The sequence below is a fragment of the Erythrolamprus reginae genome, chromosome 10, assembly GCF_031021105.1.
Source record: "Erythrolamprus reginae isolate rEryReg1 chromosome 10, rEryReg1.hap1, whole genome shotgun sequence".
Classification (NCBI taxonomy): Eukaryota; Metazoa; Chordata; class Lepidosauria; order Squamata; family Dipsadidae; genus Erythrolamprus; species Erythrolamprus reginae.
In genome coordinates, this window is record NC_091959.1 from 10421270 (window position 1) to 10564955 (window position 143686).

A 143686-nucleotide genomic window follows, 5' to 3' on the forward strand; every position below is an offset into this window, starting at 1 on the left:
GGGTCCCGTCGACCAAACAATGTCATTTGGCGGGCCCCAGGGGAAGAGCCTTCTCTGTGGCGGCCCCAGCCCTCTGGAACCAACTCCCCCCAGAGATTAGAACGGCCCCCACCCTCCTTGTCTTTCGCAAGACCCACCTTTGTCGCCAGGCATGGGGGAGTTAAGTTATCCTTTCCCCCTAGGCTACTACAAGTTATGCATGGTATGTTTGTGTGTATGTTTGTTTTTTGTTATTGTTGTTTTTAATAATAAGGGTTTTTTAGTTGTTTTTATTAATTGGATTGTTCATATTGTTTTACCACTGTTGTTAGCCGCCCCGAGTCTGCGGAGAGGGGCGGCATACAAATCCAATAAATAATAATAATAATAATAAAATGATTCCCTCCCATGTTTCCAAAATGCTCAGCTGAAATAAAAAGACTAGAATAAATGGTGATTTTGAATGTAGCATATCCCCTTCCTTTAAAATTATGCACGGGAGATAAATTAACTGAACTCAGTTACTGCGTTTCAGTAATTACATAGAGATGGCACCGGATTGCTTAACTTTTTGCTTATCTCTGAAATGCGGTATGTGCTGACATAAGCTTGGCTAAGCAGATTATATGCACCAATACAGTACTTATCTCTATTCAGTTAAAGTCCACAGCAAGCTCAGATGAAAGTCAAAAATCCAAATGCCAAGGATTTTCATGCCACAAAAGAATAATGGAAGGAGATACATGTGGACGGTTTAATAACCAACGTAATAAATCCACAAGAATGTTGACAGATTGGTTTCATTTAAACAAACGTATATTACTGTATATAATTGCAGCTTTAAAAAAAAATAAAAACTCTAAATTACAATACCGATCTAACAAAACTCCAGTTTCTAACAAATTGGCACTGTAAACCAAATCTTAATAGAAATATGCCACTATGAATATTTTGAGTGTGCAGAAAAGATCTGACTTTCAGAAAGGTTTTATAAACTTTAAAAGCAAAGTGTGATATGGCTTTGTGTTACATCACAACGTAGCAAGCCAGGTTTCTACCGTTGGTCTCTGTGTTAGACATAACATTTGCTACTTCAGGATTTTTTTTAACCTATGTAGGTTTGATTTGTGTGCAGATATGTAATTTTCATACACACACAATTTATCTTGGTGTGGGCAGACATATAGTAAATTCCGATTTCAGAAAGCTAAAAAAGGAAACTTTAGGATAGTTTAATCAAAGTACAATACCAGCTTCATATAGGCAATTCATCAGCCAGATGATCTTAAAATTATTATACCCTTTGCCTGAAACATATGATTTATTTTCCATAGTTATATATTCCTAAAAATTATCAAATTTTATGAAACTGTCCACTAAAAAGGAACGTTCTTCATCAGAAGATAAATATTGTTCCTAAAAACTATTAGATCACTTAGCAATTGATTTTCCACTATGCCAAATTTCAATTAATCCATTCAAATTTGCTGGCAGATTCTTATTTCAATCAGGCTCAAACCAAGTCCCTCTTTGCCATTTTTTCATTTCCAGAAAACTATAAAAATGCGTATTTTATGGCTGGTTGCCTCAGATTTCAAAGCCAAAATCCAAAGCATCCCATCTCAGCCATAGACTTTGCTATGTTAACATCAAAATATAAATTTTGGTTTCTAGTTCATGAGAAGAAATAAAGAGATACAAAGGCAAAGCAATTGCAACTTAGATCTAGATTTTAATATATTTTGTGATGATATTGTTCTACTCTCGCTTTTTATCATTACTTTTTATCATTCCCTTTTCTGTTATGTAAACAGATATGTGAATTGTAAAGTATAATATTTAGAGGTGGATTTGTGAAAAAATGTTATGATGTTTAAAGAAAAAAACAAGGAAGGAAGGAAGGAAGGAAGGAAGGAAGGAAGGAAGGAAAGGAGGGAAGGAAGGAAGGCTACATCAAGATGAAACCGAAACCAGATTCTCACCGTTTTAAATTCTGAAAATTGCAAATCTTTCTTTTCGTTTTCTCATCAATATTTACCTTTATGTTTATGGATTTGATTTTTTGGATATTTTTTTGGGAGTTTTCTAAAAGCCCTTTCTCTTTCAGCCAAGCAAATCAATCACACAGAAGTTTTTACAACACATTTATTTAGAAGAATTAAGATTCGGGTTAATCAAATAGCCTTTTGAAGCAGGCGAGACGTTACTTGAGATACTCAGGACGACCGGCGAGGAAGGCTTTCAAAAATCAGTCACCTAGACTCAAAGAAATTAAATATACACTTCTACAATACAGGGCCTATATCAAAGCATATGAAAGTCGATCAATTTTTTTTTTTCTCAAACACAGGTGGGTCCTGCCCCAAAGTCTTCAGTTATACAAGTGGTAGATCATCCTGGATAAAAATCCTTCCACCACGGAAAGTACTAACGTAAAGCTAAATGTCCCCAAACTGGTTACACGTAAAAGCCAATACCAATTCAAGTTTGTATTAAGAGACAACTTATTTTTAAAAAGTTTCTGTTATCCCTGCAGCATTTTTTTCTTAAGATAAGGAATTAAAAACCTGGAGAAGTGGGGAGGGAATACTTAAGGTAACCAATTCAGGGATTCATTAACTTTACAAATTGTGAACATGATGGTGGGTTTTTTTGTTTTTTTTAAATTCTGTTAAAAACTCAAGTAGATTTAACTTTCTGATGCTCCTTTTCGGAGTGTCAATCAGGACAGTTAAGAAAATGGCAATGTGGAATCTGCCCCTCCAGTGAGGAACCTGCCCGATCATCAAAGGATGTGTAAACAACTTCTCGGAAATATACTGGCGAGAAAAAAACCCGAGCACAAATGAACGGCGAAAGAAGAACCAGAAGTTTGTCTCCGTGAAAAGAGCCGAAGCTGACCCCGATAGCTCCACTCGCTGATGCTGCAACTCAATGCAGAGATGTTTCAGGTCGGAGCTCAAAACCGCTCCGTTCCGTTTGCATCTTATGCTTATTGCTTTGTGGCCCTTTGGCTGGCAAGATTAAAAAAGGATAAGGCAGCGAGTCTTCCCGAAGGTTGGCAAAAAATTAGGCACTCTGACAATTGGCACAGGGCTTGTTCTCCTCTCGCCTGTAGCTTTGGAGCTGGATGGAGCATTGATAGACGCCAAAGGTGGTCGTCAGCAATTGTCTGGCCTTGGATTGGACCTCCTCCCACTTGGGGGAGCTACCCGAAACTGAAAGACAAGAGAAAGCCATGAAACAAAACAATAACAATTTGTCGATTTCTTGCGATGTCTCTATGGAAGGTAGCGCTCCCGATGAACAACCAAAACTATCGTGTTCGGAATTACCCTCCAATTGCTCTCTCTTGTTCTTGAGAACGATGGGGAAAAATTGGAATGGAAATATTCTTGAAACTTTTCTCCTGTAGATGCATTCTCTATGGCAGTCTTTCCCAACCTTGGCAACTTGAAGATATCTGGACTTCAACTCCCAGAATTCCCCAGCCAGCATTCACCAAATATCTCCAAGTTGCCAAGGTTGGGAAACACTACTCTATGGGGCTTGTTGTGATATCGTAGCAACTGGTAGCATGAAGAACTTTCACAAAGCCAAAGATTGAAGATCGTTTATAAGGAAGGTCCTTTTAGATCTGTATTCTTACTAGAAGAGGACCAGATTATCTCCGGGACCGCCTTATTATAATGGGTTTTTAATTGTTTTTAGTATTGGATTATTATTACGGTACATGCTGTCTTATTATTGCTGTTAGCCGCCCCGAGTCTTCGAAGAGGGGCGGCATACAAATCCAATAAATGAATGAATGAATGAATGAATGAATGAATGAATGAATGAATGAATGAATGAAAAATAAATAAATAAATAAATAAATAAGATAAATCTGTCAGTTCCATCAAGCGATCGAGTATTGCAGAGCCTGATCACTGTCAAGCCATCAATCACTGCCAATCAGTGATCAATTGACAGGCCAACCTCCTACACGAGCAAATATCATCTTGTCCGTGGCTATCACTCTGACCCATGAATTGCTAAACTTCATCTCAAAACCCTGGTGGTGGGCAAAAAATGCAATTCAATCTAAATGTTTCTTTAAAAATTTAATTTTTGACCTGGGATGATCAATTCATTTATTTCTTCCCATCCCTTGCCTGCTTTGTGTTTTTTGATTGCAAACTTTTGATTAAAACCTTTAGCTCTTATTTTACTTTACAATAAGCAATCTAATAACTAGGTATCACCTGACACAACTATTTTAGAAGCAATGGATCAACATATTTTACCTAATTGTAGGTGGACAATGGCAATTGTTTTTCCTGATGTTAGAGACCAGACATACAGGTTTTCCACTGAAAATACGTCTTCGATTTTCATCAACTCTTCTTTAATAAGGTCCACGTTTAAATGTCTTGGAACTCCTACAAACAGAATAAAGAACCAGGAAGAGATTTTTTTTTCTGCTTAGATTGAAAAACATATGCCATGCATGAGCAATCTGTAAAATGCTAAAAATAAACAACAGTATTTGCTCAAAAGAGCGAAGTTTTGGAGTCAGTCTTGCAAAGATTTATTGCAGCGTTTAGTAATGGAAATCACGGTCTCAGTTATGATTGTACATCAAGGATTGCCAGTAAAGTACACTGCTCAAAAAATATAGGGAACACTTAAACAGCACAATATAATTTCAAGTAAATCAAACTTCTGTGAAATCAAACTGTCCACTTAGGAAGCAACAATGACAATCAATTTCACCTGCTGTTGTGCACATTCAACTCTGTACAGAATATTCAAATATTCAATGAGAATATTTCATTTATTCGGATCTAGGATGTGTTCTTTGAGTGTTCCCTTTGCTTTTTTCAGCAGTATATAGAATAGAATAGAATAGAATAGAATAGAATAGAATTTTATTGGCCAAGTGTGATTGGACACACAAGGAATTTGTCTTGGTGCATATGCTCTCAGCGTACATAAAATAAAATATACATTTGTCAAGAATCATGTGGTACAACACTTAATGATTGTCATAGGGGTCAAATAAGCAATGAAGAAGCAATATTAATAAAAATCTTAGGATATAAGCAACAAGTTACAGTCATACAGTCAACGTGTGAGGAAATGGGTGAAAGAAATGATGAGAAAAGCTAGTAGAATAGAAGTATATATATATATCTGTCTTTCCTAGGTTGATGGTCCAATATAAAAACAAACTTCACCAGAGGGCAGGACAAGAAACAGTGGATGAAAATTAATCAAAGAGAGGAGCAACCTGGAATTGAGGACAACTTCCTAACAGTGACCACAATTAACCAGTGGAATGATTTGCCTTCAAAAGTTATGGGTGCTTTATCACTGGAGGTTTTTAAGAGAAGCCTGAACAGCCATCTATCTGAAACGATATAGGGCAGTGGTGGTGAACTTTTTTTGGTTCACGTGCCAAAGAAAGGGGGTATGGGCGTGCTAGCATGCGCGCACACACCCACACCCCTTCCCTCTAGCCACGCCCACCCAATCGGCTCCACCCACCACACTCCCCTCTGGTCAACCACAGCATAAAGTTAATGATAGAAACATAGAAACATAGAAGACTGACGGCAGAAAAAGACCTCATGATCCATCTAGTCTGCCCTTATACTATTTTTTGTATTTTATCTTAGGATGGATTTATGTTTATCCCAGGCATGTTTAAATTCAGTTCCTGTGGATTTACCAACCACGTCTGCTGGAAGTTTGTTCCAAGGATCTACTCCTCTTTCAGTAAAATAATATTTTCTCATGTTGCTTTTGATCTTTCCCCCAACTAACTTCAGATTGTGTCCCCTTGTTCTTGTGTTCACTTTCCTATTAAAAACACTTCCCTCCTGAACCTTATTTAACCCTTTAACATATTTAAATGTTTCGATCATGTCCCCCCTTTTCCTTCTGTCCTCCAGACTATACAGATTGAGTTCATTAAGTCTTTCCTGATACCTTTTATGCTTAAGACCTTCCACCATTCTTGTAGCCTGTCTTTGGACCCGTTCAATTTTGTCAATATATTTTTGTAGGTGAGGTCTCCAGAACTGAGCACAGTATTCCAAATGTGGTCTCACCAGCGCTCTATATAAGGGGATCACAATCTCCCTCTTCCTGCTTGTTATACCTCTAGCTATGCAGCCAAGCATCCTACTTGCTTTTCCTACCGCCCGACCACACTGTTCAGCCATTTTGAGACTGTCAGAAATCACTACCCCTAAATCCTTCTCTTCTGAATGATGAAAATCATTAAGAGTGCATGTATTGTTTTAAAAAGCCATCCAAATTCTATCCCTTCCCAGTCGAAGGCTGTTTTAAACAGCTCTTACCTTCAAGTACAATTATTCCAGTGTCCCGTATGATCCGAAAGGTTGTAAAAGCCACAAGAACTGAAAATATGTAGGTACAGATAGGATCAGCAATCTTGTATTCTGGCTGAAACGAGAAAAAAAACCCAGATTAAGCCTTAGAAATGGGGGTGTTGGAAGAATTCCATCATTATTTTAAAGATGGATGTTGGAATAGGTGCCAAATCAATGCGACTGCCATAGTTATTCGTTTCCTACCCCATCCAATTCAATTTTTCACTAAATCTGTATAGTGGGTTTGTTGACTGAATGGGTATGTGTGCATTTTAATTGGTCCTTTAGTTTTTGGATGTAACTTTTAATTTTAATTCATTGGATCTCGATGTATATTGTCTTTTTTATATGTTGTAAGTTGCTCCGAGTTCTTGGAGAGGGGCGGCATATACATCCAATAAAACTAAACTAAACTTTGTTTTTTTCCTTTAACAACTGAAGCGCCTATTGGGGGTGAATTTGGGGAATGTACAATACACATTTTCAATGCGCAGTTTTCCACACCGCTTATGTCAATACGCTATAATTGCAAGAACCAGTTTTCTGAAAGAGGGCTAATTAATATTAATCCAATCCAATTAATAATTTGTGCTTTTCCCCCACACATAAATAACATGTTCCTTGTTGAGAAGATGCCGGCCAATTCCATTTGGCTGCAACTGCACAATATGTTGTGGTTAGCTGTGGCTCAGCTCCTGCCCCAAGGACTGTGGATGTGGCGGAGACATCCACATGCTGCAGGCCTGTTTTGCCCCCGGTGGAATCTGCTGATGAAGGCTCCTCTGACCAAGAAGACATGAGTGACAGGGAGGAGGAGAGTGTGGCAGACAGCTCAGAAGGAGATCAATTATCTAGCTCCTCCTTGGATTCAGAACAAGAGTTAATGATACAGCCACGCATGCGGAGAGCCATGCATAGGCAACAACAACTGAGAGATTTTTATCAAAGAAAATGAGGCCACCTGTGGTTGGATGGGGCTGTGGTAATTAGTGAGGCTGCTATAAAGAGCAGCCTGTGGGTTTGGCCATTGTGGAGGATTATCTGATCCTTGTGTTTCATGACTGCTTTATTGACTTTGAACTTTTGTGTGCTGATTTTTCCCTGCTTTGAAACTAAACCAGAGCAAAGTGTGTTTCACTTTGTGAAAGAAGAAGGACTGTGAATTGCCTCACAGCTGCAAGCTAAGTATCACAGGACTGATAAGGGACTTGTATAAATTACCAGTTTGTTTGGAGACGAGTGCTTTTTGCTATACCAAAAGAGGGCTTAGGTTAAATGAATTTTCATTATAAAGAACATTGTTTTGAATTTTCAAACGTGTGTGTGTGTCTGAAATTTGTACCTGTGAATTTTTGGGAGGAGTCTACCAGAGAGCCCGGCAGAACACAATACGACCGACTCTTCCCAAACTTTCCCACGAATAATTCTTTAACGCAACTTCATTGGAACTATAATTTGGCCCACGACCGATAAGAAAAAGAACATGCAGCTGTAGAATAAAGGCTGCTTTGTATGCAGGATATTGAATGCCTTTGTGGGCTGAGGGAGGAATCAGCTACAGAGGATCACTGAACTTTTCAGATGAAAAAAAAAATTACTGATTTATTTAACTACATTAATTAATCATCCTTGACTGCAGTGTTTGAAATACAGTTAACCTTTGTACTGTACAGAATGTTTTTACAAATGGGATGAGTAGCACAGTACGGTCTGGCTATACAGCAACACCCAGGTTTCAATCCCAACATCTGTACACCAAGTACTATCTACAAGGAGACTTTTCAAAGAGTTTTCCTTTGTCCTTGAAAACTCAGTATAGACCGCAAAATGGCAAAACTCCACGTACAGTGATACCTCGTCTTACAAACGCCTCATCATACAAACTTTTCGAGATACAAACCCGGGGTTTAAGATTTTTTTGCCTCTTCTTACAAACTATTTTCACCTTACAAACCCACCACCGCCGCTGGGATGCCCCGCCTCCGGACTTCCGTTGCCAGCAAAGCACCCGTTTTTGCACTGCTGGGATTTCCCTGAGGCTCCCCTCCATGGGAAACCCCACCTCCGGACTTCCATGTTTTTGTGATGATGCAGGGGAATCCCAGCAGCATAAAAACGAGTGCTTCACTGGCAACAGAAGTCCGGAGGTGGGGTTTCCCAGCGAGGGGAGCCTCAGTGAAATTGCAAAAACACAAAGGTCCAGAGGTGGTGTTTCGAGGACTTCGGTGTTTTTGCAATGCTGCGATTTCACTGATGCTCCCTTCACTGGGAAACCCCACCTTCTGACTTCCGTTGCCAGCGAAGCGCTCATTTTTGCGATGCTGGGATTCCCCTGCAGCATCACAAAAACGCGGAAGTACGGAGGTGGGGTTTCCTATGGAGGGGAACCTCAGGAGAATCCCAGCAGCGCAAAAACGGTCGCTTCGGCTGGCAAAAGGGGTGGATTTTGGGCTTGCACGCATTAATCACTTTTCCATTGATTCTTATGGGAAACATTGTTTCATCTTACAAACTTTTCACCTGAAGAACCTCATCCCAGAACCAATTAAGTTTGTAAGACAAGGTATCACTGTACTGTATTTATTTATTTTTAAATTTTATTGGCCGCCCATCTGACCACAGGTTAAAAAATGGCTTCCCCCCCACGCTCCCCATCACTACCACTACAGGTGATTCAAGAAATAATCTGTTAATTCAAATAGCTGCATACAACCTTTCGGTAAAATGTAAGTAGGGTTTGTAAAGTGTTAAAAAATACCAACAGAATTTTTAAAAAGTATATGTATTTAAAAGAGGTCAAAAGCTTTGGGGGAGGGGAAATGTCAAGAAGAAAAAATGGTCACGTGCATTGCAACTGTTCAAGGATAACTATCTATTTATCCATCTATTTGTCCAAAGATACTTCACCAGAAGAGCCCTTCACTCCTCCACTGGAAATAGAATACCCTACGAGACTAGACTTTCAATCCTGGGCCTAGAAAGCTTAGAACTAAGACGCCTTAAACAAGATCTAAGTATTGCCCACAAGATCATATGCTGCAACGTCCTGCCTGTCGACGACTACTTCAGCTTCAACCACAACAACACAAGAGCACACAACAGATTTAAACTTAATATTAAGCGCTCCAAACTTGACTGTAAAAAATATGACTTCAGTAACCGAGTTGTCGAAGCGTGGAACTCATTACCGGACTCCATAGTGTCATCCCCAAACCCCCAACACTTTACCCTTAGATTATCTACGGTTGACCTATCCAGATTCCTAAGAGGTCAGTTTTCGTAAATTTTCACGGGTATATGTATGTAGATTGTTCTGAGTTCGGGTTTTGCCCTGTGTAATGTTTTGCATGTCTATGCGACGTTTCGGCGAAATCACATTCACCATCTTCAGGCTGAAGTTCCAATCTTTGTGTTGTTGTATATCTCATCTCCACTAAAATCCTCATTGTGTATTGGACAAAATAAATAAATAAAATAAATAAAATAAATAAATCTACCTACCTATCTGAGGGATCTTGGTGCTCTCTGAGGTTGGGCATTTTATTGCAGATGTTTCATTACTCAAACTAGATAACATCATCAATGCTAGTCGGTCAGTCTGTCTGTCTGTCTATCCTCTCATCTATCTATCTATCTATCTATCTATCTATCTATCTATCTATCTATCTATCTATCTATCTATCTATCTTCCTACCTATCCATCCATCCATCCATTATCCATCCATCCATCCAAAGCAGAAAAGACACAATTTTTCAATTATCTCAAACTTTTCTCCTCTTAACTGGTAGCAAACAAGTCTCTAAAACCCTGCTTGGTCATATGTATTAGAAGGAAAGTTAAGAATTCCAGTGCAAGAATTTCAACAAGTAGCGTTCATTTAAAATGTGCCAAGTATATATAGGCAATTTTATAGCAGTAAAACATCTAGTTCATTTGGGAAGTGGGGGCATGTTTATGATAAAGAGAGCAGAACTTAGCAAAACAGTGGATAAAATTCAACTGTTGATGGTTTTTAGTCCCTGCTAGTCTTATCATCAGTCTGAGAATTAACATTTTTTCCCCGAAAGGAGGGCTTTATATAGAAACATCACTGAAACTCAGCAGTTATCAATTCCAGCAATGCGTCATACAACACATGAGGTCCGATTCTGATAAGCTCGTCTTCAAGGAAAGTCTGCACTTTCAAAAACGCCGTCCTTCAAAATCTTTATACAAATTTAAACGCAAGTTGAATTGTTTACAAAAAAACCCAGCCATTTCAGCTCCGTTCCTATCTGAGTGGATACTACATCTCCTTGAACAGATTGAGTCTCCAAGGACTTTCCAGCTCACCAAAAGAGAAGATTTCATTTCCTACACCGAAAAAGCAAAAGTTGGCACATTCGAAGGGAAATGGGAGTTCTGGGTAAGATGTGGAGTCCTTGGTGCTCTCTAAGCGTGGTTGTTTTATTTATTATTTATTTATTTATTGGATTTGTATGCCGCCCCTCTCCGCAGACTCGGGGCGGCTAACAACAATGATAAAAACAGCATGTAGAAATCCAAATTAATAAAACAACTAAAAACCCTTATAATAAAACCAAACATCCACACAAACATACAATGCATAACTTGTAATGGCCTAGGGGGAAGGAATATCTTAACTCCCCCATGCCTGGCGGCATAAATGAGTCTTGAGTAGTTTACGAAAGACAGGGAGGGTGGGGGCAGTTCTAATCTCCGGGGGGAGTTGGTTCCAGAGGGCCGGGGTCGCCACAGAGAAGGCTCTTCCCCTGGGGCCTGCCAAACGACATTGTTTAGTCGACGGGACCCGGAGACGGCCAACTCTGTGGGACCTTATCGGTCGCTGGGATTCGTGCGGTAGCAGGCGGTTCCGGAGGTAATCTGGTCCCATGCCAAGTAGGGCTTTAAAGGTCATGACCAACTCTTTGAATTGTGACCGGAAACTGATCGGCAACCAATGCAAGCCACGGAGTGTTGAAGAAACGTGGGCAAATCTAGGAAGCCCCATGATGGCTCTCGCGGCTGCGTTCTGCACGATCTGAAGTTTCCGAACACTTTTCAAAGGTAGCCCCATGTAGAGAGCGTTGCAGTAATCGAACCTCGAGGTGATGAGGGCATGAGTCACCGTGAGCAGTGAGTCCCTGTCCAAATAGGGCCACAAGTGATGCACCAGGTGAACCTGGGCAAACGCCCCCCTCGCCACAGCCGAAAGATGATATTTTTACAGTGGCAAGGATCATCTACGCGCAAAATTGGAAAGGGGAAGATATCCCCAAAGAAGAGGGAGTCATTGCAAAAATATTAGACTGCGCGGAAATGGACATGATGACAAGACGCTTGAATGATCAGGAAGAAACCAAATTTTATGAAACATGGAACAATGTTTATGAATGGATAGATAAGAATAAAAAATAAAGAAAGAAGAGTACTTTAGATAATTTTTTCTCATTGAGATTTATATTAGATTTAGTTTATATAGATAGAATAGAAAGTTTCTGTTTTTTAAGATTTTTTGACTTGAAACTAGTTAGAAATTTTTTTTATATATCAATCTTTTTTTTTTATTATTAGATATTTTTTGTATTAGTAGCATTGAATTAGGTATTTAATCATGTATTCCTTTTTCTGTATCTGCATTTATACTTTTGAGAAAAGCAGGGATGATACATCCCTATACTGTATGTTAAATGTTTGTAAGTCTGTGTGTTATTTTAAAGAAAATTAATAAAAATATTGGGGGGGGAAAAAAGGAAGGTTGAGAACCACTGCTCTAGGGGTAGGACATTTTTACGTGAATAAACCCGTTACAACATCACTCATGCCCTCATCACCTCGAGGTTCGACTACTGCTCTCTACATGGGGCTATCTTTGAAAAGTGTTTGGAAACTTCAGATCGTGCAGAATGCAGCTGCGAAAGCAATCATGGGCTTCCCTAGGTATGCCCATGTCACACCAACACTCCGCAGGCTGCATTGGTTGCTGATCAGTTTCCGGTCACAATTCAAAGTGTTGGTTATGACCTATAAAGCCCTTCATGGCATCAGACCAGAATATCTCCGGGACCGCCTTCTGCCGCACGAATCCCAGCGACCGGTTAGGTCCCACAGAGTTGGCCTTCTCCGGGTCCCATCGACTAAACAATGTCGTTTGGTGGGACCCAGGGGAAGAGCCTTCTCTGTGGTGGCCCCGGCCCTCTGGAATCAGCTCCCCCCGGAGATCAGAACTGCCCTCACCCTCCTTGCCTTTCGTAAAGTTCTTAAGACCCACTTCTGCCATCAGGCATGGGGGAACTGAGACATCTCCCCCGGGCCTATACAGTTTATACATGGTATGTTTGTGTGTATGCTTGCTTTTAATAATGGGGTTTTTAGTGTTTTTTAAATTATTAGATTTGTTCTTTCCTTGTCTTTGTTATTGCTGTGAGCCGCCCTGAGTCTACGGAGAGGGGCGGCGTACAAATCTAATTAATAATAATAATAATAATAATAATAATAATAATAATAATAATAATAATCCCAAGGCCAAACAATCCCAGATCAGAAGACATCTAGCGAAGGAAACCCTGCCCACCTTAAATCGAATGATGTACGCAGCGACAAGCACGCCAATACTTTGGACCAAGTCTCCCAGGGCGTGGACAAAGGCAGCTCTCACCGCCAAGCTGCCGTGACTGTGAGAATGCCCAGGGGATGCAGCGGAAGAGCCGGAGGAAGGAACCGAGGGAGGCGCGTGCGAATGGGAGTGGAGGTGACCCGACTGGCTCAGCAGAAATCCCATTCTGAAATGAAAAGGAGAGAGAGGAGAATAATAATAATAATAATAATAATAATAATAATAATAATAATAATAATAATAACAACAACAACTATTATTATTATTATTATTATTTATTAGATTTGTATGCCGCCTCTCTCCGCAGACTTGGGGCGGCTCACAACAATAATAATAACAATATACAATGTAACAAATCTAATATTAAAAGAAAGTATTTATAAAACCCCGTCATTTAAAAAACATACCACACAAGCATTAACACTTAGCAGAAAGTCAGACTGGATTTGTTGATGGATGCGTAATTTATGCCCCTATAAGTTTCCGAAGCAAAAAAATATTGTTTTAAAATCCAAATGAATCCTAGTTTTCAGCCCAGGAGTCTGAAAAATAATCAGTTCCTTGTTCGCAGCAACTAAGGGGGAGCCAGCGGTGCTTTCTGATGGCGCGCTGCAAAGCCACTGCAAATGTGTATATGCTTACAGATCAAGCCGTTGGGCGAGACAGCCTATCTGGACATCGTTTCTCCAGAGTTACCTTTGCTCTATTATATTTCACTCTTCCTGCTAATCTGCTGGGCCTGGCTTCCTGCCCATCTTCAAGGGGAAAAATCTCTCCAGGCCTTAGCTTGCCAAGAAGAATAAGCGGGACCGAAATCCCCTCGTCCTCTTTATGCCCCATTATTCAAGTATGCTTTGATCTAAGCGTCGTAGCAAGAAAATAAAACTTTGTCCTCTCATTGGTAGAGCCTTCTGCTTGACAAATCCTTTCTTTCTGCTTTTCCTGAGAGAGGAAGGAATCTAAAGCCGCCACCGTTGTCACACAATTAACCTATGTCTGGTACAAATTCAGCCTAGGGTTGTGGCCTCGGACAGTGAGGTGCTTGGGGAGGAACATGGGCCAGTCCTGGAGTCTAGGGAAGGCACTGATGAGCGCTCTGCATCCGAGGCAGAGACAGGGCCAGGGCCGTCCGACAGTTCTCAACTACCTTCGGAATCGGAGATAGGTGGGGTTGAAGAACAGCTGGAGCCTGTTCCCAATGTTGTTGTTACATTTTTCTATATTTGTACACATTAGCTTGTCAAACTCAACTTGTCCACTCACAGTCAGATTATATTTTTCTCTTTAGAATTATACATCATGGGACAATCTGAAATCTGTTATATTTGGCTAAATAGTCAAGTTGTCATGTACAGAATTTATCTATTTACACTGCATTTCTTCACTGCCCTGAGTCGGTTGAGAAGGGTGGCATAGAAGTCTAATAAACAAACTAACAAACAAACAAATAAATAAATAAATAAATAACTGTTGAAAGTGGGGGCTTATATAGTTATTCTGCCGCACGAATCCCAGTGACCGGTTAGGTCCCACAGAGTTGGCCTTCTCTGGGTCCCGTCGACTAAACAGTGCCGGCTGGCAGGACCCAGGGGAAGAGCCTTCTCTGTGGTGGCCCTGACACTCTGGAACGAGCTTCCCCCGGAGATTAGGATTGCCCCCACCCTCGTTGCCTTTCGTAGAGTCCTTAAAACCCACCTCTGCCGTCAGGCATGGGGGAACTGAGACATCTCCCCTTGGCCTATGTAGTTTTATGTATGGTATCTTTGTGTGTATGCTTTTTAAATAATGGGTTTTTAGAATTTTAAGATTAGATTTGTTATTGTATATTGTTTTATTGCTGCTGTGAGCTGTCCCGAGTCTGCGGAGAGGGGCGGCATACAAATCTAATTAATAATAATAATAATAATAATAATAATAATAATAATAATAATGTGTGCATGCATAGAGCTATCAGGAGAAGGGAACAATTAAGGAACAGGTTGACTCGGGAGTAAAGGCAAAAGGGGACAGTGAATGGCCCCTCCCATAGGAAATAAAATAGGAGTGAAAGGGGGAGTGTCCTAATTTAGGATATGAAACCCTAATTGACCTTCAGGACAATGAGATGCCATCACGATGCCATCACGATCAACAGACTTCCCTTTATTAAAAAACAATTGTGTAATCCCTTAATTCAGGGTAGATTTCCGGGTCACTGGATAGAACTGAGGGTTTAGGTGACCAGATCAATAGTCTTATCAATCTTAAATAGAAGGAAAACGATAACTTACATGAGGTTTACTGCGACCCCAACAGCTGCAGTGATAAGCATCACATCTCCATTAATCTCATAGTCCATGTGGATAGTTCGCTGAACGGCCTCGTATAAGAGGAATACCATCAGGATGTAAATCAACAGCACACTGAAAATGGCAGACAAAACCTCTGCGAGAGAAAGAAAGCACCAATAATTGAAAAAAAGAAGGGCATCCTCCCAACCTAACATCCAAACCTGGCAGGGTTATTTAGAACTATGAATAGCAGGAAAAACCAGGATAATTCCAGTTTTCATAGCAAGTAAAGGCACTAAAATGAATAGGTACAAAGTCTGTTTTCAGGACAGTTGTACAGTGATACCTCGTCTTACAAACACCTCGTCATACAAACTTTTCGAGATACAAACCCAGGGTTTAAGATTTTTTTGCCTCTTCTTACAAACTATTTTTACCTTACAAACCCACCGCTGCTGATGGGATGCCCCGCCTCCAGACTTCCATTGCCAGCGAAGCACCCGTTTTTGCGCTGCTGTGATTTCCCTGAGGCTCCCCTCCATGGGAAACCCCACCTCTGGACTTCCGTGTTTTTGTGATGCTGCAGGGGAATCCCAGCAGTGCAAAAACAGGCGCTTCGCTGGCAACAGAGGTCCAGAGGTAGGGTTTCCCAACGAGGGGAGCCTCAGTGAAATCGCAGCATTGCAAAACCACAGAGGTCCGGAGGTGGGGTTTTGAGAACTTCGGTATTTTTGCGATGCTGCGATTTCCCTGATGCTCCCTTCGCTGGGAAACCCCAGCTCCCGACTTCCGTTGCCAGCGAAGCACTTGTTTTTGCGCTGCTGGGATTCCCCTGCTGGGATTCCCTTGCAGCATCGCAAAAACACGGAAGTCTGGAGGTGGGGTTTCCCATGGAGGGGAGCCTCAGGGGAATCCCAGCATCACAAAAACGGGCACTTCGGCTGGCAAAAGGGGTGAATTTTGGGCTTGCACGCATTAATCGCTTTTCCATTGATTCCTATGGGAAACATTGTTTCGTCTTACAAACTTTTCACCTTAAGAACCTCGTCCCGGAACCAATTAAGTTTGTAAGACAAGGTATCACTGTATTTCATAAATTTCAACTCTACAATAGTTTCTCTTCAATTATAATATGAGAAAATATTATTTTACTGAAAGAGTAGTAGATCCTTGGAACAAACTTCCAGCAGACGTGGTAGATAAATCCACAGTCACTGAATTTAAACATGCCTGGGATAAACATATATCCATCCTAAGATAAAATACAAAAAATAGTATAAGGGCAGACTAGATGGACCATGAGGTCTCTTTCTGCCGTCAGACTTCTATGTTTCTATAACATCCCCATCAATTCATGTATTAAAGCCGTACTGTACTTTACTATAAAAGAGCAAGCCATCCCAGATCTCAAAAAACACAGAGTTTGGCAGCTGTGAAACTTTTCTTTCAAGAGTTCTTAATTTTCTTGAATGGATATCCTTATGATTGAAACACAAGCCACTGGAGCTAAAATGAACGCACACCAGTGTGGAGTGTGGTTTTTTTTAAAATTTTCATTATACAGCTCCGTCCTAAAGGACATTAAAGAAGGGTAGGGGGAGGCCTGCTGAAAAAAATCTAATTACAGCTTTAGAAAAAAGAATCATATAAACAGCGGGTTGAATAATGTGAGCAGAAAGTAACCTAGCAGAGGCATGAAAGAGCAAAATTGAATCAGCACATCTAATTGAAAAATATTTCTCTTCTTTTCTCTTTGGCTTAGTGACTTCTCCTTCTAAGAACTAACAGAACTATATTTTTAGAAACTTTTTGTGAAGACTGATGAGGTTTTCATAGGCGAACTGTAATCGAAGAACATTCCATTCCTTCATTCATCCTCTGGGACAGGAAGAACAGATTGGGGGGGGGGGGGTTTTGAACAATTTTGAACTGCAATTACAACAATCCCTTTATTCACACCCGTTTTGATTGAGCCTGGTGGGACCACAAATCCAGAAAATGTTCTGGACACCGTATTGTTCAATCCTCCAGTATGTATTTTTGGGCATGTTAGTCCCGCTGGAAATATATGGCTTAAAAGGCGCGGAGAAGCCTCCGTGGGGCCTCTCTAGGAATCTTCTGGGAGGAAACAGGGCCGGAAAAGGCAGGGAGAAGCCTCCGTGGGGCCTCTCTAGGAATCTCCTGGGAGGAAATAGAGCCAGAAAAGGCACAGAGAAGCCTCCGTGGGGCCTCTCTAGGAATCTTCTGGGAGGAAACAGCGCCAGAAAAGGCAGGGAGAAGCCTCCGTGGGGCCTCTCTAGGAATCTCCTGGGAGGAAATAGAGCCAGAAAAGGCACAGAGAAGCCTCCGTGGGGCCTCTCTAGGAATCTCCTGGGAGGAAACAGGGCCTCCACCCTACCTGTGGTTTCCCCAAATGCACACATTATTTGCTTTTACATAGATTCCTATGAGAAAAATTGCTTCTTCTTACAAACTTTGCTACTTAAGAACCTGGTCACGGAATGAATTAAGTTCATAAGTAGAGGTACCACTACATCTCATATGAACTGTGTTAGGACAAAAGACTAATCACATCGAACTTATCAGTTTTGTGCCTAGCTTTGTGCTAGATGATAGACAAGAGACAAGGGTCAAGCCAGGGATGCAGTGGTTAGAATGCACTATTCCAGGCTAACTCTGCTCACCGATAGCAGTTCGATCCTGACCAGCTCAAGGTTGACACAGCCTTTCATCCTTCCGAGGTTGGTAAAATGAGAACCCCGTCAAAATGCTGACTCTGTAAACTGCTTAGAGAGGGCTGTAAAGCCCTTCATGGCATCGGACCAGAATATCTCCGAGACCGCCTTCTGCTGCACGAATCCCAGTGACCGATTAGGTCCCACGGAGTGGGCCTTCTCCGGGTCCCGTCAACTAAACAATGTCGGTTGGCGGGCCCCAGGGGAAGAGCCTTCTCTGTGGCAGCCCCGACTCTCTGGAACCAGCTCCCCTCAGAGATTAGAACTGCCCCTACCCTCCTTGCCTTTCGTAAACTCCTCAAAACCCACCTTTGTCGTCAGGCATGGGGGAACTGAGATATTTCCCCCGGGCCTATATAATTTATGTATGGTATGTTTGTATGTATGTCTGCTTAATAATGGGTTTTTAAAAAAATATTTTAAATTGTAAATTAGATTTGCCATGAACTGTTTTATTGTGTTGTGAGCCGCCCCGAGTCTACCGAGAGGGGCGGCATACAAACTAAATAAATGAATGAATGAATGAATGAATGAATGAATATATAAATAAATAAATAAAAGTCTAAGTGCTTTCGCTATTGCTATGATAGGATTCCCCTCTCCAAAGGCAAGTTACTTAGCCAGCATTTCAAACGTAGGGCTATATTTCCTTTCAATTAGATGCCATTTGGATCAGACCAATCAAAAATAAATAGCAGAAACTCTGTTTCTAAAATCATACACTTCGAATTGAAAGAGAGGCTTTCAAAAGAAGTATACATATGGTCCACAGCATGGCATCTAAGACAGCATTTAAACATTATGAGGATCTACACGTACTACAGATCTCCCAAAGTTTCAACATCTCTTCTCTTGGTTTCCGTAAGGCTGGTTCTTGGGTAAACGAATACTAAACTGCAGTAGCTACTAGCACTGAATCATATCTCATGGTGAAAGATCTGCCTATAGAAACTGATGTCATAATAAATATCTTTGGGTGGCAAACAGATACAGCCAAGATGTTTATTTATACTAAAGAGTTACGAGAGAGTACACAGAACAGATATAAAACTACCGGAATCACAGGGGGTGAATATAGTGACCTAGCTGTCTCTGGCTGTACTAAATCCTTAAGTCAACAGCTCAAAAGAGATCTCACCAATTGCCATTTTTATAGAGATATAACGAGGCGGATGTTTGCCTAGGTTCGCCTGGTGCATCAGTTGCGGCTGTCACGCTGAGATTGCCAGCCAACATCCCCAACAGCGGCCCTATCTGGATTGGGAGTCACTGCTCACAGTCACTCATTCCCTCATCACCTTGAGATTCAACTACTGTAATGCTCTCTACATGGGGCTACCTTTGAAAAGTGTTCGGAAACTTCAGATCGTGCAGAATGCAGCTGCGAGAGCAATCATGGGCTTCCCAAGGTATGCCCATGTTACACCAACACTCCGCAGTCTGCATTGGTTGCCGATCAGTTTCCGGTCACAATTCAAAGTGTTGGTTATGACCTATAAAGCCCTTCATGGCACCGGACCAGAATATCTCCGGGACCGCCTTCTGCCGCACAAATCCCAGCGACCGATTAGGTCCCACAGAGTTGGCCTTTTCCGGGTTCCGTCGACTAAACAATGTCATCTGGCAGGTCCCAGGGGAAGAGCCTTCTCTGTGGCGGCCCCGACTCTCTGGAACCAGCTCCCCCCGGAAATTAGAACTGCCCCCACCCTCCTTGCCTTCCGTAAACTCCTTGAAACTGTTAGCCTCTGTGGTGCAGTGGTTAAGAGTGCAGTACTGCAAGCTACTTCTGCTGACTGCCGGCTGACTGCAATTTGGCAGTTCAAATCTCACCAGGCTCAAGGTTGACTCAGCCTTCCATCCTTCCAAGATGGGTAAAGGTCCCCACCATTTACCAAACCTGCTTAGTTTGGTTAAAAAAAAGAAGTGGTAGATGGATATCAATATCAATATCGATAACATTTATATATCACTTTACAGTGCTTTATAGCTCTCTCTAAGCAGTTTTACAAAGTCAGCCTATTGCCCCCGACGATCTGGGTTCTCATTTTACTGACCTTGGAAGGATGGAAATCTGAGTCACCATTGAGCCAGTTTGATAATCAAACTCCTGGCTGGGGGGGGGGATGGAGGGAAGGGAGGGAGGGAGGGGAGGGAGGGAGGGAGGAAGGGAGGGAAGGAAGGAAGGGAAGGAAGGAAGGAAGGAAGGAAGGGAAGGAAGGAAAGAAGGAAGGAAGGGAAGGAAGGGGAGGGAGGGAGGGAGGAAGGAAGGAAGGAAGGAGGGAAGGAAGGGAAGGAAGGGAAGGAAGGGAAGGAAGGGAAGGAAGGGAAGGAAGGAAGGGAAGGAAGGGGGGAAGGAAGGGAGGGAGGGAGGGAGGGAAGGAAGGAAGGAAGGGAAGGAAGGAAGGGAAGGAAGGAAGGGAAGGAAGGAAGGAAGGAAGGGAAGGGAGGAGGGAAGGAAGGGAAGGGAAGGAAGGAAGGAAGGAAGGGAAGGAAGGAAGGAAAATAACAAAAGCCCTTCCTTCCTTCCCCCTTCCCTCCCCCCCTCCCTCCATCCCTCCTTCCTTCCTTCCATCCTTCCCTGTAGTTAGAATGTTATAATGTAGTTGGAGGAAAGATCAAAAGCAACATGAGAAAATATTATTTTACTGAAAGAGCAGTAGATCTTTGGAACAAACTTCCAGCAGACAAGACGTGGTTGGTCAATCCACAGGAACTGAATTTAAACATGCCTGGGATAAACATATATCCATCCTAAGATAAAATACAGAAAATAGTATAAGGGCAGACTAGATGGACCAGGAGGTCTTTTTCTGCCTTCTATGTTTCTATGTACAGTGGTTACAATGCAATATTGCAGGCTAACTCTGCCCACAGCCAGGGGTTTGATCCTGACCAGCTCAAGGGTGACTCAGCCTTCCATCCTTCTGAGGTCAGTAAAATGAAACCCAGATCGTCGGGGGCAATAGGCTGACTTTGTAAAACTGCTTAGAGAGAGATGTAAAGCACTGTAAAGTGACATATAAGTGCTATCGATATTGATATCCACCTACCACTTTTTAAAACCAAACTAAGCAGCTGTCTTACCCTGGCATCGTTAGGTCGTAGTTTTTGTCAACTTTGGCCCAGCCACAGGGCAATAATAATAATAATAATAATAATAATAATTATTATTATTATTATTATTATTTATTAGATTTGTATGCCACCCCTCTCCAAAGACTCGGGGCGGCTCACAACAGTAATAAAAACAATATAGTAGTGGAACAAATCTAATTTTTTTTTTAAAAAACATATAATTGGGAATTGCAGCTTGATACAAATGGAGGAATACCCATTTGGGAGAGAATAAACCAAAGAAACGTTCGCTGTCAACCAGCGCGGGCGGTAGTAGGGGAATAATTTTAAAAGCCTCCTACCTAACCGATGGAATCCAAAGGTGAACTTCTTGGTGGGTGCTTTTGCCGAGAGCCACAAAGCGAGAAGAGTCAAAATAATGCTGCTAAGATCCGTCAACATGTGGAGGGCATCCGTCATGACAGCTAGACTGTTGGCAACGTATCCACCTTAATACAGAAGTATAAAAGGAGGAAAGAAATGTTAGATACATTGACGTATTACCCCTCCAAAACCCACATATATTTAGCGAGGAGTTGCATCAGCTTCTGTGAATGAAGTGGAAAAAAATGAAACTTTGATTTTGGATTTCACCGAGTAGATTTCATAGAATCAGCCAGTTCATATTATGACGAAAAAGCAAAAAGTTGTGATTTGATGTTAATTTATTTATTTATTTATTTATTTATTTATTTATCTATCAGATTTGTATGCCGCCCCTCTCCGTAGACTCGGGGCTGCTAACAACAACAATAAAACAATATAAACAAATCCAATAATTTAAGTTAATTTAAAAACCCTAATTTAAGAAACCAATCATACCTACAGACATACCATGCATACATTTTATAAGCCTAGGGGGAAGGGAAAGTCTCAATTTCCCCATGCCTGACGACAGAGGTGGGTTTTAAGGAGCTTACGAAAGGCAAGGAGGCTGGGGGCAACTCTGATATCTGGGGGGAGTTGGTTCCAAAGGGTCGGGGCCGCCACAGAGAAGGCTCTTCCCCTGGGTCCTGCCAAACGACATTGTTTAGTTGATGGGATGAGAAGGCCAACTCTGTGGGACCTAACTGGTCGCTGGTATTCGTGCGGCAGAAGGCGGTCCTGGAGATATTCTGGCCCAGTGCCATGAAGGGCTTTATAGGTCATAACCAACACTTTGAATTGTGACCGGAAACTGATCGGCAACCAATTCAGACTGCGGAGTGTTGGTGTGACATGGGCATATTTAGGGAGGCCCATGATTGCTCTCACAGCTGCATTCTGCACGATCTGAAGTTTCCGAACACTTTTCAAAGGTAGCCCCATAATGCCTTATTTTACTACAAAATGGAGAGATTTGGAAGCCAATGTTTCTTTTTCTTTCTTTCTTCTCATCCTTCTTCACTTCTCTTTCACCTTTTCCTCCCTACTGCTTTTCTATTTACTTTTATATTTTGTATCTGACACTCTTTTGGACCAGTCTACCTTTGGGACCGTCTTCTGCCTCACGCATCCCAGCGGCCGGTTAGGTCCCACAGATTTGGCCTTCTTCGGGTCCTGTCGGCTGACGGGGCCTAGGGGAAGAGCCTTCTCTGTGGCGGCCCCGGCCTTCTGGAACGAACTCCCTCCAGAGATACGTACTGCCCCCTCTCTCCTGGTCTTTCGTAAAGTTCTGAAGTCCCACCTCTGCCAGCGGGCATAGGGGCGATGAATGATGAAATTGTCTCCGGCAGATATTATGAATGATTGAATTGACCGTATATGGGATTTTTCTAACACTTTTAGTAATTTTGTATAATTCTTTTTAAAGTAATTTAGATTTCTTTATATATATTGTGTTCTGTCAGGCTCTCTGATAGAATCCTCCCGAAAAGTCACAGGTACAAATTTCCGTCACACACACGTTTGAAAATTCAAAACAATGTTCTTTATAACGAAAATTCACTTAAACTAAGCCCTCTTTTTGTATAGCACTTGTCTCCAAACAAACTGGTAATTGGTACAAGTCCCTTATCAGTTCTGAGATACTTAGCTTGCAGCTGTGAGGCAATTCACAGTCCTTCTTTCACAAAGTGAAACACCCTTTGCTCTGCTTTAGTTTCAAAGCGGGGAAAAAGCAACACACCAAGGTCGAAGTCAGCAAGGCAGGCATGAAACACAACAATCAGATAATCCTCCACAATGGCCAAACCCACACGCTGCTCTTTAAAGCAGCCTCACTAATTACCACAGCCCCACCCAACCACAGGTGGCCTCATTTTCTTTTATAATAATCTCTCAGTTGTTGTTGCCAATGCATCGCTCTCCGCATGCGTGACTGTATCATTAACTATTGTTCCGAATCCAAGGAGGAGAGAGATAATTGATCTCCTTCTGAGCTGTCTGCCACACTCTCCTCCTCCCTGTCACTCATGCCTTCTTGGTCAGAGGAGCCTTCATCAGCAGATTCCACCGGGAGCAAAACAGACCTGCGGCATGTGGATGTCTCCCCCACATCCACAGTCCTTGGGGCAGGAGCTGGGCCAGAGCTAACCACAACATATTGTAGCATTTATAATGTTGTACACCGCCCTGAGTCGCCTCAAGAAGGGCGGCATAGAAATCAAACAAACAAACAAATAAACAAAATAAATAAATAAAAATAAACTTAATAAAACATTAAACTAGGGGAAAAAAACCACAGCTTTCCAAAACATCTGATGGCAAATGATGTTATCCATTCGTTTGTGGTCACCTCTTCGCGATTCTATGGGCCAAGCCTCTCCACGTATTCCAATCTTCCAAAACATCTATTGCGCGAACAAATCGTTGCCAAACTTAACACATTATATTTTAACATAAACCTTGGAGAGCAGAGGAATGGACAACGATCACAATAGCTCCAGTCAAATATATATATTTTGGCTGTGATAACCACGTTTTAATATCTTCAACAGGAAATCACCACAGGTAGCAATCACCATACGCTCCATTTATTTCGTAACTTATTTCTGAAAAAAGCACCGATATTCCTCAAAGGACTCAATTCTTTAAACATTGAGAATTCAGAACTGGTTTTTAAACTAGCAATTTCCAGAAGATTTATATCCTGTGATTAAATGGCTATAGCTACAGGTTTTTAATTCCTGGGCTCGGTTCGTTTGCAGGAAGGATTTAGAACAAACCTACCCCCCTAAATTTTAAAGTCTTATTTTTTATACTTTAATATTAGTTTAAATATTTGATATTTTTATAGACAAGAAAATTAATCAACATAAAGAATATAGAGTTAAATCTAATAAGAATATGTTATATTTCTGTATTGATCTAATTATAGTTAGTTTTCTTTTTTTGTTTTATTATTTACTTACTTACTTACTTACTTACTTACTTACTTACTTACTTACTTACTTACTTACTTACTTACTTACTTACTTACTTATTGGATTTGTATGCCGCCCCTCTCCGGAGACTCGGAGTGGCTAACAGCAACAATAAAACAGTGTACAATAGTAATCTAATACTAAAAACGATTAAAAATCCATTAATATAAAAACCAAAAATACATACATACATACCATGCATAGAATTGTAAAGGCCTAGGGGGAAAGAGGATCTCAATTCCCCCATGCCTAACGGCAGAGGTGGGTTTTAAGTAGCTTACGAAAGGCAAGAAGGGTGGGGGCAATTCTAATCTCTGGGAGGAGTTGGTTCCAGAGGGCCGGAGCCGCCACAGAGAAGGCTCTTCCCCTGGGTCCCGCCAAGCGACATTGTTTAGTTGACGGGACCCGGAGAAGATCCACTCTGTGGGACCTAACTGGTCGCTGGGATTCGTGCAGCAGAAGGCGGTCCCTGAGATAATCTGGTCCAGTGCCATGAAGGGCTTTATAGGTCATAACCAACACTTTGAATTGTGACCGGAAACTGATCGGCAACCAATGCAGACTGCGGAGTGTTGGTGTGACATGGACATATTTGGGGAAGCCCATGATTGCTCTCGCAGCTGCATTCTGCACGATCTGAAGTTTCCGAACATTTTTCAAAGTTAGCCCCATGTAGAGAGCGTTAGAGTAGTCGAGCCTCGAGGTGATGAGGGCATGAGTGACTGCGAGATTAGTTAGACTTCTGCGAAAGAGGAGCAATGGTAGCTCCTTAAATGTTAAATGTTGTTTGTGTTTGTTTGTCTAATAAAAAATAATAAAAAAATATTTTTTTAAAAAGAAGATACCTACCCCCCTTCCCCCCCCCCCTGTTTCGACTTACAAAAATATATTTTTAAAAACCAGGACTTTGAAGACACCGCCTCAACTTGGCAGACACGGATTTAGGAGACGAGGCCTGTAATATTTTAAGAAGCGCTGTAAAGTAAACAAAGAGGTCCAGCCTGATTCGCAAAGCAAGCAAGGGCTAGAACAGAGAGAACCTTTGATAAATGTAATGGATTATTATCTTCCTCCGAGCTCACACCAGCCACGCAAGATGATGCGGTAGTGTGTGGGATGAATAGGCACATCGTCTCTTTCGGTGATTAAAGGCCTGAAACCGACGAAGGAGAAGGAGAAGTAACTCTGTACAGTATTTGCATTTTTGGTGGCATAGAGGAAACACAACGATCCGCAGCGGTACAGATTTTGAGAAAAATAGCACAACTCCTACCATCTGGCAAGTCGTAGATTCGGTTTGTGGAAAGGCATGTCTCGCTGGTGCTACTCTTACAAGAGCTCAAAAGAGGCTTGTGAACACACACATATATACACACACACACAAAAAGAGCCAATAACGGGTTTGATGCCTCCCACCTGCCTTTAATGAGCCATTGGTAGTGACCTTTAAAGCCCTACATGGCATTGGACCAGAATACCTCCGGAACCGCCTTCTACCGCAGGAATCCCAGCGGACGATAAGGTCCCACAGAGTTAGCCTTCTCCGGATCCAGTCGACCAAACAATGTCGTTTGGCGGGCCCCAGGGGAAGAGCCTTCTCTGTGGCGGCCCCGGCCCTCCGGAATCAACTCCCCCCAGAGATTAGAACGGCCCCCACCCTCCTTGTCTCTCTCAAATTACTCAAGACTCACCTATATCGCCAGGCATGGGGGGAACTGAGACACCCTCCCCCAGGCTTTTATATTTTATGTTTGGTATGTATGTGTTGTATTGTTTTAATTGCTGGGGTTTTATATATGTTTTATTGCCCCCACCCTCCTCGCCTTTCGTAAGCTCCTTAAAACCCACCTCTGCCGTCAGGCATGGGGGAACTGAGATATTCTTTTCCCCTAGGCCTCTACAATTTATGCATGGTATGTCTGTATGCATGTCTGGTTTCATAATAAGGGTTTTTTAGTTGTTTTAGTATTGGATTGCTACATGCTGTTTTTATCACTGTTGTTAGCCGCCCCGAGTCCCCGGAGAGGGGCGGCATACAAATCTAACAAAAAAATAAATAAATTTTTAATATTAGATTTGTTTCACTGTTATATTGTTTCTATTATTGTTGTGAGTCGCCCCGAGTCTTCGGAGAGGGGCGGCGTACAAATCTAAACAAACAAACAAATAAATAAAAGTGGATGGATCAAATTTGGTCTACCCAGCTCTCACCCGTCAATTTGTTAGAATAGCTGTTAGCTCAAGGTAGCAAAAATCAGCATGAGCTGATAGCTGTTTTTTTCAACCAACAAGTTTTATTAAAGCTACAAGCTTCTGTTTTTATGCTTATTTTTAACATGCTAATCAGAAAAGGCACCAACAGACTTTTTTTTCATCTTTTGGACTGCAATACCATCTATTGAAATGCCAGATGCAAGAAACCTGGATCCAGGAATATTAGAAACTGTTCTATCGTACTGAACTAAACCATAAATCATAGGTCACTTGGTTCAATGTTGTTGTTTTTTTTAAATGAACCTCTGTTGTGTAACTTCAGCTAATCGGGGTTAGTTAGTAAATGAAAAACCAATCAGGAGTTTGGTTTTTTAACCTTTTTCCCTCCAGCCCCCTATTATTTATTTTTATTTATTTGTTTTGTTTTGGTGGTATACGAAGATATAATAATATTTATATACATGATACTAGTAAAAGAGAAATATTAGGACAGGGGACGGAAGGCACGCTGGTGAACTTATGCATGCCCCTTACTGACCTCTTAGGAATTGGGTGAGGTCAACAGTGGACAGTCTAAGGGTAAAGTTTTGGGGGTAGGTGGTGACACTACAGAGTCTGGTAGTGAGTTCCATGCATCAATGACTCGGTTACCAAAGTCATACAGTGGTACCTCTACCTAAGAACGCCTCTACTTACAAACTTTTCTAGATAAGAAGCAGGTGTTCAAGATTTTTTTGCCTCTTCTCAAGAACCATTTTCCACTTAGAAACCCGAGCCTCCGAAACTGTAGCTGGAAAAGGCAGGGAGAAGCCTCCGTGGGGCTTCTCTAGGAATCTCCTGGGAGGAAACAGGGCAAGAGAAGGCGGGGAGAAGCCTCCGTGGGGCTTCTCTAGGAATCTCCTGGGAGGAAACAGGGCCTCCACCCTCCCTGTGGTTTCCCCAATCGCATGCATAATTTGCTTTTACATTGATTCCTATGGGAAAAAATGCTACTGAAGAACCTGGTCACAGAACAAATTAAGTTCGTGAGTATTGTGGTTAGCTCTGGCCCAGCTCCTGCCCCAAGGACTGTGGATGTGGGGGAGACATCCACATGCTGCAGGCCTGTTTTGCCCCCGGTGGAATCTCGTGATGAAGGCTCCTCTGACCAAGAAGACATGAGTGACATGGAGGAGGAGTGTGTGGCAGACAGCTCAGAAGGAGATCAATTATCTAGCTCCTCCTTGGATTCAGAACAAGAGTTAATGATACAGCCACGCATGCGGAGAGTGATGCATAGGCAACAACAACTGAGAGATTATTATCAAAGAAAATGAGGCCACCTGTGGTTGGGTGGGGCTCTGGTAATAAGTGAGGCTGCTATAAATATCAGCCTGTGGGTTTGGCCATTGTGGAGGATTATCTGATCGTTGTGTTTTGTGTCTGCTTTACTGACTTTGACCTTTTGTGTGCTGATTTTTCCCCGCTTTGAAACTAAACCAGGTCAAAGTGTGTTTCACTTTGTGAAAGAAGAAGGACTGTGATTTGCCTCACAGCTGCAAGCTAAGTATCACAGAACTGATAATGGACTTGTACAAATTACCAGTTTGTTTGGAGACGAGTGCTCTTTGCTATACCAAAAGAGGGCTTGGTTTAAGTGAATTTTCATTATAAAGAACATTGTTTTGAATTTTCAAACATGCGTGTGTCTGAAATTTGTACCTGTGAATTTTTGGGAGGATTCTACCAGAGAGCAGTCGAGTTTGGAGCGGTTAATAATACAAGATAGGAACACAACCTTTGGGTATGTAAGCTCTGAAACTGTCACGGCCGAGCTATGAAGCTGGATATATCTATGAACGTGGATAGTCAAAAGACCACATTATTCAGCTCAACTATTCCACACAATGGCAGATTGGAAAAAATTGGCACTGCAGTTCCTCCTCTTCTTTTTGCTGCGGGCAGTTTATGCTTACTTAAGACATTCCCTACACATCTACTGTCCTGTTGCAATGCCAGCTCTGTCAATTTTCACAGGGGGGGGCCCTTATCCTCCCTCCCGCCTGACAAAATAATTAAACAGCTATTCCAGGACACTCCCGGCCTTGCAAAACAACCTCTCCTCCTCCCATCCACCCAACTCCCAGCCACCCGCCCAGTCCCGTGTGCCTGCAAGGTCCTCTTACCTACGAGCTCGCCTGTCATAAAGAGAAAGTAGAGAATTGCAGCTAAAGCCAGCCGCCTCTTCACTTTCTTCTGCTTTGACAGTTCCCTTTGCCGGGTGCAAGTGTTGCAAGGGTCCGTCAGGGGTCCAACGGCCGCGTTCCGCAAGGCTATGTCCCTTTCCAGCAAGGACTCATCGTCGGAGAGAGGCCCCACGTAGGCCCCGTTGGCCGAGGTGTCGGCTGCATCGTCCGATACCACCACTTGAAGCTTCTTGAAGCGGGGGAAGTCTTCCTCCCCAATCTCGTCCGAAAAATCAAAGGCATTGCAGTCGTTCAGAAACAAGGAATCATTGTTTTTCTTCAGGACTGACTTGAGGCTGTTCCAGATGCTGGAGCCAGCCATTGCAGGCTGTCAGTTTTATAAAACACAGCTGGATGCCCCTGGTACCCAAGGGACAAGGAAGGAACTATATCTCCCGCATGCCTTGACAATGTTCGCCCGCCATTTCTCTTCTAGGCAGAAGTGTCCAGCCAGGGCAGTTTCATTGGGGAATTAAAACTGGGAAAGGCAAGGAGAGGCAAATTAGGAAATCAATGAAAAGTTTCTCAATCTGTTTTGCCCAATCCTGGAAGAAGGAAACCTCCCCCACCAACACACAGATTATAAATAAAATACTGGAAGCGGCGGAAATGAACAGGTTAACCATGAGAATAAAAGAGAAAGAAGATACTGACTACTACAAAGTATGGGATACATGGTATTTTTGGATAGAAGTGACCTTAAGAAGTGACCTTAAGAAGTGACCTCCGAGTCTCCGGAGAGGGGCGGCATACAAATCCAATAAATAGATAGATAGATAGATAGATAGATAGATAGATAGATAGATAGATAGATAGATAGATAGATAGATAGAGGAACAGAATAATTGGTATAGATAAAAACATTTAGTATACAAAGGTGAAAGATAGTAAATATGTTAATTAATTATAGTATATTTTACTGAATAGCAATAATGTATTATTAAAGCAATAGATCTATAATAATACATCAAAAATGAGAATGTAGCAATGCTAAACGATATGAATAACTGCATGAAACATTCTTTGAAAAGGGGGGGAAAAGATATAAATAAGAACTTGATAGCCAAGAGAGAAAGGGAGCTTTCTCTCCTATTTTTAACTAAGTGAATTTTTAAATGTTTTTGTACTTTTTCTTTTTCTTTCTTTCTTCCCTTTCTTTGTTTGTTTTCTTTGATCCATACCCATATTTGTAAATACAAGGCTTGTTTACTTTGTTTTTAACTAATAAAAATATATTATTATTATTATTTTTAAGTTCAAGCCACGCCAAGGTTGAAGATGTCTCTTCCCAATCCGACACATCACTAAAATCTAGAGAGGTACGTCAATACCTGAGTGGGTGGTAGATTAGCAAAGGCAATTAAGACTTATATACCACTTCACAGCCCTCTCTAAGAGGGTTTACACAGCCTCTTGCCCCCAACAATCTGGGTCCTCATTTGACCGACCTTGGAAGGATGGAAGGCCGAGTCAACCTTGAGCCTATGAGGATCGAACTTATGGCAGTGGAGCAGAGTAAGTCTGTAATACTGTATTCTAACAGAAGGAAGGAAGGAAGGAAGGAAGGAAGGAGGGAGGGAGGGAGGGAAGAAAGGAAGGAAGGGAGGAAGGGAGGAAGGGAGGAAGGGAGGAAGGGAGGAAGGGAGGAAGGAAGGAAGGAATATAGCAATAACACTTAGATGTACAGACTGCTTCATAGTGCTTTTACAGCCCTCTCTAAATGGTTTACAGAGATAGCATCTTGTCCCCAACAATCTGGGTCTTCAATTGACCCACCTTTACTGTAAAATAGATCCCACTCCCACCCACCCTGCTCATCCACTCCCTCCCTCCTCCCCAACCCATCTTTTAATGGGGACTTAGCCATTGGATCATTATAAGTACAGTGGTACCTAAGAACACCTCTACTTACAAACTTTTCTAGATAAGAACCTGGTGTTCAAAGATTTTTTTGCCTCTTCTCAAGAACCATTTTCCACTTAGAAACCCGAGCCTCCGAAACTGTAACTGGAAAAGGCAGGGAGAAGCCTCCTTGGGGCCTGTCTAGGAATCTCCTGGGAGGAAATAGGACTGAAAAAGGTGGGGAATCTCCTGGGAGGAAAAAGATGGGGAATCTCCTGGGAGGAAACAGGGCCTCCACCCTCCCTGTGGTTTCCCCAATCACACGCATAATTTGCTTTTACATTGATTCCTATGGGAAAAATTGCTTCTTCTTACAAACTTTTCTACTTAAGAACTTAGTCATGGAACGAATTAAGTTTGTAAGTAGAAATACCACTATATTTCATTTAAAAGCCTTTTAGGTTTTGTATGGCTCTGTTTTACCTTTTTTTTTAAAAAAACCCTCCTAAGCCACCCAGAGTTATCCCAGGGTAAGATGGGCAGCCAATACATTTTTGTCAAATAAACAAACAATTTTTAAAAAACAAAACAAAAGAAGGCACTTTGACTTTTCCACATGCTCACTCTCTCTACATCTCAAGGCGATGCTTGGCAGATGGCTCCACGCAGAGCTCTAAGCCAGGGGTCACCAACATTTTCAGATCTCAGGGACCTCTAAATTCATCATTTTAAATCCCGCCGACCACTAATACAGATTGTGTAGGTAGGTAGGTAGGTAGGTGATACAGATAGATAGACACAGATAGTTAGGTAGGTACGTAGATAGGTAGGTGATAGAGATAATAGATAAATAGGTAGGTAGGTAGGTAGGTATGGATAGACACAGATAGATAGATAGATAGATAGATAGATAGATAGATAGATAGATAGATAGATAGATAGATAGGTAGGTAGGTAGGTAGGTAGGTAGGTAGGTAGGTAGGCAGGCAGGCAGGCAGGCAGGCAGGCAGGCAGGCAGGCAGGCAGGCAGGCAGGCAGGCAGGCAGGCAGGCAGGCAGGCAGGCAGGCAGGCAGGCAAGTAGGTAGGTGATAGAGATGGATAGACACATAGATAGATAAACAGACAGGTAAGTAGGTAGGTGATAGAGATGGATAGACAGATAGATAGATAGATAGATAGATAGATAGATAGATAGATAGATAGATAGATAGATAGATAGATAGATAGATAGATAGAGAGATCTAGCTAGCTAGGTAGGTAGGTGATAGAGGTAGACATAGATAGATAGATAGTAGGTAGGTAGGCAGGCAGGCAGATAGATAGTTTCTGTAAAAAATATCTAGGTAGGTAGGTAGGTGATAGAGATAGATAGACACAGATAGATAGATAGGTAGGTAGGTAGGTAGGTCATTAGGTGATAGAAATGGATAGACACCGATAGAGAGAAAGAGAGAGACATATATCTAGCTAGGTAGGTAGGTGATAGAGGTAGACACAGATAGATAGTAGATAGGTAGGTAGGTGATAAGAGATAGATAGACACAGATAGATAGGTAGGTAGGTAGGTAGGTAGGTAGGTCAGTCGGTAGGTGATACAAATGGATAGACACAGATAGAGAGAAAGAGAGAGAGAGATATCTAGCTAGGTAGGTAGGTGATAGAGGTAGACACAGATAGATAGTAGATAGGTAGGTAAGTGATAGAAATGGATAGACACAGATATATATAGAGAGAGATCTAGCTAGGTAGGTAGGTAGGTGATAGAGGTAGACACAGATAGATAGTAGATAGGTAGGTAAGTGATAGAAATGGATAGACACAGATAAATATAGAGAGAGATCTAGCTAGGTAGGTAGGTAGGTGATAGAGGTAGACACAGATAGATAGTAGATAGGTAGGTAGGTGATAGAAATGGATAGACACAGATATATATAGAGAGAGATCTAGCTAGGTAGGTAGGTAGGTGATAGAGGTAGACACAGATAGATAGTAGATAGGTAGGTAAGTGATAGAAATGGATAGACACAGATATATATAGAGAGAGATCTAGCTAGGTAGGTAGGTAGGTAGGTAGGTGATAGAGGTAGACACAGATAGATAGATAGATAGATAGATAGATAGATAGATAGATAGATAGATAGATAGATAGTAGGTAGGTAGGCAGGCAGGCAGGCAGGCAGGCAGATAGATAGAGAGCTTCTGTAAAAAATATATATACATTTTGGAAATAAAACATTTTAAAACGGGGTATCTTTTCATCAGCCCACTCCCACAATCAGCCCATTCATTGCCACCCCCAAAAAACAACCCGGTTCCTCGTTTTTACCCACCTGGAAGGCTGAGCGATCCCCCCACTCACCGACATGCCCCCCCCCCCCCCAACGTTTAAAACCCAAATATTGCCCGGGCGGGGATCGGGAGAGGAAAAATAAGGCCGGCTGGTCAATCCGCTGCAGCTGGAAGGGTGGCAGGCATACAGATCTGGAGCAACCTGGGCGGGTATCTTGGTGGTTTCAATCCCCGGGCATCCTAAACCAGGTTGGACGCCCTCCCACCTGGGCAAAGGCGCAGCCCCTTGGGCGCGGAGGTCCGGCGAACGCCCCAAGGTTTGGAGAGGGAGCCCGGGAAGAAGGGAGCCTGTCGTCGGTCCTTTACCTGCCAGAGCTCGGTGCCTCCGGAGCCATAGCCTCCTCCTCCTCCTCCTCCTCCTCCTCGTAGCGCAGGGCCAGGAATTCCTGCGCTCTCCTCCAGCGCCCAACAGCAGAAGTGGCGAGTGGCGCTGGGGCAGAGCCAGGCTGCCCGGAGCTTAGCCAGAGAGGGTGTGGGCTGCTGCTGCTGCTGCTGGCGAGGAAGAGGCATGCCTGGAATCAGTCAGCCCAGCTCCAAGGTCGCTCCGAGCCGAGCCGAGCTGAGCCGAGCCGAGCCAGGCCCCAGGGCGCCGGGTTTGCTGCGCACCAGCGCGCGTGGATCGCGCGCACGGGGGTTGCATGCATGCATGCGCGCAGAGGCGTGCACGCACAACCGAGGCGGGTGCAAAAAAAAGGTGGAAGGGTGTTTTTTTTGGCTCCGCACATTAATGCCAGCCTGGCAGCCTCGCCTTCATTTTTTTTTTTTTTTGCAAAATGAATCCCCCCCCCCCCTTCCTTCCTTCGTTCCTTTTTCTTTCCCCCTTTTTGCAAAATCCTTTTCTCTCCCTCCCGGAAAGATCCGGCCGTCCCTGGGATAAGCCAGCTGGACGGGGAGGACAGGAGGACCCCTCCCTCTCCGGCGTTTTCAAAGGGGAGGAGAGCCGCCTTTTCCCACGTGCGCCGATCCTATGAGCTTTGCGGGCGGGGCGGCGAAAGGGTTATGCGGAGTGGACGTGGAGGGGGTGCAGGGTGGAGGAAGGGGGATTAGGGGCGAGGAGCGCTTTCTTCCCGTGCAAAAATGGAATTATTATTATTATTATTAATTAATTAATTATTTATTTATTTATTTTGTTTGTTTGTTTATTTTATTGGATTTGTATGCCGCCCCTCTCCGAGGACTCAGGGCGGCTAACAACATGTACACAAAACAAGAAACAATAATAGCAATCCAATTAATACATTAAAAAACAATCTTTAAAATTCTAATTAAAAAAAAGAAACCATCAATATCATTCATTCAACAATCAAACTAAAGGGGTGGAGAGCTAAGGCAGTATTTCCCAACCTTGGCAACTTGAAGATATTTGGACTTCAACTCCCAGAATTCCCAAGCCAGCAAATGCTGGCTGGGGAATTCTGGGAGTTGAAGTCCAGATATCTTCAAGTTGCCAAGGTTGGGAAATACTGATCTAAGGAACCCCAGGCGTGGCAGCAAACATGAGTTTTTTAACTCTTCCAGAAGGCGAGGAGGGTGGGGGCAGTGGGAATCTCCAGAGGGCGGGGGCCCCTACAGAAAAGGCTCTTCCCCTAGGTCCCGCCAGCCGACATTGTTTGGTCGACGGGAGCCTAAGGAGACCCACTATGTGGGACCTCACCGGTCACTGGGATTCGTGCGGCAGAAGGCAGTCTCGGAGATAGTCTGGTCCTATGCCATGTAGGGCTTTATAGGTCATAACCAACACTTTGAATTGTGTCCGGAAACAGATTGGTAGAGAGGCCACATGGAAGCTTCTCCCTGCCTTTTCCGGCCCTGTTTCCTCCCAGGCGATTCGTAGAGAGGCCCCACGGAAGCTTCTCCCCACCTTTTCCGGACCTGTTTCCTCCCAGGAGATTCCTAGAGAGGCCCCACGGAGGCTTCTCCCCACCTTTTCCAGCCCTGTTTCCTCCCAGGAGATTCCTAGAGAGGCCCACAGAGTCTTCTCCCTGTCTTTTCTGGTTACAGTTTCAGAAGCTTGGGTTTGTAAGTGGAAAATGGTTCTTGAGAAGAGGCAAAAAAATCTTGAATACCCAGTTCTTATCTAGAAAAGTTAATAAGTAGAGGCGTTTGTACCGCTGATCACGAAAACTGCAGAACTATAAAGCCTACAAACGTGACACTTGGCACATACTATATGTTCCTCTTGGCTTCTAGTGCTCATTAAGAAAGGATTTTTAGAAATTACCTTCAGATTATTAGTATTTCCTACACAGTAATTATATTAACATGCTCTGATGCTCAGGAGTTAGACACTCTACTCCCTCTCCCCACCTGAAAAGAACTCTGTTCCAACTGCCAGTTGCCCTATATTAAAACACTCTGATGCTAAGGAGTTACACATTCTACATAAATTTTCAAGCTTTAACTGTCAATTTATCAAGCCTGATCACATAGTTTCATAGGGAAGCCCTGGTATCCCAGCTACTAGTAGGTGATATTAACCAAAACTGCAAAAACCTGTTTGCCATGTATGCTCCCGGTTCCTTTGCGCAAGGATTGACATCTTCAACCTGCTATTGGCATTTCTGCTTTCATCTTGCCAGGGAGATCTTTAGATCCTGATCCAAGATTCTGTCCAAGAAAAAAGCGCCAGGAGAAAAGTATGAGAAGCAATGTGGCTTGTTCCATAAATCACTGTTAGAAGAACCCAGTCTAACCCTATACCCAGTGCTATCTTTCTTTTAACTTTGATCCTTTCTAGAGGAGGCTGCAATGCTGAGTCCATTGTTCAGTCAAAACATATGTTTACATTCAAGTTATCCTGCCAAGTTATTAAGCTCAGCAGTGTACAACTTCGTAAGCTTTCTTAAGCCCGACTGAATCATAAGACTACTTTAAATCCCGTTCAATGCACAGGAATGTGCTTCAGAATAAGTGTGCATAGGATTGGCCTCCTAGTCCGTACTATAAAGTCACTAGCAGTTATAAATATTTTGAAAAAATGCTTCCTTTGTTTGAGTGAAGTTTGCTACTTTTGATGAAAAGTTTGTTTCATCTGGATATTTATTTTGGCTGAATAGACACTGTAATCTTTCTTTGTCCTCCTGGTTTTGAACATTTGGTTTTCTTAAATCAATAAATAACATTTTTTTTTTTGCCTTTTGAAATAGTCCACAGTTCACTGTAATGTAGGCGTATATCATATATTTTAAAATTGTAGATCAACTTCCTGCAGATAAACTTCAGACTGGCTGGTGGTCCCCTTTTAGAAGAGGAATTCTCTCTCATTTTCTCCTGCAAGGAAATGCTCATTTTCAGAGATGTATTTTTTTTTAAAGTAACTAATGACTGGTCTTCACATTTATTATTATTATTATTATTATTATTATTATTATTATTATTATTATTATTATTTGGATTTGTATGCCGCCCCTCTCCGGAGACTCAGGGCAGCTAACAGCAATAACAAAACAGTGTACAGTAATAATCCAATACTAAAAATGATTAAAAACCCATTAATATAAAAAAACCAAACATACATACAGACATACCACGCATAAAATTGTAAAGGCCTAGGGGGAAAGAGCATCTCAATTCCCCCATGCCTGGCGGCAGAGGTGGGTTTTAAGTAGCTTACGAAAGGCAAGGAGGGTGGGGGCAATTCTAATCTCTGGGGGAGTTGGTTCCAGAGGGCTGGGGCCGCCACAGAGAAGGCTCTTCCCCTGGGTCCCGCCAAGCGGCATTGTTTAATTGACGGGACCCGGAGAAGACCTAACTGGTCGCTGGGATTCGTGCAGCAGAAGGCGGTCCCTGAGATAATCTGGTCCGGTGCCATGAAGGGCTTTATAGGTGATAACCAAATTATTGGCTACTGGTGTTATTTATTTATTGATTGATTGATTTGATTTTTTTTAATGCTGCCCTTCTCCTTAGACTCAGGGCAGCTTACAACATGTTAGCAATAGCACTTTTTAACAGAGCCAGCCTATTTCCCCCACAATCCGGGTCCTCATTTTACCCACCTCAGAAGGATGGAAGGCTGAGTCAACCTTGAGCCGGTGATGAGATTTGAACCGCTGACCTGCAGATCTACAGTCAGCTTTAGTGGCCTGCAGTACTGCACTCTACCTGCTGGGCCACCTCGGCTCTTAGCACATTCCCCACGGTTATGTGATCAACATTCAGGCACTTGGCCAGTGGCATGTATAGGTGGTCCTTGATTTATGATCACGGAATTTATGTTGCTTAAGTGAAACATTATTAAGTGCGTTTTGCCTCATTATATGACTTTCCTTGCCACTTAAGTGAGTAACCCAGGTTGTTAGATTAGTAATAGGATCTATAATATTCATAGCAGTGTTCCAATATCTCAGAGATTGTCACAAAGAAGAAGGAGTCAAGCTATTCTCCAAAGCACCTGAGGGTAGAACAAGAAGCAATGGGTGGAAACTAAACATAGAAACATAGAAGACTGAGGGCAGAAAAAGACCTCATGATCCATCTAGTCTGCCCTTATACTATTTTCTGTATTTTATCTTAGGATGGATCTATGTTTATCCCAGGCATGTTTAAATTCAGTTACTGTGGATTTACCAACCAGGTCTGCTGGAAGTTTGTTCCAAGGATCTACTACTCTTTCAGTAAAATAATATTTTCTCATGTTGCTTTTGATCTTTCCCCCAACTAACTTCAGATTGTGTCCCCTTCTTCTTGTGTTCACTTTCCTATTAAAAACACTTCCCTCCTGGACCTTATTTAACCCTTTAACATATTTAAATGTTTCGATCATGTCCTCCCTTTTCCTTCTGTCCTCCAGACTATACAGATTGAGTTCATTAAGTCTTTCCTGGTATGTTTTATGCTTAAGACCTTCCACCATTCTTGTAGCCCGTCTTTGGACCCGTTCAATTCTGTCAATATCTTTTTGTAGGTGAGGTCTCCAGAACTGAACACTGTACTCCAAATGTGGTCTCACCAGCGCTCTATATAAGGGGATCACAATCTCCCTCTTCCTGCTTGTTATACCTCTAGCTATGCAGCCAAGCATCCTACTAGCTTTTCCTACTGCCCGACCACACTGCTCACCCATTTTGAGACTGTCAGAAATCACGACCCCTAAATCCTTCTCTTCTGAAGTTTTTGCTGACACAGAACTGCCAATGCAATACTCAGATTGAGGATTCCTTTTCCCCAAGTGCATTATTTTACATTTGGAAACATTAAACTGCAGTTTCCATTGCTTTGACCATTTATCTAGTAAAGCTAAGAGTATGCAGGAAAGGAGGGGGTGAGATAGAAAAAAATATGTTTAAGTAAGTGTTCATAAATAGACTCCTGGGTATATAGCTCTTCATTCCCCTTTCCTGATACGTTTTATGCTTAAGACCTTCCACCATTCTTGTAGCCCGTCTTTGGACCCGTTAAATTTTGTCAATATCTTTCAATAGCAATTTAGAACTAAGGAGAAATTTCCTGAGTTAGAACAATTAATCCATGGAACAGCTTGCCACCAGAAGTTGTGAATGCCCCAACACTGGAAGTTTTTAAGATGTTGGACAACCATTTGTGTGAAGTAGTGTAGGGTTTCCTGCCTAAGTGGGAGGTTGGACTAGAAGACCTCCAAGGTCCCCTCCAACCCTGTTGTTGTCATTGTTGTTGTTAAGTGAATCTGGTTTCCCTTTTGGCTTTTGCTTGTCAGAAGGTCGCAAAAGGGGTTCATATAACCCTGGGACACTGCAATCTGTCATAAATGTGAGCCAGCTGCCATGTATCCAAATGTAAATCATGTGTCCATGGGGGATAATGCAATGGTCATAGGTGTGAAAAAATGTCACTTTATTCAGTGCCGTTGTAACTTAAAAACAGTCACTAAGTGAATTGTTGTAAGTCGAGGACCACCCGTATTTACAATGGTAGTGGTGGGTGATTGCAATTCTTGGGCTTACCAAAAGCAAAATCACACGATTGCATCATCCATTTAAAAACTGCAGCCCTTAATAACTCTATTCAAGCTTGCAGTCCCTGCATTAAGGATAAGACATCTTGCTAAAAAGGTTGCAAAATCAGGTGTTATTCATTTAACAACTGCCTTGGAAATTCTAGTCCCAATTACGGTTGTGAGTCAAAAACTATCTGTATGCAAATTATGCCAGTAATAACTCATGAAACTTCAGATGTGCAGAATGCAGCTGCGAGAGCAATCATGGGCTTCCCAAAGTATGCCCATGTTACACCAACAGTCTGAATTGTTTGCTTTGGAGACTTTGGCTTGCTTCATATTATGCATGTTTTTGTCCTGTGGGAATTTGTGGGGGGTGGCAGCATGAGAGAAGGAGAAATGTAGCTATAAACAAATTCCTTTTGGATTCTCAAGGTCCAGAATGCAAAAAAAAGCATAATGGCATCGGACCAGAATATCTCCGGGACCACCTTCTGCCGCACAAATCCCAGCGACCGATTAGGTCCCACAGAGTGGGCCTTCTCCGGGTCCCGTCGACTAAACAATGTCGTTTGGCAGGTCCCAGGGGAAGAGCCTTCTCTGTGGCGGCCCCGACCCTCTGGAACCAGCTCCCCCCTGAGATTAGAACTGCCCCCACCCTCCTTGCCTTCCGCAAACTCCTTAAAACCCACCTCTGCTGTCAGGCATGGGGGAACTGAAATATCTTCCCCAGGCCTATACTGTTTATGGTATGTTGTGTGCGTGTTTTTTTTAAATTATGGTTTTTTAGCTTTCTAATTATTGAATTTGTATTATATATTGTTTTCTGTTACTGTTGTGAGCCGCCCCGAGTATGCGGAGAGGGGCGGCATACAAATTTAATAAATAAATAAAATAAATGTCACTTGTGTATTATGTCATTATGGCTTTGGAAAAAAATCAACGTTGTAAATTAGAAGATGCTTTTACCACTGCAGTTTCTCTTTCCAGGGACTGACAAAGAGCACCCAGATTCTCACTATGGTTTTGTCTATATAAGACTGCAAGCCATGATTTGCTTAATTATGTTTTATTCAATAAGCCACACGTTTACAGGCTCACACAACATGCTGATGCACAAGCCAAGATTTACCAGCCACAATCGTTGAGTTTTGCACTGAAAGCTAAGCCGTAAGCAAACCACAGTATACTTTTGCATCTTGTATTAATCAGCCTAGGTGAACCAGGAAGAACAATTGTTCTTGGAGGACAAAGTAGGCTATGGAAACTTTGAAGGCCCTCTGTTATTTTAAGCAACTCTATTCAAGCTTGTAGTCCCTGTTTTAAGGACAAAGTTTTATTTCTGGTAACTAAAGCAAACTTCTTAATCATCTACAATCATGCACAGGCTGTTTTTCTGGCTTTGTCAGAATTTTAATCCTCCTGCTTACAAGTAAATATACTTTATTTCCCCATTGTTATCCTCCCTCCTTTGTTAAACAATCACATACCTGGATATATTTGCCCTTGATCCAGTACACAAATACAATTCTGGAGTAGAGAGCATTTTCAAAGTGTTTGAAGTCCAAGTCCCCTACAAAGGGGGGCTTTTTTTAAAAAAGAATTTTGAACTGAGCCAAGATTTATCCACTGCCAAAAAACAGGGAGGTGTAATATTCCATTGTAATTCTTAGGGTGGCGAGAGGCAAATTAACACACGGATTGACCAAGCCCTAACATACAACCTGATATTTTGCTGGTGCTCAAAAATGGACAGAGCCCAATAATGCAACCTAGTTACCACTACACTCATTGATACCCCCTAGATATTCACAAACTGAGTTGCTGTACTATGGCTGCCTAATTTAATAATTATATACATAATTATATATCTGATGGGGAAGCGGGTAAATATATCTTGTTCCTGCTAGAATTAAAGGCAAAATCCTTTCAGCTGACCACAATATATGAGCATCCTTCAAAACCTAAAAGGGAGGTGCCCTACATAGGATAATCGAACAAGACGCCTCTTATCTGCCATGCAATTCTAAAAAAAAAAATCAAATTCCCAACAAACCATCATAAGTCAGCCCTAGGAATAATTTTGAAAAACCTGTTATCCCCCCTGGGCACCCAGAATTAACAGGGAGGCCTAAGCAGCCCTGCAGATACTAACAGAGGGGCTGGAATTGACAAGAGCATCTCTCAAGGGCCTGGGAAGAATCCAGGACTTTCTCTGAACAGCTGGCGTTGCTACGGCAACCCACCCACTCTGTCTAGCAACCAGGTGCTTTGGCATCCCAGCATTAAGATTCTATTTAGAGATAGAGATAGGAAAGTATAGAACAACCATCAGCAAAAAAATCTCACATCTAAGGAAGACCTAATTGTGCTTGTTTTGGTGTGCATATATTTGCACACTTATCTCACAGAAATCAGAAATGTAAGAACAACCATCTGCAAAAAAAATCTCACATCTAAGGAAGACCTAATTGTGCTTGTTTGGGTGTGCATATATTTGCACACTTATCTCACAGAAATCAGAAATGTAAGATTATATAGTATTTATTTATTTATTTATTTATTTATGTATTTATTGATTGATTGATTGATTGATTGATTTTATTTCTATGCCACAATTGTCCTGGGACTCAGAGCAGCTAGTGGATGCAATTATGTAGATATGTTAAATATCTGCTTTGGATTATTATATATTGCTCAAAAACATAAAGGGAACATTCAAATAACACATCCTAGATCTGAATGAATGAAATATTCTCATTGAATACTTGGTTCTGTACAAAGTTAAATGTGCACAACAGCATGTGGAATTGATTGTCAATCAGCGTTGCTTCCTAAGTGGACAATTTGATTTCACAGAAGTTTGATTTACTTGGAGTTACATTGTGTTTTTTAAGTGTCCCCTTTATTTTTTTGAGCAGTATATATCTATAGATTATTATATATCTATATAAATAAATATCTATAGATATAAATATAATATATAATATATAAATATAACAAACAAGCTGAGAAGAGAACTTGTGGTCTAGAGGTTAAAGCTATTGCTTTCCAGATTCAAATCCCGGTAAGGGTATGGCTAGCAGATGAGAGCAAAATAAACCTGAAATAGATCTATACAAGTCTCCCTTTTCATTAAAATGTTACTCATAATTATATAGATATACAGTATATGGCTATATCAATATCTAATAGCATTAAAAAAAAAATTTTTTGCATCTCTCTCCAGTGTTAAAGCTATTAGATATTGATGTATTTTCATGGGAAAATTATATACATATTTTAACAAATGGGAAAATATTAAGACAGGTTTAAAGTTTGGCAAATGGCTTTAATACCTGACAAATAATTCTCCAGCTTTTTAAAGAAAGATGATCTAATGGCACAATATGATTCCTCTGATCCGAATTTCCTTCGGTTCCCTGATTTCCAAAAGGCAATTCGCTTTTTTCTTTTAATCTTTAATCTTTTAAATGTATTGGGGGAAAAGACACAATTTACATCATGAATCCGGAAGTCTGTAGGCCGGTCGCCATGGCTACTCTTCCATTTTGTATCTCTGCCTTCTTCCGGATCGCCGGAAGGCCTACTATCCTAAGAGGTTGAGGCCTGTCCATCCCGTACTTTACACCCGCCCACGTCCCCCGGAGAGGGGGGCGTATTCCCGACGACTCGGGGGGTTCCGGAGAAACCGCCTCGCGACGCCTTTCCCGGACACCGTCGCCTGGGAGAGCTTCTGCCCGGCTCGCTACGCCTCGCTCAGGCCGAGAGATTGAAGCGGCGGCTTTCCTGCGAGGTCGATCCAGCCACTGGGCGATGAGCTTGGCAGAAGCGCCGGAGGTGGAGGCGGGGTGGCCGCCCGGAGCCTTGAACGACCCCGCCTTAGGTAGGTGGACTCGGAGCGCGAGGTAGGCCCAAGTCCGCTGGGGGGTGATGGGATTTGAAGTCCAAGGAGCCCCATCTGTATGTGTGTGTGTGTGTGTGTGTGTGTGTATGTACAGTACACAGTATGTATATCTCTTATCTCTCTTTATATGTATGTGTTTATACACACAAAACCTTCCTCCCCTACTTTATATATATTATATTACATATAAAATAGGAAAATACAGGAGGAAGATTTTGTGTGTACATATACATATGTACACATACACAATAGTGTATAAGCACACTATTATGCCTACCGTCCCTGTCCTTCTGTCCTATTATCCTTTTTATCACTGCTTTATACTTTGTTATGTTAATACAAACTATAATTCTATACTTGTTTCACAAATATAATAAATAAATTATATGTGTGTGTGTGTGTGTCACATGTTTTTTTGTTGAATTTGAAAATTAAGGGAGACTAGGATAGATCTATTTTGGCCTTATTTTGGCCTCATCAGCTAGCCATACCCACTGGGACTTGAACTTGCAACCTTTGCCTTGTAAGGCAGAGAATTATATATAATTATATAAACCAGGGGAAGAGCCTTCTCTGTGGCGGCCCCGGCCCTCTGGAACCAATTCCCCCCAGAGATTAGAATTGCCCCCACCCTCCTTGCCTTTCGTAAGCTACTTAAAACCCATCTCTGCCGTCAGGCATGGGGGAATTGAGATCCTCTTCCCCCTAGGCCTTTACAATTTTATGCATGGTATGTATGTATGTATGTTTGGTTTTTATATTAATGGGTTTTTAATCGTTTTTAACATCAGATTACTATTGTACATTGTTTTTATTGTTGCTGTTAGCCGCCCCGAGTCTCCGGAGAGGGGCGGCATACAAATCCAACAAATAAATAAATTATATATAAATATATATATATATATATATAATTAATAAAATAGAATTCTTTATACGCCAAGTGTGATTGGACAGACAAAGCTACCAAGGTTTCTTCAGTCCTCTACTGACAGACAAAAGCTTAGTAGTTTTTTATTTTATTAATTTGTTTAAATTTTAAAACGTTCCGTTGATCGTGATGGCTACTGCCTCTTCATTTACTTAGCAAGCACCTTGCTTAGCAATGGGAATTCTGATCCCAATTGTGGCTAAGTCAATGATAAATGAAGTTTCAGTAGTATATGTACTATTTATCGTTAATAAATTCTGAGCTAATACATTAATAAGTATACATTGGCCATTAATCAAACATTAGGCGTCATGCAATTGTAGAGCTTTAATTTTTTTTAGTCATTTTGTCACTCTGCTCAAGAAAAATGGCTTTGGTTCAGTTCTTGTTATTGGCCTCAGTTATATCTGTGGAGCATTTTTAAATGAAGTAAAGTTTCTTGTAACAGAGTTCTCCGAGTTTCTGTTTATTTAATAATTGTTTTCCATTTGAAGACATCACATTTTTAAAAGGCACTAATAGTATCCGGCTCTCAGTAGGATAACTGAAAATTAAAAATGATGCAATAATTCTGAGAATTCTTGGTTCAGAAATTTTCCATTACAGTTTTTTTTATCAACCCCTTTGTTTCAGATCTTAATGATAATTCCCCCGATGAAGCCCTGGTAGATGACTTTCCTCTCATAGATAAGAAAGCTGTGGAGCAACTAACAGAAGGGCTGGTTTCCCACTATTTACCTGACCTACAACGATCAAAACTAGCCTTAAAAGAACTCACGTATGTCACTTTAAAAAAAATAGTTGTTTTAACTTTTTATGTATGGTATAAACCCCAGTTTGATATTTATTAGAATTAATATTTTTATTAACTGAGTTTCCTGTTTAAAAAAATCAACATTTTCATACCAACATACAAGCATGTCAACATACATACTACAGGGATCGCTTAGAAAGTAATGCACCATATTTTTTCCCCTCAGTCTACAGTAATGGTATGAATGTGAAACTTTAGATATACATTACAGTGTTCCCTCGATTTTCACGGGGGATGCGTTCCGACACCGCCCGCGAAAGCCGGATTTCTGCGAAGTAGAGATGCGGAAGTAAATACACCATTTTTGGCTATGAACAGTATCACAAGCCTTCCCTTAACACTTTAAACCCCTAAATTACCATTTCCCATTCCCTTAACAACCATTTACTCACCATTATTACTGGTACTCACCATTATATAAGACACTTAGTGATCCTGATATTTATAAACATAATTATTTATTAACAATAATTATTTTTTTGTTATTTATTTGCAAAAATTATTAGTTTGGCGATGACGTATGACGTCATCGGGCGGGGGGAAACGTGGTATAGGAAAAAAACCGCAAAGTATTTTTTAATTCATATTTTTTGAAAAACTGTTATAGGCTATTCGCGAAGTTCGAGCCCGCGAAAATCGAGGGAACACTGTATTTGAATTGTCAAGGGTCCATGGGTAAATTTTGTGTTTCTTCAGACAGATGCAGAAGTGTTTTGAAATGGCATCTGTAAGTGATGTACGTTGCAAGGCTTGCCCAGAAAATAATGCACCACATTTTTTTTCTTCAGCAATTATTTATTGAACGCAATGAAACTTACACACAAGAAAGAATGTTGTTTTTTCTATCTCCCCTAATTTTTCCAAATACTGTAATCTTCATCCTGTTCTAGGGCCTTCCTCCAGTGAGACACAAGGGCGCTGTTGGTACCACTCCTTGTTCTGGTCACGAAGCCATTTCTGCACTGTGCGAATCATTTCCTTTGCTGATTGACAGCTTCAGCGCCAACTGCTGAGTCATTTTGCGTCGGTTCTCGGGAATGAGCACATCAGCAAGCTGTGTCTTGTCAGGTGTGACAGCTGTGGCTGGCCACCCTGAAGGCTGCAAATTTGGGAGCTCTGCCGAACCATCTTCTAATGGCTTCACCCTCTGTGCCCAGCGACTAACCATACTTCTGTCTACTGCAGATTCTCCATAAACTGTTTGTGAATGTTCCCAACAGTTTCTTTCTCCACAGTGAGAAATTCAGTGACAACACGCTGCTTATAATATACATCACTTACAGACGCCATTTCGAAACACTGCTGCAGCTACGCTATCTGTCTGAAGAAATGCAAAATTTATACACGCACACGTGACAATTCAAATAATGCATATTTAAAGTTTCGCATTCGTACCATTACTGTAGGCTGAGAAAAAAAATGTGGTGTATTACTTTCTGGGCAACCTTTGTACAACATTACTTGTGCTTCCCTGCCCACCATAATGAGCTGAGATATTTATAGAAATGGGTGAATACAGACAGTATTCAGAATTTCAAAAATAGAAATATTCATATCAGTACTTTATTTTTGTAGCACTGATTTCAAAATGCATTTTAAATTATTCTATTTTTCTTTTAGACAGAACCAAGAGGTACTATTAGAAACTGTACAACAAGAAATTTCAAAGTTTACGGAATGTAACTCAATTCTTGATATCAACATGCTGGTAAGTGTGGTTTTGTTAGATTTATCTTCATTGGGAGATCTTTGCTGTTGAACTTCCCCTTTTTCGCAGAAATACATGACGTGTTTTATATGTACAGTGGTGTTTTGTACTAATTGCCAATATCCAACAATGAGTGTATGTTTTCATGTCCTAAAACGGAAACCGTTCGATCACGATCTGATTTAGGCATGTGGAAGCAGTCTGATTGTGCATATGGTTCAGGAGATAACAGACTTTGGTTCTAAGGATGGAAATTATCGTTGATCGCAGCAGCTGAATTCAGTAAATTGTTGAAAAATAAAAGACAGTCATGTACTGCTCTTCTATAGCCTTTCAGAGCTTATAAAAGGATTTTTGGTGAACTCTAGCCCCGCCATAGTGACTGTGAATCCTAGTTTTTTTTTAATGGAGATCTCATTATTCAAGTGATTCTGAGCAGTTTACAGATAACCTCTAACTGTATTGTTGAGCCTTCCTTGAAGGAATTATACCTAGAGTAGCTTTTTATGCATACTTTGATATCTTCAAGAAACAAGTTACTTATTTTTTTTTAGTTACTCAGATTTGTTTGTTTGTTTATTTGTTTATTTATTTATTTATTGATTGATTGATTGATTGATTGGATTTGTATGCCGCCCCTCTCCGTAGACTCTGGGCGGCTCACAACAATAACAAGAACAATGTAAGAACAAATCTAATAATTTAAAAAACACTAAAAAACCCATTATTAAAAGCAAACAAACACACAAACATACCATGTATAAACTGTACAGGCCCCTTGGAGATGTCTCAGTTCCCCCATGCCTGACGGCAGAGATGGGTCTTAAGAACTTTACAAAAGGCAAGGAGGGGGGGGCAGTTCTAATCTCCGGGGGGAGCTGGTTCCAGAGGGTCGGGGCCGCCACAGAGAAGGCTCTTCTCCTGGGTCCCGCCAAATGACATTGTTTAGTCGACGGGGCCCAGAGAAGGCCAACTCTGTGGGACCTAACGGGTCGCTTGGATTCGTGCGGCAGAAGGCGGTCCCGGTGGTATTCTGGTCCGATGCCATGAAGGGCTTTATAGGTCATAACCAACACTTTGAATTGTGCCCGGAAATTGATCGGCAACCAATGCAGACTGCGAAGGGTTGGTGTAACATGGGCATATCTTGGGAAGCCCATGACATTGGCTTGCAGCTGCATTTTGCACAATCTGAAGTTTCCGAACACTTTTCAAAGGTAGCCCCATGTAGAGAGCATTACAGTAGTCGAACCTCGAGGTGATGAGGGCATGAGTGACTGTGAGCAGTGAGTCCCGGTCCAGATAGGGCCACAACTGGTGCACCAGGCGAACCTGGGCAAACGCCCCCCTCGCCACAGCTGAAAGATGTTTCTCTAATGTGAGCTGTGGATCGAGGAGGACGCCCAAGTTGCGGACCCTCTCTGAGGGGGTCAATAATTCCCCCCCCAGGGTTATGAACGGACAGATCGAATTGTCCCTGTGAGGCAGGACCCACAGCCACTCCGTCTTATCCGGGTTGAGGTTGAGTCTGTTTTAAGTACACTATAGGTTTCTATATCCAGTAAATGTTTTCTCCTTTTTAAGTTTTCAGAAGCGAAATACTATCACAATAAGTTGGTAAACATTAGGAAAGAGATGCTGTTGCTGCATGAGAAGACCTCCAAGTTGAAAGTGAGTTTTATTTCACTTGACCGGTAAAATGTGGGCAAAATTTATACTGTTGGTATACGTTTTGACTCTTCAAGAACTTGCAGATCAAAACAGAAGTCCTATATTTTCTTAAGAACTCCATTCTAAATTAGCATTTTCATAACTATTCCGGCATCATCCAAATTCAAATTACAACTTAGAATATTAGGTTTAATTGAATCTACTGCGAGAGTCTGCATACATGTCTTCAGTATTATAATGTTAATAAGGGAAGTTCTCTGCCTTAAGCAGAATTTCTCTTTCAAATAATTCAGCATTAATTGCATATAAGGCCTATCATGGAATAAAGCTGTAATCCTGTGTATTGTTACGGTGCGAAACTTATTTCTCAGAAAAATATTTATAAGTTTGGACTGGGTGGTATTTGCTTATAGATGGTATCAGAGGAAATAGTTTTTTCTTATAAATTCTTAAGACTTTTTAAAAGCCTTGCTTCAGAGTACTTTACAGAACTCTAAGCAGTTTACAAATTCAACATATTGCCCCCAACAAGCTGGTCAGGATCGAAGGAATTGAACTCTTGGCATTTGGCAGAATTAGCCTGCAATATTGCATTCTAATAATTCTATCAAAAAGAGGGAAATAAAATACTGGACTGTCGATTGACCTAGCAAACCATGTCACAAGGATTTTGTAGGCATTAGGATTCATCTGTAATTTAAAAAATATTTTGTTTACAATTTAGAATTGCAGTTCATGGACATTGTATATATTTTTTCTCTCGATGAAATCAGCTCTCCTCATCAGTGAATTTTGCACAGGGCTCAGAAGTTCAAAATGTAAAAGAGAGATCTAGAACAATTAAGGCTTGCAAAAGGAATTGAATCAATTCAACCATAAAGAGTATATTGATTAGAAAATATACAGTGTTCCCTCGATTTTCGCGGGTTCGAACTTCGCGAAAAGTCTATACCATGGTTTTTCAAAAATATTAATTAAAAAATACTTTGCGGGGTTTTTCCCTATACCACGGTTTTTCCCGCCCAATGACGTCATATATCATCGCCAAACTTTCATCCGACTTTAATAAATATTTTTTTTAATAAACTTTAATAAATAAACATGGTGAGTAATGATCTAAATGGTTGCTAAGGGAATGGGAAATTGCACTTTAGAAGTTTAAAGTGTTAAGGGAAGGCTTGTGATACTGTTCATAGCCAAAAATAGTGTATTTACCTCCGCATCTCTACTTCGCGGAAATTCGACTTTCGCGGGCAGTCTCGGAACGCATCCCCCGCGAAAATCGAGGGAACACTGTATATGTGTGTTTTAAAGATCAAGGGAGAAAGGATAGAATGGTCTGCTTGGGAGAATTGTTGTAACCCTGAAAGAAACTTTATAGCAGTGGTCCCCAAACTACGGCCCCTGGGCCACATGTGGCCCGCTGAGGCCATTTATCCGGCCTGCGGGTGAGTGACACAACACAGTGTTCCATCTAATTTTCTATGAATAAAATGCGGTATTTTTTTAGTAACTAATATCAATCATCAAAAAAGTTGCAAAAGGTTTTTTTTCTAATTTTGTCATCCAGTTACATTCATTTTCTTTTAATTAAATTCCCTCCTTAATGTTCCTTCAAAAAGTACACCAATTATATTTCTAACTTATTAACCATTATGCCAAAGTGCTTCCTTCTTTCTTTATACATTTTTCTATAAACCAAGAAAACCTACAATCAGATGTTAACCAAAAAAAATTAAAAACAAAACATAAACATATATGAATTTCAGACTTCTTTCCCCCCTCTAAATAGTGCATTCCCATTTTGTTTTTTACTTTAAAATAAGGTATGTGCAGTGTGCATAGGGATTTGTTCATAGGTTTTTTTAATAGTCCGGCCCTCCAACAGTCCGAGGGACAGTGAACTGGCCCCCTGTGTAAAAAGTTTGGGACCCCTGCTTTATAGAATGAAGCTAAGTTTTTTTCCAAGATCCTTTGTAATAGTACACAAAGAAGAATTAAAAGCTAAGAGACCTGCGGAAAATAACAGCAGAATAACATGGCTGTGATATCCTCAAATATAATCCTTTGTTTTTTCCAATGCTTCCTCTTTTCAGAGAAGAGCGCTCAAGCTCCAGCAGAAGCGTCAGAAAGAAGAACTAGAACGGGAACAGCAACGGGAGAAGGAACTGGAGAGAGAAAAACAATTAACTGCCAAACCAGCAAAAAGGACATGAAAGCCCAACATGTTTTGCCTTGTTGTGCTGATTATATTAACCTTTGGACTTCCTGGAGATACAACGATCCCCTCGCGCTCTCCTGTTCTATTTTGCCAAGGAAAGTATTAGCGCAGGCTTCAAAGTTTTGCCTTGCTGTTAGCAAGGAGCTAGGAACGGAAAGCGTGCCACGTTCGCTACTCCTAATCATCTTTTTTTATTAACGCTTTGCTAATATTGCTGGGTCAGACTATTATTTTTTTTTTTTGGAAGAAATAGGAGACTCTATGGTAGGGTGTCTGGCTTTGGCAACTTTGAGACCTGTGGGCTTCAGTCTGCGAAATTCTGGGAGTTAAAATCCACAAGTTTTAAAGTTCCCCTGTCTGTGACATTAATTCCAACATCTTACAAGGCCTCTGTTGGTGTGCATGTGTCCCAAACCCAGATATGATCTTTTAACGGTTAACTCTACCTCATTAAACGTACTCTACACCACACTTCAGGGTAGTTATCACCCATCTGTCCATAAACATTTGCTGAGGGAGGGACCTTTGAGACGACAACCACAAAGCGAATTTCAAGAAGCTACAGACAATACAGTGTTCCCTCGATTTTCGTGGGTTCGAACTTTGCGAAAAGTCTATACCACGGTTTTTCAAAAATATTAATTAAAAAATACTTTGCGGGTTTTCCCCCGATACCATGGTTTTCCCCCGCCCGATGACGTCCTATATCATCGTCCTATATCATCGCCAAACTTTCATCCGACTTGAATAAATATTTTTTAAAAAAACTTTAATAAATAAACATGGTGAGTAATGATCTAAATGGTTGCTAAGGGAATGGGAAATTGCACTTTAGGGGTTTAAAGTGTTAAGGGAAGGCTTGGGATATTGTTCATAGCCAAAAATAGTGTATTTACTTCCGCATCTCTACTTCGCGGAAATTCGACTTTCGCCGGCGGTCTCAGAACGCATCACCTGCGAAAATCGAGGGAACACTGTATAGATTAGCCCTAGGGCCAGTGATGGGCTGCCAGAATTTTTACTACCACACTGTGGGCGTGGCTTATGCATTTTGTTTCAACATCTTTCAGTGAAAATTGGGTGTTCTGGGGTGGAGCTCCATTTTTGCTTCCCCACTGGGTTCTCCCCCATCTGGGCAGTAGCCCACCCCTGATTATCTACTATATAAAGTGTATGTACACACACACTCTTCTAAAATTATACACATTCAACCTCATTTACTGTGATAGGAAAAATATACCCAGAGCCCAGAAGGGGGGGGAAAAAAAAAAATCAAAATTTTTCTACCGGTTCTGCGTACCTGGCCATACCTGTAGGAGCCCACCGCTGCCTAGGGCCTAGGTGTTCTGACCTAGGCTTCCCCAAATTATGGAACAGACTCCTTGTCCCGAAAAATCCCTTTTTATTTGGCTAATCTGAATTGTTAGCATTCACATCCAGCAAAGTCCCGGCAAACAGTCTTTCGAGGGTGAGTTGCATCTTATCAGTCCTAAGATAGTTGCCAGGCCGATAGCTTCTTGACGCAAACTCTGAACAAGGAAATATTGATGACTCAGAAAAGCCAGTCTTCACAGGAATAGTGAACTAATTAATAATAATAATAATTTATTATATTTGTATGCCCCCCCTCTCCGAAGACTCGAATTATCTTCTGCAAACGCCACTCCCCTTTCGTTCCTATTTATTTCCTATGGGAGGAGCCATTCAGCACCCCCTTGTGCTTTTACTCCTGAGTTGAACTGCTCTTTAATTGTTCCCTTCTGACAGCTGTGTACATGCGCACATCTAGGGAATGGGCTCCAACTGTTCTTCAGCCCCACTTATCTCCAACTCCGAAGGTAGCTGATAACTGTCATATGGCCCTGGTCCCCTCTCTGCCTTAAACACAGAGCACTCGTGAGAGCCTTGCCCAGACTCCTGGACTGGCCCATGTTCCTACCCAACCTTCTCACTCTCCGAGTCTGCCGCCAGCTCTGCTAGCGGGCCACAACAGTAGAAATCCATAGCAACTTTCTGAGTTCAGATTCTCCAAAAAGAGACTGGTGGAATAGAATGGTCAGGATCTCATTTGCTTCTATACGATCTTGCTGGGTGAAGAATTGACAACAGAAGAAACATCCATGTAAAAACATTGGTGCAACATCAAGACACGTCTTGCCCCAACACCTCCTTTCAGGATATGAACTCGAACTTGGGGAAACTCCAGGAAAGTCTTTGTAGCACACGCCCATCAGATCAATTCAGCTTTGAAGGAGATTAGATGTGCAGCCTAGATATCAAACACACAAGGAGCACCACAAGGAAACAGTGTCAACCCTGACTGCCCAGTTGAACACTGATGGCAGATCACAGACTCCCTCTTGTGTCCTCAGCAGTTGTTGCTCCTACGTCAGTTGTCACAAATATTTCTCTGTTTAAAGTCCAGGCTGTTTTAATTACTGCAATTTGGAGGGTCCATCAAGTACGATCTGTTATACTCAGGCAACAGAAGCGTTATTTTTTTTTTTTAAGAAAGGTCTACCTGCTAGTCTGGAAAAATATGTGATTCTCAACCAGCAAAGAAGAACTGAAGGGTGTGAAGATGTATGTATTTTTCATCCTCAACAATTTTGTGATGTATGGACTTTCCATTCATCTTAGAGTTGCTATAGTTGAGAAACTCAGGTATAGAGACACATTGTAATAAACCTAGGGTTAAAATCTTATTTCTAATCAATTATGAATAAATTTAGACTATACAGTTTGATTAAAATAGAAAAAAATCAGTAAAGGATAATACAACAAAAGCCGATACAAATTTTATGTCACCCTATATGGTTGGGATCCTGGAGTTAAAAAACATGATCCATGGACTCAAAACTCAGTTAAACTTCTCTATTGATTTCATCCCATGCTTTCTCACAATGTTAATGATGGACTCCCTCCACATAACCATGTTGAAAAACTGAATATCTTTAGAATGCTAGGGTATTTGACAAAGAGAGTTAAAGGAACAAGGAGGCCACATCTGGGCACAGAAGGTAGCTAGATGCCTTCAGACCAGTTAATGGTTTGGAAATAAAAGGTCCTGGGAAAACCATTCTAAAAATGATGCCAAGTAATTGTGTGTTCCTAATTGTGCGAACACTTGCAATAAGTCTAGTGTCAAGCCGTTCTTAAGTATAAAAGCATTGATGATCACAGCTAGATCTGTTCCAGCTATGTGTGTTTATATTACATCCTACTTTTCCTCGCTATCAAATGCCACAACAAAGATCTTTAAATATCTTTCCTGCTCATGAGGACATTACTGCTCAAGAGTGATATATTATCAGTCTGTAACATGCGCTCGATAGTTGCTTCCCATGAGCTTCAGGAGTTTCCTCAAGCTTATCTCCCTGTGTCTGGAATCAACAGACCTACTTTTGGAGTCAGACCTACAAATAGCAACTAGGCTGATGCTGGGTGTAGATAACGTTAAGGAGAAAAATTACAACTGGTTAAGTAAACCTGAAGTATTCCAGCTTGCCAGGAGTTGTGGAATGCTGTAGTTTTCATCGTGGTAAAGTTTTATTTATTTACCATAATACTCGATTTATCCTTCGTTAAATCTATTTTTATACTATTACACTGTAAATACCCTATACTAATCTTTTGCTGCAAACCCAGCGTAATCATCACTGTACACCCAGTGTAATCTTCATTGTATACCCATTGTAATCATCCCTAATCTATATTTTCAGTGTGTAATCAATCTCATTATATTTATCTTTTCCTAGTCATTATTTCAATATTCTTGTGCCTTAATCACATTGTGGCTTAATCTTTCATGGTCATCGATAAATTCAGATCCCATAGAGTCTGCCTTCTGGTCCCAGCCAAGCAATGCTGGCTTGCGGGCCTTAGGGGAAGGGCCTTCTTTGTGGCGGCTCCGACCCTCTGGAACCAACTCATCTATTCTATCTATCCCTCTATGCTGCCCAATCCCGAAGGACTCAGGGCAGTTTACAGCAACAACATAACTTAAGAGCCATGCTGAATCAGGCCAAAGCCCATCAAGTCCAGCATTCTGTGTCACCCAGTGGCCCACCAATTGTCCATGGAGATCTTGAGCAGAAAGAGAAGGCCCTCCCTTTCCCTTGACCCCCAACAAATGGCACTCAAGGGAATCCTGCCTGCCTCAACCAACATAGAGGCGGCACTATAAAAAGTCAAATTTAAAATCTAAAAATTTATAAAACCCTAATTAATAACCCATAAATTAAGCAATCACAACAACACGCATACAAAACATTCATAGGATTTGGCCATGAAAGTTGTAAATAATAAAATAAATTTAATCAATAAAATAAATTCTCCTCCAAGAAGCTTCTTCAGCTGTGACTGGATGGTGGAGATGGCGAGGAAGCTTTCTTGGATGCAAAGACGTTTCGTCTTTCAAAACCCAACAAAACTCCAGCTGTTCCTTGAAAAAAAGCACCTTTGAGATTTAAACACGGTCTGCAGGGCAGCGCCGGCCCGACTCAGACAAGTAAGAAATAAAGGTGGGGGGTTCAATTTCCTTCCCCTTCCTCCCCAACACCTGCCGCCCACCCTCCCCTCCTTTGCAAAACTTGGCCCGAAAGCGAAGCCGCGCTCTGCACGCGCTCAGGAACCCCGCGGCTCGCGCGCTCCGGAGGCCTGACCTCCGCTTGCTCGCTCCCTGTTCCTGCCCCGGGGCTCCTCCCTTGACCGGAGGCAGCTGCTGCAAAGAGAGGCTTTTATTCGTCTCCATCGACGGCCTCTCCCCGAGGTTCTTGCGCAACGGGACCTCGGCTAGGGCGCAGAGCAACAGGCGGGCGCAGCGGGTTCGGAGCAGCGAGCGGCGCTGGGCGGCTCTTCCTGGCAGGTGAGTGAGGAAGAGGAGGAGGAGGTGGTGGTTCAGGCACAGAGGTCCTTCCCCCGCACCCCGAACTTTCCCAACTGCCTTAGTTTGGCTTCCCACCGTGATCCAAGCGAAGCTGGAACGGCCTCGGGAACTCCCTGGTAAAACTTCCAAAAGTTCCGCCTGCGTTGAAGAAACCTTTTGAAGCGGATTATTTATTTTATTTTATTTTGTCAAGCATGTACAGGAAAGTAGTTTGTATAAACATAACACAAGTGAAAAGTAAGGATAAAAGAGGACAGTAGGACAGGGACGGTAGGCACAGCGGTGCGCTTCTGCCCGCCCCTTAAAGACCTCTTGGAAAAGGGGAGGGGTTAAGAAACGGGGAGAGATTAGACTCGAATCTGAGCCAGGGATGCGAGTTTGGGTTCTGCAGTGGGTTGCAAGCTTCGTTTCCTGTCCCCGAACGCCTAAATCTCTGGGTTACAACAGTTAAGGAATCTGGGTTTGCTTCCTAAGAAATATTCTAGAAAAGCAAAGAAACTGGTTTTGTTTTGTTTTGTTTTTACAAATGAGTAGTTCAGTGGGACATTTATTTGAGGGAGGTGATTGTTTCTTCTGAAGCTAATTTTCACTTTTCCGTTTACTTAATTTTTTTCTGCTTTAGAATATAATTTTTTTTTTAAATTGGCCAAGAGTGATTGGACACCCAAGGAATTTGTCTTGGTGCATATGCTCTCAGCGTACATAAAAGGAAAAGATACATTTGTACTGGAGTATTTTAACTTTGTGATTGTTTTTATTGCTGTAAGCTGCATTGAGTCTGCTAGGAGAAAGAGGGAGTGGAGCTGTTCTCCAAAGCACCTGAGGGTAGGACAAGAAGCAATGGGTGGAAACTAAACAAGAAGAGAAGCAACCTAGAACCAAGGAGAAATTTGTGAACTGGAAGTTTTAAAACAGAGATTGGACAGCCATTTATCTGAAATGATATAAGGTATCCTGCCTAAGCAGGGGGCTGGACTAGAAGACCTCCAAGGTCCCTTCCAACTCGGTTGTTGTTATTATAGAAACATAGAAGATTGACGGCAGAAAAAGACCTCATGGTCTATCTAGTCTGCCCTTATACTATTTCCTGTATTTTATCTTAGGATAAAGAAGTTTAAGAACCACCCCCCTTTGTGAAGTGTAACATTGATTCATTGATTTGATTGTTTGATATTATAAAGTTCTCTGATTCAGGTTTAAAACCTGCTTAATCAGGTGTTCCTTGAAAGTTGAGTTGAGTGAGGAAGCTGGGGTGGATCTGCTTTCAATAGTGATACTTAACGATAGACTGCTCCTGAACATGAAGGTTTCACAGATCCAAGGGGGACACAAGTTATGACCTATAAAGCCCTTCATGGTACCGGACCAGACTATCTCAGGGACCACCTTCTGCTGCACGAATCCCAACAACCAGTTAGGTCCCACAGAGTGGGTCTTCTCCGGGTCCCATCAACTAAACAATGTCGCTTGGCGGGACCCAGGGGAAGAGCCTTCTCTGTGGTGGCCCTGGCCCTCTGGAACCAACTCCCCCCAGAGATTAGAATTGCTCCCACCCTCCTTGCCTTTCATAAGCTTCTTAAAACCCACCTCTGCCGCCAGGCATGGGGGAACTGAGATACTCTTTCCCCTTAGGCCTTTACAATTTTATGCATGGTATGTCTGTATGTATGTTTGGTTTTACAATAAGGGTTTTTAACTGTTTTAATATTGGATTGTCATATGCTGTTTTACTACTGTTGTTAGCCGCCCCGAGTCTACGGAGAGGGGCGGCATACAAATCCAATAAAATAAAATAAAATCAAGTCACGTGTTGCTTGTTGAAGCTTTTCTTCAGTTAGCAGCCTCAGCATACAGAGAGTCCTGGACTTATGATCCCAATTGTGGCTGGAATTTCCATCCCTAAGCAAGGCCGTCATTCATTGAGTAATCTCCAATGTTAGAACCTTTCTTTGCCTACGTTGTTAAAAAATCACTGCTAATTGAATCCTGCTTCCTCATTCACTTTGCTTGTCAGGCTTGCAAGATGGCTAATGGTGGTCATATGACCTTAGGATGCTGCAACCCGCATGTATTAGCCGGATTCCTTTTTAAGTGGATATTTTAAAATCTCATATCTGATAGGAAAAGATTGAGGAAGAACAGAAAGCGCAATCTGCATAGGAAAAGGGAGAAAATGAAAAAAAGGAGAGGAGAGATGGTCTTATCTCCAAAACTTGCAAAGAAAAGAAAGTCTATTGAATTTTGAATTTAGCAGTCAAATATTTGAATCCAGGAGCCACTTCTTTCAGAGTTCTGCATTACAGGCTGTCTGCAAGAAATTAGCACTTGGAATCGTGTGTGTTTGTGTGAGAGAAAGATACAAGTAGAGAGAAAGGAGTAATCGACTTGTTCTGCTTTTTAAATTTTACTGCTTAACTTTGGTTCGGATAAAGTCCTTTGTAAGGAATGAAGCTTTGGGGCTGTTTAATATTCCTTGAGCAAACACCCTCGCTACCCAGATGAGTTTAATTTGCTTTCCAAGCCATGTTTGGCATCTCACAGCCATCATTTTTCTAACCTAAACAAGTCATAGCTACCCCAGGAGAGGAAATATCTCTATGGGAATTTTCAAGATTTCATAACTCGCTTACCAAAGCTAACTGTATGTTCTACAGTTTTATTTATGGCTGGTTGCATCACAAACCTCAGTAGTGTGTTGCTACCAGAATGGTCCACATCATAGCTCCAGTAGCGAAAATGGAGCTGCGCATGCGCGGAAGCAAAATAGTTGAAATCTCATGCGCGTATGCATCCCGTCGCAAGATTTTGCTTACTGCACATGCACAGAAGCAAAGTCACTGTCGGACATGCACGCACCCCAGGTACATAGAGCTCCACACAGGAAACACACTGGTAGTGGCGGTAAGTAGGAACCCCCGCACACACACACACACATTTCATAATGCACAATTGTGGATGTTCAAGCCATGCAAAGTGAACCATCTTCCACTTTTCACACGCTGCACTTGGCGAAGTGCATTTTGACCTAATTTAGGGTAGAATAAATAAGCATCCACTCCTTTATTTATTCTGGCAAAGGTCCGTCCCTTGCAGAGTAAATGAACAGCATCCAATGTTATCCTCCGTATGACTCAATATGCGGCTTAAAGACCAAGGGTGGGTTTTATGCAACCTTGTCCTAATCTTGAAGACAATGAAGGACAACCTGTTTGCCCACAGTGCCCACCAATATTTTTTCTTTCTTTCTTTTTTCTTTTTCTTTCTTTCTTTCTCTCTTTCTTTCTTTCTCTTCTTTCCTATATCTATCCATCCATCCATCCATCCATCCATCCATCTATCTATCTATTCTGGCACCGGACCAGAATATCTCCGGGACCGCCTTCTGCCGCACGAATCCCAGCGACCAATTATGTCCCACAGAGTGGGCCTTCTCCGGGTCCCATCAACTAAACAATGTCATTTGGCGGGACCCAGGGAAAGAGCCTTCTCTGTGGCGGCCCCGGCCCTTTGGAACCAACTCCCCCCAGATATCAGAGTTGCCCCCACTCTCCTTACCTTTTGTAAGCTCCTTAAAAACCACTTCTGTCGTCAGGCATGGGGGAATTGAGACTTCCCCCCCCCCAGGCTTATAAAATTTATGCATGGTATGTTAGTATGTATGATTGGTTTTTAAATTGGGGTTTTAAATTAACTTAAACTTAAATATTAGATTTGTTTACATTGTATTATTATTGCTGTGAGCCGCCCCGAGTCTGCGGAGAGGGGCGGCATACAAATCTGATTAATAAATACATTAATTAATCTATCTATCTATCTATCTATCTATCTATCTATCCATCCATCCATCCATCCATCCATCCATCCATCCATCCATTCATCTATCCATCTATTTGACTTCTATGCCGCCCAATCCCATTGGGACTCAAGGCGGCTTAGAACAATAAAATGCAATACAACAATATTAAGAAGTCAAATATAAATATCAAACTATAAAAACCGCATTATAAAACATTATGGAAATATCTGTCTGCCAGCCCTGTTCACTCCAGATCACCACTCCTGCCTTGTGAGTAGCCTTCCCGTTATCAACATTGCGATGGAAACCATCACCTTCCCACTTGACGAAGGATTACGGCTTAATGATTAAACAGCCATTTCCTTCCAATTCAAAAAAATAGCCCCTAGCAAAGATATAACTTCTGCTCACAGTCAACGGTACATAATGGGCCAACAGATTGTGGAATTTCAAGGTTGCGTGTGTTCCCATAGATGTCAAAAATGACAACTCTGGTTTAACTTGGTCTGGAACAGTGATGGCGAAGAGTGTGTGTGTGTGTGTGTGTGTGTGTGCTAGTATGCGTGCATATGCCCTTTGACTCCTATGACAATTGTTAAGTGTTGTACCACATGATTCTTGACAAATGTATCTTTTTATTTTATGTACACTGAGAGCATATGCACCAAGACAAATTCCTTGTGTGTCCAATCACACTTGGCCAATAAAATTCTATTCTATTCTTATTCTATTCTAAACCCAAATCCAGTAATTAAAATTAAAAACAGATGATAATTTCAGAAGCCTCGTTCCCATGACATTGAATGTTCGGAAGAATAGTCAAAGCTCCATTCCTTCACCATAGGTCATCCTAAATAGCCAGGCATTTTCCAAAAATAGTAATACCAATGGCAATGAGAAAATAACCATCAGTCAATTGCAAAAGGCAACTTTACTCAGGATAGCTTACATCCTTTAAACACCATCAAACATCCACATCTGGTCCAAACCTGCTGAATTTCACCCAATTAAAACCTTTAAAGCCCTACATGGCATTGGACCAGAATACCGCCGGAACCGCCTTCTACCGCACGAATCCCAGCGGCCGATAAGGTCCCACAGAGTTGGCCTTCTCCGGGTCCTGTCGACCAAACAATGTCGTTTGGCAGGCCCCAGGGGAAGAGCCTTCTCTGTGGCGGCCCCGGCCCTCTGGAATCAACTTCCCCCGGAGATTAGAAAAGCCCCCACCCTCCTTGTCTTTCGCAGGTTACTTAAGACCCACCTATATCGCCAGGCATGGGGGAACTAAGACATCTCCCCCAGGCTTATTATATTTCATGTTTGATGTGTATGTGCTGTATGGTTTTTAATTGTTGAGGTTTTTATATATTTTATTATTAGATTTGTTCCATTGTTATACTGTTTTTATTACTGTTGTGAGCCGCCCCGAGTCTTCGGAGAGGGGCGGTATACAAATCTAATAAATTGAATTGAACTGAAACTCTAGAGATGTACGGTACCAAAGCTGATTTGCCAGGATTTTATTCTCTTGCCTTCAAAAGGGAAAGTTTTTCAGAAGGTGCCTGTCGCCCAGGGAGGGAAATAGATCAATCTTTCTTTAGCTGGAACTCCACAGTCCAGCTTGGATTAGTTGTATTACTGCCACTACAAACTCCAGCCTTGCCAACATACAGGAGTTGCTCTCCACTTCCCCTAAACCAGTTCTCCAAAAAGAATTCCCTTCCCTTCCCACTTCTTTGATCAAGTTGTTCAGGAGTTAAGATAAATTAAGCTGAATGTGTGGGAGGAAGAATATTTCACAACCTCCTTTCTCAAAGTCTGGGTTGGGAAACCGGGCACCATAAATCTTGTAGAAGAAGAATGTCAAAATATACACAGTTGCATACCATTCCATCTTCTGCATTGGGGGACGGAACAGCCTTAAGAAATTGCCTCCTTATAATTGCTCTGCCTATGCTTCAGCCTTTATTAGAGGGTAATATAGGAATGGTTGTTTCTTTAAAAGAAATTGTGACATATTATGTCGTCAGGCATGGGGGAACTGAGATAACTTCCCCAGGCCTATACTGTTTATGTATGGTATGTTGTGTGTATGTTTTCTTAAACTATGGGTTTTTAGTTTTAATTATTAGATTTGTATTGTACATTGTTTTTTCTATTACTGTTGTGAGCCGCCCCGAGTCTACACAGAGGGGCGGCATACAAATTTAATAGATAGATAGATAGATAGATAGATAGATAGATAGATAGATAGATAGATAGATAGATAGATAGATAGATAAATTATTATTGTGACAATTGTTTTGCAGATCTGCAAAAACAAAGATGCTTCTGGGGTTGTGGTCAGATTTAGCAATCAGTTTAGTTTTACTCCCAAGCTGACCTCATGAGGACTCTGGCAAGGGTCATGTGACTGTCGAGCCAGTGTCCATTTTAAAAACCTTGCCAACTGTTTAAATGCCAGTACAAGTAATACGAATATTTCTATTATTATTCATTCTGCACACACCCACAGTCACATTTTGGGGCTGGATGAGTCAATTTTAAAGAGCAGTTAATTTATAATGCAACCCTGCAAACATTTTAATTGGGGAAGTTTGATTATTGACGATTCTTCCATAGAAAGTTCAGTTATCAGTCCTTGTTTTCTCAATATTTAATTCGTGTAAGTTAAAATTAGCGTAAGTTTCAAGGAAGGAAAAAACAGTGAGGAAAGTTAAAACTGGGTGGACAACAATCTAAAAAAAAATAAAGTAAGAACATTTGCAGTTTGCCAAAAACACATTCTTTTGCAGCTGCTCAAAACATAAAACTGCCTTCCGCAACCAGATTGTCATTTCTGAGCTATAAAATGCAGGTGGAACAAAAGCAATTGCTTAGAATGGGTGTCAAAACAAAGGGTTTTTTAAAAAACATCATTCTTAATAACATCTGGAATACTGTATGTGGAATATCACAGTAATATTTCTGGTTGCTGCCTCTTAACATAAAAATGGCCTTTAAATTTAAACTGCTTATAATTATCAGAGGGAGAATGATGAAAAGAAAATGACAACTGAGTCACAGTCCAAAATATTGCTGTCACATTTTAGATTTAGATTTATTGGATTTATATGCAGTCCTTCTCCGTAGACTCAGGGCGGCTCACAATGATAAACAAAACATAGTAACAAATCTAATACAGTATTTCGCAATCTAAATTACAGTTTTAAGTTAAAAAATCCAAAAGAACCCCAATATATAAAAAACAAGCACACAATCGAATCATACACAACAACTACATGGGCAAGGGGGAGATGTTTCCATTCCCAAATGCTTGACGGCAGAGGTGGGTTTTAAGGAGTTTCCGAAAGGCAAGGAGAGTGGGGGCAATCCTAATCTCTGGAGGGAGCTGGTTCCAGAGGGTCGGAGCCACCACAGAGAAGACTCTTCCCCTGGTTCCCGCCAGACGACATTGTTTAGTCGACGGGACCCGGAGAAGGCCAACTCTGTGGGACCTTACTGGTCGCTGGGAATCATGCGGCAGAAGGCGGTCAAAGATATTCTGGCCCAATGCCAGAATTTTGAATGTTAGACCTGCTTTCATCTTATTTATTCAGCTTTTTAGTAGAATAAGATAAAGAATGAAAATGACATTTGGGGGAAGAAAAATTCACCTTTTTGATGTTCCAACTCTTTCTCTAGAACTTTGCAAGTTGATGCTCACCAAAGATGGCCACTGTTGGGTTGATGTCCTCCTGCGCATGTGCCCGTTCCTTGGTACCTTTACTCAGGCTGGGGGTCCCCAAAATGTGTTCGTCCCAGTTACACACGACAGCTGCGTCTGCTTCTAAAGATTACTACGAGGTGCTGGTGCTTGGTGGAGGCTCGGGAGGGATCACGATGAGTGCCCGGATGAAACGGAAAGTAGGAGCGGGCAATGTGGCCGTGGTGGAACCCCAGGAGGTAAATCCTGAATTCTGAAATGTTGGGATTTAGAGGCATTATACAAACTACAGTGGTACCTCTACCTACAAACGCCTCTACTTACAAACTTTTATAGATAAGAACCAGGTGTTCAAGATTTTTTTGCCTCTTCTCAAGAACTATTTTCCACTTACAAACTCGAGCTTCCGAAACTGTAACGAGAAAAGGCAGGGAGAAGCCTCGGTGGAGCCTCTCTAGGAATCTCCTGGGAGAAAACAGGGCTGGAAATGGTGGGGAGAAGCCTCCGTGGGTCCTCTTTAGGAATCTCTTGGGAGGAAACAGGGCCGGAAATGGTGGGGAGAAGCCTCCGTGGGTCCTCTCTAGGAATCTCTTGGGAGGAAACAGGGCAAGAAAAGGTGGAGAGAAGCCTCCGTGGGGCCTCTCTAGGAATCTCCTGGGAGGAAACAGGGCTGGAAAAGGCGGGGAGAAGCCTCCATGGGGCCTCTCTAGGAATCTCCTGGGAGGAAACAGGGCCGGAAAAGACGGGGAGAAGCCTCCGTGGGGCCTGTCTAGCAATCTCCTGGGAGGAAAACAGGGCTGGAAAAGACGGGGAGAAACCTGTGGGGCCTCTCTAGGAATCTCCTGGAAGGAAACAGGGCCTCCACCCTCCCTGTAGTTTCCCCAATCGCACGCATTATTTGCTTTTATATTGATTTCTATGGGAAAAATTGCTTCTTCTTACAAACCTTTATACTTAAGAACCTGGTCACGGAACAAATTAAGTTCGTAAGTAGAGGTACCACTGTATATTAAAAATGTATTATAAATAGTTAAAGTGGAACAGTCGTGTCCCACATGTGTCCTGGAAGGCTACCTTTTCTGATACCCTCTTTAAATCTGGATTTTTTGGAGGTCCTTCTTTCAATTTAAAAAATTAACAATGAATTGGTCTCTGTTGAGTTCTGATACAGAACCCAAACTTATTAATCAGCAATAAATCTCAGCAACCGGTTAGGACCCACAGTCGGCCTTCTCCAGGTCCTGTCAACTAGACAATGTCGTTTGGCGAGACCTAGGGGAAGAGCCTTCTTTGTGGGGGCCCTGACATTTGGAATCAGCTCTCCCCAGAGATTTAAGATCGTTACACAATCGATCAGTTTTTAGATACTTCATATTTTTGTGGTTCATGCAATATGCTTAGACATTTGTCATAGTTTATAAAGTACAGCTGGGTTTGCACATCGTGCTTAGCTTAAATTGAGGAGCCACATTATTGCTTAGTGTGACATTTTAATCTATTGGCTCTTCCCCTGGGTCAGCTTTCTCCAATCTGTGCCTTCCAGATGTGCTGAAATCACAATTCTTCAAATTTCTAATCAAGATAGAAATATAATTTCTGAGCATTTGTGGGACTCTAGCCAGTTTAATTATATGGCTGCATTGATTATATATGTGTGTGTGTGTTTTATGTCGGATCACCCTGGTATATTGAAGGAACGTCACAGCTCCTTTTTGCCTCTAGGCCCAACCCAGGGCCATTTCAAGGAAGTTAATGTATTCATAGCCGACAACTATATTCTGTATGTACAGAGCTGAAGGGATCAGGTCTGGTGGCTCAGCTGTTAATTCTCTGCCTTACAAGGCAGAAGCTGCCAGATCAAATCCCAGTAAGGGTGTGGCTAGCTGATGAGGCCAGAACAAGGCCAAAATGGTGCCATCATAGTCTCCCTTAATTTTAAAATTTCAGCAAAAAACATTATACAGTATACACAATTGTTTTGAGCTATGGAAAAGAGTTATTTTCTATAGTGTTAAGCCTAAAAGGTGAAATATAAGTCTGTTTAAATAAAACCAGCTAACAAGGGATAAATTAAATTAATGAAAACTTTTCCCCAGATCTGTACATGTAACTTATGTGTAAACCTTTCCCCAGATCTGTACAACAAAAATGGACTTAGAACTTTATTTGTCGAGCAACAATAAAACACACCTTTTTTTTAAAGGAAGGGACATCTAAAAAGCAGTTTGTGAGATCTGTTATTTTCACGGACAAGGGTAATGATCCACTGGGTGTAGCAGACTGTTGGGAGACATCTAAAGTAATAACATGGGTGTGAGTATCATATGGAGATATCAAAGTACTTTTATAGCATACTTGCAGCTTCTCCACTCAGGATCCATGATTGCACAAAACAGTAGACTAGAAGTTTTACTACTGATAAGCAGAATGCTAATGAGTATCCCTTAATTGCTCATGTGTGGACCTGGGACCAATGTGCATTTTTGGTAAGCCTCAACAGTTTCATCCACTGATTGTTGAAGTCATACAAACTTAGGATTTAAATCATAACATTTCTCAAGCCTTCGCTTTTGACGCGTCTACCTATCTGCTGATCACGTTATGAACCACTATTCTTTGGCAGCCTTTACCCAACATAGAAATGTCCAGATATATTGAATGTACATCTCTCAAAAAATCTCATTTAGTATAAATGAGAAATATAGTATATTCTTGAACCTGATTGACCAGATCTCTCTAGAACAGCGGTCCCCAAACTACGGCCCGCGGGCCACATGCGGCCCACTGGGGCCATTTATCCGGCCCGCGGTTGAGTGACAGGAGCACATCTAATTTTCCATGAATAAAATGTGGTATTTTGTTAGTAACTAATATCAATCATCCAAAAAGTTTTGCAAAAGTTTTTTTTCTAATTTTGTCATCCAGTTACATTCATTTTCTTTTAATTAAATTCCCTCCTCAAAAAAGTACACCAATTATATTTCTAACTTATTAACCATTATGCCAAAGTGCTTCCTTCTTTCTTTATACATTTTTCTATAAGCCAAGAAAACCTTGTGTAGCCAATCAGATGTTAACAAAAGAAAATTAAAAACAAAACATAAACTTATATGAATTTCAGACTTCTTTCCCCCCCCTCTAAATAGTACATTCCCATTTCGTTTTTTACTTTAAAATAAGGTATGTGCACTGTGCATAGGGATTTGTTCATAGCTTTTTTTTATAGTCCGGCCCTCCAACAGTCCGAGGGACAGTGAACTGGCCCCCAGTGTAAAAAGTTTGGGGACCCCTGCTCTACAAGCATCAACTGTCTGTGGATTTTTTTGTATGTTTGTTTCTGTTAAGTTTTTCTTATGCTTTGCTGGCGGCTTTTACCCCTCCAATTATTTCTTCCAGAAACACTATTATCAGCCCCTCTGGACTTTAGTTGGAGCTGGGGCAAAGCAGTTGGCCACTTCAAGACGTTCAACAGCAAGTGTTATCCCTTCAGGGGTAAAGTGGATCCAGTCCAAGGTGGAAAAGTTGGATCCAGACAACAACTGTGTTTATTTGGGGAACAATCAAAAAGTAGGTAAAAAGCCCATTGGTACTGTAGGTCAGTGTTTCCCAACCTTGGCAACTTGAAGATATTTGGACTTCAACTCCCAGAATTCCCCAGCCAGCGAATACTGGCTGGGGAATTCTGGGAGTTGAAGTCCAAATATCTTCAAGTTGCCAAGGTTGGGAAACACTGCTGTAGGTAACCAAAGTGATTTATCTGCTCAATGAAATTTTTCTTGCATAAACAATTGATAGGGCTTGGATACATGAGATTTAGTCTTTGGTTTGAATGGGTGACGAGTAATATAGAAACATAGAAGATTGACGGCAGAAAAAGACTTCATGGTCCATCTAGTCTGCCCTTATACTATTTCCTGTATTTTATCTCAAGGTGGATCTGTTTATCCCAGGCATGTTTAAATTCAGTCACTGTGGATTTACCAACCACATCTGCTGGAAGTTTGTTCCAAGCATCTACTACTCTTTCAGTATATTTAATACATAAATTGAATAGTCCTGTCATCTCTCATAAATGTTTTTTTTGAACTTCTAAAAAACACCCACTGCAATGTTATTTATTTAGTTTGGAATTATTCTTGCCTGCAAAATTCCATAAGGATAGGACTCAAAATGCACTTCCAGCATTTTGGGACCAACTGTCTGTTTGAATAACCCTTGGTTCCTGTTTAAAGTAATAGGTTTTTTTCTTTCTTTTACAGGTTTCTTACAAGTATTTGATCGTTGCTCTCGGGTTGCAGCTGAACTTTGAAAAGGTACTTTATTTAAGATCTGATTGTTGAGAGCGTTTTCTTAGACATTTTCTCTACTGATAGGAAGTAAGGTTCAGTGTCTTACATGAAAGTCCCCAAATTCTGAGCAGTGTGAGAAATAGCATTGCCTCTTTCCCACAAGGAAGCACTGCGGAAATTGTGCAACCGAGTTTGTGCAACAGCGGAAGAAATCCTTTAGAGACCTCTAGTGCTTTATCAGGAAATTGAATATATCCAGGGGACACCACGTTGTTGTGAAATGAGCCAGTCTTAATGGTGGGCACACAAAGATAATCACCAATTTGGAATTTTGGGGGGCTGTGTCAGTATAGCAGAATTATTTTTCTTTAAGGCTGCTAGGAAATGAGTTAATTGATCTTTATTCAGAGTTCATCTATTAAAAGAAAGAAAGATGGATGAAGAAAATAAAAACACACAGCCAAGCTATTTTAATTCATATATTTATTCAAATCATGTCACACCTCTGGTGTAGGGCATGTTGCGTTCTTTTATGGCAGCTCATTTAAGGCGGCTAGTTGACCTTCGGCGAGAGGGACTTGTCTATCCCGAGTGTTGTGGTTAGCTCTGGCCCAGCTCCTGCCCCAAGGACTATGGATGTGGGGGAGACATCCACATGCTGCAGGCCTGTTTTGCCCCCGGTGGAATCTGCTGATGAAGGCTCCTCTGACCAAGAAGACATGAGTGACAGAGGAGAGTGTGGCAGACAGCTCAGAAGGAGATCAATTATCTAGCTCCTCCTTGGATTCAGAACAAGAGTTAATGATACAGCCACGCATGCGGAGAGCGATGCATAGGCAACAACAACCGAGAGATTATTATCAAAGAAAATGAGGCCACCTGTGGTTGGGTGGGGCTGTGGTCATTAGTGAGGCTGCTATAAAGAGCAGCCTGTGGGTTTGGCCATTGTGGAGGATTATCTGATCCTTGTGTTTCGTGACTGCTTTGCTGACTTTGACTTTTTGTGTGCTGATTTTTCCCCACTTTGAAACTAAACCAGAGCAAAGTGTGTTTCACTTTGTGAAAGGACTGTGAATTGCCTCACAGCTGCAAGCTAAGTATCACAGGACTGATAAGGGACTTGTACAAATTACCAGTTTGTTTGGAGACCAGTGCTCTTTGCTATACCAAAAGAGGGCTTAGGTTAAGGGAATTTTCATTATAAAGAACATTGTTTTGAATTTTCAAACGTGTGTCTGTCTGAAATTTGTACCTGTGAATTTTTGGGAGGAGTCTACCAGAGAGCCCGACAGAACACCAAGCATGTGAAAACAGATTCTGTCTGACTGAGCAGATGAAACCTACTAGAATAGATCAACGGTGGTGAAGGAAGTCTCCGCAAGTGATGTGGTATGCTAAAAGCACAGCAAGACACGAAAGAAGCCCTGGTCAACCACTAGAAGGGAAGCTCTCGACAGCAAACTTCCACTGCCTTGTGGCTATATCCATCATTGGAAAAAAGGATTCAGGAGTAAATCTTGAGGCAAATAGGGAGCTGGAATCTCAGAAGCAGTTTGTGACTGTGTACAGCCACGTTCTGATAACTCCTGCGACATAGCTGGAACCAATCGCATTGGCCTTTGCCATTCCATTGGATTATTTCAGAGAAGTGGAGAGGGGGATCTGCTGCTTGGGTAACAATCTATCCTCCATACTAACTGTTCTGTCTGGGTCACTCAGGAAGCTATGACCACCCCAAAAAGATAAGCCACACACACGTAAAATCCAAATACAGTTTTATAATGTTAAAGAGAAACGAAGCCAACAGAAAATGTCCTTACAAATCAGGAAAACACTGGAACTCCACATAGATACACGAAGGCAATTGTCCATACATAAATATAGGATCCTTGCTGCCAAGACGAGGCTGTAGATAACAGACATACACCTCCCACGGGTCTTCAAGACTGCTGGGCCACGAGCCAGGAACAGAAACGCCGAGAAACTGCAGGTTACAGCAACTCCAATCCGATAACACTCTACACTGCTTCAAGAGTTTGCCTGCCTTATAAACCCTTCCCTGCTAATGAGGACCACACCCAAGCCCTGGTGTTCCTTATTCAATGCTGATAATATTTCTTCAATTGATCCTTCCTTTGATCTAGATGTCTCTGTCACATATTAATGACAGCCTGTGCTTCGTCACCTAATGACTCCAAAGACTCCAAGCTACTGGCTGGGGAGAGCCCCTCCCCAGGGCTCCCATGCTGTTCTTCCTCGTCACATTCCTGACTGTAATCTCCCCCGTCCGACTGCCCAGACCCCTCCTCTTTGCTCTCAACCTTCTCCGGGCATGGAGCCAGCAGAGACGCAGCTGGACTTTGATCTGCCTCAGGCTGAACCACAACACTAACCTATGCAGGCTTCATGCTCTGGGAAGTCCAGAACATGATACCATGGTCTTTTGAGACTGAAGGATGCCAACGCAATGCATGCTTCCTCTTAAGTTGAAAGACATGATAGCTAGGGGAGCTTCTTAATTTCTCTTTGCCCTACATCTCTCCTGTTAATCCAGCCAAAGGTTTACCAATGCCAATTTTACCCTTTATCTAGTAGTTATTATTTAATCTTGCAAATATTTACACATCAAGATAATATTCACAAATAAAATTCAGCGTGAATGGAGCATCTCTGAGATATGATCTTGGCTATAGGGAAGCCTGAGCTGATATATGACATCACAATATGCTAAACTTTTAAGTTTACTCCGGCAGAAGTATGTTGTATGAACTCTGCTATTGTGGTTTGTAGATGTTGTGTGTGTTGCGTGAACTGAACCCACAGGTGGCTTATTCAACAAAGCACCGCTAAAGGAATTATGGCAGTGATGGTGAACCTATGGCACGGATGCCACAGGTGGCACACGGAGCCATATTTGCTAGCACGCGAGCCGTTGCCCTAGCTCAGCTCCAACGTGCATGTGGGTGCTGCCCAGCTGATTTTTGGCTCACATAGAGGCTCTGGGAGGGTGTTTTGGGCTTCCAGGGAGCCTCCATGGGGATGGGAGGGTATTTTTACCTTCCCCTGCCTCCAGGGAAGCCTTTGAGCCTGGGGAGAACCTACTGGGCCTACAAGAAGTTGGGAAACAGGCTGTTTCCAGCCTCCAGGGGAGGGGAGCTGTTTTTGCCCTCCCCAGGCAATGAATTATGGGTGTGGGCAGTCGCGCATGCGCGATACCGTGCACCCACGCTCTTTCAGCACCGGAAGAAAAAAAGGTTTGCCATCACTGAACTATGGCTAGCATGATTAGTGAGGCGAAGATAGTATGCTTGGAATTAAATGTATCCTGAGTGTAAACAGCCTGTATGTTTAATCCAGTGAAATACTATCCTGCCAATTTTGTTTTATTACAGATCAAAGGCTTGCCCGAGGGTTTTAAGTTTCCTAAAATTGGTTCCAATTATTCCATTCACACAGTGGACAAAACATGGAAAGCTCTGCAGGATTTCCAGGAAGGAAATGCCATTTTCACCTTTCCAAATACTCCGGTAAAATGTGCAGGAGCACCGCAAAAGATCATGTATCTGACAGAGGCATACTTGAGAAAGGTACGTACCAGCCACTGCACAACTAGCGTGGTTGCCTAAAACAGGTAACAAAAACGTTTGTCATCCCAAAGGCCCAGATTATTGGAAATGCATTTATCCTAGTTTAAACTGCTAGAATATAAACTTAAATTATGGGTAATTTTAGAATGCTCCAATTAAAGACATGCAAGCACTTTTGTTAAATCAACGGGACCAATTAGTTAACTTGTATTAAATTTGCGCACAGGAGTAAAATTATAATATTAATTAAACAGATTCAATATATTGATGTAGACATCAATTTGAGGCCTCTGGATTCAGTGTAGTTTTGGTACGTATCATGAATCTCATTACTGCAAGTTTAAACTGTTTTACTAGGTGCTATTCATCTAATAAGTTGGGGGAATGATTTACTGTGGTTTCTTCAAAAACTCTTAGCTTAAATCTTTTTCGGCAGGCTATATAAATACAGTTAGGATTAATCAATTTAATAGATAAGGATCATTCCTTTGGGCAGGTGGTTGGTGTAGGCCTCTATAGGAACCTCCAAAGTCCCTTCAAGCCTTATGATTCCATGATTATTCAATGGATAAAATGTCAAATACAGAGAAAAACTATGGTGACATCAGGGTTTTTCCAAGAATGCTTCACTTTTTCTTCTCATTTTCCCCAGACTGGAAAACGGCCCAAAGCCAAGATCATATTCAATACTTCTCTTGGAGCAATATTCGGTGTGAAGAAGTATGCTGATGCTCTATTAGAGATTATTAAAGAAAGAGATATTACAGTGAACTACAAATGGAACCTCGTGGAAGTCCGAGCAGATAAGCAGGAAGCTGTATTTGAAAACTTGGACAAAGCTGGTGAAACACAAGTTTATCGGGTGAGCAAATGGAATTTTTCTATTCATTTCCTGTTTATTGTTTAGGTTGCTGGTCTGTTTGGAACTGGCGGGAGAGCACCAGGGACCCTTCAGTTCAACCCCGAGCTACAAATATTCTCTTCTATCGGGATCTTATTTTTCTTTCTCTGCTCCAGTATGAAATGCTTCATGTCACTCCACCCATGGGCCCCCCTGATGTCCTGTTAAACAGTCCAGTTTCTGATGTCGCTGGATGGGTGGATGTAAACAAGGAGACGCTGCAACACGTGAAATACCCAAATGTTTTTGGGATTGGGGACTGCACCAATCTCCCTACCTCCAAGACTGCTGCAGCTGTAGGTGAGATTCATTTTTAGGTACTGGACTTGCAGCTTGGTCTCCCTGTTGCAAAGCCAAAAGCCAGTTTTAAATGTTGAACCAAATCCTCTTGTGCCTGAAAATATTTTGATTGATTTGGTCGTCATAGTGATCCCAATTAGGATTCAATACATTTTTTCTGTGAAATAGTGGAGAAAGAGGGGGCCTCATTCATTTACTGAAAGAGTAGTAGATCCTTGGAACAAACTTCCAGCAGACATGGTTGGTAAATCCGCAGTCACTGAATTTAAACATGCCTGGGATAAACATCTATCCATCCTGATAAAGTACAGGAAATAGTATATACCGCCAGGCATGGGGGATTTGAGACACCTTTCCCCCAGGCTTATTATAATTTATGTTTGGTATGTATGTGCTGTTTGGTTTTTAATTATGATAGGGTTTTTAGTTTTTTCCCCTTAATATTAGATTTGTGCCTATATATATTGTTTTATCGTTTGTTGCGAGCCGCCCCGAGTCTTCGGAGAGGGGCGGCATACAAATCTAATAAATTATTATTATTATTATTATTATTATTATTATTATTATTATTATTATGGTAGACTAGATGGACCGTGAGGTCTTTTTCTGCCGTCAATCTTCTATGTTTCTATTGTCTGGTCACCAATGTCAGTAGTTCATATAAATGGCTACATTACAGTGTTCCCTTGACTTTCGCGGGTCCAACATTTGCGAAGTCTATACCACGGTTTTTCAAAAAATATTATTAAAAAAATACTGTGGGTTTTTTTGCACACCAAGGGTTTTCTGGGGCCGCCCAATGTACAATACAGTACTGTGCGTTTTAACTCTCCCCACCCCCACCCCAGCCGTCCTGCTTCTTTAAATGAAAGCTCTGCTTCCGCCCCAGCCTCCTGATCCCTCCCCTTTAATTCTTGGAGCGTTGGTACGTTCCACTTGAAGCCGAGCCTTACTGCCGCCGCAGCGAGCGCAGCAAAGCCCCCAGCTTGCGGCCCCATTGCCCCTGCGGGTTCTGGAGATAAGTAAAACCAGGATTGGAGGAGGGAGGGGGAAGAAGGAAGGGAACGTCTCTACTTCGCGGAAATGTGACTTTCGTGGGCGGTCTTGGAACGTATCCCCCGCAAAAGTCAAGGGACCAAGGTATTATTATTATCATCCACAATTTGGCTGCTCTTAGGAGAATTCCCAACATGATCCAAAAAACCTGCTACCAACCCAAAGAGTTAATAACCATGTTAATAACAACAACAATAACAACAGAATTGGAAGGGACCTTGGAGGTCTTCTAGTCCAACCCCCTGCTTGCGCAGAAGATCTTAAAAAATTATAACTCTGCTCTCCTTTCAGCAGAAATGTGAGACAAAATAAAATATTTTATCTCTTCCGCAGCTGGCCAGTGTGGTGTACTTGACAAAACAATTTCATGTATCATGAAAGGCAAAACTCCCACTAAGAAGGTAACTTTTCCTGAAAAGGAACAATATATTTGCTTTTCATTGGGACAATGGGCTTTTATTATGTTGGGGAAATATTTGTATTTGCAATGCAACTTACTACAATTTTTAACTCATTTGGAAGGCTTCGAGGATTGAAGTTATATACTGTATATATATATCTAAATAGTATTGTAAAGTTGATAGCAAAATACAGTAATGGCAGGAATTTCTTTCCATGGCTTCTAATTTTGGAAACTGGATTCACCCAATGATAGTGAATTAATTATGAGATTAAAGAGAGAGAAAATTTCTTCACACAGTACATTAAAATTAAGAAAGGTTACAAGTTTGAATGACTTTAAAAAGGGATTAAACAAATTCATGGAGCATGAAGCTCCTTAGAGAATATGAAAGATAACATATGTTTTTCCTGTCCTAAAAGGCACATATTTTTTAATGTTTTGTAGTATGATGGATATACTTCCTGTCCTCTGATAACCAACTACAACAGAGTAATCCTGGCTGAGTTTGATTACAATGCTCAACCTTTGGAAACATTTCCATTTGACCAGAGCAAAGAGAGACTGATAAGTTTTCATATGAAGGCTAATGTGATGCCCTATCTGTATTGGTACGGACTTCTAAAGTAAGTATCCTAATGTACAATACATACTATGTAGGGGTTAAGGGGAACCGACTCCCACAAAAGTACAGTGAATTCTTCATTTATTAATTGCATAGATAGGTAGGCTTAATTTGAGCAGTGCTATTTATTTTTTAAAAACCTGGATAATGGTGAAGAAAATATGAATGCTACGAGGTAGATTGAACTGTCATTAGTCAATCGATCTATCCATTTTGCCAGTGCAAAATAACTGTTGATGTCCTATCTCGTCCTGTGCCAATTTTAACTTTGGCCACTTCCTGCAAAAATAAACAATGGTGTCCCCTAATTTTTTAAGTAAACATCAACTGAATTTCCAGGAGTTATTTTCCTCTGTTCCACCAAAATAATTTGCAGCATTATTTCAATGTGGGGAATCATACTGTAATGTTTAATTTCCGTGCCTCCTTTGATTCTATTATAATGAGCAGCAATGTTTATTCCTGACATTATGCTACATTTAATGTCAGGAAATATTTCGCAAGTCTATTTCCCTGTGAAGGTATAAATCCTTTTTTCCTTCCTTTCTCACAGGGGATATTGGAGTGGCCCAGGTCTATTGAGGAAAATATTTCACCTTGGCTTGAAGTAATCGTTGAAATCATCTTCTGCCACTTACAAACCATGTAACATTTTTAAATTTTAAAAAAAAAAGCATTCAGAGATTCTCCACAGAAATTAATAAAATAACCTCTGTAGGAACGCAACCTTTAGAGTCATCTGCATCTTTAAACACAGGTAGTTTTTTCCTTATTTTTGCATTTACTAGTAGCAAAGTATTGCCCAGTAAGCACACAGCCAGCAAATGTATTTTTAGCAACACCAAGTTGACAGAATTAGCCTCTGTAAGCTTCATTAACTGCCGCTGTGGCTGTGTAACCTAAAATGACCTTAATTAACTTATCTCGCCTCGTTCATGAATTTTACATGGGTTTTTTTTAAAATCTGTTGACAGAGTGTTTTTAGTACAGACTGTTTCTAACTGACACATCAAGAGCCCCTTGCTTTGTTTTAAACCGAAGGTAATGAAGGTTTCTTCATTACCATTCCCAATTGAATACCACAATGGTTATCCTGTTGTGAGAATAAATAGAAGGATTAGCATTACTAAATAATGCTAATTCGGGTTATTTTAGTCAAGGTTTCTTATGCAGGGCCTTTTTATGATATCTCTGCTCAATTATAGCACTGTTTCTCAATGGTTGGTAAAGTGTCACAGCTTGGTGGATAGATAAGAACTTTGCAAAGAGAAGGGACTGCTTCAGTATCCAATAGAATAGCTTTGAAAAAAGTCAGACAGCTGAAGACCTCAAAAAAAAAATAATCCTTTTCCTGACTTGGTATATAAGGTCCCTGCCAAAGGGAGCTATCTAGGTGAATAGGATACCCGATATAAAGCAGCTTTCTGAAGACTGCATTAAGGAAAAAGCACAATTCCCACAAAGATACAATAAAAAAGTAATAGCTGTGTTTTAATCAAGGCCAGATTTTAGACCCTTAAAATAAGGATTTATACAAAATCACATTTAAGTCAGCATACACACACGTTAAAACACAGTTACCGAAGAGATATCTTCTCAGGAGTGTCCCAGCCATTTGTTTATTGCTGTTAGAAGGGGAGAAAATTTACGGTGAATGGGTGTTGCAAATCTCTGTAAATACAGCAAAACTATCATCCTAGTCTCATGGGCCCAGATGTTACATTGAAGTTAATAGCACTGTCTTCCAGTAGAAGTTTAGAAATTCTTGGTAAAGAGAAAAATTTTATTGGAAGTGTAATTTCAAATGGTCCCTGAATGACCAGTTCATAAACAAGGACTACCTTCATCATAACTTTTTCACAATGTCTTTTTAAGAAGTACGTACAGACAAATATACTTTCCAAATCCCAACAAGTCGCTGTACTGTGGAAGTTCTGTGGAACCATTTCAAACTAGCTTGGTAAAACAAAACCCCCAGAATATTTTAATTGCTCCGGGTTTCAAACGAAACTAAAACAGAGGGATCCTAAAGTAATTTCATAGAATAAGCAGGGAAAGGCTGCTGTCACCCTCTGTCCAATTCTCCTACTAAGCATAACATATCTTATAAGCTAAAGTTTCCCAACCCACCGCCAACATCCCAGTATGGCCCATTCCACCACTTCCCCTGTGCCATCATTTCTGTGCCTCATCTACGATGCAATAACTGAAAACACTAGTTCACTTATTGTATAGTTGAACAGTTTTGTGAACAGGCAGCAAACACAACTTATTCTGTCCCCCAAGCCTAGCACCTTCCCTTCTCTCCCCAGTCACTAACATCCTTCATGTTTTCCAAATTCCATACTAAAGGACTGTTATGGAACAATCACTTTTTGACCTATGTCCAGAACAATTCCATCTTTATCAGAAAGCCTTTGAATAGTACAGTAAGTGCTGGGTTTTTACATTTGTAATCAATGCTCCCCCCAAAAAAAGTTGCTAGGATTTTGTTGTATGTAATAATCTGTGTGTGATTTGCTCCAAATACTTTTAAGTAAAATACATACCTGCATCTGAATCAGTTCTTCTAAATTGTTCTGGATGTGATTGTAAATGGTGTCAAAAAGTTCCTCCCTCGATTTTGTCCCATCCAAATGAACTGGAATATAAGTAGCACCATTTGAAAATAAGAACAATTTTGCTGAGCTCTGTATACTTATTTTTCATTAGGTGAAATAAAGATGCAGCATATATTGCAGCTTATTACACATTTAGTAAATGACAGCTTGTTTGAACCATGCTTTCTTTAAAACCAACCAAAAGCTACTACCCTCCATTAAATAACAGAATCCAGATAACTAAGTAAAGCTATTCTGATTTTCTGACCAAAGCAATCCCTATCCTTTTCATTTTCAGTCTGCAAAGTAAATGATAAACAGAATTAACTATACATTCTTACAGTTTGAGTCAAATTATTATTTTTTGTAACATACTCTATTTGCAAACAACCCTGGGAATGTTATTGAAAGACCTACATTTCGAAACAAAATTATCCAACTGAGAAAAACAAGAAAATCAAATTCAAAAAGGACTTTCAAAACCCAGTTGAACTTACCAACATCAACGTTAAGGTTTTCCATCAACTTCTTATGTTTGATGTACATGGGCCAAACATGACCATCAAATAATCCAGGTGGATCTGGGACGGTGTAATTTCTTGAACTAGAGAAAGAAAAAAAAATCCATTTGAATTTGGGTTGTTTATGTAGATATTTTAAAGCCATCCAGTCTTTCTGGATATCCACCTCTAAATGCAACTTTTCACATGGACTTACCTTCTCCTCCTCTTACATTCTTCATAAGGAATAGAAAGAAAATACCGGACGTCAAAAATATCCATCAGGGGCCTGAAAAGTAGGAACATCTCTCAGATTTTGTTACATAACGAAACACAAGGCTAGGCAAAAGCCCCATCTTGTGCATTATCATATTTTTCACCATGTCTGTGCGCCTCTGTGAAAATCGCCTCCAGAAAATGAAGGCTTAAGTGAAGACTTATTGACTTTGGCACAGCTCAAACTATTTACATTATTCTCTTACAAATCACTAAATGCTTTTTCCAAAACCACTTTAAGTCAGCCCCCACTATTGATCACAACTGCACTTACATAGCATGTTAAACTATTAGCTGTTTTCATATTCTGGCTGGGGAATTCTGGGAATTGAAGTTCACACATCCTAAAGTTGCCACGTTTGAGAAATATTAGCGTATGTACTCCCCAAAGAATCTTTGAATATTTAAGGCTGCAATTCCATCAGAAGTATGTACTGGTGCACCAGTTGCGGCCCTATTTGGACAGGGAGTCATTGCTCACAGTCACTCATGCCCTCATCACCTCGAGGTTCGATTACTGCAACGCTCTCTCCATGGGACTACTTTTGAAAAGTGTTCGAAAACTTCAGATCGTGCAGAATGCGGCCGTGAGAGCCATCGTGGAGCTTCCTAGATTCGCCCACGTTTCTGCAACACTCCGCGGCCTGCACTGGCTGCCGATCAGTTTCCGGTCACAAATCAAAGTGTTGGTAATGACCTTTAAAGCCCTACATGGCATTGGGCCAGAATACATCCGGAACCGCCTTCTACTGCACGAATCCCAACGGCCGATAAGGCCCCACAGAGTTGGCCTTCTCCGGGTCCCGTCGACCAAACAATGTCATTTGGCGGGCCCCAGGGGAAAAGCCTTCTCTGTGGCGGCCCCGGCCCTCTGCAATCAACTCCCCTCCAGAGATTAGAATGGCCCCCACCCTCCTTGTCTTTCGCAAATTATTCAAGACCCACCTTTGTCGCCAGGCATGGGGGAGTTTGGATATTCCTTCCCCCAGGCCATTACAAGTTATGTATGGTATGTTTGTGTGTATGTTTGGTTTTTATAATAAGGGTTTTTAGTTGTTTTATTAAATTGGATTGTTACATGTTGTTTTTTATCATTGTTGTTAGCCGCCCCGAGTCTGCGGAGAGGGGCGGCATACAAATCCAATAAATAATAATAATAATAACAATAACAACAACAACAACAACAATAATAATAATAAAAAGAAGTATCTGGGGTTACTCCCCTCCAGTTTTTTTTAATTCAGTACGCTTTATTCACTAAGTTTTTACTGATTTCTTCCCTATCTAAACCTCTCTGGTTTATGCCCTGTAATAGGTCGGTTATTAACTATGGGTTAAACGTAACTGAACATTCCCTCAAGAAAGGGCTCCTCCTTCGTGCTTCTCTCTCTCTCTATATTATCTGGGAGCAATGGAAGAAGTAAAATTTATCTATTCGCCACTTGCTCTCGTGTACATTGTACAACCAAAATGGTTCACACCACGCCTGTTATCTTTCAAATACTTGCTAAGAATAAACAAGTGTTAGCAGATACTGGATTAGATACAGAAAGCTGGGACAGCCCTCAAGTTATTTGAAACTTTTACTTGCCAGCAAAAATATGACAGGACCTTTAGAACATTCTACTATTGAAAGTCATTGCCTTTACTTACTTGTAAGTGTAAAGTAAAAATCCTTCCACAATAAGAATATGAATGGTGTCGTCGTGTTCCTCTATGGTGCTGGTATCAAGCATATTAATGCCATGGGATCGCTCAAATTTGACTGGATTTTTCCTCCAGGCACTGATGGTATTCATCATTGCATCCATATCCAAAGCACTAATAACTTAAGGCAAAAGAACAGAAATATTAGCTCCAAGGGAGAGACAAACAGTATAAAATACTCTGTTCTCAGCAGGTCTTCAAGCTTGCATTCTTATTCTTTCTTCTATTCATTGACTAGTTCTGTGATAGAACTAAAGGATTTAAAAAAATAACTATATTGATATAAATAGAACTTACCATCATACTGTTTAAATCCATCTTCAACTTGTATCTCATCTTGGGGCTGAAACAGAACAAAAACTGTCTACAGAGCTAATCACAGATTTCCTAAGGCTAATTTTTAAAAAGAGCAAGATGGATAAAAGCATTTTTAAATGGATTCCCTGATAATTCAATGCTCATATTAAAAGATGATAGCTGGACTTTCAATAGTTTACATAATACAGGGCCACAAGGCAATAAGTGACTTAACCCTTTATCTCATCCTTAACAAATACACACCTATCCTTTCAAAACAGTAGAGTCATACCAACTGTATGTTAGGATCTTATCCAGTAACTGCAGAAAACCTTTGTGTCCCAACCCTCCAGAAGTAAACTGATATGACAAAAACACATTAAAGGGAAGACCAATACTTAAGACTTAGCAGAAGAACAACATTAAACTCAATGTAGTTTATAAGATGGGAAAACTAATTGTGATTCTGCTAACATGTGGAATTCAGTGTATTGATATGAGGAAAAAGGCTTGGAGAAAAGTATGAAAAGATTGAGACACTCTGCAGAGGTGGACAAAAACTTAGGTTGAAGATGTTCATTTAGGGGCAGAATATAGTTTGCTATGGATCTAAAACAGCATCCTAACATCCAAAAGGGGTTTAGTGCAAAGTCAGCAAAAAAGGGGGTTTCTCAATGTGACACCCCGTCATTTTCTCTGTTGTCTTTTCCTCTAAGCTGAATGTAAGAAAACCAATATGCATTTGAAAGGCATTATGAGCAATCAACCAGAATCTTTAGTCTCTTGCTGTTAAAAACAGCCTCTGTATCTCTTCAGTAGATACAGTGATACCTCGTCTTACAAATGCCTCGTCATACAAACTTTTTGAGATACAAACCTGGGGTTTAAGATTTTTTTTGCCTCTTCTTACAAACTATTTTCACCTTACAAACCCACCGCCGCTGCTGGGATGCCCCGCCTCCGGACTTCCGTTGCCAGTGAAGCACCCGTTTTTGCGCTGCTGGGATTCCCCTGAACCCCGTCTCCGGACTTCCGTGTTTTTGTGATGCTGCAGGAGAATCCCAGCAGTGCAAAAACGGGCGCTTCGCTGGCAATGGAAGTTCGGAGGTGGGGTTTCCCAGCAAAGGGAGCCTCAGTGAAATCGCAGCATTGCAAAAACACAGAGGTCCAGAGGTGGGGTTTCCCATGGAGGGGAGCCTCAGGGGAATCCCAGCAGCACAAAAACGGGCGCTTCGGCTGGCAAAAGGGGTGAATTTTGGGCTTGCACGCATTAATCACTTTTCCATTGATTCCTATGGGAAACATTGTTTCATCTTACAAACTTTTCACCTTAAGAACCGTGTCCCAGAACCAATTAAGTTCGTAAGATGAGGTATCACTGTACTCCATCTCTGGGCAGCCAGCTCTGCCTGTTGCAAATGTCTTTGCAGTTCTCATCAATTACATGGGCAGAATGTTAGACTCTAATTGTACTGAGACCGTCATAAACAATAAGTTCAAATGCTAACAATCAGCACATTTCCAAAGATATCCTTTATCCACACATTCCGGTCAGGAAGACGAAATTCTATAACAGCTTTTGGGTGCCTGACAAAATCAAACGGGAGGAAAAGCAAACAGATTTTCCGGACCCACCTTAAAGAAGTCATCTTGATGGACCACACTGCAGTTGGGCAGCGCTTGCGTGAGTTTGTTAGTCAAGGTGGTCTTCCCGCCATTTGTGATCCTGTAATGGGAATTTCAGACAACGAGCTATCAGCAAACACAGGGAATCAAAACATTTGTAAATTACAGAAACTCCGCCCAGGGCGAAGTTTGAAGATGGGTGGAAATGAAATGGGCGGTGTTATGTATTAGGGTTTGAGTTAGTTCATTGCTACATCTGGCTGTTTTGCAGAGTGGGAGGATGAAGATTGCTGATTGGTCAGTCCAGCCAACAATCCTGTGTTTAGAAGAGAGAGTTTGGCCGGGTTTGTTTTAAGTTGGTCACATTTTTATGGAATAGAGAGCATGTTTTGAGTCCCTTCTCTGCTTCCAGCCTCTTCAGTCCCAGAACCCAACAGGTGGCCCATTCAGCTTCCAGGATTGAAGGTAGACTAGAATCAGGTCTCTCCACTCTTGATTCGCACACCTAACGTGTCTTTCAAATATTATCTGTCTTAATTCCTTTTTCTTGAGGAGGAAGATCAAAATAAGCAAAAGAATAACCAGCTATGCATCCCGCTTTCTTCAAAATGTCTGGAATGGCATAGGACAATGATGCCGAGCCTATGGCATGGGTGCCACATGGAGCCATATCTGAGGGTACAGGAGGCGCTGCCCTATGTCAGCTCCAGCATGTATGTGCAGGCTGTTCAGCTGATTTTTGGGTTTCTTTTCAGACATTTTAGCTCTCCCCAAGCTTCAGGAAAGCCTCCTGAGCCCTGGGGATGGTGAAAAATGGCCCAACGGGTCTATCAGTAATCTAGAGGCTTCAATGAGGCGTGTGTACATGCGCAGGTGGGCAGTGCAGGGTGTTATGTGCATGCGTGGGGGCAGGGAATGGGGGGGTTGTGCACATGTGGGGGGGGGAGGGCACTGCATTATGTTTGTGGGCATGCACACACAGGCTATTGTGTGTACGCACGCTCTTTTGGCACCCAAGCCAAAAAAGGTTCCCCATCACTGGCATAGGGTCTCTGCTGGAGCAAGGGGTTGAATTAGAAGACCTCTAAAGTCCCAACTGTTACCCTGTTAAAATAGCCAACCCGCCCAACTCAAATAGAATTCTTTATTGGCCAACCAAGGAATTTGCTTCGGCGCACCTGCTCTCAGTGTACATAAAAGAAAATATACATTTGTCAAGAATAGAATAGAATAAATTCTTTTATTGGCCAAGTGTGATAGGGACACCCAAGGATTTGTCTAGAATAGAATAGAATAGAATTCTTTATTGGCCAAGTGTGATTGGACACACAAGGAATTTGTCTTTGGTGCACCTGCTCTCAACGTACGTAAAAGAAAAGATACATTTGTCAAGTCGGGTCTCAAAATAAACACGGGGCTGCACCATTTGAACATCGATTGCTTTCGACCATCCCTGGAAAAGGGAGATGGGGAAGCGGGGGAAAACCCCTCCCCTTGAAAATGAATGCATTTTTAAGCACCACTTGAGAGTTAATTATATAAATATAATCAATAAATAATATTTTCCTTAAAAAAAAAAAAAGCAACCATGCAGACTGGAGACGGGGGAGACGACAGTCAAAGGCACCCAGGAATATCACGGCGCCCGCCGGGTGGGAAAAGCAACAGCTGCGGGGCCGCTGCCGCCAACAGCTGCAAGCGCAGAACAGGAACCCCCGCACGTGGAAGCCGGAGGTCCTCCCCATTGCGCAGGCGCAAGAGCCCCCCGCGCCCCCTCCCCCCTCCTCTTCGCCCTTCTCCTCACCCGCCGATGCCGAGGATGACTTTCATGGCGGCTGCGAGCGCGGTGGCCTCACCGAGGGTTCCGCGGGAGAGTCCGGAGATGGAAGAGGAGGAGGAAGAACCGGGAAGGGGGTTAAAAAAAAAAAAGGAGCCACGAGCGTCAACTACCGAGGGGAGCCATAGCGGCGAAGACAAACGGCGACGAGGGAAGGAACCCTACCGCGCTCCCGCCAAAGCCCTCAGACGAAAGAAGGCGCCGCAATCGCCGCGCGGACTTTCCCCCCCGCCCATCGCCCGCCTTCTGGAGCGCTTGAACGCCCGCTCATTGGTCACGGGTGCCGCCAATCGAGGGCCCCAAAGCGCCGGCTTTTTTTCTCCACCCGCCAATATCCAAATATTAGCATCCAATAAAGGATTGGAAAAGTGTGCAGGTTCGCTCCGATTGGTCGGTTTGGCTATTGTCCCCCCCCTCTTTCGTACCCGCATGTGTGACTCCTCGCCTCGCCAGTTGTATGCTTAGAACCAGGGGTAGGCAAAATTGGCTCGTTCTATCACGTGTGGACTACAACTCCCAGAATTCCTGAGCTGGCATGACTGGCTCAGGAATTCTAGGAGTTGAAGTCCACAAGTCATAGAAAGCCAACTTTGCCTACCCCTGGAGCCTTAGGGGGGTGCGAGACCGTCACGCGTCCTTAGTAAATACGAATTTTGAGGGAATTTTCCACAAAAAAATATACAAAAACATCAACCCCGAAGCGCAAGTTATCAACCCTCTTGAAGGCATTATTGCATATTGCTTTGACGCTAAAAGCCTGTATCACATTTATCCATATAATATAATATAATATCCATACAATATCCATATAATATAATATATAAGTGTATCACACTTATCCATAGAATATAATATTACTGGACCCATTTCCTCAACCTACTGACCATAAAACATAGTTTTAACTGACATAGTAAATATTTCACACGGAAAAATAGATTTTGGCTTAATGTAGGAATGCTAGATCTGCGTTGCTATAGTTCGAATAACCACTAGGTGGCGGCAAAGTTACAGGAATTTTTTTAATGCCTTGCTGCCATCTATTGGCACATGGATGTATATGTGAGTCAGGTGTTCAGTAGGTCTTTGTGAAATAATGGACATAATTTGGCCAGGGTTGTCTGTAACTGCTTGGTTTGAGTTCTTGAATCAGCAGCGTAGTGGCCTACATCTTAATGTTTGAGTTTTCCAAGTATCAGCATCTTCTCCAATTATTCTTGTGTTTGATGTGTCCAAAATACTGGCTTTAGCATTGTTACTTGTGCTTCCGGTGGACTGGTTTTACTTTATTAAGGAGTTTAGTATGTGTCTATGAACCAAAGATTGGTATGCAAATGATGCACACAAAAGATTATCAAATCAGATTATTTTTTAGGTTTGTTCTATGTCTTCTTTAGAACTCCATAGTACTTATTAACCTATTTGTAAACTATAAATGTGATTAAATAAAGAAGGACCAAAAGATACCTGTAGTAACTTGGATATAAATGTATTTATTGGTCTACTGTACTAGGTTTTCATGGATTAGTTTACAGTACAACACTCTTTGGTATTCTTGCTACTATAGATTAACAAAACACTTGGAAATTAAAGTAGCTTGATCCAGATTAATTTGTGATTTGAATTAGATGAACATATCGATTCCTCCTTCATAGATAAGACACTATTAAATGAATATTCTGAGCAAGGTTATGATGGTTATGATACTGGTACCAATGAGGCAGCAGCAAATAAACTGAAAGAGAGAAAGAAGAAAAAGACTCTTTATAAAAGACAGATGTAATAAAACAGAGCATCCTTCAATGTAAATCATCAAGCCTGCATAGATGACTAGAAATTCAGTGATTGGAACATCTTGATTTGCAGTTAGCTATTAAAAGTAAAAAGAAGCTCTATTATATAGTGTTCCTCAATCAGTCTTGAGAGCAGAAAATATTTCTGTGTTTATGTATTTGCAAAACAGTTAACAGGTAGGCTGTAGGAAGGATTCACCAGAAGCAGTGACGTCCAAAAACAAGGTTAGGGATAATCAGCTGTGAAAAATGGCTCCACCCAGAGAAAAATTGTGTTAAAGGGAAGTTGTAAGAGTGGTAATTGGATAATTTGGGGCTTGTATAAGAGCAAGGATTGCTGGGTAGCCCTGGTTTTAAGAAAGTGAACGTTTAGAGAAGTGGTACACTTTTAAGTGTTATGAGTTCTTAATCTCTCATTGTGTGTGTTGTAATATGTATTATTGTGTTATATAAAATAGAGGTAGTAATAGGCTCTGGGTATAAAATGTGGCTGTGTCTTTCTGTGGGGTTAATAGTACAAAAACAGTTTTGAAAAAAAGTTACAACTTGTTATGTTATGCTTAACTGTTACAACTGTAGCTTATAATTTGGTTGAAAAGTGTTGTAGTATAGTTTTGAAACAATTAGTTACTAGAGAACTTATAACTGTTTTGAATAACTATGCAAATAATATTTGTTAAGCATTTTAACAATAGAATATTCTAAGTTACTATGAAACATGACTACCTTTATAGTACTCTGAGGTAGTTTGCTTAACCATAATTCATGGTTTATCTACAAAGATTGACTTAGTAGTAGTCTAAGTCATTAACTATATTAATACATTTGCACAAACTAGTATAGTCACTATGGTATGTATCTGTAGAATATTATTTTTGCTAAATCTAGTAGATGGTAGATGGTGATTAGGCAGGCTATAGTCATGAAATTTAAAGTTATTCAAGTTTTGCTTTGTGTCTTCAGAAAGCAAATTTTATCCTATCTTCATATACCTGCATAGAGTTGATAGTGATATTTATAGTTACTTTTTTACATGTGGCATGTAAAATGAACTTTGTTAAATACTGTAGCTGTTGCTGCTATATTTTTCTTTCATTTGTTCAGACATACAGAGGTAGCAAAACAGAATTAAAGGGCATAGTTAATATTTCAGGCAAATTTAAGTATTGTAGAGTCAGTGGGATAAGATGCCACAACAACCATTCTAAGGTCTATTAAAATAACTTATTGCAAAAACAAATACCAAGCATGTTCCCTAACTATGGCAATTGCTTTAATTTTTAATTCTAGAAACTATTACTGTGTGCTATAATGACAGAGTTCCTGGTTTGTTTTACTTGTTGCATTGGAGGTCAGCCCCAAACAGTGAGTTTGTTTTACTTTCAAATGTATATGCTGTGTAGTTCAGAGAGCAATCCACGGCAGAATATTCAATGATACAGATTTAATTTTTAAATATCTTAAAACACAGCTAGAAGACTAACTAGTAACTAAATTAAATAATATAAAATGGCTGGAGCTTAACTAGTTACTAGTTAAGCTGCAGCCATTTTATATTATGTAATTTGTGTATTATAATTTTATAGCATTTATGTATTAAATTCAAGACCTATTTTATGGCAGACTTTATAACACAGAGCTTGGCTATAGAGTGGGGTGGGTAGGGGTATTGAATAGGAAATCTGAAATAAAATTCTACTATAAAATCAGACTATCAAGTCAGACATCACTGGTTTTTGTGGTAATTGTTAAGAGGAACATAAACATTTTCCTGTGTTATGGGGAGAAAAACTGTAGGTTTAAATTCTGAAAAGGGCAGGGCAACATTTTATTAAATATGTTGTGCAGCTAGTCACAAGTCATTAGATTAGATTAGATTTATTGGATTTATATGGCGCCCCTCTCCGCAAACTCGGGGCGGCTCACAACAGGGTAAAAACAGTACATAATAACAAATCCAATACCCACCAATCCAATTACAATTTTAAACTAAAAAAATTCATAAAAAACAGCCCCAGAATATTAAAAAAACACGCATACAATCAATCTAACACCAAAACAACATGGGCAAGGGGGAGATGTTTCAGTTCCCCCATGCCTGACGGCAGAGGTGGGTTTTAAGAGGTTTGCGAAAGGCAAGGAGGGTGGAGGCAATCCTAATCTCAGGGGAGAGCTGATTCCAGAGGGTCGGAGCCGCCACAGAGAAGGCTCTTCCCCTGGGTCCCGCCATACGACATTGTTTAGTCGTTGCTGAAGTAACTAGGGGTGGCTAATTGTAATGAAATAATTATGTTTTAAATTATAAAATATCTAGCAAATATTTACTTTATGTTTCTCTGTTCTCTAAAGAAGAGACTCGACCGAAAAATGATAGGAGAGCCAATGAACTTCATTCACATCAGTCATTTAGGAACAAAAGAGATGACCAACAACCCCCCACCAGTAAGTATATTGGGAAGAGAAGCAATAAATTGTTACATCTGGTTTCTTTATCAATGTTTAGGTATGACTATAATGATACTGTAAACCTATGAAATGTAAGTTACTTCATTACAGCTTCAGCATACGCCTTATATCCAAAATTAGATGGAACTACGTACATAAAAAACACTGAATATACGAAAGTAGAATAAGTGACTGACATTGGGGTTAAGGAAATGGAAAGAAAGACCATTTTTCTTACACTAATCTCTCTAAATATTTGTGTGATGCAACTATTATTATTTATTAGATTAGATTATTTAGCTATGTTTCCAAAAATCTCACTTCAGTATGTGATTTCCCTTGCACAGTTACCTTTTGAATACATTCCTGCTAATAATTTTCTGGGTAAACATGCATTAAAGGAAATGCATGATTGTCATAAACCATTATTTATGATTAAAATTTGTAATGAAACTTATATCTCAGACTTTAGAGTTGGGGAAAATTAGAAACATAGAAACATAGAAGTCTGACGGCAGAAAAAGACCTCATGGTCCATCTAGTCTGCCCTTTTACTATTTTCTGTATTTTATCTTAGGATGGATATATGTTTATCCCAGGCATGTTTAAATTCAGTTACTGTGGATTTATCTACCACCTCTGCTGGAAGTTTGTTCCAAGGATCTACTACTCTTTCAGTGAAATAATATTTTCTCATGTTGCTTTTGATCTTTCCCCCAACTAACTTCAGATTGTCTCCCCTTGTCCTTGTGTTCACTTTCCTATTAAAAACACTTCCCTCCTGGACCTTATTTAACCCTTTAATATATTAAAATGTTTCGATCATGTCGATCATGTTAAATAAAATGTAATACTTAGACCCATTACTAATTACAAAAAACATAGTGAAATTAATAGCACTAATTAGCCTTTCATAATCTAATGCTTTTTCCAGGTGGGGAATATTCAGGAAATGATGAATTCCAAAGGAGGCTACAGGAACAATTCTACCAATACACAGATTTAGGTGTTCAAATTAGGGGTCCAAGTAATTAATCTCTTACAGATAGAAATCTTTTTATTTAAGTTTATTCATTACTGTTTGTACTCTGGTTGTAAACTTCTAAAATAATACCATTTTATTCTGTGACAGTCTGCAAATACTGAGGATCTAATTGCAAAACTATAAAAGCTGTGTTAATATCAACAGACAGCGCCATGTTTGAAATCTGTGCTAAATATAGTATTTAAAGTAGTACATGTACTGTAACTACAGTATTAATTCATGGCTCTTTTCCAACTATAAACCTTAGGGTTTTAAATTCTGTGAGGATGAAGAAACAAGGTTAATATTCTGTTCAGTTTTGACCTAAAAAACTAACACTTAAATAGAATTCTACCTATCTTGGAAAAATGGTCTTCAGTCTGATTGTAGGCAAGAATTATTTAACCGGGTGTAATTTTACTGAAAACAAATAAATGCTCAAGAAGACATTTAAGTACTTTAAAGCTTTTTTTTTTAACTTTAAGATTAAATAGCTTTTTGCTGACCCTCAACAAAATGATGATAAAAGGTTTGCTCTGTTCAGTTAATATATTTCTTGAGCTATGAGTGGAAGCCCATGTTATGCCTTAAGCTCTACTTTGTTATAACAAAAACTGGATATCTGAAACAGGTTTTGCATCACAGCCATACTAAAGATGCCCTGGAAAACTTTGTGATTGTGTCATAAGATAAAAGGATTAGGTGAAAAATAATGTAAACATTGACAATGGTGGGCTTTTGAAGGATTGTGGGATAGGATTCTTGATACTACTGTGAACTGCAGAATATGTAAGGCACGGGTAGGCAAAGTTGGCTCTTCTATGACTTGTGGACTTCAGCTCCCAGAATTCCTGAGCTAGCATGATTGGCTTAAGAATTCTGGGAGTTGAAGTCCATATGTCATAGAAGAGCCAACTTTGCCTACCCCTGATGTAAGGTGTGTGATGCTTAGCTATATTTTCTCTTCTACCATTGGAAGATGGGTGCACACTCTGAATTTACTGAATTCTGGTCCAAATGAATCCAGAAACATTTTGTCTGAATTAAATTTAATCAATTTCTTGTACTATTAATTCTTGCCTGAAACTGTTGCCGGATATCTGTGAACTATAATTTAAAATGTAGTTGTCAAATTTTAGTTCATGAGACAAAAGGTATTTGTAGACAGAACTGAAGTACTGTATTCTACCGATGTACCCAAATGTAATAAGCTGTCTCGACTCCATTTCAGCTGCATGAAGTGAAAGCAGAGGGCTGAAGTCCTAGATTTAATGAACCTTCTATTATTGAAAAATAAATTTGCTTTAAATAGATGGTGGTCATTAATTTTATACAGAGCTCCTCAAGTTTTAAAATAGGCATTTTAAACAAGTGGACCTGTGTAACTTGCTTAAGTAACTTGCTCTAACTAAAATGTTTGTGTGAATATTATTCAGAATAGCCCTTCTTCTGCAGAAGGTGCTTATACTCTTACAAAAACAGATTGAGTATTTGACAATTCTTGTGATATTCATCTGTGTCCAGCCTTCACTATTATCTCAAATTATTGAATGCAAAAGTCTAAGATATTCATTATAGATTGGAAGGTGCTATATCGGTGAATGTAATACAAATGGAATTAATTATGGCAAAAACAAAACACAACAAATGGAATCATAGTTCCCTCTAAGCTGAGCAGTGAGCAATCGCTCACTTAAAAATCATCATCAATTCAGAGTTTTCCAAACCTGCCCAGAAGCCGAGAGGGAAAGAGTGAGAGGGAAGGAGAGAGAGAGGAAGAGAGAGAAACAGATAGGAAAAAGAGAGGAAGGAAAAGAAAAAGAAAAAGAATGGGAGTAAGGAAGAGAGAAAGAAAATCAAAGTCTAGTTTGAAACTAGCTCAACTATTTAAGTGGCATTTTGATATTGACAGAGTTGCCCTATTATGAGCTCACTGTTATAGACACACAGTACAGTATTTTATTTTGAAATTCTCTGAGGCAAATCAGGGTGGGTTTTTTATTTGTTTGTTTGTTTGTTTATTTATTTATTATTTCTGTGCTGCCCAGTCCCGAAGGGACTGCCGCTCAGACACTATTTATTATTTGGATTTGTATGCCGCCCCTCTCCGAAGACTCGCCTTCGACTATACTTTTCCGCCCCCCCCCCCCCCAAAAAAAATTAGAGGGAACACTGAATGGAATTAAATAATCTAGATCAGGTATCGAGATGAATTAAATATTTTTGAAAACCCAGTTTGGCCTTGAATTTTAAAAGGCTGCTTTAAAGTGAGCCACAGTGGAAGCGCTGTTCCTTTATTTACCAAATGTCTCAATATTGTTTCCTATAAATGATTCAATGTTATTGACAGAATTGCAAAATAAGGGTGAAACGGGCAGAGTGCTTTCTTTAGGGGAGAGAATAGGACAAAATGACAGCATGGTGAATACTACATGGGGAGAGCCAATTAGGTTTTATTAGAATGCGGCAAAACTGGAAACTTTCTTGGAAACTTTGGCCAAGCGAGAAATTAACCTGTTTAAATATGAGGGTCGCCCAGAAAATAATGTACCAATTTATTTTCAACAATTATTTATTGAACACAATGAAACTTACACACAAGAAAGAATGATGTTTCTTCTACACTCCCTATGGCCTTCCTCCACCAAGATACAAGAGTGGCGGTACCACTCCTTTTTCTGTTCTTCTAATGCAGTGTTTCCCAACCTTTTTTGAGCCACGGCACATTATTCACATTTACAAAATCCTGGGGAACATTGAGCTCCGGACGTGTTGCTAGACGCCGTACATGCTGGCGTTGCACTGGGCATGGGCGTAGGGCTGGAGCCTCCATCCCGGCCCAGCCAGCAGGCAAGTGCCACCCACGCAATGCCAGCATGTACGGTGTACAGCAACATGTCCAGCCGCCGCCGTCGATGCCTCTGTCCTGGAGTTCTGGCTCGCGGCCAACCACCCTGCCGCCGCCCCACGGCTACTGCCTGGTGCTGCTGCTGCCGCCGCCCTCCCACCAGGCCCCAAAGCTCACTTGCCGCCGCCGCCAGGGAAGCTCCAGCCGGGCGGGTTGCTGCAGCTGCCGGAAAACTTGGAAGGCGCAAAGAAAGAAGCTCAGCTTCCGGCACTCTCAGCAAAAAGTTGCGAGACCAGAAGCTGAGCTTCCTTCTTCGCGGCACACCTGACCATGTCTCGCGGCACACTAGTGTGCCACGGCACACTGGTTGGGAAACACTGTTCTAATGGCCTCAGCCTCTGTGCCCAGTGACTAACAGTACTTCTGCCGACTGCAGATTCTCCATAAACTGTATACAAGCATTTGTGAATGTTCCCAATAGTTTCCTTCTCCGCAGGGAGAAATTCAATGACAAACGCAAAATTTACACACGCACTCCTGACAATTCAAATAATGTATACAGTGATCCGTTTTTCAACGGAGATGCATTCCAAGACCACCCGTGAAAAATGAATTTCCCGGAAGTAGAGGAAAGATATTTTTTTATGTATTTAACGAGTATTTACATTCTTAAAAACCACCCTTTGCATTAAACAGTTATTCTATAATGTTTCTCAGCTGGAACTACATGTGATATCCTACCAGTTTCTTTAATAGAGTACAGTAGCAATGTAGAAGAATTTTATGAATTTTTAATGGATTTAAAATTTTCAATGGGTTTAATGGATTTAAGCCCCCTTTGAAAACCCGTGAAGTAGCGAATCCACAAAAGATGAACCGCGAAGTAGCAAGGGATTATTGTATCTAAAGTTATGCATTTGTACCATTAGTGTAGGAGAAAAAAAATGTAGTGCATTGCTTTCTGGGCGACCCTCGTAGTTCAAAAGTTGCTCCGTGGTGGCTTAATAATTTGACCTGCACTTGTTAAAGCTCTCCAGCTATCACGTCCCATTGATTCCACTTGTGCCTGAATGTTACCTAACACATTTGAATGGCTGCCCCTTACATGTCATAATTCAGTCTACATTTCAGGAGCAGGCTTGTCATGTGTTCACTTCCTACAGCTGACAATTTCTCTCCTTCCAAAAATAAACCAGCTTGAGGTTCCTCCTTGTAGCAGCCGGGGCCTTGTTGGGCAGCTAGTCAGGTCTTGCACAAAAGGAGCGCTGTTGGAATTGCCTGTAAGTGTGGGCGGTGAATTCAACAATCTCCCAGTGTGTCAACAAACCAAAATAGCCGGCAGCCAACCCAGCCCTTCATGGTTCAGAAGGCATAGATTTTTTAATCGTGGCCGGCCTTTGCCATGGCTGGCAGGGTTGGAGAAAAAGACAAAATGAAACCAACTCTTTAGGGAGAAGTAATATCATAGACCTGGAGTGGCTAAGTAACAATAGTCAGGGTCAGGTTATTTACGGGACCATCTCTTGCCGCATACCTGCCAGAGACCTATAGGAGCAGGGTTGGCCTCCTCCAGGTCCCGTCGACTAAGCAATGCAGGTTGGCGGGGCCGCAGGGGAGCGCCTTCTCTGTTGCCACCCCAGATCTATGGAATCAACTACAACCCCCACCCCGAGGTCTATACTGTTCCAACCCTAATGGCTTTCCGTAAGGCCACAAAGACCTGGCTTTGCCGGCAGGCCTGGGGGCCACAAATTAACAACTATCATAACCAAATTTACTTATTTATTTATTCAATTTTTTATGCTGCCCTTCTCCTTAGACTGGGGGCGGCTTACATGTTAGTAATAGCACTTTTTAACAGAGCCAGCATATCACCTCCACAATCCGGGTCCCCATTTTACCCACCTCGGAAGGCTGAAACAATCTGTGAGTCGGTGATGAGATTTGAACAGCTGACCTGCAAATCTAGCAGTCAGCTTTAGTGGCCTGCAGTACTGCACTCTATCCACTGTGCCATCTCGGCTCATTGTATAAATGCTACAGTATGTATGTTGATTATTCAGTTTATTGTGGATTTTAATTTGGATTTTATTGTTAGATTGCATATTTGACTTCTTTTTAATTGTTTTTTATATTTGTATTGTTGTAAGCTGCCCTGAGTTCTTTGGGATTGGGTGGCATAGAAGTCAAAATAAATATGTATAATTAAATAAATACATTTTGGCGAGCTTAAACTAAGATCGTGCCCAAGTGGTCCCGAGACGGCATTGTACAGGTAGTCCTTGACTTACGACAGCTTGTTTAGTGACCAACATTACAACCCACACTGAAAAAAGGGACTTGCGACCATTTTTTCCACACTGCTCTTTTCAGCATCCCCATAGCCATGTGATTTACATTTGGATTATTCTTGATAACTGGTTCATATTAGAAATATTAGAAATATAAATAAATAAATACATACATACAAATACTGTAGCATCCCTTGGGATTCCCCGAGTCTGTCAGGAGAGAGGCGGCTTATAAATCTAAATCTATCTGTCTGTCTGTCTATATATCTATCGACTGTATCTAAATATAAATAAATAAATAAATGAATGAATAAATAAATAAATAAATACTGTAGCATCCCTTGGGATTCCCCCAGGCCAAGAAGGGCGGTTTATCAATCAATCAATCAATCAATCAATCAATCAATCAATCAATCAAATACATCTCCCTCCCTCTATCTATCCATCCATCCAATACACCTCCCTCCCTCCATCTATCTATCTATCTCTCATTTATCATCTAAATAAATACTGTAGCATCCCTTGGGATTTCCCCAGATCTGACTAAAAGCATCGCCATCAACCTGGCGGTAGATCTGCAAGAGATTGGATGGATGGATGGATTGGGAGGCTTCCTTCTCGTGTTCGGGTTGGATAGGAAGCCCATGGGAACCGGTGCGGGGCCTTTGGGCCGCCGCCGCCTCTGCCTCCTCCTCTTCCTCCCCTCCTCCGGGCCGGCTTTTCCGCCGGCGTCCGTGCCGCCTCTGCCCTGGCGGAAAGCCCGCCCAGAAGAGGAGGCGAAGTCCCGGCCCGGACCCGAGAGCCGGTAGCCGTCTCCGGAAAGAAAGAAAGAACTAAAGAAAGAAAGAAGCCGACGCGCCTCGGTGGAGGAGGAACCGGCCGGACGCGGAGGGAGGGCGGGGGGAACGGTTGGCTGCGGGCCGGCCGGCCGTCGGAAGCGCCTCCGCGGGGGCGGCGTGGAAAGAAGCCGGGGCATGGGGCCCGCCCGGCTGCTGGGGGCCGCGCTCTGGGCCCTGTTCCTGCCGCTGGTAAGGGCCCGCGAGGCCGTGAGGGAGGGGGACATAAACACACCCTCGCCGGACAGAAAAGGCGGGATTTTGGGCCCCCGTCAATCGCCTCAGCAAACGCTCCCGGGGCTTCCCAGCGGGGGCTTCAAGGCAGAGAGCGCCTTCCTTGGGGCTGCCCCCCTCCCCTTTGGGGCTTGCCCCCCCCTCTCTAAGGGAAGGTGGGAAGGGGCTTCCCCTACATCCCCCGTGGGCGCGACCCCCTCGGAACCTCATAAACCTCGACCCAGGTAGGCTTGCTCCCGGGGGGGGGGCTTTTGTTTTTGCGCATGCGCGCCGGCCTCAGCCATGACACCCGGGGCTCGCAGGGGAATTGAACGGCGCCGCTTTGAAAGCTTCAGGTTTGTCGGCGTCGGTGGCCGGACTTGGACTTTGCTCCCGGCTGGCTTCGGGGCAACGGGGACCTGCCTCCTCACGTGCCGCTTGTTTATTCTCTCTCTCTCTCTCTCTCTCGTCCGTCTGTCTGTCTGTCTGTCTATCTATCTATCTCTCTTTCTCTCCATCTATCTATCCTTCTATCTTTCTCTCTCTCTTTCTCTCTCTCTTTCTAGCTTTCTCTCTCTCTCTCTCTCTATCTTTCTATCTCTCTTTCTCTCTCTCTTTCTCTCTCTCTCTCTCTATCTTTCTCTCTATCTATCTTTCTCTTCCTATCTATCTATCTATCTATCTATCTATCTATCTATCTATCTATCTACCTTTCTATCTTTCTCTCTCTCTCTCTATATCTCTCTCTATCTTTCTACCTACCTACCTACCTACCTACCTACCTACCTACCTACCTATCTATCTATCTATCTATCTATCTATCTATCTATCTATCTATCTATCTAATGCCCTTATACTATTTCTTGTATTTTATCATAGGATGGATATATATTTATCCCAGGCATGTTTAAATTCACTTACTGTGGATTGATCAAGCCCGTCTGCTGGAAGTTTGTTCCAAGCATCTACGACTCTTTCATTTATTGTATTTATTTGTTGTATTTATATGCCGTTCATTTCAAAGCGGACTCAGAGTGGTTCTCTTGTGGCTTATGAAAATAGAATACAATAGAGTAGAATTCTTTATTGGCCAAGTGTGATTGGCCACACGTAGAATTTGTCTTCGGTCTTCGGTGCATAAGCTTCTCCGTGTGCATAAAAGCGGTAAACAATAAATCATGATCGTGGTCATCATAAATCATAAGATGCAACACTTAGTGATAGTCATAGGATACAAAATAAGCAGTCGGCATAAATCATACTAGAAAACTTTAAAAAAAAATCTGCTTCAGATTCAAGGATTCTCTATATGTAGTTGTGGGTGCCTGAGAAAGTGTAACGTAGATTGTCTAGTTCTAGTATGTTCTGTAGCTTTGTTTGGATTATTTGAACTGTGAGCTCTGGGCGACAACTGGTGGTATTTCTGTTGTTGTGGTTTGTCTTTTAATAGGTCTGCCTTTGAAACCGATTGGACTCTGTTGATGTATCAGTTAGTTTTGTTGGTGGGTGTTTTAGTCTCCATCAATGGAACAGTTTTGTAGTTAAGGCACCAGGCTTGAAAGTAGGTGACTGTGAGTTCTAGTCCTTCCTTAAGCATGAAAGCCAATGCACCTCACAGGGTTGTTTTGATGGAGAAAATAGGAGGAAGAAAGTGTGTTGGATATGTTTTTTGCTGCCTTATGCTGAGTTATTTGTAAAATTAATAAAGCTGGGGTGCAAATAACATAAATAAATGACTTAGAACAAACGCAGTTGCAGCTAACATAGATTGGTGATATTTTTTTAGGTAGCATGAAACTTAATGATTGTCACACGTATCTAAATATTTTCAGTCACAACACAAACCTTTGCACTTCCTGGTTTTTGTTTTTGTTTTCAGAAAGCAAAATTGACAGACAGATTTGCAAAAAACACTTTTCTAGCAGATTAATAGCTGCTTATCCAATAGATGCTGGCCTTGAGTTAAGGGTCTAGTCCTTAAACAACACACAATCGGGACAGGACAACAAAATTCACACAGTGTTCCATCAATCAGCTATGATACCAGGAAAAAAAAGGGATCAAGGACACAGAGTGTTGCAAACTGCATAAACAAAACTCCAGCTGTCATTTCATACGGAAGTCATTTAGTTTTTGTGAATTGCTTGAATATCTTTTCCCTTAACATAAAGTTTTACAATAATATATAAGAATCACATCTTAAATAGGTTACAGCTTCGGGCTAACCTTGTCTGGATAAAATGCTCAGGTTAATAAGTTAGAGCGGTGATGGCGAACTTTTTTTGGTTCCTGTACCAAAAGGTGTGTGTGTGTGGGTGGGCTAGCATGCGTACACATGCCCACACCCCTTCTTTTCTCCCCACACACGTGCACACCCCACCCACGCTGTCCCCCAAATGGGCAAACTGGAAGTTCGGAAAACACAATTCCAGTTTGCCATTTTTTGCATTCTGGAGGGTTTATGAAACCAGGTTGCAACGCCTTAGTCTCTTCAGCCTTGAAAGACAGCGTTTGAGGCGTGACTTGATCAAAGTGTATAAAATCATGCAATTCTTTTCTCTATCACACAATACTAGGACGAGGGGGCACTCCCCAAAGATCATAGGTAAGAAAGTGAAAATAAAGGGAAACATTTCTTCACCCAGAGGGTCCTTGGTTGATGGAATTCCCTTCCAGAAGAGGTCGTGACAGCTGTCAGCCTAGATAACTTCAAGGCAGGATTAGACAGATTTATGGATGCCAAGTGTATCAGTGGTTATTGAAACGGATGTCCAAGTGCCACCTCTATGTTGGTTGACGCAGGCAAGGTTCCCTTGGGTACCATTTATTGGGGGTCAAAGGAAAGGGAGGGTTTTGCCTTCTCTTTCTGCTCAAGATCCCCATGGACAATTGGTGGGCCACTGTGTGACACAGAAGGCTGGACTCGATGGGCTTTGGCCTGATTCAGCATGGCTCATATTTATTTATTTATTTTATTTATTAATTAGATTTGCATGCCCCCCCTCTCCGTAGACTCGGGGCGGCTAACAACAGCAAAAAGACAATATGAACAAATCTAATACTAAAAGTAATGTTAAAAAAAAACCCCAGTTTAAGAAACCAATCGTACATACAGACATACCATGCATAAATTTTATAAGCCTAGGGGGAAGGGAATATCTCAATTCCACCATGCCTGACGACAGAGGTGTTATGTTCTTCTTATGTTCTTATGTTTAGGGAAGCTTTCTGAAGCTCAGGAATGCAAAAAACAGCACAACGAGCAAACCGGAAGTTTGGAAAACGCATTTCCGGTTTGCCCATTATGTTGTGTTTTTCACTCCGGGACTGGTGCTGAAGCATGGCCAAGTCTTGCATGCCCTCCGATATGGCAGGTGGCACACGTGCCATAAGTTCACCATCACGGAGTAAGATATCAGAGCCTACAGCAGCGGTGGGTTGTTCCCGGTTCGGCCCGGTTCTAAGAACCGGTAGTGCCGGCAGTGGGAGGTTCCGATCACCCACCTGGGACCTTCTGCACATGCGCAAACTGGTAGCAAAGGGCTTTAGAACCCACTACTGAGCTACAGCCTTGAAATGCAGACAACAGAAACAAAACACTTTTGTGTCTGCGTCCATGAGATCATCCTAAGCCAAGCTCAGTTTCAAGGAGGGACAGAAAAAAAAATAGGATGGCATGTGGTTAAATGCCTTGTGAGTCAGAATCTGAGTCACTCTGAATTTTGATGACTCAGCCAATCATCATCTAAATGTCTAAAGAGTGTTTTTGATTACATATTTCCAAGGCTGTGAACAATGGAACAGATGAACAAAACAGACCTTACATTATTGGTAAACGTTGATATTGGTCAAACGGCAAACAAAATGTCAGAATTAGTTAATTCTAAATTCTTCTAGATGAAGAATGATCCCACTTAAAGTTAAATGAAACCCTCTACCATCTACGAAATGTTTTTGCTTAATCTAAAATTAGTTAGGGGAACTACATCATGTGAAAATGTCCAGCAATTCCACCTATAATCTTGCTGAAATCTTAACAGCAAGTAGAGTGAAAATCTTCATCCTGTAGAATGAAAAATGTTTGAAGAACTGATTGAGAGATATAAGTATATTTACTGAGTGTTTTTATTTGTTTTGGTCTCTGGTCTGTGACTAATAAAACCGAATTGAATTGATTGAAAGATATAGGTTTTCAGCTTTCTTAGCTCAAACTTCAAACCATGTTCAATTTTTTAAACTCTGTCAGATGCAGGGGTGGTTTGAACCAGTTCGCCCAGACTGGTAGCGCCCCACTGATGATGTCACAATGATGTCACAGACTCAATTTGGTACCTGTGCCTAGGGGCTGCCATCTTTTTTTTTTAATTTTTTTGAAAAAAAGTGTAATTATTTATTTTTTAAAATTAATCTGTCTTCTTCTTCTTTTTCTAATAATAGATAAGTGCCCAAGGAGGAATCCTGCATGCTGTCCAAATTGGCAGTCCCCATTTCACAAAGGATTATTGCGTCTATTACAATTCTAACTGGACTTCCCTTCCTGAAAGCTTATCTAGCATTGTAAGTATTGTTAAGAACCGGAATGAATTTCAGTTTGGAGACCTTTGACAAGTTCCAGGCCTTGTGCTAAGCTATCTGTATTTTATCATTTTTTAAGCCACGGTGACTGTGTCAGTGCATAATACTAAGCCATCATGGTGGGATTCCCACATTATTTGTGTTTTTTTTTAATTCAGCAAATTTATATAGTTGCCCAACTCACAAATTGATGATTCCAAACACATACATACATACATGCATACTATTTATTTATTTATTTATGTTTATTTATTTATTTATTAGATTTGTATAATTTTTATAATTGTTTAGATTTCTTATATATTATTATATTTAATGTTGTACGCTGCCCTGAGTCGTCTCGAGAAGGGCGGCATAGAAATCAAATAGATAGGTAGGTAGCTAGGTAGGTCGGTAGATAGATAGATAGATAGATAGATAGATAGATAGATAGATAGATAGATAATAAATTTATTTATTTATTTATTTATTTATTTATTTATTTATTATATTTGTATGCCACCCCTCTCCGTAGACTCGGGGCGGCTAACAACAATAATAAAACAGCGTATGACAAATCTAATATTTAAAATAACTAAAAAACCCTTATTAAAACCAAACATACACACAAACATACCATGCATAAATTGTACAGGCCTGGGGGGAAAGGAGTATCTCAATTCCCCCATGCCTGATGACAGAGGTGGGTTTTAAGGAGCTTACGAAAGGCGAGGAGGGTGGGGGCAATTCTAATCTCTGGGGGGAGCTGGTTCCTGAGGGTCGGGGCCGCCACAGACAAGGCTCTTCCCTTGGGTCCCGCCAGACGACATTGTTTAGTCGACGGGACCCGGAGAAGGCCAAATCTGTGGAACCTAACTGGTCGCTGGGATTCGTGCGGCAGAAGGTGGCCCCGGAGGTATTTTGGTCCAAGGGCTTTATAGGTCATAACCAACACTTTGAATTGTGAGCGGAAACTGATCGGCAACCAATGCAGACTATATATAGTTTTATACATACATACATACATACATACATACATACATACATACATACATACATACATAATCTATAATGAAAACATTAAAAAAAACCACCTCCCACCCTTCCTGTCAGCAACTACACAATCAAATCAGCCATTTGATCATCAATGGTACTCCCAGGTCCCTGATAAGAACCACGTTTTCCGGGGCTTTCAGGCAAAACAACAGGGTAGGTCATATCTCAAGGGGAAGGATGAAGAATAATTATTTAATTATTCCATGTTTTCTCTTGTTATTACTTTTATTATGTAAAAGTGTATACACTAGTATTCACACTTTCTCTTATTTATTTATTTTATTTATTTATTAAATTTGTATGCCCCTCTCCGTAGACTCAGGGCGGCTCACAGCATTGATAGAAACAATGTACAATACAAATCTAATAATACGAAGTTAAAAAACCCATAATTTAAAAAACATGCACCCAACACACCATACATAATTTATATAGGCCTGGGGAAGATATTTCAATTCCCCCATGCCTGACGGCAGCGGTGGGTTTTGAGAAGTTTACGAAAGGCAAGGAGGGTGGGGGCAATTCTGATCTCTGGAGGGAATTGGTTCCAGAGGGCCAGGGCCACTACAGAGAAGGCTCTTCCCCTGGGTCCCGCCAAATGACATTGTTTAATCGATGGGACCTGGAGAAGGCCAACTCTGTGGGACCTAACTGGTCGCTGGGATTCGTGCGGCATCTCTTATCCCAACTTTTAATCATGTCACCCTTTAATCATGTCACTCTTTTATTAAAAGATGCTTTGTTTCTATCTTACCTAACTTCTAATCGTGTCACCTATCTAAAAAAGAAAGGAAAGACAGAGAAAAAGAAAAAGAAATCAAAACAAAGGGAAATTGTCTATCCATCGTCTCTTGCCCGCTTCGGTATTTGAGTTGCTATGCTTTTTTCTTATTATTTGTCTGCCATACTCCTCTTTTTAATCTTTATCTCTGTCTGCAGCTGCGTCTTTTTCCCAGAAACAGTTGCAGACATGAGAGGCAGCTCTAGCGACCTTGTGTGCTTTAAGGAATTACAAACTGGGCTTCAGAAACAGCTGTTAGTCTCTAACAGGAAGAAAGAGACCTTTAAAATAGCATGTCCTCCTTGGATTCTCACAAAATGCATTTATGACTCTGTGTTAAGGATTTTAATTCTGGTTCCTGTAAATAACAGGAAGTGACCAAAAAGGGTATTTCTTTAAAAACTATTTCAGTTACATTGTAGAAGTTTCTTGCATGTTTGCTCTTTAATTTTTGGTTTTGCTTTTTTAAATGACTTATTTTTATGATCTTTTAGGATTATGCAAGGCTGGACATTTTGACCCCTAAGTTGCTCTGCAGCCCATCCGACGTTACCCAAGACATCAAGAACAAAGCAATTGTCGTGAAGAGGGGAAACTGTACTTTTTTAGAAAAGGCAGAAATTGCTCAGCGGTTCGGCGCCAAATTGTTGCTGGTGGCCAGCGAAACTTCCATAGTAAGGTCCAGTTTTTGACCAACTGATTGCTTTCTGTCGGTCTTTTGGTGCATGGAAAACGATTTGTCCATTTCCCAATTGTTATTTAGCAGATCTGTATCATTTGGATCAACATGTACAGATTATTAAAGCCCTACATGGCATTGGACCAGATTACCTCCGGAACCGCCTGCTACCGCACGAATCCCAGCGACCGATAAGGTCCCACAGAGTTGGCCTTCTCCGGGTCCCGTCGACTAACAATGTCATTTGGCGGGCCCCAGGGGAAGAGCCTTCTCTGTGGTGGCCCCGGCCCTCTGGAACCAACTCCCCCCGGAGATTAGAACGGCTCCCACCCTCCCTGTCTTTCGTAAACTACTCAAGACTCACTTGTACCACCAGGCATGGGGGAGTTGAGATATTCCTTCCGCCTAGGCCATTACAAGTTATGCATGGTATGTTTGTGTGTATGTTTGGTTTTATAATAAGGGTTTTTAGTTGTTTTATTATTGGATTGTTACATGTTTTTTTTATCATTGTTGTTAGCCGCCCCGAGTCTACGGAGAGGGGCGGCATACAAATCCAATAAATTATTATTATTATTATTATTATTTTAGTAGGCTGGCCCTGGCCCCTGATTCTGTAGTATCAGTATATATATGTGTGTGTGTCTGTGTAGGTAGGAAGATAGGTAGGTAGGTAGGTAGGTCAGTCTTGGTGTATTCCGGTCTTTTCCCGTGTAAGATTGATAGAATCTTGGCAATGTTTTCAATGAGGTCCCGCTTGTCATCTTCAGCACCAGTGAGACCTCGTCAAAACGTTGCCAAGATTCAATCAATCTTACATGGGTCTACCTACCGATCTACCTACCTACCTATATACCTACCTACCTATATACCTATACCCGTGAAAATCTACAAAAGCATATATGTGTGTGTGTGTTCGTGCGTGTGTGTGTAACATATTTTTGCTGAATTGAAGATGAAAAATACGTTACACATACAGAATATAGTTTGTCGGCTATGAAAAAATTAATGAACTGCCTTGGACATGGGGGAGTTGAGATAGCTCTTCCCCCTAGGCCATTGCAAGTTATGCATGGTATGTTTGTGTGTATGTTTGGTTTTATAATAGGGTTTTTTAGTTGTTTTTTTATTATTGGATTGTACATGTTGTGTTTATTGTTGTTGTTAGCCGCCCCAAGTTTGCGGAGAGGGGCGGCATGCAAATCCAATAAATTATTATTATTATTAATTATTATTATATGGCCTTGGGTTGGGCTGAGAGGCAAAAGGAAGCATTGAGCTCCTCCCCTATTTGGGTATACTGTACCAGGGTGATTCGACAGAAAAAAACCCATATCTATCTATCTTTTAAGCAGTATGTTGTTTAAACAAACGGGTGACAATTTTTTTTTATTAAATTAAATGACCGTTCCTGGATTTTCAGCTAATAGGGATCCCTTGAATTGCTGTAGATTGAAAACCAGTAATTGCAGGTAGTGCTCAACCATTTGTTTAGGGCTTTAGTTTTCCCTTTATCCAGATGGGTTTAACTTAAGCTTCATTAAGCCATTTCTTTCTTTCTTTCTTTCTTTCTTTCTTTCTTTCTTTCTTTCTTTGTTTCTTTCTTTCTTTCTTTCTTTCTTTCTTTCTTTCTTTCTTACTTACTTACTTACTTACTTACTTACTTACTTACTTACTTACTTACTTACTTACTTATTTATTGGATTTGTATGCCGCCCCTCTCTGTGGACTCGGGGCGGCTAACAACAGTGATAAAAACAGAATGTGAAAATCCAATACTAACAGCTCAAAACCCTTGTTATAAAACCAATCATACATACAAGCATACCATGCATAAATTGTTAGAAGCCTAGGGGGAAAGAACAAAAAATTGTTACTATTATTATTATTATTATTATTATTATTATTATTATTAATTATTTATTGGATTTGTATGCCGCCCCTCTCCGGAGACTCAGGGTGGCTAACAGCAATAATAAAACAGCATGTGATAATAATCCAATACTAAAAACAGTTAAAAACCCATTATTATAAAAACCAAACATACATACAGACATACCATGCATACAATTGTAAAGGCCTAGGGGGAAAGAGCATCTCAGTTCCCCCATGCCTGGCGGCAGAGGTGGGTTTTGAGGCGCTTACGAAAGGCAAGGAGGGTGGGGGCTATTCTAATCTCTGGGGGGAGTTCGTTCCAGAGGGCCGGGGCCGCCACAGAGAAGGCTCTTCCCCTGGGCCCCGCCAACCAACATTGTTTAGTTGACGGGACCCGGAGAAGGCCCACTCTGTGGGACCTAACTGGTCGCTGGGATTCGTGCGGCAGAAGGCGGTCCCTGAGATAATCTGGCCCGGTGCCATGAAGGGCTTTATAGGTCATAACCAACACTTTGAATTGTGACCGGAAACTGATCGGCAACCAATGCAGACTGCGGAGTGTTGGTGTGACATGGGCATATTTAGGGAAGCCCGTGATTGCTCTCGCAGGTGCATTCTGCACGATCTGAAGTTTCCGAACACTTTTCAAAGGTAGCCCCATGTAGAGAGCATTACAGTAGTCGAACCTCGAGGTGATGAGGGCATGAGTGACTGTGAGCAGTGACTCCCAGTCCAAATAGGGCTGCAACTGGTGCACCAGGCGAACCTGGGCAAACGCCCCCCTCGCCACAGCTGAAAGATGTTTCTCTAATGTGAGCTGTGGATCGAGGAGGACGCCCAAGTTGTGGACCCTCTCTGAGGGGGTCAATGACTCCCCCACCAGGGTAATGGATGGTAATTTCCAGAGCTAGTGAAGTTAAAGGATGAAGGCCTGCGAGATATAGGGAGAAATATGAAAAGCAGAAATGTCTACATCAGGGGTGTCAAATTAGGGGTGCCGCATCAGGGTTTTATTTGACCTTGGGGAGCCGGGGTGGGCGTGGCCAAGTTCAATGTCACCCATGTTGTGGGCACCGGGGTGGCCCAAACACTCTGCAGGCAAAAACAGGCTTCCGAGCTCTGTTTTCGGCTGCAGTGGCTCTTGCAACCCTCTGCCAGCGACAATGGAACGCCGGAGAGCCACAGACGGCCCTCCCAAGCTCAGCTTTTGCTGAACACGGGCTGGTCCTTCGCTTTCCAGGGTGGCCCACAAGCCAAGTCTAAGCACCCCATGGGCCTGGCCTCCAGTTTGAAAACCCTGGTCTACATAATAAGTGTGGAATTGGGGGTGGTGGTTATGTGTTAAAAGACAAATGGGAGGAATTGAGAACCCCTTTCTTGAGAAATATCTTTGATTTAATGAAGTCTTGGCTCAAGTAAGCAGACACAAACTTATTTCCATTTTTCTAGCGTTCTCCGGGAGGGAACAAGACCCAGAATCTCACCATTCCTATTGCGCTCGTTAGAGACGCAGACATAAAGGATTTGGAACAGGTAAGCATCCTTTTCACAGTGGCTTTTTGTGCAGGTGAACGGGAAAAACAAATGGCTTCTGTTGAAAATTAATAGATTTTTGGTACATGTTTTTCTTTGATCTGCTTCCATCTTTTAATATTTACTGACACGCTGTTGGCACTATCTTTACAGTTAGAAACATAGAAGATTGACAGCAGAAAAAGACCTCATGGTCCATCTAGTCTGCCCTTATACTATTTCCTGTATTTTATCTTACAATGGATATATGTTTATCCCAGGCATGTTTAAATTCAGTTACTGTGGATTTACCAACCACGTCTGCTGGAAGTTTGTTCCAAGGATCTACTACTCTTTCAGTGAAATAATATTTTCTCACGTTGCTTTTGATCTTTCCCCCAACTAGTTCTTTTGAGTTTCTGATTAATAACTGGGGTTGAAGATTAATTAAGCTTGTTTTTAAGAGGAAGCGCTTTCCCAAGAAATCCTCTTTTTTTTTTTGCTGATTTATGAAAGTTCAGTATTTTTCATCCCCTTGCTGGGTTCCTAAAAGTGGCACAATAAAGCAATAACCCTTCCCTCCTGGAACAAACATTACACAAATCACTTAACTGAGGTTTTTGCAGTATTTGGTCTGTATGACATTTTCAATTTTCTTCTTTTATTTGCCTTTTGGCTTTTTTCTCTTCTCCTCTACTTCTAGGTGGTTATTTCCTCCTTAGAATCATAGAGATGATCTTAGAGGCCATCTAGACGTAACCCTTGCTTGTTGTAGGATCCTCTTAGGTACTGTATTTCAACCTCAGTACAGTGATACCTCATCTTACAAACGCCTCGTCATACAAACTTTTCGAGATACAAACCTGGGGTTTAAGATTTTTTTGCCTCTTCTTACAAACTATTTTCACCTTACAAACCCACCGTCGCTGCTGGGATGCCCCGCCTCCAGACTTCCGTTGCCAGCGAAGCACCCGTTTTTACGCTGCTGGGATACCCCTGAGGCTCCCCTCCATGGGAACTCCCACCTCTGGACTTCCATGTTTTTGTGATGCTGCAGGGAATCCCAGCAGCGCAAAAACGGGCACTTCGCTGCAACGGAAGTCCAGAGGTGGGGTTTCCCAGCGAGGGGAGCCTCAGTGAAATCGCAGCATCGCAAAAACACAGAGGTCTGGAGGTAGGGTTTTGAGGACTTTGGTGTTTTTGCGATGCTGCGATTTCACTGATGCTCTCTTCACTGGGAAACCCCACCTCCGGACTTCCGTTGCCACCGAAACACCCGTTTTTGCACTGCTGCGGATTCCCCTGCGGCATCGCAAAAACACAGAAGTCTGGAGGTGGGGTTAAAAAACGGGCACTTCAGCTGGCAAAAGGGGTGAATTTTGGGCTTGCACGCATTAATCGCTTTTCCATTGATTCCTATGGGAAACATTGTTTCGTCTTACAAACTTTTCATCATAAGAACCTCATCCCGGAACCAATTAAGTTTGTAAGACAAGGTATCACTGTATTTTTTAAATGTTTGGTTTTCAGCATCCAGAACGGCTGAAAGAAAACTGCCCTAAGAACATCCTGATTAGGTTTTTTTTTAAGTCTTTTGGCAGAATTTACTTCTAAACTTTGCTATTTATATTATTAAACTAGCTGTACCCGTACCTGAGCCACGCGTTGCTGTTTGCTCAGTCTGGTTAACTGGAAAGAAAGAAATGAGAAATTTGCTCATTTGTAATAGGAGAAGAGAGTTTCCTGTGGCTGTTGAAACAATTAACAGCAGTCAATCAAAACATGCCTGCTATGTTTGTCACCAGTCTCCATGCCAAGCAACACTCTTTTTCCCTTGCCAATCAAAATGCGCCTCCTATGTTTGTCACCAGGCAACACTAAATTTTTCACCAGCTTTTACCTGTCACAGGTGTGATATTTATATAGGTATATCCAAAGGGCTAGGTTTGAATGCAACGCTGTGTCAAAATTTCAAAGCAATCGGTCAAGTACTTTTTGAGATTTGATGTCCCTAACAAAGATACATTTACATTTTTATTAATATAGATAGCCAACACTTTGTAGTTAAGAACCATTTTATATTTAGCCCTTTTTTCCTTACTGCCTTTTGCATGACTTCTTTGTAAAGGTTGCAGAGTTAATTTTTTAAAATACTTGTCCACTGGACTCTCTGATTCTAAAGAGCCGTTACGACACAGTGGTTAGAATACAGTATTGCAAACTAACTCACAGCTCATTCCGGGAGTTCGATCCTGACCGGCTCAAGGTTGACTCAGCCTTCCATCCTTCCAAAGTCGGTAAAGTGAGAACCCAAATTGTTGGGGGCAATAAGTTGACTCTGTAAACCGCTTAGAGAGGGGCTGTAAAGCACTGTGAAGCGGTATATAAGTCTAAGTGCTATCGCCGTTGCTAAATGGCCATTAATTGGTTGACCGACAATCAATGGGTTATTCAAATGGGAGAACGATGTCTGAGATTCAACCAACATGTGTAACAGGTGTATTTCTAATTTTCAGACTCTTGGAAGAAATGTCAATGTCGGATTGTATACGCCCCCGCAACCGTTCTTTGATTATAGTTTGTTGATCATCTTCCTAATTGCGATGTTCTGTGTGTCTCTTGGAGGCTACTGGAGTGGCAGGGCAGAGCTGTGAGTTTCACTTTTTTTTAGCCCAATCCGAAAAGCATTTCTAAAGCTGATGGTTAGCGTAGAGTTGCATTCATTGGGCTTCCATTTACCTTGCACATTGCGTCAGTTCTTTCAGTAAACGGAACAACGGAAGAATGGGTATCGCCCAGAGTGGTTTCAATATTTGTATTTGTATTTATTGGATTTGTATGCCGCCCCTCTCCAGAGACTCGGGGCGGCTAACAGCAATAATAAAACAGCATATAATAATAATCCAATACTAAAAACAGTTAAAAACCCATTATTATAAAAAACAAACATACAGACAGACATACCATGCATAAAATTGTAAAGGCCTAGGGGGAAAGAGTATCTAAATTCCCCCATGCCTGGCGGCAGAGGTGGGTTTTAAGCAGCTTACGAAAGGCAAGGAGGGTGGGGGCAATTCTAATCTCTAGGGGGAGTTAGTTCCAGAGGGCCAGGGCTGCCACAGAGAAGGCTCTTCCCCTGGGTCCCGCCAAGCGACATTGTTTAGTTGACGGGACCCGGAGAAGACCCACTCTGTGGGACCTAACTGGTCGCTGGGATTCGTGCAGCAGAAGGCGGTCCCTGAGATAATCTGGTCCGGTGCCATGAAGGGCTTTATAGGTCATAACCAACACTTTGAATTGTGACCGGAAACTGATCGGCAACCAATGCAGACTGTGGAGTGTTGGTGTAACATGGGCATATTTGGGAAAGCCCATGATTGCTCTCGCAGCCGCATTCTGCACGATCTGAAGTTTCCGAACACTTTTCAAAGGTAGCCCCATGTAGAGAGCGTTACAGTAGTCGAGCCTCGAGGTGATGAGGGCATGAGTGACTGTGAGCAATGAGTCCCGGTCCAGATAGGGCCGCAACTGGTGCACCAGGCAAACCTGGGCGAACACCCCCCTCGCCACAGCTGAAAGATGTTTCTCTAATGTGAGCTGTGGATCGAGGAGGACCACATAAGATGGTATTGTGGCCAGTTGGTCTCTGGTCCCTCCGGTGGAGGAGGAGGAAGGGTGGGAATCAGGATCAGCATCAGGACAAATTGGGAGCTTCGAAGGGGAAGAGGGAATGTAGCTGGCAGAGAGAGAGAGAGAGAGAGAGAGAGAGAGAGAGAGAGAGAGAGAGAGAGAGAGAGAGAGAGAGAGAGAGAGAGGCAGGGGCAGAGCCTGGGCCATCCGTCAGCCCTCAAATGGAGAGTCAATAGCCCCTAGCTTTGGAGGTGTTTGATGAGGAAGGGTAAATACAGTGGTACCTCGGTACTCGACCACAATTCGTTCCAGAAGTGTGGTCGAGAACCGATTTGGTCGAGTACCGAATTTATTTATCCCATAGGAAATAATGGAAATGGATTTAATTGGTTCCCAGCCCCGTTAACTCGCTGGGAACCAATTAAATCTATTTTCTTTATTTCCAATGGGATAAATAAATTTGCTACTCCAAGCTGCAGGAAAGGTGGGGGCTGCTGCAATCCCGGCAGCTTTGGGGGGCTCTTTTCCTCATTGCTTCCTTTTATTACCTGTAAGCAGCTTCAAAAACTTTCTCCTTCCCTGTGGCTGCAACAGCGGCGGTTCCCCTTCCAGTAGCAAGAGCGCCGGGAAGTCACGTAATGAAGGGAAGCTGCTGGAGCGGCAGCAATTGCTGAGATGGCTCCGGCGGCTTCCCTTCATCACATGACGTTCCCGGCGCTGTTGCTACTGGAAGGGAAGCCGCCGCTGTTGCAGCCACAGGGAAGGAGAAAGTTTTTGAAGCTGCTTACAGGTAATAAGAGGAAGCAATGAGGAAAGGAGCCCCCAGAAGCTGCCAAGATTGCAGCAGCCCCCACCCTTCCTGCAGCTTGGAGCTCTTAGAGAGCTCCTCAGCCCCCTGAAGCTGCCGGGATTACATTTCGGATAATGAACAAAATTTTCTCTGGCTGTTCGGTATCTGAATTTTTGTTCAGATACCAAAGCAAATTAGCACCAGGGCAAAGTGGCCCAGATAAAGAAGTTCAATTTCCTAATTGCTTTTGGGGGTTTTTTGTCCCTCCAGTGAGAAGCTGAAACGAGGTCCCAATCCCGGAAGCAATGAGTCATTATCGGACGACGAAAGCCTTACTTTAACCCCGCTGACGGTGGTCCTATTTGTGTCCTCCTGCTGCGTTATGCTGGTCTTGATGTATTTCTTCTACAAATGGCTCGGTAAAAAAAAAACCCCACCAGGGGCGAGTAGTGGGTTCTAAATGTCATTGCAAACGGTTTGTGCACGTGATTGCATGCACGTGCAACTCTTAATAACGTCAAGCGCTTATTTCGAGGTTCGAAAAAATATAAGACATGGTCTTCTTTTTGGGGAAATATGGGTCTGAGTCTCTCTTCCCCGTCACTGAAAGATCGATGGTTCTATTCCGTTTGCTTGCAACCCTGACCTCCTCCTTTGTTCTCCCTTCTTGTCTAGTGTATGTGGTCATTGCCATATTCTGCATAGCATCCATTTCAAGCATGTACAACTGTCTCTCTGCCCTCCTGAAAAATATACCTTATGGACAATGCAGGTAAAGTGCTCTTATTATATGTGCCTTTTTATAAAGGAGATAAAAACAATGACAAGGAAACAGCGACATGTTCATTGCGATATCGCTATGCAAAGCCTATCTCTTCATTTTTATTTATTAAATTAATTACGCCAGCCGTTTTACAGTTGAAACACGTATGTGCTGATATTCTTTGCTTTGCTTTAACTTAAACCCGCCTGAAATTTGCTGAGTGTGATACTGAATTAACAAGGATTGTCTTTGTTCCTGGAAAATATTCGGTGCATCCTTTTATTTGCAATGCTGATGTGTTGTTGTGGTTGACTGTCTTGTTGTAGGTTTCCGTGCTGGAATCGCGCCCTTGAAGTGAGACTTGTTTTCCTCTTTCTGTTTTGTGTAGCGCTCTCCGTTACCTGGGCTGTGTTTCGGAACGAGGATAGGTAAGTAAAGAATGAGAGCCAGTTTGGGTCTAGTGCAGTGATGGCAAACCAATGGCACATGTGCCACAGGTGGCACGCAGAGCCATATCTGCTGGCACGCAAATCGTTGCCCTAGATCAGGGGTAGGCAAAGTTGGCTCTTCTATGACTTGTGGACTTCAATCCAGAATTCCTGAGCCAATTATGCAAGCCAACTTTTCCTACCCCTGCCCTAGATCAACTCCAGCACGCACAGGCGCACCAGCCAGCTGATTCTTGGCTCACACACAGGTTCTGGGAGGGTATTTCCGGCTTCCAGAGAGTCTCTGGGTGGATGATGTTCTCTCGAGCTCTCTGGTAGAATAGATACAATTTCAGACACACATTTGAAAATTCAAAACAATGTTCTTTATAATGAAAATTCACTTAAACTAAGCCCTCTTTTGGTATAGCAAAGAGCACTCATCTCCAAACAAACTGGTAATTTGTACAAGTCCCTTATCAGTTCTGTGATACCTAGCTTGCAGCTGTGAGGCAATTCACAGTCCTTCTTCTTTCACAAAGTGAAACACACTTTGCTCTGGTTTAGTTTCAAAGCAGGGAAAAATCAGCACACAAAAGGTCAAAGTCAGTAAAGCAGTCACGAAACACAACGATCAGATAATCCTCCACAATGACCAAACCCACAGGCTGCTCTTTATAGCAGCCTCCCTAATGACCACAGCCCCACCCAACCACAGGTGGCTTCATTTTCTTTGATAATAATCTCTCAGTTGTTGTTGCCTATGCATTGCTCTTCGCATGCGTGGCTGTATCATTAACTCTTGTTCTGAATCCAAGGAGGAGCTAGATAATTGATCTCCTTCTGAGCTGTCTGCCACACTCTCCTCCTCCCTGTCACTCATGTCTTCTTGGTCAGAGGAGCCTTCATCAGCAGATTCCACCGGGGGCAAAACAGGCCTGCAGCATGTGGATGTCTCCCCCACATCCACAGTCCTTGGGGCAGGAGCTGGGCCAAAGCTAACCACAACAGATGAGGAGGGCGTTTTTGCTCTCCCCAGGATCCAGGGAAGCCTCTGGAGCCTGGGGAGGGCGAAAAACGGACTGGAAGATGGGAAAAAGGCCACTTCCGGCCTCCTGAGGACCTCGGGAGCGGGAGGCCATTTTGCCCTCCCCAGGCATAGAATTATGGGTGTGGGCACTTGCACATGCACAATAGTGCACATACACGGGCTTTCAGCACCTGAGATTGTTCAACTAAAATCCCAGTTTCCTAAAAACTGAATGTTGGAAGCAAATGTACAGGTGTGCCCACTATCTTAATGGCATCGGACCAGAATATCTCCGGGACCACCTTCTGCCGCACGAATCCCAGCGACCGGTTAGGTCCCCCAGAGTTGGCCTTCTCCGGGTCCCGTCGACTAAGGAATGTCGTTTGGCGGGACCCAGGGGAAGAGCCTTCTCTGTGGTGGCCCCGACCCTCTGGAACCAGCTCCCCCCAGATATCAGAGTTGCCCCCACCCTCCTTGCCTTTCGTAAGCTCCTTAAAACCCACCTCTGTCATCAGGCATGGGGGAATTGAGACTTTCCCTTCCCCCTAGGCTTATAAAATTTATGCATGGTATGTCTGTATGTACGATTGGTTTCTCAAATTGGGTTTTTAAAATTAACTTAAATATTAGTAGATTTGTTTACATTGTCTTATTATTGTTGTTAGCCGCCCCGAGTCTACGGAGAGGGGTGGCATACAAATCTGATAGATACCGTGTTTCCCCGAAAGTAAGACAGTGTCTTACTTTCTTTTTACCCCCAAAAGCCCCACTACGTCTTACTTTCGGGGTATGTCTTACATTGGAAAAAAATTGAAAGGGTCGCGTTCCCGAAGGCATCTCCCCAGAGTCCAGAAGGGCAGCCGCGGGACAGGAGCCTCGTGAGCCCTTTTCCAAGTTCAACCTCAGGGCTCCAAGCGGCGTGCATGCGTGGAGCCGCAGACGCGTGTTGGGGAAGCGTGTGTCTGGAGGGGAGGAGCCGCTCTGCGCAGTTGGGCAGCCCCACCTGCCTGCCGGAAAGGAGGCGGGCGAAGGAGGGCGCAGCTCTGGCCGCTCGCCTCGGAGCCGGTCGGCCTCGCCGGCCGCTTGCAGCCAAGCCTCGGCAGGACTCGGTTGCTGGGACGAGCACCTTCGCTGCAAGCCGCCGCCCGCTCGGCTCGCTTCGGACCAGCGCCGTCCTTCGCTTTGCCAAGCCGGGGAAGAGGCGGTGGCGCCGCGGCGAGGCGAAGGCGAGGGGCGCGCGGGGAGCTTGGAAGCGACGTCATCGGGCTCCCCCCCCGGCAATACCCCCGTGTTTCCCCGAAAGTAAGACATATGTCTTACTTTCGGGGTACGGCTTATATTAGCCGACCCCCCTGAAACCCCCGATACGTCTTACAATCGGGGGTGTCTTACTATCGGGGAAACAGGGTAGATAGATAGATAGATAGATAGATAGATAGATAGATAGATAGATAGATAGATAGATAGATAGATAGATAGATAGATAGATAGATAAAAATAAAATAAAATAATAAAATAAAATAAAATAAAATAAATCTTGGATTCCCCCCCACCCCCTGGCCCGTCAACATTTCTGCTAGGATAGCTCTTCCTCTCCCTCTTCAAAGTCTTGCGCACTTTGGCATCTCTGCCTATATTTTAAATTTTCAGAGGGATGAAAAGGGGATTGGTTTTTTTTAATATGCTAGGAGCTCAAGCCCACAAAATTGGCTGTTAATTCATCTGTCTCACCGAAGCAGGGCTGAGTCACCAGTGCAAAAGGATCAAGTTTTCTATTTTGGATAACGTAGTTTTTGTTATGTCTCGCACACAAGTGAGTCGTAGGCTTCACTCCGTTGCACCAGGACGGCGGGAAAATACTTGAACGCAAATGGTTGGCAGTCTGACGGCTCCCTATAAAAGGGCAAGATGTCAGATAGGACTTTGCTGGGTTATTGAACTCTTATACGATTAAAAGCTGTTTGTTAGCCAGCTAACAAGGGTAGAGCAAGAGGCAATGGGTGGAAACTAATCAAGGAGAGAAGCAACTTAGAACTAAGGAGAAATTTCCTGACAGTTAGAACAATTAATCTGTGGAACAGCTTGCTTCCAGAAGTTGCGAATGCTCCAACACTCAAAAGTTTTTCAGAAGATGTTGGATATCTATTTGTCTGAAGTGGTGTAGGGTTTCCTGCCTAAGCAGGGGGCTGGACTAGAAGACCCCCAAGGTCCCTTCCAACTCTGCTATTCAATTCTAATTCTATTCCATTCCATTCTATTTCTTCTCCCATTCCCTATCCCAGTGTTTCCCAACCTTGGCAATTTGAAGATATTTGGACGAATGCTGGCTGGGGAATTCTGGGAGTTGAAGTCCAAATATCTTCAAGTTGCCAAGGTTGGGAAACACTGCCCTATCTCATCCCATCCTATCCCATTCCATTCCTAAGTGTCTCGCCTCTTCCATCCACAAATCTTAATAGATTTAGATCAGTGGCACCAGGAAAGGACTGCCGTCTTTGGTGCTACGGGTGTGCCCTCCGATGCTGTCGTGGGCACGCGCATGGCTTTTGGTACGAGATTTTGCATCTGCGCATTTGCAGCAAACGAAATATCATGTGAATACACTGTTTGAAATGACAGTGAGTTCTTCACTTGCCCAACCCTTCTGGGTGTGTATTTATTTATTTATTTATTGATTGATTGATTGATTGATTGATTGATTGATTGATTAGATTTGTATGCCGTCCCTCTCCGTAGACTCGGGGCGGCTCACAGCAATAATAAACAATATATAACAAATCTAACAATTTAAAAGAAACACTAAAAGCCCCATTATTAAAAGCAAACATACACACAAGCATACCGTACATAAACTGTGTAGGCCCGGGGGAGATGTTTCAATTCCCCCATGCCTGATGGCAAAGGTGGGTTTTAAGGAGTTTACGAAAGGCGTAAATTTATTGAGAAGCCTGTGTCATTATGCTCCGAGAAACATTATTCTTTATTTAGCATGTTGAGAAATTATAGCTGAAGTTTAAATAAGTATATGCAGCATTCTTGCTCCTGTGCTTAAACATAATCTTATTTTATTTTATTTCAGCTGGGCTTGGATTTTACAAAACATCCTGGGAATTTCTTTCTGTCTGAACTTTATTAAAACACTCAAAATGCCCAATTTCAAGGTATAGTAACTTTAGCTAAACTTATACCGACACAGTAAATTATAGAGTGGAGGAAAGGGAGTAGTCTTAAATTTTATCTTCAGAGCAGCTCGGGAAGATTTTCCCCGTTACAATTAACTTTCTTAGACAAAACATGTTACAGAGACGTTGGATTTCAGCTGCTATTAACACAGGCTGAGGAATGAAATATGTTTTCAGCCATTGTTAATACCGCGTTTCCCCAAAATTAAGCCCTCCTGCAAAAATATCATTTCCTCTAGTTAGGAAAACAGAGATGGAATTCAGGTAAGGTAATCTTGATATTATTATCCAAAATGATAAGGCCACCCTGAAAATAAGGCCAACTGCTTATTTCGGGGTTAAAAAACATATAAGACAGAGTCTTATTTTCTGGGAAACACGATAGATATCAAATACAGAGGGATAAAATCATTGGTTTATATTGAAATAATATAGCAACCATAAGGGCAAAAACAAAATTTCTATTGTTGATTTGAAGAGCTGAACATACATTTGAAAGTGATATTAGGTCTCTGCTATTTTAAAAAAAAAATAGATTAAGAATATATATACTACAGTATATATATAAAACAGTATATATATATATATATTTGTTTTCGTAAATTTTCACGGGTATATGTATGTAGATTGTTCTGAGTTCGGGTTTTGCCCTGTGTAATGTTTTGCATGTCTATGCGACGTTTCGGTGAAATCACATTCACCATCATCAGGCTGGAGTTCCAATCTTTGTGTTTTTGCAAATGAATATTAGCAACTGACATTTCTTCTTAGCATGTAGTGTGGGGGTGGAGATTTGCTTTGAATGTAGCAAATAGATTGGGTGACTATGCCATTCCTTCTATAACCATGATTACACCAACCAATCAGATCACGGAAGCATAGTCACCCAATCTATTTGCTACATTCAAAGCAAATCTCCACCCCCACACTACATGCTAAGAAGAAATGTCAGTTGCTAATATTCATTTGCAAAAACACAAAGATTGGAACTCCAGCCTGATGATGGTGAATGTGATTTCACCGAAACGTCGCATAGACATGCAAAACATTACACAGGGCAAAACCCGAACTCAGAACAATATATATATATATATATATATATATATATACTGTTTTTGTAGATTTTCACAGGTATATGTATGTAGATTGTTCTGAGTTCGGGTTTTGCCCCGTGTAATATTTTGCATGTCTATGCGACATTTCGGTGAAATCACATTCACCATCATCAGGCTGAAGTTGTAAGCTTCATGCTGCTGTAAATATAGTTTGTTTGCAACTGCCATCCTGTTGTAATTTAGTTTTTTCAAAGTCAAAAAAAGTAATTTAGTTTTTTCAAAGTCAAAAAACAAAACAAAACTAAATTACTTTCCAAAACAGAACACATATATAAAAGAATAATCATGGAAGCCATAGAGATAGAAAAACACCCCGTGTATGAATAAACGTGATGACACGTCCCGCCTACCAGAAATTTGGAAACCAGCCCTAAACAAAAAAACATATCATAATCATTGGAATCACAATCATGTCAATCCTTCAACTAAATGTGATTCCACCAACCAATCAAATCATTAAAACATAGCCACCCAATCTATTTGCTACATTCAAACCAAATCTCCACCCCCACCACTATTTATAAGGAACAAATAGCAGTTGCGAACGAACTATATTTACAGCAGCACGAAGCTTACAACTTCAGCCTGATGATGGTGAATGTAATTTCACCGAAACGTCGCATAGACATGCAAAATATTACATGGGGCAAAACCCGAACTCAGAACAATCTACATATATATATACTGTATATATATAGATAGATTAGATAGATAGATAGATAGATAGATAGATAGATAGATAGATAGATAGATAGATAGATAGATAGATTAGATAGATAGATAGTTAGATAGATAGATAGATAGATAGATAGATAGATAGATAGATAGATAGATAGATAGATAGATAGATAGATAGATAGATAGATAGATAGATAGAGATATAGAGATATATTGATATTGATATAATAGATTATAGTTTCCTTTTCTAAAAATCAACTCGCTATGTAATATGTCTTCTGATTGGTTTTTTTTTAACTGAATCATAATCTTTGGGCTACATCTAGAGTAAATTGTATTTAAAGTTAACCCATTGAATACATTGGAGAAGATAACATTGGTTGTAGTCTGTTTATTCTGTGACCAAGAATTTGTATTTATGCTTGAAAGGGTTTTGCATACATTTTGTTTTGTTTTGTTTTTAAAAAAATAAACACCTGTTCTTTGTTCTCTAGTCATGTGTAATTCTTCTAGGTCTCCTTCTTTTGTATGATGTATTTTTTGTCTTCATCACACCTTACATTACAAAAGTAAGTATGCAGGTTTTATAACAATTATTTTCATCAGGCAGAGGGGGTTCGATTTTTGGTGCGGGGTCACCAAACTTGGCAACTTTAAGACTTGTGGACTTTCCAGAATTCTCCAGTATAGCTGGCCGGAGAATTCTGGGAGTTGGAGTCCACAGGTCTTAAAGTTGCCATATTTGAAGGCCTTTGGTATAGTGTTTTATGGGGGGAAAAATGCTCCAATATGTTCTGTCGGGCTCTCTGGTAGAATCCTCCCAAAAATTCACAGGTACAAATTTCAGACACACACATGTTTGAAAATTCAAAACAATGTTCTTTATAATGAAAATTCACTTAAACTAAGCCCTCTTTTGGTATAGCAAAGAGCACTGGTCTCCAAACAAACTGGTAATTTATACAAGTCCCTTATCAGTTCTGTGATACTTAGCTTGCAGATGTGAGGCAATTCACAGTCCTTCTTCTTTCACAAAGTGAAACACACTTTGCTCTGGTTTAGTTTCAAAGCGGGGAAAAATCAGCACACAAAAGGTCAAAGTCAGTAAAGCAGTCACGAAACACAACGACCAGATAATCCTCCTCAATGGCCAAACCCACAGGCTGCTCTTTATAGCAGCCTCACTAATTACCACAGCCCCACCCAACCACAGGTGGCCTCATTTTCTTTGATAATAATCTCTCAGTTTTTGTTGCCTATGCATCGCTCTCCGCATGCGTGACTGTATCATTAACTCTTGTTCTGAATCCAAGGAGGAGCTAGATAATTGATCTCCTTCTGAGCTGTCTGCCCCACTCTCCTCCTCCCTGTCACTCATGTCTTCTTGGTCAGAGGAGCCTTCATCAGCAGATTCCACCAGGAGCAAAACAGGCCTGCAGCATGTGGATGTCTCCCCCACATCCACAGTCCTTGGGGCAGGAGCTGGGCCAGAGCTAACCACAACACAATACAGTGAAAGTTTCAAGTGTACAAATCCAACATTTTTTTATTTAATCTGATCCATACCTGGTGTAAAGTATGAAGACTAAGAAATATGGGTAGTCTTTCACTTGAAAATGTTCATTCATTTGGGCTTAACTTAGAGTTACAACAGACATTGAAAAAAGTGACTTACAACAGGGCCTCTCACTTATAACCATCACAACATCTCCACAACTACATGATCAAAAATTCAGGCACTTGACAACTGGCATGTATTTATCATGGCTATAGCATCCCAGGATCTTGTGATCACTATTTGTGATCTTTCTAGCCATCATCTGGCAAGCAAATCAATGGGGAAACATGGTTTTGCTTAATAACCGCATGATTCACTTTAACCTGCAGTAAATTACTTAACAACCACAGGGGGAAAAAGGTCACAAAATTGTGTGTGACTTACTTAACAACCTCTGTGCCTAGCAACAGAAATTCTGGACCCAACTGAGGTCTTAAATCAAGGACTAGCTGTAGAATTTTGGCTCTTGTTCAATGCCACCAATTGCCTTTGTGTGGCACTGTGATGCCATTAAATTAGAATAAGGTCTAGATAAACTGAACCACATAATATCTCAGACTCTTAATTCCGAGGCTTTTAAATATTCCAAACAATTTATTTCAGGTCCAGTGGACCAATTCTCAAAATATAGAAACCAAAAGTCCATTATTTTTTTTAATCGCATAAACATTTGCATATCTACTCCTTTTTTTACCTTCTGCTTATTTTATTTTGAAACATGTGCCTAGGCTTCATGTCACTTTTGGTGTTTTGTTTATGTGTTTTAAGTTTCCTGACCTGATGCAAACGGCATTAAATCGGCCTGGTTTGATGCTTGTTTCTAATAAATTCTAATAAATGCAGCTGGCATTTCCTGTAAATCATATAGAACCAACTAAGTTATCAAGTTTGTTTTGATTTTGACTTTTTTTTAAAAGTGTCCTCATCTCATTGTAATCTTTATTGGATTATGAACCACCCTGGTTCCTAACTCATTTTATTTTATGAGGATTTGCCAGGGAATATCCTGTCCAAACATATCCTGAAAAAAAAATCGTGAAATATATTTGCAGCTGGCATTTCCTGTAAATCATATAGAACCAACTGAATTATCAAGTTTGTTTTGATTTTTTAAAGTGTCCTCATCTAATTTTAATCTTTATTGGATTGTGAACCATCCTGGTTTCCTAATTCATTTAGTTTTATATGGTTTTACTAGGGAACGTCCTGCCCAAACATATTCAGAAAAAAACGCCTTGACTTTTAAATGCCTATTATTTTAAGTATTTCCAGAATGAATATTTCAGCATCGGTATTCTTTTTTTCAAACAGAGTGGAGAAAGTATCATGGTTGAAGTGGCAATCGGACCGCTTGAAAGCAGCGAAAAGGTAGGCATATTAAATCATTTGAAAAACCAGTAGCTTCCGTTTGCACAGGTTGGGTTACATTATAATATTTCACTTGTTTTACCTAAACATGCCAAAAGTGTTTTAGAGACCTCTTAAAGCAGTGTTAAATCTTGACCACCAGAAAATGCACGGACTTCCACTTCCAGAATTTCTGGGTGGGGAATTCTGGGAGTTGAAGTCCACCCATCTTCCAAGTTGTCAAGGTTAAGAAACTTTTAAAACTTTTGGGGAGAGAGAAAGCAAATGCAGGACTGGTCTTTTTTCCTCCTGATTGTAAAGTGTGCATTGCCCTTAATATTTATTTATTTATTTATTACTTTGATTTGTATGCCGCCCCTCTCCGAAGACTCGGGGCGGCTCACAACATGTAGAAACAAATCATAAGTAAACAGACAAATTTAAAAATATTAAATATTTAAAAAACCCCATATACTAACAGACGCACACACAGGCGTACCATGCATAAATTAAACATGCCCGGGGGGAGATGTTTCAGTTCCCCCATGCCTGACGGCAAAGGTGGGTTTTAAGGAGTTTACGGAAGGCAGGAAGAGTAGGGGCAGTCCTAATCTCCGGGGGGAGTTGGTTCCAGAGGGCCGGTGCTGCCACAGAGAAGGCTCTTCCCCTGAGGCCCGCCAACCGACATTGTTTAGTTGACGGGACCCGGAGAAGGCCCACTCTGTGGGACCTAATCGGTCGCTGGGATTCGTGCGGCAGGAGGCGGTCTCGGAGATATTCTGGTCCAATGCCATGAACGGCTTTAAAGGTCATAACCAACACTTTGAATTGTGACCGGAAACCGATCGGCAGCCAATGCAGACTTCGGAGTGATGGTGAAATATGGGCATACCTAGGTAAGCCCATGACTGCTCTCGCAGCTGCATTCTGCACGATCTGAAGTTTCCGAACACTTTGCAAAGGTAGCCCCATGTAGAGAGCATATTCCAATATAAACTGCTTAGAAAATGTAGCCATTTTTAAAAATATTTTTTCTTCCAAGTATTAAATGCTTGTTGACTTGGGTTTGATCCTAGAGTGATGGAAACTTGATGGATGCCTCTGCTGAACAATCAGCTCCTCATGAGAAAGTAAGGATTGTGTTTAAGATACATTCCATGGATTTTCAATGGCCTACTTTCCAAAAAAATAAAATAAATCAGTATTCTTTGGGGCAGGGGGTAAAAAAACACCTCTCCACGTTAATTTCTTCGATCTTAAGTGTTGCCCAATCAATTTTGCTCAGGCTAAAAAACCTTTTCCTCTCATTTCCTGGGGTTTCCTCATTTTATCAAATCATTTGTCAGCGGTGTCTGTCTGCTAAATACGGATGTTTACTCTTGTGGTGTTTGTGTTTGATCATACTTTTTTGTGCACTCTGCTTCTTGGTTGCTGTTTTTTCTGATTGTTAACCCTCCCTGTATGTAAACTAGATGAGGAGATGATTCTGGTTAAAATGTTATTTTTTTGTGAAACATCCTTTGGCTTGGTCTTATGGGGTTAATTTTTTTTTTCAACCCTCCCCACCCCCAACTGTTTTTCAGTTGCCCGTGGTCTTCAAGGTGCCCAGGTTGGACATATCACCCGCAGTATTGTGTATGAGGCCATTCTCATTACTTGGATTTGGTGATATTGTTGTTCCAGGTAAGGGTCGCTTTCAGCTGTGGGTGGATTCAGCCTTCTCTCCTTCCAAAGTTGGTAAAAACGAGGACCCAGATTGTTTTTTGGGGCGGCACAACATGCTGTGTCTGTAAACTGCTTAGAGATGGCTTTAAAGTACTGTGAAGTATATATATAAAGTACAGTGATACCTCATCTTACAAACGCCTCGTCATACAAACTTTTCGAGATACAAACCCGGGGTTTAAGATTTTTTTGCCTCTTCTTACAAACTATTTTCACTTTACAAACCCACCACCGCCGCTGGGATGCCCCGCCTCCGGACTTCCGTTGCCAACGAAGCACCCGTTTTTGCGCTGCTGGGATTCCCCTGAGGCTCCCCTCCATGGGAAACCCCACCTCTGGACTTCCGTGTTTTTGTGATGCTGCAGGGGAATCCCAGCAGGGGAATCCCAGCAGCACAAAAATGAGTGCTTCGCTGGCAACGGAAGTCCGGAGGTGGGGTTTCCCAGTGAGGGGAACCTCAGTGAAATTGCAGCATCGCAGAAACACAAAGGTCCAGAGGTGGGGCTTCGAGGACTTCGGTGTTTTTGCAATGTCGTCTGGCAGGACCAGCGGAAGAGCCTTCTCTGTGGTGGCCCCGACCTCCTGGAACCAGCTCCCCCCAGAGATTAGGATTGCCTCCACCCTCCTTGCCTTTTGTAAACTCCTTAAAACCCACCTCTGCCGTCAGGCATGGGGGAACTGAGATATCTCCCCTTGCCTATGTAGTTTTTATGTATGATATGATTGTGTGTATGTTTTTATATACTGGGTTTTTAAAGATTTTTTTAATGTAAAATTGCTATTTTAGATTTTAAATATTAGATTTGTTACCATGTATTGTTTTTTATCACTGCTGTGAGCCGCCCTGAGTCTACAGAGAGGGACGGCATACAAATCTAATAAATGAATGAATGAATGAATGAATGAATGAACTTGAAAGCGCATAATCAAACTTACAGCTCTCCTAAACCTCCATAATTCACCTAACAAACATGGCAAGAAAAGGTGTAAAATGGGACAAAACTCACTTAACAAATTTCTCACTGAGCAATATAAATTTTGAGGCTTAATTGCAGTCTTAATTTGAAGAGTGCAATCCTGTTGTTTTGTCATTTTCTTCCTGACAAAATCTCTCTGACCTGTTTTTCATTTTGGGTGTCTTTTTTTTAAGGTCTCCTGGTCGCTTACTGCAACAGATTTGATGTACAAACCAGCTCTTCCTCTGTGTATTTTATTTTCTGCACCATAGGTAATCTATCCCAACAATTATTTTGAAAAAAATAGTTTCTGATATAAACAAATAAATACATGCTGGCGATATGATATGTTACCTTGAAAATAGTTTTAAAAGACATACAACTGTAAAATGTAATGGACACAGGTGATGATTTGTGGCAATGTACATGTTATTTTTAATGTTTTTTTCCTGTTTTTGAAAATTAATAAATAAACTTTTTTTTTGGGGGGGAGGGGGGGTTATTTTGAAAAAAAAAAACGGTATGAGGAATGCCCCTTAGGGAGAGATCCAATCCCAGCCTCTTGGCCTTTTAGGAGAAGCCTTAAAACCTCACTCTGCCGATTGGCCTGAGGCTCTGGACTGGAAGAGGTGTTCCCTATTGGAGGTGGTTAGTAGATTAAGAGATTATTTCACCCCGCTGTGTTAGAGCCGGGGTGGCGCAGTGGTTGGAGTGCAGCACTGCAGGCTACTTCAGCTCACTGCTAGCTGTAGTTCAGCAGTTCAAATCTCACCAGCTGCTCAAGGTTGACTCAGCCTTCCACGCACTATGCACGTGTGCCACTGTCATGTGTGCTTCTTCACCCTCTGCGCATACGCAGAAAGCTTTGCGCCTGGTTATGACCTTTAAAGCCCTTCATGGCATTGGACCAGAATACCTCCGAGACCGCCTCCTGCCGCACGAATCCCAGCGACTGATTAGGTCCCACAGAGTGGGCCTTCTCCGGGTCCTGTCAACTAAACAATGTCGGTTGGCGGGCCCCAGGGGAAGAGCCTTCTCTGTGGCGGCCCCGACTCTCTGGAACCAACTCCCCCCGGAGATTAGAACTGCCCCTACTCTCCCTGCCTTCCGTAAAGTTCTTAAAACCCACCTTTGTCGTCAGGCATGGGGGAACTGAAACACCTCCCCCGGGCACGTACAATTTATGTATGGTATGTTTGTGTGTGTGCTTGTTAGTATATCGGGGTTCTTTTTTAAACTTTTTTAAATATTTAAATTTATTTGAATCTATTTGGATTTGTACGATTTGTTTATGCCTGTTGTGAGCCGCCCCGAGTTCACGGAGAGGGGCGGCATACAAATCTAAATAATAAATAAATAATAAATAAATAAATGACCAGAAGGTTAAAAACAACAAAATGGCGATGTCTGGGTGGGTAGGTGTAGCCTTGTGCTGCCGTTGCTACCGGTTCTCGGAACCATCGGTGGCCGCCGCTACCATATAAGGGGAAGAGCCTTCTCTGTGGCGGCCCCGGCCCTCTGGAACCAACTCCCCCCAGAGATTAGAATTGCCCCCACCCTCCTTGCCTTTCGTAAGCTCATTAAAACCCACCTCTGCCCTCAGGCATGGGGGAATTGAGATACTCTTTCCCCCTAGGCCTTTACAATTTTATGCATGGTATGTCTGTACGTATGTTTGGTTTTTATAATAAGGGTTTTTAACTGTTTTAGTATTGGATTATTATTATAGGCTGTTTTATTGCTGTTGTTAGTCTGCGGAGAGGGGCGGCATACAAATCCAATAAATAAATAAATAAATAAATACATACATACATACATACATACATACATACATACATACATGTTTCTTTTAAATGTTTGCCTTTCTGCAGCTTATGGTGTCGGCATGGTGCTCACCTTCGTGTGTCTAATATTAATGAAGATGGCTCAACCAGCTCTTCTCTATTTGGTGCCCTGCACACTCATCCCTTGTGCCCTGCTTGCTTTGTACCGCAAGGAGATGAAAAAATTCTGGAACGGTAACAGCTATCAGGTGAGGAGAGACTGTTCAGGTCCTGGGAGCAGCTGCTGCTCGTTCTTCTTGGTAGGGAAGGGTTTGCCTATTTGCCGATGACTCTAACGTGTGCAATAGGGTTGATATTCCTGGAGGCGTCTGTAATATGGTAAATGATGTAGCTTTACTAGATAAATGGTCAAAGCAATGGAAACTGCAGTTTAATGTTTCCAAATGTAAAATCATGCACCTGGGGAAAAGGAATCCTCAATCTGAGTATTGCATTGGCAGTTCTGTGCTAGCAAAAACTTCAGAAGAAAAGGATTTAGGGGTAGTGATTTCTGACAGTCTCAAAATGGGTGAACAGGGCAGTCAGGCGGTAGGGAAAGCAAGTAGGATGCTTGGCTGCATAGCTAGAGGTATAACAAGCAGGAAGAGGGAGATTATGATCCTGCTATATAGAGCGCTGGGGAGACCCCATTTGGAGTACTGTGTTCAGTTCTGGAGATTTCACCTACAAAAAGATATTGACAAAATTGAACGGGTCCAAAGACGGGCTACAAGAATGGTGGAAGGTCTTAAGCATAAAACGTATCAGGAAAGACTTCATGAACTCCATCTGTAGAGTCTGGAAGACAGAAGAAAAAGGGGGGGGGGGACATGATCGAAATATTTAAATATGTTAAAGGGTTAAGTAAGGTCCAGGAAAGTGAACACAAGAACAAGGGGACACAATCTGAAGTTAGTTGGGGGAAAGATCAAAAGCAACATGAGAAAATATTATTTTACTGAAAGAGTAGTAGATCCTTGGAACAAACTTCCAGCAGACATGGTAGATAAATCCGCAGTAACTGAATTTAAACATGCCTGGGATAAACATATATCCACCCTAAGATAAAATACAGAAAATAGTATAAGGGCAGACTAGATGGACCATGAGGTCTTTTTCTGTCATCAGTCTTCTATGTTTCTATGTTTCTTCATACGGAGGGAATGGCTTGTGAGATCTGGAGTTGACCATAGCCGTTGGGTTAGAATTGGCAAGTTTAGGGACAAAGTCACTACAGATGGTGATAATTATCTGCCTGATGCTGTCCCGGTGCCTCTTAGTCCAACATTGCTCACTTTGACCATAGACATAATATTTGGAGGTAGGGGTGCTTGCTACACGTGCTGCCTTGGGGAAAACAATATGAGAAAAATCAGTCTAATAATGTGTGGGCCTTCAAGTCTTGACTCCATGGGACTGCCTGGACAAGTCCCTGCGTTTTTCTCGGCCACATTTTTGCAAGTGTTATGCCGTTACCTTCCTCCTGGGGTCAAGAGGGAATGACTGGCTCTTAAGTTGTCCAGCTGGTTTTGTGCCTAAGGGAGGATTAAAGTTCACAATCTCCCTGGTTTTTTTAGCCTGGTGCCTTAATCCGCTACACCAAGCCAGCTCTCCATAATCGTAAGGAGTAAATAAAAGTAAACCTTCACCAAATAGCTTGCCGAAAGAGGATGCCTTTTGAAGGAGACTAGGAGGGCAGAAAAAGTAGATCTGAGAAGGGATGGAACCAGCTTGAAATACCCCTTGTCCCCCTTTCTTCATTGCTGGCAGGATCAATTTCTTGCTGTATTCCCTGCTTGGCTTCTACTTTATTTTTTGCCATGGTTACACTGCTTTTCCATGTTATCTGATTCTATTCACTTTTCTTCTTCTTCTTCTTCTTCTTCTTCTTCTTCTTCTTCTTCTTCTTCTTCTTCTTCTTCTTCTTCTCCTTCTTCTTCTCCTCCTCCTCCTCCTCCTCCTCCCCTCCTCCTCCTCCTCCTCCTCTTCTTCTTCTTCTCCTCCTCTTCTTCTCCTCCTCCTCTTCCTCTTCTCCTCCTCCTCCTCCTCTTCTCCTCCTCCTCCTCCTGTTCTCCTTCTCCTCCTCCTCCTCTTCTTCTTCTCCTCCTCCTCCTCTTCTTCTCCTTCTCCTCCTCCTCCTCTTCTTCTCCTTCTCCTTCTTCTGTCCTCAACTGCTTTGTTTCTGTGCCACCTGCATATCTACCTATTGGTTTGGCTGTTCTACGAGGGTTATCCCGAAAGCAAGGTAACAAGACACGTAGCTCTCGCGGGGAATGTTCGCGGGGGAAGTTGGTATTACTATCGTGTAGCAGGAAGCCAGCGGAAGAGAACAAGCAGTGCCAGTGGTCAGTAGATCATCGGCTGGCGTTGTGTTGAAGGTTAGAGACGAGGGTTCTCATTATGTTTCCCTCCACGTGCAAAATTATTATTATTATTATTAATTAGATTTGCACGCTGTAATTCGCTACCTGAATGCTAAGGGCATGAACGCTGATGCCTATTCACAGGTAATGGAGGATCTTGCGGCTGGATGTTTACACAGAGGTCTTCTCAACTTTTATCAACTGGGAAGGCAATCATTGCTGTAGGAACCAGAGCAGCGTAGCTTAGATCAATATGTACTTTGTGCCTCTTTTCTAGTCTCACACGGGTTCCCAAGACATATTTAAAGGCTGAGCCTGGGAAATTAACCAGGGGTTGGGGGAAAAGAGGCAACGTAATTCAGGATTAACATATCTCTAATGGGAGTCCCCTGGCCCTACTACTTCAGTCCCACTTCTAAACTAACTACCCCTGTCTCAAATGGCAGGTTTCATTATCGAGAAGTACTTAACGTTGCCATAGCGCTAGTTTCATAGGATTTTCTCGGCAAGCAAGGATTTTAAATTGCTTTGAACTTTGGATCTTTGTGTCAGCACGACTTAGTCTGGAATGAAAATCCTAACTCGCGGCATGAGAATTTCACGGCAGTTCAAGCCAGGCGCAGTTCAACGAGACCTTTAATCTAGTCTTGCAAGTTCTCATGGGCAAGAAATCTTTTTGTTCTACTTGCACTTTTTAAAAGCAAAAGTCCACGCGCTGTATTTCTGCAAGTTCAGGCTGTCTGATTCAACCAGTTATTAACATTCAGCGCCAAGTGGAGAAATATTTTAAAGTTAAGAACGGGTGGGGGGGGGGGGGGAGTCACCAGAATTGATGAACTGTCAGGTATTACCCTGTTTTCCCCAAAACATCCCCTGACAAACCCAATCGGGTTTTTGAATGCATGGCCATAAGGCCAAGCGCTTATTTCAGGGTTAAAATATATATATAAAACAGGGTCTTATTTTCAAACAAACACGGTACAGTAATACCTCGTCTTACGAACCTAATTGGTTCCCAGGGGAAGTTCGTAAAACAAAAAGTTCGTAAGACGAAACATTGTTTCCCATAGGAAACAATGTAAAATCAATTAATCCGTGCAACGAAAAAACTTTTCTTCTTACGAACCCACTGCCGCCGCCACCGAGAAACCCCGCAGCCCAGCTGTCGCTTTTTGAAACAGCCGGGGGGCTTCTCAGCGGCCTCCCAAACCCGAACTTTTGCCGAACTTCCGGGTTCGGGGTTCGGGAGGCTGCCGAGAAGCCCCGCCACCCGGCTGTCGTCTTTTAAAACAGCCGGGGGGCTTCTCGGCGGCCTCCCGAACGCCAAACCCGCAAGTTCGGGTTTGGCGTTCAGGTTCAGGAGGACGCTGAGAAGCCCCCCGGCTGTTTCAAAAAGTGACAACTGGGCCGCGGGGCTTCTCGGTGGCCTCGGTGGCGGGTTCGTAAGAAGAAAAAGGTTCGTAAGAAGAGGCAAAAAATTTCTGAACCCTGGGTTCGTATCTCGGGTTGTTCGTAAGACGAGGGGTTTGTATCATGAGGTACCACTGTACGTCCAAATTTGCTGAGTGGGAACACCCGAAATCACGTTTTAGAGCAGGAGTTCCCAAACTTGGCAACTTTGCGGACTTCAGTTCCCAGAATTCCCAGCTATGCTGGCTGGAGAATTCTGGGAGTTGAAGTCCACAAATCTTTTAACAGTTGTCAAGTTTGAAGACCTCCGTTTTAGAGGCAGTTAACACTTCCAAGTTACATGAACTCGAATTAACGCTTATTTCCCCCGAGGAGCCTTTTAAACGGAATGCTCCCCCTGGGGGAAAACAGCTTTGTTCTGTTTTCGTAGTATTTGAGACGCAAACTACCCTGAGCTTTAAAGTGTCGCGAGCGATCCTGTGATGCAGTTTATTATTATTATTATTATTATTATTATTATTATTATTATTATTATTATTTATTGGATTTGTATGCCGCCCCTCTCCGCAGACTCGGGGCGGCTAAGAACAATGATAAAAAAACCCAGCATGTAACAATCCAATTAATAAAACAACTAAAAACCCTTATAGTAAAACCAAACATACACACAAACATACCATGCATAACTTCTAATGGCCTGCACCAATTTCCCACCCTACAAGATCTTATTTTATTTTATTTTTTGCAAAAATACCCAACGGGTTTGCTAGGCAGTGATTTGATGAATATTTTTGGAAATCTTAAAATGGCACGGATCTTGATACCCCAGCCAGCGTGCTCCTGCCTTTTCATTGTTGCATTCTCATTGCCCTAAATTATAGGGGCACAACAAAATGCGATGCTATTTGGAGCTTGCTGTTGATCTTATTTCTAGCTAGGCATGTGGATAAAACTGAGTAGAGTCTTTCTGGGGTTTCCTGAAACCTGTTTTCAGAGCTTTGGAACCCATTGCACAGTTAAAGCTTAACAATCACCATGATTTGTTTTTTGGGTTTTTTTTGCCTACTTGTGTGTTTCCATCTGGCCCTTTTAGTCTAACTTAGCAAGGATGATAAATGTTGAATCAGCCAAAGAAACCATGGTGATAGTTTAGAAAATGTTATAAAATTAATCTGTATTTTTTATGGGCTTGGTGCTTAAATGGAAGTAATAATTATAATTATAATTATAATTATAATTATAATTATAATTATAATTATAATTTATTGGATTTGTATGCCGCCCCTCTCCGCAGACTCGGGGCGGCTAACAACAATAATAAACACAACATGTACAATCCAATAATAAAAACAACTAAAACCCACTATTATAAAACCAAACATACACACAAACCTACCATGCATAACTTGTAATGGCCTAGGGGGAAGAGCTATCTCAACTCCCCCATGCCTGGCGGTATAAATGAGTCTTGAGTAGTTTACGAAAGACAGGGAGGGTGGGGGCAGTTCTAATCTCCGGGGGGAGTTGGTTCCAGAGGGCCGGGGCCGCCACAGAGAAGGCTCTTCCCCTGGGGCCCGCCAAACTACATTGTTTAGTCGACGGGACCCGGAGAAGGCCAACTCTGTGGGACCTTATCGGTCGCTGGGATTCGTGCAGTAGCAGGCGGTTCCGGAGATAATCTGGTTCATTGCCATGTAGGGCTTTAAAGGTCATGACCAACACTTTGAATTGTGACCGGAAACTGATCGGCAGCCAATGCAGGCCACGGAGTGTTGAAGAAACATGGGTGAATCTTGGAAGCCCCATGATGGCTCTCGCGGCTGCGTTCTGCACAATCTGAAGTTTCCGAACACTTTTTAGAGGTAGCCCCATGTAGAGAGCGTTGCAGTAATCGAACCTCGAGGTGATGAGGGCATGAGTGACTGTGAGCAGTGACTCCCTGTCCAAATAGGGCCGCAACTGGTGCACCAGGCGAACCTAGGCAAACGCCCTCCTCGCCACAGCCGAAAGATGATGTACTAGGTACATCAGATATTTTCCTCTCCCTCTAGAAACTTACGTTCAGCTCTGTATGAAAACAAATTGTGAAGTTTTCATCCTTATACGCTGCCTTAAGTACAAGGAGAAAGGCAGGGGATAAATGGAAGGAAAGGGGCAGCATACAAATCTAATAAATTATTGTTATTGTTGTTGTTGTTGTTGTTGTTATTATTATTATTATTATTATTATTATTATTATTATTATTATTATGGAATAAATATATTTTGTCTTTATTTCTGCTGGTCACAGAAGAGGATAGCAAAACCCTAGCTTACTTCCTCTGGCCTCTTTGGAATGTTAGCTGTTATTTTTGACATATTTCTAAACCTACCTTTTGCTTGCCAGCCGTAACAATTTTTAACTGGGTGATTTTTACCATTCACAAATTGCACTGGATGCTTTTATAAGCCCATGGCATTCACACATGCCAAGCTCTGAGGTTGCTTGAACCAACAATGTTGGCGTAATCTCCACCACCGTCCCCACGCCAGCGTGCTTCGGTATTTGAATTGACGGAGCCAGCTAGCAAATAAAAATTAGCTTGAAAGGTTGACTTCCCTGTGTTTACTTTTGTCCCAAACTGACCGCATGGTTTTTCAGTCTGCACTTGGTTTGATTCTTGACATGGAAAGAATTGGACATCCGTATTTTTCCATGATCAGTGCCACATTTTTTTCAGGCTGGGCCTGTTTGCCCTTTTCCTTCAGTTTAATGTAATGGCCACCTGATTGATTTTTTCTCTCTGATCTTTTTCTGCGATGGGAAGGGATGCTGTTTTTGCAAAGAGCCTTCATTGCTTTTTCCAGCTGCATTTTTGGGAGATTTCTTGTGGTTGTTTGAATGAGTAGAATTATTATTATTATTATTATTATTATTATTATTATTATTATTATTTATTGGATTTGTATGCCGCCCCTCTCCGCAGACTCGGGGCGGCTAACAACAATGATAAAAAACAACATGTAACAATCCAATTTAATAAAACAACTAAAAACCCTTATTATAAAAACCAAACATACACACAAGCATACCATACATAACTTGTAATGGCCTAGGGGAAGGAATATCCTAACTCCCCCATGCCTGTCCACAAAGGTGGGTCTTGAGTAATTTGCGAAAGACAAGGAGGGTGGGGGCCATTCTAATTTCTGGGGGGAGTTGATTCCAGAGGGCCGGGGCCGCCACAGAGAAGGCTCTTCCCCTGGGGCCCGCCAAACAACATTGTTTGGTCGACGGGACCCGGAGAAGGCCAACTCTGTGGGACCTTATTGGCCGCTGGGATTTGTGCGGTAGAAGGCGGTTCCGGATGTATTCTGACCCAATGCCATGTAGGGCTTTAAAGGTCATGACCAACACTTTGAATTGTGACCGGAAACCGACCGGCAGCCAGTGCAGGCCGCGGAGTGTTGCATCTCTCTAGCAGCATCTGCTTTGACCAGAGATCAGTAATCCTGGCAACACGTTGGCTGGGGAATTCTGGGAGTTGAAGTCCATGAGGCTTAAAGTTAGGAGGTCCTTGGAGCTCTCTGAGTTTGGTTGCAGATGTTTCATTACTCAAGTTAGGTACAGTGTTCCCTCGATTTCCGCGAGGGATGCATTCGAAGACCGCCTGTGAAAGTCAAATTTCCGCGAAGTAGAGATGCAGAAGTAAAAACACTATTTTGGGCTATGGACAGTATCACAAGCCATCCCTTAACACTTTAAACCCCTAAATTACCATTTCCCATTCCCTTAACAACCATTTACTCACCATTATTACTGGTACTCACCATTGAATAAGGCACTTAGTGATCCTGATACTGTATTTATAAACATAATTATTTATTAACAATGATTATTATTTTTGTTATTTATTTGCAAAAATTATTAGTTTGGCGATGACGTATGGCGTCATCGGATGGGAAAAACCGGGCTATAGGAAAAAAATCTCGAAGTATTTTTTAATCAATAATTTTTGAAAAACCGCGGTATAGGCTATTCGCGAAGTTCGAACCCGTGAAAATCGAGGGGACACTGTAATGTCATCAGTGCTAATCACCATCATGAACATCAACACCATCATCACTAGCGCTGATAATGTTACCCAGTTTGGCTAATGAAACATCTGCAAGAAAAAAAGCCAAGCTCAGAGAGCATCAAGGACCCTTCATTTCAACTCTGAGCTACAAATATTCTCTTTTTATTAGTCTTAAGGTTGCCGAATTTGGAGAGCCCTGGTTTAGATGCTACGCTTTCTGCAACAAGTGAGCTGCAGGCTACCCAAACATCATGTCTTCAGTCAGTTTAAGAGGAAGAGTATATCCCAGCTCAGCCCATGCTACAGATTCAAGATTTATTTGGCTCCTATCCATTTTTAAGAAAGCCGCAGGAAAGTACTGTATTTGACTCATTAAAACAGAAGCAAAGGAGGGCGGGTTCATCCCTCTGGTTTTGTGTTTGCATTTAGGGAGAAAAAAACCATCCACCCTCTTTAGCTTCACAAATTTTCTGCCAAAAATACATTGCAGAAAAGCACTTCCTCCGATTCCCCCATTGGCTTTTTAAGAAAATATTGATTAACTTCAAGAAAACAAATGACTTTACCCATGTGTTGGGGTTTTTTTGCTTTCTGAGGAGTTATGGGTATTTGTGGTTTTTTTTAAGTCCTTAGGTTTTTTCTCCAACACTAAGATATCAATTGCTGATTTTGTGGGTGATGACAGCTTTCTTTCTCTCATAGCTAGATAGTAAGAGTATATAATTAGTAAGAGTGAAGGTACTTTAAGAATATGTAGACAGGTTCACATGTTTGGTTAATCATGATTAAATGATAGTTCACACAAGTTGCTGTGTCCCAAACTGTTCTGTCGGGCTCTCTGGTAGACTCCTCCCAGAAATTCACAGGTACAAATTTCAGACACAATGAAATTCAAATTCAAAACAATGTTCTTTATAATGAAAATTCACTTAAACTAAGCCCTCTTTTGGTATAGCCAAGAGCCCTGGTCTCCAAACAAACTGGTAATTTGTACAAGTCCCTTATCAGTTCTGTGATATTTAGCTTGCAGCTGTGAGGCAATTCACAGCCCTTCTTCTTTCACAAAGTGAAACACACTTTGCTCTGGTTTAGTTTCAAAGCGGGGGAAATCAGCACACAAAAGGTCAAAGTCAGTAAAGCAGTCACGAAACACAAGGATCAGATAATCCTCCACAATGGCCAAACCCACAGGCTGCTCTTTATAGCAGCCTCACTAATTACCACAGCCCCACCCAACCACAGGTGGCCTCATTTTCTTTGATAATAATCTCTCTGTTCTTGTTGCCTATGCATCGCTCTCCGCATGCGTGGCTGTATCATTAACTCTTGTTCTGAATCCAAGGAGGAGCTAGATAATTGATCTCCTTCTGAGCTGTCTGCCACCCTCTCCTCCTCCCTGTCACTCATGTCTTCTTGGTCAGAGGAGTCTTCATCAGCATATTCCACCAGGGGCAAAACAGGCCTGCAGCATTTGGATGTTTCCCCCACATCCACAGTCCTTGGGGCAGGAGCTGGGCCAGAGCTAACCACAACACCTTCAAGAAAACAAATGACTTTACCCATGTGTTGGTTTTTTGCTTTCTGGGGAGTTATGGGTATTTGGTGTGTTTTTTTAAAGTCCTTAGATTTTTTTCTCCACCACTAAGATATCAACTGCTGATTTTGTGAGCGATGACAGCTTTCTTTCTCTCATAGTTAGATAGTAAGAGTATATAATTAGTAAGAGTGAAGGTACTTTAGGAATATGTAGACGGGTTCACATGTTTGGTTAATCATGACTAAATTATAGTTCACACAACTTGCTGTGTCCCAAACTAACCACTTTTTTTTTACTCCTGCAGTTTTCTGAATCCAACCATTGTGTTATGTATTTATATAACCAAGTGGATGCTTCTGTTTGCATCTGTTTCTGACTTTAAGCAGAAATAGTTTCCCCCCCTTCTCTTGAATCAATTTTTTAGAGCCTCCCAACAGTTTTTAAGTAAAGTTTCTCTACTATAATAGAGATAGTTTAGAATGCTGTCTTAAGCATCTTATAGTTTATTTCCATATACAGTGATACCTCGTCTTACAAACACCTCGTCATACAAACTTTTCAAGATACAAACCCGGGGTTTAAGATTTTTTTGCCTCTTCTTACAAACTATTTTCACCTTACAAATCCACCGCCGCCACTGGGATGCCCCGCCTCCGGACTTCCATTGCCAGCGAAGCGCCCATTTTTGCACTGCTGGGATTCCCCTGAGGCTCCCCTCCATGGGAAACCCCACCTCCGGACTTCCATGTTTTTGTGATGCTGCAGGGGAATCCCAGCAGGGGAATCCCAGTAGCGCAAAAACGGGCGCTTTGCTGGCAACGGAAGTCCAGAGGTGGTGTTTCCCAGCGAGGGGAGCCTCAGTGAAATCGCAGCATCACAAAAACACAGAGGTCCGGAGGTGGGGTTTCGAGGACTTCGGTGTTTTTGTGATGCTGCGATTTCACTGATGCTCCCTTCGCTGGGAAACCCCACCTCCGGACTTTCGTTGCCAGCAAAGTGCTCATTTTTGCGATGCTGGGATTCCCCTGCAGCATCGCAAAAACACAGAAGTCCAGAGGTGGGGTTTCCTATGGAGGGGAGCCTCAGGGGAATCCCAGCAGTACAAAAACGGGCGCTTCGGCTGGCAAAAGGGGTGAATTTTGGGCTTGCACGCATTCATCGCTTTTCCATTGATTCCTATGGGAAACATTGTTTCATCTTACAAACTTTTCACCTTAAGAACCTCGTCCCGGAACCAATTAAGTTTGTAAGACAAGGTATCACTGTATTTGCTATGTGTATTAAGTACAGCAAATTATATCTGGTTGAAAACATCTAATGTTTTTTTGTTCGGCTTATTTTCCAGGATTTCCTGAAAAGAAGAAACAATCATTTTTAATTTCTCATGCAACTCATTCTACTCACAATTTAGAAATACTGTACTGTATATGAATTTGTAAACCAGTAGTAAAATAGTGTTTGTTTTGTTGCTTGGGAACAAAGGCTCTGATTATTCACTTAGACAAACTTCCTTTATCTTTGGTCCTGGTTGAATACGATCATATTTATTATATTATTTCATTTCATTTCATTTCATTTATTGGATTTATATGCCGCCCCTCTCCGAAAACTCGGGGCGGCTAACAACAGTCATAAACAATATACAGTAAAAATCCAATACTAAAAACTAACTTAAAACCCCCTAATGTATAAAACCAACATACGTACAAACATACCATACATACAGTTGTATCAGCCTAGGGGGAGAAGAGGTCTTAATTCCCCCATGCCTGGCGGCAGAGGTGGGTTTTGAGTAGCTTACGAAAGGCAAGGAGGGTAGGGGCAATTCTAATCTCTGGGGGGAGTTGGTTCCAGAGGGCCGGGGCCGCCACAGAGAAGGCTCTTCTCCTGGGTCCCGCCAAGTGGCATTGTTTCGTTGACGGGACCCGGAGAAGACCCACTCTGTGGGACCTAACTGGCCGCTGGGATTCGTGCGGCAGAAGGCGGTTCCTGAGATAATCTGGTCCGGTGCCATGAAGGGCTTTATAGGTCATAACCAACACTTTGAATTCTGACCGGAAACTGATCGGCAACCAATGCAGACTGCGGAGTGTTGGTGTAACATGGGCATATTTGGGAAAGCCCATGATTGCTCTCGCAGCTGCATTCTGCACGATCTGAAGTTTCCGAACACTTTTCAAAGGTAGCCCCATGTAGAGAGCGTTACAGTAGTCGAGCCTCGAGGTGATAAGGGCATGAGTGACTGTGAGCAGTGACTCCCGGTCCAAATAGGGTCGCAACTGATGCACCAGGCGAACCTGGGCAAACGCCCCCCTCGCCACAGCTGAAAGATGTTTCTCTAATGTGAGCTGTGGATCGAGGAGGACGCCCAAGTTGCGAACCCTCTCTGAGGGGGTCAATGTTTCTCCCCCCAGAGTGATGGACGGACAGATGGAATTGTCCTTGGGAGGCAAGACCCACAGCCACTCCGTCTTGTCTGGATTGAGTTTGAGTTTGTTGACACCCATCCAGGCCCCAACAGCCTCCAGGCACCGGCACATCACTTCCGCTGCTTCGTTGACTGGACTCTCCTTGTAATTGCCTAACAAAAACACAAAGCAAGTAATTTGATTACTAACATGCCATTTCTTTTATACCCAGGTGATGAATTCTACTTCTAATGAGGAAAATGCCACACAAGCCTCCCAACACCACGAGGGACAATAACGCATCACCAAAAATAATGTACTATGATTTTTCTACTCAAATAATAGAGACTGGTTTAATTTTTAAACTGGAATATTTCATACACTTTATTATGAAAAGAATCGTCTTTTTTTACACTTGCACATATATTTTTGTGAAAAGTTTACTATTGATATTCTCAGAATTGTTAGAACATGTTATCGCTCGAGGTACTAAAACGTATTCAATAAACCTGTGCCTTGCTTCAATTCAAGTTTGTGGCCTATGAGATAGATAGCATTTCTAATTAATGGTCCAATTTGCTCTTGAATCTCAGGCTTTCCACCTAAATCTTTATTTGAAGCATTTAGGAGAAGAATAATGCAGACTAGAAGTGTCTGAGCAGAAGTCCAGCTAGCAGAAAAAGCCATGGGTTATATGCAAATACGAGAAAGCAATTATGAGCAACTAACAGTTGCATACAATCATGTAATCCTGAGTACAGTTCCCAGAAGTCCAGATTGGTGCCAATATTCTGCAGCAAAATATATATTTGATTGCATCCAATGATTGTCCCCGAAAAGAAAAAAAACAGAGGCATTGAGGCCTCAACACTTCCATTTTTTTCACCTTATCAAATTCTAAAAAAACCCAAACCTGAAATTTGTATTTGTATTTCTTAGATTTGTATGCCACCCCTCTCCGTAGACTCGGGGCGGCTCACAACAGTGATAAAAACAGTACATAGTGACAAATCTAATACAGTAATTAAAATCTAAAATAGTAATTATACATATAAAAATCTTAAAAAAAAACCCAGTAAATAAAAACATACATACAGTCATGTTGTGCATTACATAGGCAAGGGGAAGATGTCTCAGTTCCCCCAAGCTTGACGACAAAGATGGGTTTTGAGGAGTTTACGAAAGGCAAGGAGTCTTTGTGGGGGCAGTCTTAATCTCCGGGGGGAGCTGATTCCAGAGGGTCGGGGCTGCCACAGAGAAGGCTCTCCCCCTGGGTCCCGCCAGACAGCATTGTTTAGTCAACGGGACCAGGAGAAGACCAACTCTGTGGGACCTAACCGGTCGCTGGGATTCTTGCGGCAGAAGGCGGTCTCGTAGATAATCTGGTCCAGTGCCATGAAGGGCTTTATAGGTCATAACCAACACTTTGAATTGTGACCGGAAACTGATCGGCAACCAATGCAAGACTGCGGAGTGTTGGTGTGACATGGGCATATTTGGGAAAGCCCATGATTGCTCTCGCAGCTGCATTCTGCACGATCTGAAGTTTCCGAACATGTTCAGTCTGTCCCTTTCCATTTTGTAGCAATGTCACTGTCACAAATCTTTTGATCTTCAGTGATTGAAAGAAATAAGTTTTACAACCTGTGGCCTCAAAACAGGTCCTTGCCCATATAATAAAACAATGTATAAGGTATAATGTAGAGGGGTTGTGAAGTTATAAAATGAATAAGATGGACAAAGAATCAGTTGAGATGAGCCCATTCACTCATTATTGTTATAATTAGGAGTTTTTGCACTTAATCCATTGTAAGCTAATGAATATTATTTTTTAAAATACTTAACATAAAAATTGGAAGAAATACAAACACCAGAAACTTAAATTTTCCTCTTTGAATGTAAGCACAATTAATAAAAGTCTTTAGTTTCAAAATCAGAGGCTCATTTTTAGTTCTCCCCAGTGACCTTTTTCCCCATCGCTGTAACACATACCTCATTTGAATTTTTATTTCAACCTATGCCTTAGTGCAAAGCTTCTACAACTGATGACATAATAATAATTCAATTCAATTTATTAGATTTGTATGCCGCTCCTCTCCGAAGACTCGGGGCGGCTCACAACAATAATAAAAACAATATTCCAGCAAAAACAAATCTAATATTAAAAAGCACATAAAACCCTATCATATTTAAAAAAGCAAACAACATATATACAGTACACCCAAACATAAATATAAAAAAAAGCCTGGGGGAAAGGTGTCTCAACTCCCCCATGCCTGGCGGTATAGATGGGTCTTGAGTAATTTACGAAAGACAAGGAGTGTGGGGGCAGTTCTAATCTCCGGGGGGAGTTGATTCCAGAGGACCGGGGCTGCCACAGAGAAGGCTCTTCCCCTGGGGCCGGCCAAACGACATTGTTTGGTCGACGGGACCCGGAGAAGGCCAACTCTGTGGGACCTTATCGGTCGCTGGGATTCAGCTCTAGCATTTTGATTTGAAAGAGATTTTCCACTTTTAACATCTCTTGGAAGTGCTGATGAACAGAACTTTAGTAACTTTGAGCACCAACATAGTTTTAAACCAAAGATACTTGGAGGAATGTGTAAAAGAAAAAAAAATGGGAAAGAAAGACTTGGCAATGCTTTAGATCATACGTAATACAACAACAGTGTAACATAAACTTCCTCATTTGGTGTCTTCCACATATCAGAGGATTGCAGCTACAGAATATTGTTAAGAATTCTGGGAATTGTATTTTACACACGTTTTAAAGCCATCAAGTCAGGAAAAGCTGGAATAATTAGGTAACATAGATCTTGTAGATCAATCGAAAAGACCGGAAGCTTTTGAAATAACTCTTTTTTATGATGTTTGCACTCATGAGAAATAGGCTTCAGTTAAATGAAACTTCATTTAAGCTAATGAGAACAAATCTAAAAAGCAATTGAAAGCACCTGGTATTCTTTTTACTAGTTGCATATTTGTAGTCATCGCCACGGGGAAGACAAGATTTTCCTCTAAATTTGTAGACATGTCTTATAGCAAATTAGAATACAGTATTGGTTTTGTGTGGGCTTTTGATTTGAGGTGACACACCCATGGACAAGGCTGTCTTTGTGACAATGTCACTCCCATGCCCCAAGGTGTAGACAATGAAGGGAATAGATTGTACCATAGCTACAATTCCTTAATCTGTATATCAGATAATAGGTCCAAGGACTTTCCTGGACCATTTGATGGAACAGTTTCCATTCACTGTTGAGCAGAATACAGAAATGGGGGGAAAGGCCTATATTATCTTGATATACCATAGGGGTCTTCAGTATACATTTTCTTGTAAGGGACAGGAGGCATACAGCTGGGATATTTCCTGTTTTCTTTTCAGTCACAATCAATGAACCTTATTTAATTATTACTGGAGTCCTTTCTGTCAAAAGGCTTACTGATCATATGAGACACATTTAAACCAATCAAGGCTGCAGGGCAGGGATCCTATTGGTGACCAACCATCAGGTTTACAGACCTAAGAAACTTGAAAGGATAAATACCAAGGTTTCTTATCCTGTCTCCAACATGTCGTTCTTTTTTCTTTTTAATTATTCTTTAGCCAACTTGAATTCAAACAGACTTCTCATTTTATCACTGATTGTAATAAATCAAGGGAACCTGAAACTTACTTTTGCATCATGGACAGAAAAGAGTTACTTTTCTCCTAAAATGTCTTTTGACAAGAAGCAAGATTAAATCCGTAGATAAAATGTTAGTTTTAGTTTTAATTTTGCTGGGTTTGGGAGAGTAAAAGATGGCCAGAAATGAATAGACATTTTGAATTGATTTTGTCTATTTATTTTTTTTACATTATATTGTTTGCCACTTTGGATTTAAAAAAAAAAGTTGAATAAATTTAATTCCTAGAGAAATGTCAAATCTTGTTTAATGTCTAAGTTCATTGAATTACATTTGTACGAGTAGAATTGACAAATTATATAAAATTGTCCACTGAACATGCAGTTGCTTTTTTCAGAGAGGAGAGTAAGTATGATTCAAATTATGACAAATTTTCCAAACTTCTCATTTTGAAATGTCAAATTAATAGTGTCTGTATGGGCTATTTAACAATATTCTTTAAAATTGGGTGCTTTAATTATTGGCTACCGAATAGCATGCTAGGGCCACATTGGACATTTACTAAAAAGTGCTTAAAAATCAGTTGTCCATTTTCATTTAGTAATAACAATAACATTAATCATAGTACTGCTAGAGCAATAATCCAGTTTGATAATCACCTCCTTTGCTGCTTTATTTCTGAAACATTGTATATTTTTGTTTTCTAAGATTATTATAATTTGGAAAAATATTTTGTATCAAATAAACATTCAGCAATAATCAAATTTTGTTTTATTTCCTGTCTGGTTTACACATCAAACATAGCCTTGTTTGGCATCAATATACAGTGATCCCCCGCTCGTTGCGAGGGTTCCGTTCCAGGAGCCCCCGCAATGAGCGGGTTTTCGCGAAGTAGCGATGCGGAAGTAAAAACACCGTCTGCGCATGTGCAGACGGTGTTTTTACTCCCACAGCGCTAGCGAGGAGCCGAAGATTGGGGGCGGGGCGGCTGTTTGCCGCCGGCATGGGGGGCTTCCTAGCAGCCCCCCAAACCCGGGTTGGGGGTCCGGGGGGCGCTGTCTCTCGGGGCTTTCGTGCTGAGTCCGGGAGCGAACTCGCTCCCCGACTCAGCTGGAAAGCGCCGAGAGACAGCGTGGACAGGCCCGTTCCTTGGCGCTGTCTCTCGGCGCTTTCCAGCTGAGTCGGGGAGCGAGTTCGCTCCGGGACTCAGCACGAAAGCCCCGAGAGACAGCGCCAAGGAACGGGCCTGTCCACGCTGTCTCTCGGCGCTTTCCAGCTGAGTCGGGGAGCGAGTTCGCTCCCGGACTCAGCTGGAAAGCGCCGAGAGACAGCGTGGACAGGCCCGTGTGGCGAGAATGAATGGCGTGGGCGGGCGAAGGGCGGGCGGCAGCGAGGAGTTTGCGTGGGCGGTGGGGAAACTCCTCGCTGACGCCAGCAAGAGGGGGAAGACTCAGGGAAGCCGCCCAGCAGCTGATCTACCGGTTGCCATCTACGCATGCGTGCCCACGGGCACGCATGCGTAGATGGTATTTTGACTTCCGGGTTGAAAAATAGCGAAGTACCCTGTTCGCAATGGTTGGGGACGCAATAAACGGGGGATCACTGTAGTTGATAATCATCCCCATTTGCTTTCCAGGGAAGAAGAAAAAAAGTTTATGCCTCAGATTTGAAAGATGTGTGTTTGAAGATGCTGATGGGAGCTTTGCCTATTTTATTTTATTTTTGGTCTGTTTGAATTCGCCTTTCAGGATTTGATTTTTAGTAATTAGTAATTTTAATCCATTGTACCTTTTTATCTTCTATACTGTACTGGAAGCTGCCTTGAATGTTCAGCATTCGTTGTTCCGTACGTTGTACGAAACATCCCTTCTCTTTATGGCCAAGCTGCCCCTTGTACCTGTAGCGTATTTACATTTCTTTGAAAGCCTCTTTGCCGGTTCCGTGGTAATTTTATTGCTACAAGAACAAGTTCAGGCTGGTTTGGTGAGCTATTAAGCCACAAGATAAGAGGGAGTCGGCCTTAAGGCACATTGGCTGAGACCCAAATGATCCTTTATTTATACAGTATTGTTTCTGCAGGAATAGTACCGTAATATATGCAACTCCATAGCTTTTGCGCTCCAACAGTCCTTGACTTATAACCATTCAATTATTGACCATCCGAAGATTCAGTAGCACTGAAAAAAGGGACTTATAACCATTTTCCCACACTTATGACCATTGCAGCATTCCCATGGTCATGTGATCAAAATCCAGATGCTTGGCAACTGGTTCATATTTATCACAGTTGCATTGTTCCAGGGTCGTGTGATCTCCTTTTGCGACCTTCTGAGAAGCAAAGTCGATGAGGAATTCAGATTTACTTTACAACTGTGTTATAACTGCTGCACGAATCCCAGCGACCAGTTGGGTCCCACAGAGTGGGTCTTCTCCGGGTCCCGTCAACTAAACAATGTCGTTTGGCGGGACCCAGGGGAAGAGCCTTCTCTGTGGCGGCCCCGGCCCTCTGGAACCAACTCCCCCCAGAGATTAGAATTGCCCCCACCCTCCTTGCCTTTCGTAAGCTACTTAAAACCCACCTCTGCCGTCAGGCATGGGGGAATTGAGATCCTCTTTCCTCCTAGGCCTTTACAATTCTATGCATGGTATGTCTGTATGTATGTTTGGTTTTTATATTAATGGGTTTTTAATCGTTTTTAGTATTGGATTACTATTGTACACTGTTTTATTGTTGCTGTTAGCCGCCCCAAGTCTCCGGAGAGGGGCGGCATACAAATCCAATTAATAATAATAATAATAATAATAATAATATTAACTCAACTGCAATGATCCACTTAACAGTAGAAAAGGTTGTGAAATGGAGCAAAACTCACTTAACAACTGTCATGTTTAGCAACAGGAATTTTGGCTCAATTATGGTCTGAAGTCAAGGACTACTTGTAGAGTTTTCAAATGCTCTGCTTCAAGGGATCCTTTTTCTATTAACTTTTCCTTATGAGAGACTTCCTTGCTGTTACTGCAGATATCTATGGCCTAGATTCTTTGCAATTTATTTATTTTTTAATGTAAATAAAAGTGCTTGTTCTACCATTCTGGATGATAGATTGGTTTACCTAGTCCAAACTGGGTGGGTGAATTGAACCTTTGGAAGAGGAATCCTGATGTTCACAAACACTTCCTCCTATCAACATCTATCACATCTGTTTTATTGATGTTGGAAATTCTGATGTTCTCATTTATCGTGATATTTGTGCCTCCAACCATATGGGGTGGCCTTATTGAGTAGAGTAGAGTAGAGTAGTATAACAGATGGAGGGACCTTGGAGGTCTTCTAGTCCAACCCCCTGCTGAGGCAGGAAACCCTACAACACAGATGGTTATCTAGCAGCAGATTAAAAACTTCCGGTATTGGACAATTTACAACTTCTGGAGGCAAGCTGTTCCACTGGTTAATTGTTCTAACAGTCATGAAATTTCTCCTTAGTTCTAGGTTGCCTCTCTCCTTGATTAATTTCCAACCATTGCCTCTTGTTCTACTCTCAGGTGCTCTGGAGAATAGCTTCCCTCCCTCTTATTTGTGACAACCCCAGATGTATTGAAACTCTGCTATCATGTCTTCCCTAGTCCTTCTTTTCATTAAACTACACATGCCCAGTTCCTGCAACCGTTCTTCATATGTTTTAGCCTCCAGTCCCCTAATCATCTTTGTTGCTCTTCTCTGCACTCTTTCTAGAGTCTCCACATCTTTTTTACATCGTGGCAACCAAAACTGAATGCAGTATTCCAAGTGTGGCCTTACCAAGACATTATAAAGTGGTATTAACACTTTACGTGATCTTGATTCTATCCCTCTCTTAATGTGGCCTAGAACTGTGTTGGCTTTTTTGGCAGCTGCTGCACACTGCTGGCTGATATTTAAATGGTTGTCCACTAGGATTCCAAGATCCCTCTCACAGTTACTACTATTGAGCTATGTACTTTACCTGTGTGTTTTGTTTTTCTTTCCTAAATATAGAACGTTACTAGCATGTTGGCCATCGAAAGCTATGCAATAATTCTGAAATCAGGAATATACAGTGATACCTCATCTTACAAACGCCTCGTGATACAAACTTTTCGAGATAGAAACCCAGGGTTTAAGATTTTTTTGCCTCTTCTTACAAACTATTTTCACCTTACAAACCCACCGCCGCCGCTGGGATGCCCCACCTCTGGACTTCCATTGCCAGCGAAGTGCCCGTTTTTGTGCTGCTGGGATTTCCCTGAGGCTCCCCTCCATGGGAAACCCCACCTCCAGACTTCCATGTTTTTGTGATGCTGCAGGAGAATCCCAGCAGGGGAATCTCAGCAGCGCAAAAACGGGCGCTTCGCTGGCAACGGAAGTCTGGAGGTGGGGTTTCCCATGGAGGGGACCCTCAGGAGAATCCCAGCAGCGCAAAAACGCACGCTTTGGCTGGCAAAAGGGGTGAATTTTGGGCTTGCACGCATTAATCGCTTTTCCATTGATTCCTATGGGAAACATTGTTTCATCTTACAAACTTTTCACCTTAAGAACCTCGTCCCGGAGCCAATTAAGTTTGTAAGACAAGGTATCACTATATTAATATTCTATTTAAACGCTGACGTGATTATTCGCAGATGCCTAACCTTTCTTCTTTTCTATTGTTAAAATGGCAGCAAATCCAACACCGGCAAAATTATCTCAATTTCCACATTTATAGGATCATTAG

At 41.8% G+C, this 143686-nt stretch overlaps 5 protein-coding genes and 1 long non-coding RNA gene across 10 annotated transcripts; 4 read left to right on the forward strand and 2 right to left on the reverse strand.

Annotated features, from left to right (window-relative positions):
• Window positions 1–2110: 2110 nt before the first annotated feature.
• Window positions 2111–42545, reverse strand: SLC30A4 (solute carrier family 30 member 4). Of its 3 annotated transcripts, none has more exons than XM_070762356.1 (9): window positions 42323–42545; window positions 35564–35677; window positions 28819–29356; window positions 21398–21544; window positions 15247–15400; window positions 12935–13142; window positions 6327–6432; window positions 4266–4400; window positions 2111–3197 (listed from the first exon to the last, which is right to left on the reverse strand). In XM_070762356.1, the coding sequence occupies exons 3-9, from the start codon at window positions 29198–29200 to the stop codon at window positions 3049–3051; spliced, it is 1281 nt and encodes a 426-aa protein (XP_070618457.1). In that variant the 5' UTR covers window positions 29201–29356; window positions 35564–35677; window positions 42323–42545; the 3' UTR covers window positions 2111–3048. The 3 variants fall into 3 exon arrangements, with proteins under 3 accessions (XP_070618457.1, XP_070618456.1, XP_070618455.1); XM_070762355.1 differs by lacking the exon at window positions 42323–42545 and adding an exon at window positions 40475–41244; XM_070762354.1 differs by lacking the exons at window positions 35564–35677; window positions 42323–42545 and adding an exon at window positions 33377–34039.
• A 15-nt stretch (window positions 42546–42560) lies between these two features.
• On the forward strand, window positions 42561–50704 carry BLOC1S6 (biogenesis of lysosomal organelles complex 1 subunit 6). Its single transcript, XM_070762358.1, has 5 exons — window positions 42561–42870; window positions 44453–44597; window positions 46254–46341; window positions 47926–48012; window positions 50109–50704. The coding sequence occupies exons 1-5, from the start codon at window positions 42801–42803 to the stop codon at window positions 50226–50228; spliced, it is 510 nt and encodes a 169-aa protein (XP_070618459.1). The 5' UTR covers window positions 42561–42800; the 3' UTR covers window positions 50229–50704.
• A 3986-nt stretch (window positions 50705–54690) lies between these two features.
• Window positions 54691–74507, forward strand: SQOR (sulfide quinone oxidoreductase). The gene is made up of 10 exons (XM_070762353.1): window positions 54691–55100; window positions 62602–62862; window positions 66020–66190; window positions 66883–66936; window positions 70305–70499; window positions 71152–71361; window positions 71517–71700; window positions 73090–73157; window positions 73604–73782; window positions 74335–74507. Exons 2-10 carry the CDS (start codon window positions 62629–62631, stop codon window positions 74390–74392), a joined length of 1353 nt encoding a protein of 450 aa, XP_070618454.1. The 5' UTR covers window positions 54691–55100; window positions 62602–62628; the 3' UTR covers window positions 74393–74507.
• A 739-nt stretch (window positions 74508–75246) lies between these two features.
• Window positions 75247–82819, reverse strand: LOC139172983 (nicotinamide riboside kinase 2-like). Its single transcript, XM_070762357.1, has 8 exons — window positions 82592–82819; window positions 80797–80887; window positions 79162–79207; window positions 78811–78985; window positions 77099–77170; window positions 76879–76985; window positions 76331–76422; window positions 75247–75406 (listed from the first exon to the last, which is right to left on the reverse strand). Exons 1-8 carry the CDS (start codon window positions 82615–82617, stop codon window positions 75401–75403), a joined length of 615 nt encoding a protein of 204 aa, XP_070618458.1. The 5' UTR covers window positions 82618–82819; the 3' UTR covers window positions 75247–75400.
• Window positions 82820–84483: 1664 nt separating this feature from the next.
• LOC139173515 (uncharacterized) lies at window positions 84484–89194 on the forward strand. 3 transcript variants are annotated; one of them, XR_011560041.1, is made up of 5 exons: window positions 84484–84639; window positions 85705–85779; window positions 86764–86856; window positions 87794–88677; window positions 88821–89194. It is a non-coding gene; the product is annotated as an uncharacterized lncRNA (long non-coding RNA). The 3 variants fall into 3 exon arrangements; XR_011560040.1 differs by lacking the exon at window positions 84484–84639 and adding an exon at window positions 84711–84794; XR_011560039.1 differs by lacking the exon at window positions 84484–84639 and adding an exon at window positions 84718–84874.
• Window positions 89195–93787: 4593 nt separating this feature from the next.
• Window positions 93788–139720, forward strand: SPPL2A (signal peptide peptidase like 2A). The gene is made up of 16 exons (XM_070762352.1): window positions 93788–94050; window positions 98509–98628; window positions 100957–101136; window positions 104466–104549; window positions 107045–107178; window positions 109219–109367; window positions 109624–109720; window positions 110038–110139; window positions 114249–114330; window positions 116639–116713; window positions 119014–119070; window positions 120126–120179; window positions 120633–120732; window positions 121925–122002; window positions 123602–123762; window positions 135562–139720. Exons 1-16 carry the CDS (start codon window positions 93997–93999, stop codon window positions 135625–135627), a joined length of 1593 nt encoding a protein of 530 aa, XP_070618453.1. The 5' UTR covers window positions 93788–93996; the 3' UTR covers window positions 135628–139720.
• Window positions 139721–143686: the final 3966 nt, after the last annotated feature.

What these genes read in the sequence shown, in the direction of transcription:
- SLC30A4 (XM_070762356.1), bottom strand. Translation starts at nt 29,200, where the DNA reads ATGGCTGGCTCCAGCATCTGGAACAGCCTCAAGTCAGTCCTGAAGAAA. An exon ending in TGGAATAATTGTACTTGAAG is followed by an intron (nt 4,401 to 6,326) that starts GTAAGAGCTGTT and finishes TTCTGTTTGTAG; the next exon opens with GAGTTCCAAGACATTTAAAC. An exon ending in CATTGTCCACCTACAATTAG is followed by an intron (nt 3,198 to 4,265) that starts GTAAAATATGTT and finishes CTTGTCTTTCAG; the next exon opens with TTTCGGGTAGCTCCCCCAAG.
- BLOC1S6 (XM_070762358.1), top strand. Translation starts at nt 42,801, where the DNA reads ATGAGCTTGGCAGAAGCGCCGGAGGTGGAGGCGGGGTGGCCGCCCGGA. An exon ending in CTAGCCTTAAAAGAACTCAC is followed by an intron (nt 44,598 to 46,253) that starts GTATGTCACTTT and finishes TTTTTCTTTTAG; the next exon opens with ACAGAACCAAGAGGTACTAT. An exon ending in TTCTTGATATCAACATGCTG is followed by an intron (nt 46,342 to 47,925) that starts GTAAGTGTGGTT and finishes CTCCTTTTTAAG; the next exon opens with TTTTCAGAAGCGAAATACTA.
- SQOR (XM_070762353.1), top strand. Translation starts at nt 62,629, where the DNA reads ATGGCCACTGTTGGGTTGATGTCCTCCTGCGCATGTGCCCGTTCCTTG. An exon ending in ATTTGGGGAACAATCAAAAA is followed by an intron (nt 66,191 to 66,882) that starts GTAGGTAAAAAG and finishes TTTCTTTTACAG; the next exon opens with GTTTCTTACAAGTATTTGAT. An exon ending in GCAAAACTCCCACTAAGAAG is followed by an intron (nt 73,158 to 73,603) that starts GTAACTTTTCCT and finishes AATGTTTTGTAG; the next exon opens with TATGATGGATATACTTCCTG.
- LOC139172983 (XM_070762357.1), bottom strand. Translation starts at nt 82,617, where the DNA reads ATGAAAGTCATCCTCGGCATCGGCGG. An exon ending in ATCAAGATGACTTCTTTAAG is followed by an intron (nt 79,208 to 80,796) that starts GTGGGTCCGGAA and finishes GTTCTGTTTCAG; the next exon opens with CCCCAAGATGAGATACAAGT. An exon ending in GAATGTAAGAGGAGGAGAAG is followed by an intron (nt 76,986 to 77,098) that starts GTAAGTCCATGT and finishes TTCTTTCTCTAG; the next exon opens with TTCAAGAAATTACACCGTCC.
- SPPL2A (XM_070762352.1), top strand. Translation starts at nt 93,997, where the DNA reads ATGGGGCCCGCCCGGCTGCTGGGGGCCGCGCTCTGGGCCCTGTTCCTG. An exon ending in TGGCCAGCGAAACTTCCATA is followed by an intron (nt 101,137 to 104,465) that starts GTAAGGTCCAGT and finishes CCATTTTTCTAG; the next exon opens with CGTTCTCCGGGAGGGAACAA. An exon ending in TGGTGATATTGTTGTTCCAG is followed by an intron (nt 120,733 to 121,924) that starts GTAAGGGTCGCT and finishes CTTTTTTTTAAG; the next exon opens with GTCTCCTGGTCGCTTACTGC.